General features: G+C 38.3%; 2 protein-coding genes across 3 annotated transcripts in view; one reads left to right on the forward strand and one right to left on the reverse strand.

The window, feature by feature from the left end:
• The window catches only part of LOC307159394 (neuronal migration protein doublecortin-like), a 47793-nt gene extending 30111 nt beyond the window's left edge, over positions 1–17682 (forward strand). The window contains exons 4-7 of the mRNA XM_079872739.1: positions 8193–8295; positions 9281–9370; positions 14098–14195; positions 15889–17682. Coding sequence (XP_079728865.1) covers positions 8193–8295; positions 9281–9370; positions 14098–14195; positions 15889–15945 — 348 coding nt within the window. The 3' untranslated portion in view covers positions 15946–17682. The remainder of the gene's footprint in view (positions 1–8192; positions 8296–9280; positions 9371–14097; positions 14196–15888) is intronic.
• A 10577-nt stretch (positions 17683–28259) lies between these two features.
• On the reverse strand, positions 28260–89678 carry LOC307159386 (serine/threonine-protein kinase PAK 3). Of its 2 annotated transcripts, XM_079872721.1 has the most exons (16): positions 89458–89678; positions 67178–67368; positions 66167–66267; positions 65552–65705; positions 62958–62995; positions 57076–57138; positions 54338–54490; positions 52170–52344; positions 50972–51035; positions 46477–46525; positions 46278–46390; positions 45467–45584; positions 45270–45369; positions 44385–44581; positions 43245–43382; positions 28260–31616 (listed from the first exon to the last, which is right to left on the reverse strand). In XM_079872721.1, exons 2-16 carry the CDS (start codon positions 67344–67346, stop codon positions 31527–31529), a joined length of 1722 nt encoding a protein of 573 aa, XP_079728847.1. In that variant the 5' UTR covers positions 67347–67368; positions 89458–89678; the 3' UTR covers positions 28260–31526. The 2 variants fall into 2 exon arrangements, with proteins under 2 accessions (XP_079728847.1, XP_079728848.1); XM_079872722.1 differs by lacking the exon at positions 57076–57138.
• Between the last annotated feature and the right edge of the window lie 54501 nt (positions 89679–144179).

Genomic DNA, 144179 nt, shown 5'->3' on the forward strand with positions numbered 1-144179 from the left:
GTAAATGCAAGCGCAGACAGTCACCGCCCATCCCCAAAACAAATAGAGCTCCCAGAGGAGGGACAAGGGCTGTGTCTTCATTTTTTGTTCTTTTGTTTTGGCTATGTACATCACATGTCTTTGATATTTTACAAGGTATTTGCGAAACCCTCCTTAAAATAGTGTGATATAAAAAAAGCACTTGACTCAGTTTCTTAATGAAACTCATTTACTCTTATTAAATCTACACGCCTCTATTTTTGTAAATGAACAGAATTACATCTCAGACATATCAGTAATCTGAATAGCTCAATTATAGGCTGATGTGATCTGCCATTATGAGCCAGCATTATAATTGACTATTACAGATAAGTAATTGACTGTAATTGACTATTATCGGCACAATTTTATTTTTGCACAATATTTACACAAAATGTGCATTATCACTTGGCAGAGTACTTTGAAAAAGACACACTTCTGTTAATCGGCCAAGTACTTTAAGTGCGATTATCAGCTTCATCTGAAAACAGCTGAATATCAGCAAACATATCAGTCTGGCACTATTACAGTGTATTAAAGCACTGAATCACTCATATATATATATATATTTGGTATGAAGCATTCACTTTGTATATGAATGTGCCAGCATCATTCATATTCATTGATTTGTCTTTCTAACCATTTATTTGCAGTGATCTGAGTATACAAATAAATATGAAAAAATATGAATTAAAGGTAAAGTATGTTGTTTCTGTGACACTAATGGCACCTAACAGAATTACAAAATAAAGCAATTTTCAAACAACCTTGCAAACATATCGTCCAACATATGTGCGTGTTTTGACATGACGCACCACAGCTGTTTGAGGCTGTCTACACAAGACATTTGTTTTTCTGAACGGGTGCGTGATGATGCTGTATGGTATTGAAGTGTCCATTGTAATGCGTTGCATCGCAATGTCCCATTCGCTTTGACACGTTCATGACCTGTTTAATCTTTGAAGGTCTTAATGCAGTGAATTTGGGCTTTATTGTCTGTAACCGAAGATTTTCCCATGTAATGCGAAAAGAGCTGGAATGAGATTGATGGATCTTAGCAGACTTTTATGTTTTATGGTGCCTGGGAGGCTCTATGTTTACACTTTTGGTGGAGATAAACCCATGAATGACATACTAATAGTAGTCAATGAACAATAAACTGGGTTAAGAGAATGTATTTTAAGAAAAAAAATCTTTAAATATGAATGTTCATATGGATATGAAAGATATGAGATCTGATATAAGTATTATTCCAGAACAAGTCTGAAAACATCTGGATGGTGTTAAGAATATTATCCAGGCTTTTGCCGTCTTTCCTCCTCATATGGTATCAGAGTGATATTTGTAAAATGGAACTGGCAAGATGTTTTAAGACTAGCAAATATTTTAATAGTGATATTCTAGTTTCCAGCTGACTTAGGGGCAACCTGTTTGATTGTTAGAGAACCTGGCACCTGTTGTTTTTATCTAAATCTGAAATTGTGCAGCATATAAAGATTTATGTCCCTAAAAATACACTTGTAACTTTTTGCTATTAAAAATGCTGTTAATGAGAGAGTGTATAAAATCTATCTGTTAAACAACCTCTTTACCCTTTGATAAACCTATTATACTAATGATTCATATTTCAGCTGTCAGGACAAATTTAGCAGGAAATTACATACATACGTCATGTGTGTCACGTCATACTTTATCTGTACAAAGTACTGTATCTGTACTTTATCTTGCTCCGGCTGTGAGTAGTGTGAAGCAGGATGTTTGTCACAATGAACAAAAAAAATTTACCAGAGATCATTTAATACGGCAAACCTCAGGGAATCTATTGAATCGTTTCAATGAACCGGTTCAAAAACCGATTCATCGGTTCCTTACGTCATCAAGCAACGATGGCACTACACATTTATTAACTCAGTGCCATATTATATCAATGAAACGTTCAAATAAAGTTATTTGTGCCAAGGCATGTTCCCAGACAGCAACATAGTGTCGGCCCAGATCCGGCCCACATCTGGTACGTGTGGATTCCATGTGTACCAAATGTGGGCCGGATCTGGGCCGACTCTATGTTGCTGTTTGGGTTTGAAACATTCAAATAAAAAGTTATTTGTGTAAACGTATATTGCTAATTGTGGTCACAGTGGATCCTTTATGTCGGATAAGAGTATTGAGTTGCCTACATCTTGGATAAGGCAACTCACATTACAGCACACATTACAGACATGCATAAACGTGGATTTGTTCTACATTTCTAAAGTATATAGAAAGAATAAACCAGTCTTTTAAACTCCTTGATTTCACTTAACAACTTAAGATTTAATTTGAATGCAGAAGAAAGCATAGTAAAATTTATTTACATCTCTCGACAGAAGGGGTTTTGCAGGTTTTAATAAAATATTATTTAATAACAGTAGTCATATAAGCATATTTCCAGACCAGTACGTGCCTCAGGCTTGCATAGTATTGCCAACTCACTCATCAGACTCCTTGGTAATCCTCGGCAAACTTCAACAGTTGGTCGAACCAACTCATTCTCCCAAAAAAACGTGTTATATTGTTATATTATGTGCATATACACACAAGTATATTACACAGTAAAGGAAAGGTAAAAAAAAAAAAAAGAAAAAAAGCATAATAGATGAACTTCGAACCATGGTAACATCATCTGTTTGTAGCCCTTTGTATCACAAAAACACAGGCACAATAAACCATTGTGAACTCACACCTTTCAGACTGACCACTGCATAAGTTCATGTGCACTGCTCGATCTGTCCAGGAAAGAACATTCAAACAATTAAGGACTTTTTTTAATAATTGACAGGCTACAGACTGCCAGTGTGTGTGGGTTATGGGACTCCTGTGTGACCTATATTAAATTTAAGGGTGTGTTTGGGAGGGGTTATTGACGAATAAGAGGCATGTGGTCCTGGCAGCTGGTTAGGCAAGGATTAGAGGCTAAAGGGGGTGTCATTCTATGTCTTTTATTTGTGTGCGAGAGCCATAAGATGTAGTGATTATCCTAGCTGTGAATATAATCAAACAGTCACATGTAAATCCGCATTTCAAGTTGACTTTTTGAATAGCATTGTCACATGTCGCAGAGCCTGGCTTTCAACTAACCATCTAGTCTGCTTTGAAGATTATTCTGGCCAAGTACAACCCATTTAGATAGGAAGAGGCCATCAGAATGACATGCAAAATGACCAACTACAGCTTGTTTTTATGTGACATTTAGGCAGAAAACGAATATAACCCTAAGAAGCTACAGGTTTTTCTGTTTACTTGATGCTAAATATATCAAACAAAACTTTGACCAGAAAATCTGGCAAGAGAACAGAAACAAACAAAATATATTACATTTCATAAACTCACTTTGGCAGGAATGAGTGTCTTCCTACACACACACACACATATGCCGACATGCACAACCTTTCAAAAGGCAGCAACAAAGCAGAGCTAATTGATTCATTAATATTAATTAACATTAAGCATTGTTTTTTTTATCAGATCACATGCATGATTTATTATGCATGACATTTTACTAAAACTTAGAGTCTAAAAATCACTGTATATCTCTGTTTGAGTGACAGACTCATAATCAGCAGTCAGTCCCCGTTGACTCAGGGGTCCGCTGGGAGTCTGGCATTTACGACTTTGCTCTGTCTAATATTTGTTCCTGGATAGAGTATTATCTTCATAAAAATGTAATGTTGATGAGATTGAATGTTACATGTTGTCTATGTGACATTTTTGTTTGCAGATTCCTTTGAATGAGACATACACTCTTAGAAAAAGTAAAGGTTCAATGTGGGGTTCTTGATTCATTTTTAAAGAACCCTTTATTCCCTTTAGGTTTTATATAAGGAGAAATGTCTTAAATGACTGCATAATACTTGTTTCATGTTTAACGGGTTAATTTTTTTTTTTTTTTAAAGAATTTCAACATAATGTCATTTTTTAAAGAAAGTATAGTTTCATGTCTCGTAAAAATATTTATAGCTGCATGGGACATTTCCTTAGTTCACCCTCCACTGACAGGTGAGAAAGTCAGCTTTAGACTCTGCTCATACACATCCACAAATTTATTAACAAATAATGTATTAGATATTTTTCTAAGAATTGACTTGGGTGCATGGAAGTTCCTTTTAGTGAGTGTGATGTACCAAAAAAGTACCCAGCATGCAAAGATTCACTCTGCACACTCAAACAAATTTTCATGATTATTTTATTTTGTTACTCATTGAACCCCCTAATGCCTCTAGAACACACAGGGACACATCAAGTGGGCGAATGTTCAAAAGGACAGTGTGTTCAACGGTCGCAGGATCAAAGGGATGTGAACACAATGTACCTTTATCTTCAACAACCAGATATTCTTCTTAATTCATTTAATAAGGATAGTATACAATAGAATGCGTTATTTGATTTAGTCTTTTATATTGTACTTTTTAAACCTTGTAAATAAATCAGTTTTAATGTGCCAAAGCATTTCTTGGTTGTTCTAAAATTACGTTGTTCCCACATATAAATGACTAGTAAATTGAGTAAATGTTTTAAAAGAAACGGTATTTTATATACAGTGGTCCCAAAAAATATTTGGACAGACAGACAGACAGACAGACAGACAGATAGATAGATAGATAGATAGATAGATAGATAGATAGATAGATAGATAGATAGATAGATAGATAGATAGATAGATAGATAGATAGATAGATAGATAGATAGATAGATAGATAGATAGATAGATAGATAGATAGATAGATAGATATGGGCAAAATATACTGAATATGTTAAGCTAGAAGATAGATAGATAGATAGATAGATAGATAGATAGATAGATAGATAGATAGATAGATAGATAGATAGATAGATAGATAGATAGATAGATAGATAGATGATAGATAGATAGATATGGGCAAAATATACTGAATATGTTAGATAGATAGATAGATAGATAGATAGATAGATAGATAGATAGATAGATAGATAGATAGATAGATAGATAGATAGATAGATAGATAGACATGGGCAAAATATACTGAATATGTTAAGTTAGAATTAAAAGTAAATAAGAAAATATTACAAATAAAAATAATATTCACATCATTTCACTGTTAGTATGAAGGTCGCCTCTGTTTGTTTGAGGCACTCTGGCTTCACTTCTTATCATGTCACATGACAAAGCAACACCACACATCACCCGTCCCTTACACACACACACATAAGTGATCATGATCACAGCTGCCTGTGAGCTATAAGCAAATCATTTTGTAATGTAGGTCCTTCCTTAGATGCTGACCTCAGGAAACCCGTCATTGTCATTTAAGGAGAACACTATGAATTCCAGCTAAATAATTGCGAAGCTAGATGGTTAGGGACTGAAAACAGGTCATTTGATTGGTTCATTGATCCAGGGAGGGCCACGCCCACCAGACCTACTTATTCTTCTTAATTAATTCCCATCACTTCTGGCAATGCAGACACACACACACACACACACACACACACACACACACACACACACTCAAATGTTTCATGTTTCTCTTGCTCACTGTGATCTGAACTCTGTTTGTTCAGTCTGTCACATTGGCTGGCAGGAACAAACTCTATTAGTAGTGTCTGGATGAGAGGTGACGTGAGGTGACAGATGAGGGTCAGACACACACATACACACCCTGAATCTTAGCTTCCAGTTACAGTGCTGATGCACTACACTTACACACTAAAATCACACACATGCATAAACAAAAAGCCCAGAAATCACGGCTCAGAGTATCTGGACTGAAGACTTCTTCCCTTCAGGACATTCTAACACTGATCCAAATTCAGTATTAGAATGACTACCAGACCAATCAGACCCACCTCTCTTTTTTTTGTATAATAATTAATTGATGTGAATATTTTGAAAAGCTACAATCTTCCTTTAGCAGTCTCACACTGAAAATGTTCTTAAAATATAATATATTTTTTTATTAAATGTACTATTTATTATTATTTTTTTATGTAGAGGTTATAACATTAATGGGTTACTTCAAGTAAATAATTTAGAAGACAAAAAGGAGAGAAAAATGGGATCCCATTTTCCCAATTATGGAACTCCCTAAACATCTGGAGTGTAAAAGTGGACAGTTGATTTAAAAAAACTATACTTTCAAATTTGCTTGTAATACAAAGGCAGTTTTATTCTGTTTATTTATATGTGCATGGATAATATGCCTAGAGAATGAAGGAGAAATTATGCCCCAGCATTGTCCTTTGGGGACATCACTGTTGCCATGGTTTCATCATGCACCTCTTGACCTATGGCCTCTTTGACCCTTAGGTCATTCTGTGCCATAGGGAAAAAAAATATTACTGAGATTAAGCGTAAAGTTTATCATACATTTGAATTTATATTTTGTGCTGGACTGGGTGTGTCTGGGAACAATTTGCAGATTATGTGTCCCATGAGGCCTTCTTTATTGTCCCATTTTTATGAGCGGCTCTGACACACACACACACAGGAAGGGGAGTGGGCAGCAGGTGCAGGGGGTTGGACTGACACATGATTGGCAGGCGGATTGATTGCTTTTGAATGTCAGCTTGGATAATTATCAGAATCTGTCAGTAAGTGCCATACCGGCACATACTGACAGCAAAGTGGTTTAACAAGGTATTGTAGTGTTTTCTTTGACACACAGACTCTTGACAGACACAGACTTGGATATTAGCCTGAATTTCATTAATAAGTCATTTATAACAAAATCATCATAGAGCTCAGAGCCCGTAATCCTCAGACCTGGAATTGTGCATTTCACTATGAACACCAAAATGAATCTGTAATTTCAGTGATCAATAGACAAAACCACAATACATCAAACAACAGTCGTTATGCAAATTCCTTATTAACTTCCTTATTAAGCCAGTGCTTTTGAAAAAAGTTGCCAGCCACCGCCAGCATTTTTTTTCCACAAGTTTCATGGCCACCAGAACATTTATGAATATCTGAACATATTTATAAAAAGACAGAACAGACCCTCTAAAAGCTAGAATAAAACCTGTTTAATTCTAGCTTCTTTTTTATCAACACTTGTGGGTTTCATAAAAAAAAATTTTTGAGCACAAAGTTGATAAAATCGAATTTTTGTCAAAGACTATGTTTGGATCGGATTCAGAACGATGATCAAAACACAGATGGAGTAGATCGAGTCCATCAACACCCCCAAAGCTTCACAGTCCTATAGCTCGTCCTGGGTCCACATTTTATTCAGTAACATTAGGCAGCTTTGATTTATATGCACAGCAACATATTAAAAACACTCTAAACATGGTAACATTGCCCTAGAAACCATCCAGAACAAACCACATAGCAACACCCTTAGTAGCCACCCAGAACACCATAGCATTCTGCCAAGAAAACATTCTGCATTTTTCCAATTAAAAAAAAAAAATATATATTTCATTTATTTAATACTGATTTGCAAATTAGCACATCCTCAAAAATAGATTTTGGGAGGTTTTGTCAGATTTAGCTCACTTCTGGGTATAAATTTGTATGTAGGTAGGCGTATGTGTATTATACACACATACATACACATACACACACACACACACACACACTCGCTCGCACACATCCATCCAAGTATGCAGACACACACCCTGCTGGCCAGCTGTTCACGGCAAGGGCGGCATAGATTAGCTTTGTCATATATCACTGTCTCTCTCTCTCTCTCTCTTTGTGTGTGTGTGTGTGTGTTAAGTGATAGACTGGGGTGGGACTCTTTACTTGGCTGGTGGTGACCCAATTTTAGCACAGAATGTCAAATAGCTGTCTTCAACAACGTCCAAAACATTTAGTTAGCTTATGAACAACTGGAGGAAACTCTATGTACGAATGTATCTGTGGCAGAGACATGGCAGAGATACATGTCTAAAAATGCTGGGTTAAAAACAACCCAATTTTAGTCATTTTGGCAACCCAGGACTGGGTTAAACAAGCTCAGCACTGGGACCCAGCTGGGTTGGGTTAAATGTTTGAAAGTCTGGAATAAACTGCATGACGTGCATGCCTTCTTTCACATTCATATTTCCAACCCAGCACCATTGGGTTACTGATTATGATTATCAACTCAAATTGGATCACATCAACCCAGCTTCCTTATATTTCAATATTTTGTTGCTTATCTTCTTTTTAGGTGACTTGCTTGCAAGATTTCTTTGGTGATGATGACGTTTTCATTGCATGTGGACCAGAAAAATTCCGCTATGCACAAGATGACTTCTCTCTGGATGAAAACGGTAGGTCACACCTTTTAATAAATGAGAAATCTAATATTGGTGATAAAATAAATTGGTTTTGTGTCCATTCTTACAGCTCAAACTAAATCTGCCCATTCTCAAAGATAAATGTTCAATATGTAGAATGATCTGTTAGGTATCCACCATGTAACATAACTGCCAACCCTAAACAAAACTAACTTCTTTAATTAAAAAATCTATTAGTAAGAACATAAAGAAGCGTCTGTGGTTAACATTATTCCCATTTCAGACCAAACAGAGAAAGTTCTCTAATTCAAACAAATATCTACAGTAGTAAAATTAATCATTGTATTTTTAGCCCCCCTTGTTATCAGTAAAGCCTTCGATTCAGCTGATCACAATATTTTCAGCCAGACTGGCTTGTTAACTTTTTCAAGAGCGGTTTGTTTTTTTACTTGAAGAATAGACTGACATATTTAACCGAGTAACATTTTGTACACCAGTACCTTAAGTATTTTTTACTATTGCCGCATAAGCAACTCAGTTTAGTCAAGTCAGTGTGACATCTGTATAATCTCAGTAACACTTTCAGTCTGTGTGTGTCTTAGAGACGGTAGTGAGAGCAGGAGGAAGCTTCATGCTATTGGATGTCATTCATTTAGCCTCTCAGAATCAGGCTTTCAAATGGCTTAATGCATTATTCAGATTCACATTTACATATGTAAATAGCCAATGTGCGACTCACATGGGTGTAATAAGGTTCAGAGACATAGATAAGGAGTCAGACAGAGAGAGAGAGCGAAAGAGACAGAAATAATATATTGATTTGTGTCTGCAGTAGGAGCATCACCAAGAACGTTTACAAGCTACAAGATACACAGACATTTTAAGTAGCTATGCAAAGTTTTTCAGGGTGTTTCACTTGCATTTCATGGAATTTGTTGGTGGCTTCTCTAATTTGTTCTATTCTTAAAGGCTGCTTTTACTTCATACGTATGCTTTGTCTCTGTTTCTCTTGCCGCAGAGTGTCGGGTAATGAAGGCCCCTAAAGGACAGAGGGGCTCCACCAAGAGTCCCGGCCCAATGCGACGCTGCAAGTCTCCGGCTGATTCCAGTGAGCCTATAATTATGTGATTCATGTCAGCTCAACACACCTTTAACTCCATACTGAAGCTTTACTAACTATAGTCAATTCCACATCGAGCTAAAGCACCACAATTTCTTGCATGGATGATTGGCAAGCTTTCTACAATAATACACTTTATTTTCTTCTAAACTGCTTTGTCCATTATATTACATTAACATGTTTATTTTTGCTTACACCGTTAAATTATGCATGATTATGAATCATCTGTTGTTTTGTTTTGATGAGATTTTTAACACCTTGTCACTTTAATTTGTTTTTTTGTTAATCTATCATAATCTCGCAATTGCTCATGTTTGTGTGTGTTCTTGCAATGGCCTGTGCAATTAACCTTCTGTGTGCATAAATGGTTAATACTGTCAGAATGATTTTAATATATGTCATACATGCATAGCTACTAAAGTTAATAAACAGATTATTGATGGTTAAACCTCAAAGACCCAATGCAACAAAACTGAAACAGCTGTTTAAATTAATGAATTAATGAATACCTTTTTTAATTAAATGTACAGTATGTTACAACTACTTACGAAAGCAAATCACACAGCAGTTTTGAATCAAATTCGATTTCTTTTCACAACATGTTCAGTTCAAAAATTCACATGTATATATATTTTAAATATTTGTCATCATAGTCTAATGAAACTTTAAAGAGTGCTCTGAAATGAACGTACTGAAGTTCTAGCTCACTGGGAAGGTCTTTATAAAATTCAAAGCAACTCCTCTAAATGCTTTTTCAGCTATTATATCAGGGATCTGTATGCTATAGGAATATTCCAGCATCATAACACTTTAGAGAATATCAGAGGACTGCTCTGAGCATATCCGAATTTTAGACTGCATTCTGGGAAAGTTTTTCACAACGACAAAAATTCACCCGAATAACAAAATATGCACAAACATCATGTTTCTTATTACCCCGGAAGGAAGGAAGGAAGGAAGGAAGGAAGGAAGGAAGGAAGGAAGGAAGGAAGGAAGGAAGGAAGGAAGGAAGGAAGGAAGGAAGGAAGGAAGGAAGGAAGGGTTTGTGTCTCAGAGGATTAAAGGATGAAGAGAGAGGACGCCTGTCACACAAGTTTGAGTTTGATGTAAGCAGATAGATTTGCACTGTTACATGTTTAATATTTTAGAGAGGAAGGATCACTCAATCTTCCAAGGGAGACTGAAGCCTGGGGACACTTTTTAATCTGATGAGGAGGGCAAAAAGGCCATGCTTGCTTACTAGAGGATCAAGACTAATAAACAAAAGAGTTTAGTTTATAAGCAGACGTGGCATCTACAGGAAAAAACACAGGCAAACAAAGTGTCCCATCAACAGTACTGTCATATGAGGTCAAATGTAAGCATTATTACTTTGGCAGGGTTACATGCAGAGGTGGTGGCTGGGAAAGAGATGAGATTTTAGTGATGGGGGAAAAAAGAAACCATTAAAATGTCCTCGTTGACCTTTCCACAGTCAGCAGAATCATGGTATGACTGCCATCTTGTGGTGGCAGAACCTCACAGAGTTCTAAATCATTTAGTTAAAGGGATAGTTCACACAAAAATTCTGTCATCATTTACTCACCCTCAAGTTGTTCCAAACCCGTATGAATTTCTTTCTTCTGCTGAACACAAAAGAAGAATGTCGGTTGATAGGCCCCATTGATTTTTTTTCTTCTCCATACTATGGAAGTCAAGGGCGTCCATCAACTGTTTGGTTACCGACATTCTTCAAAATATATTCTTTTGTGTTCAGTAGAAGAAAGAAGTTTAGGACAAAAAAAGTGATTGCCCCTGCAGACAAAATGTGTCATTAAAATGTTGGTTCTGTTTTCTGGAAGAAGAAAAATGTATAGGTCTATCTGCTAACATTTTATTTTATTTATTTTTTATTTTATTTTTTTGTGTTGTACACTATTATATACTGAAGATAACCTCAGACCTAAAAGCCAGACATGGACTAAAAGCCATAAAACAAATTTTGATGTTCATGAGGTCTTTAATATGAAGAATATTTGTTTCACAAAAAAAGACTAGTTCATTTGTGCATGCTAACCTTTCTTGCATGGCCTGTGTGCTTTAAATTAGTGTATCTGTATCACTGTGCACACTCACTGGTGGCTGGACTAATGTTTTTTTTTTATTATTATTATTATTATTTCTTTTCATGTTTCTTTATATCTCTCCCCCTTGTTTTAAAGCCCATATTGTAAGTTTTGTATTGAACTGCTCTCCTTTTGAAATAAATGAACAAGGACATTTCGAGCATTTTATATTTGGTTATTTGTTTTGTTTACCATCAGTTCTTGTTTTATACATCCATTTAGTTCTCTATTTTTCAGATTCTCTTTCATTCCATATTTTACACTATTATTTGGGTTCAGAGTTTTAAGTTCAGCTTATTAATTACAGCAAGGAAACCCTCTCTTCTGATTTTAGCAGTATACACCGTAAACCCAAAAAAGTTGGCAAAACTGAAAAAAAAAACCGAGGCAATCAGTTACATAAAAATTTGAAGTTAAGAAATTCAAAGTTAAAGTAAGCAGAACTGGCAGATTTTTATTTTGTACAGTCCATTTTAATTGCTCTTAACTTGAAATATTTGCGTAAGCTAACTCATACATTTCATTTAAAATTAACGTAATCTTAACGTAAATATTTTTTAGAAATGGAAACTTGCTAATTCAGTAAATGCTAACCTGCTAATTGGTAACACGATGCTTTGAACAAGTAAGACAATATAGAACATTTAACATACAGTATATCTGTTCTCAAACCAAGCTCATGCTCCACTCATCACCGTGACCCCCCAAAAAACATACATAGCAGAAACTATTCTAAATTAGCATAGCAAACATTAAACACTACTAATCTTCCACTTAACAGTAATCTTGTTAACAACAACAACAAAAAAAAAAACATTAAATAACACTTAATTTTAGCATTTACTCTCACATTCGAGTGTCATGGTAAAGCATGCTGGGAAATAGAAATTCCCAGCCCAGCCCAAATTCGGTTAAATTTAAGTTTGTTTAAATGAACAGAAACAAGTCAATAAAACTCAAAACAATGAAGCGATTCAGATTACTTAAAATGTGTAAGTTCTGTGAACTCAAAAGATAAAGAAAGTTCTACATACTCTTAAAAGTAATTTGATTGAACTAATTTGTTAAATTTAAGTCTATCCTATATAGTGGAGCGGCTAAGTGATATAATCGTTCAGTTTATGATACAAGCGTGAAAATTGGCATGAGCAGTCTCCATGGGTCACTTGACAAGAAAAATTGTCCGAGCCACTTGAAATTTCAAGATTTTTCTTTTTTCAATATGGCCGACAACTTAGTGGAGCAGTTAAGTGATATAGTGGTTTATTTGGTGATACAAGCATGAAAATTGCCATCAGCAGTCTCTGATGGTCACTAGACAATAAGCCACCCACAGCTACTTGAAATTTCAAGATGGCGGCCATTTTTCAAGCTGGCCGACACCTTAGTGGAGCAGTTAAGTGATATAGTGGTTTATTTGGTGATACAAACATGAAAATTGGCATGAGCAGTCTCTGATGGTCACTAGACAATAAGCCACCCACAGCTACTTGAAATTTCAAGATGGCGGCCATTTTTCAAGATGGCCACCACCTTAGTGGAGCAATTAGGCTCATGGCAATTTTCATGCTTGTATCACCAACTAAATGATTTCTTAAGCCTAATTGCTCCACTAAGGTGGTGGCCATCTTGAAAAATGGCCGCCATCTTGAAATTTCAAGTAGCTGTAGGTGGCTTATTGTCAAGTGACCCACAGAGACTGCTCATGCCAATTTTCATGCTTGTATCACCAAATAAACCACTCTATCTTGAAAAATGGCCGCCATCTTGAAATTTCAAGTGGCTCGGACAATTTTCTTGTCAAGTGACCCATGGAGACTGCTCATGCCAATTTTCACGCTTGTATCATAAACTGAACGATTCTGCCAAACATAAGCACTTAACCGCTCCACTAATACTCAAACCAATCAATTATTTTGAGCATAAGGGTGAATTATATTGTAGGCTCTTCATATTCTTTAATCTTTAGCACTTTAGATATTTAAGTGATAATGAAACGAAAGCCTAGGGGCAAGCTATTGTACCGACAAAAAAAATTTTATGGACCTATTTGCTTTTTTAGGAGTGTAACCGATCATGAACACACAGCAAGACTAACTTAGAGAAAATCTGCATTTAATTAGCACATGAAAGGCTAAGATCAGCACTTTTAGAGAAGTTTTACATATCTCCTTATCCAGGTCTTCCAACAGCGCCTGGCTTTTCATCTGAGATTCTGTTCTCTTTGTTTTATTTATTCATTAGCTGGAGCGGTTTTAAGGCCTGGCGTCTGGTCCTTAGGTTTTTGTACTGCTTAAAAGAAAGCTCTGTTTTTGAAACAGCCTTTAGTACATTAGTACACACACGATCACACCACTCTCTCATATAAACACAGCTCTGGTGTCTCATAGCAACCTGCTCTATTCATAGAGAGATGTGTAAATGAGTTCCAGCTAACAGATACACACACTAGCAGCTGGCTAGACAACAGTTGACATCATGATTACACAGAAAGGAGGGAAGACACTGCCTAACCCCACAATTTGTCTTTTCTTTTCCCTTAATCTTTCTGTCTGTGGCTCTCCTTCTATCCCCCTCTTTCACATTTGCACTTTTTATTTCGCTCTCTAGCTAACGGGACAGGCTCCAGTAGTCAGCTCTCTACGCCCATCTCTAAGCAGTCGCCCATCTCGACCCCGACTAGCCCTGGCAGCACTCGCAAACAGAAGGTAATGTTCTGTCAATTCCTGTATCTATAGGTTAACCACCTAAACTAACCCTTCGTATCATTTTTCTGAATATGTTTAGAATGGCATGTTACCATACTATTGTTAATTTTCTTTCAGTATGCAGTATGTTAACTTTGAACAAAAATGAGCACACTGCATGTAATGCTGTACTCCACAATGCAATGCATTCAACTTAACTTCCAATTCGGTATCATGCAGAAGAGGTTTGTGGTGCTTTTATAATACTTTTTGCGCTATTTTGAACCGTAACAATCATAATGCACAGCATCTGATTTGGATCGATCCCATCTGACCAATATCCAATCTGTCAAAAATGGTCAGTATTGGACAGTGTACAGTAGGCAGAAGTATGCTAGTAATTCCGGTCACCATGATTTTGCCAAGTAAGACATGTTTCTGGGTCAGCATGTTTTGTTGATCCTGGAACTACATTCCTGTCCAAAACTTTAGTCCTAACCATATTCCTATCCCTAAACCTAACCCTACCCATAAGTTATCCCTAAAATCAGAGGGATATGATACGATATGAGGTGAATAACGCTGATGTAGAAGCACCTAACCCTGGTAGTAAGCCTAAACTTCACATAAACTAAACTTGAATGTAATCTCAAATCTGATTGGTTGATTGAAATGTTGTTCCAGGATCAACAAAGATGTTGATCCAGGAAAATGTTGTGAAATGATGTTCACCTTGCAACCACTGTGCATGCCAACTAACTCTCATTAGAGTATTAGTAGACTGTTAGGTTAGGGTCACCTACTGTAGAAGAATAAGTTCACATGTAGTTGCAAAGTTACTTATGGTCAGTAGAATGCCTGTTGGTGGAGCATCAAAATAAAGTGTTAGCAGATATTAAGCAGACAGTCTACTAATACTCTAATGACTGGTAGACATGTTGTTGCAAAGTTACTTATAGTTAGTAAAATGTCTGTAGTGGACTATCGAAATAAAGTGTTACCAAATACTCTCCTCCCTTAAATTTTGCGTCTGAAAGGGAAACTCCTACAAATGCAAATGCAAGAAGTTCAGCCGCAAAAACAACTCTGTCCACACCTTTTCATTGCTGATTTTCACTGCATGTAAATCCTGACAGTAGTTTGCGCTGGCACAAGCTGTAAGTAAATCTGGCCCTAACAGTATGGCTGTGTTTGGGGCAAATTAATGAGAGCTAGTTGATCTGTATTGCAAAGTTACTTATAGTTAGTAGAATGTCTAAAGTGGACTATTGAAATAAAACCTAACACAGTATTTAAATAAATACTGAAACGTGAGGATTTATTTACTGGTAATTGCATCATTATTTAACGCACAAAAAAGAATGAACCCATTTTGCGATCGACGGGAACTGCAGAGAACAGAGAGAGCGTGATGGAAGGGAGAGAATTTTCTCCACTCGTGTTCATTTATCTGGAATGCCAGAGGAAAATTTTATGCAAATGTAACTTTGCCAACTTTTGCCTGCGCCTGTGATGTACCTGATTCTCATCGGCTCTGCTGGTTTGCGACCCTACGCTTATTTGTGTTCTTTAATTTGTGCATTATCTGGGCAATTCCCACTCCAATCTGCGCTTTTATGGGATTGCGGTCTCACGCTAATTTGCTCTGTTTAGTAAATCTGGCTCTTAATTATGATGTTCACCATGACTTACCCTACCCTCTTTTCACCTCTAGGATCTATACTTGCCTCTGTCTCTGGAAGATGATGATTCACAGGGGGAGTCCATGTAGACTCTTTCCGCTCCGTACGCCGATCAACATGCCAGTAACAGAGGCATCTCCGGTGCTATCTGTCTTGGAAACATCAACATCACCGCCCTAGTTGCCAGGGTGAATGCACGCATCACCTTTGCTGGCCCTTGGCCGTCAGGCTTTAGACCTCGAGGCTTTGCAGCGATGGTCAGTGCACTATTTGCTGCTTGAGAATTTGTTGCATCCATTTTCTGTGTTTTGATAATAGATTTGTAGTGAGTGATGAAAATGTTAAGTATATGCGGGGCATATGCTGCATTTTTCACTTGTATTATAACAACAAACACCCAAATTTGTACATGTGGTCTGCTGTGGGAATTCATTTTATATATATGAGAAATTTGAGAAACTTAAGTGTTAACACACAGCAGGTCGGTTTAGCTCTTTAAACATCCAACCATCATTTTTTAAACCAATAGTTTTGACTTTTTCATACTGACTTTTTTAAAAGCTTGGTCTTATGAATTTCAAGCAGCAAATAGTCATTTTTACAAGGGTGTAATAGTCTGACTTGTACAAGACAAAAAAGACAAAAAAAAAAGTAAAAAAAAACAACAAACAAACAAAAAAAAACTGGATGCACCATTGATAATTTTTATTAATCTCTTTTTGTAACCCTCTCTCTCTCTCTCTCTCTCTCTCTCTGTGCAATGGTTTAGTGTGTTTTAAAGCCCATGAAGTTGAAATAGAGCCCACAGAAAAGACTCTATTCATATCACTGTAAATAATGTGTACAGCCTACTCTAAGACACCAACATCAATGTTTTTACATTGTTGCGATGACTTTAAAACATAGATATAATGTTAAATGTCAATAGCTCTGAAGGTACTCATTGAAAATTGAGAGGGGGGCCAAAAGCCATATAACAAGGTCTATTTGCTTTCAAAAACAATCACATTAAGTTTTAAAAAGGTAAAAGTTAGGTAATAACAGCAGCAGATTTCTGTTCAAATGGATTGGATTAAAGGACTAGAAAATTAAAACCAGTAGGACTTATGAAAAGATTGTCCATTCAAGTTTTCTAAAGCACTATGATTGCTCTATGTGAGGAACAGACAATTTAAGTCCTTATTCACTGAAACCTTGCTCTTTACTGCAGCTCTTAAATGTCATTCACAAGAAAACGCTGATGCAAGATTGCATGCCATTGTTTGTCATTTGTGTTATATCCAATTGTGACACATCAAGTTTGAAAACGATGAATATGCGGGGAAGGTTTTCAGTGAATAATGATTTTTTTCTCACACAAAGCTATTGTAAGTCGTATGAACCATTTTATAGAGCTTATTTGAAGCTCCAGATAGCCTTGTGGTATGAAAAAGAGAAGCATGAACATTCTTCCAAATTAATACTTTGTTCAAGATAAAATGTCATACAGGTTTAGAGCGACACGATGAGCATTTCCATTTTTGGATGACTATTCCTTTTGAAATTGAGTTTGAACGTGTCTTTTAAGGTACAGTGTCTTTTTTAGAAAGCCAAAGTTATGTTGAAAAGAGGGAAGCTGAAAAATAATATTTTCTCTGAAGATGAACAGAATATCACACCTGCACATTTACACATTAGAAAACCAAATACATACGATATGATGATGGAATTCAGTGTATAATAGCAAATTGCATTCATTTCTCAATCACAACATCAAAGTGATCTCTGCAAGTGATATCTCTTGATCAACTCTTTGACAGACAAAAAAAAAAAAAAAAAAAAAGAAACCTAGCACAACAAAACTGCACAAATCCGGCAAACCCTTTGATGATCCTTCGAAAATATATAATTTCCATTTCCAACTGTCTCAAGATGATTTTTCACCTTCCATGGTGCCTTTCATACACCATCCTCTATAAAAAAAAGCAAAACAAAAAAAACTACAAGAAAACGATAAACACACATCTGTCAGTTGTTTACTGTATCTTTATGAAATGTTTGATATGAAGTGGGGCTCAAACACTAACTATAACTACATCCTCTGTAATCTGTTACTGTAGTAGTTTATCAGGGTAATTCTTCAGACATGGTGCAGATGCTCTCTTTTCTCCTATAGTGCTGTAAACACAGTTGCTTGTGTACTGATATTTTTGGGCTTGGGGACATTAAAAAAAAACTCAGACTTCCTCTCTGATTATCATGTACTTCCTGCTGTATCATCGTGACTTGTTTTGGTGATGTCATTCTGTGTATTAAACTTCTCTCTTTACTATTAAAATGAGACGCTGTTCTGCTCCTGTTTTGACTGCAGTAATGCTCATGAATGTCTTCATTGGTGTTTTGTTATTGTCTGTTAGTATTTTTTTGTTCAGTGAATTCTAAGCACATGACCTACATTCATGGCCTCATTTTTACGCTTGTCCTTGCCTAATTAAAGGGGTCATGAACTGAGAAAACCGATTTTCCCTGATCTTTCGACATTGGACTGTAAAGTTTCAGAGCTGAAAATGTCCTTGTCAGTCCATAAACTGCTCTTATTGAAACCAAGCTGACAAAAGAGATGAATACAACAGCACAAGACAGCCTGCACAGTCAGACACAGATATAACACCTACTTCTTCAACATTGCCTCTTAGTGAAGTGATATGGACAGACTGAGAGACACTAGAATCACTTGACTAAAAATAAACTTTTTATTTTCAAGTAGCCTATGTGAATATCTCAGTAGAGCATTCGACACAGGCTGTGCAAAAAGACTTTTAAGGAAAGACTAAAGGCTCTATATACCAAGACGGTTCACTTGTATCAGCTATGAATAGAAAAAACAATAGAACAATATGGCAGAAACCGTCCTGCCTTCTAAATAAAGGAGCCATTTGCCAATTGGTGGCGTCATCGCGTCACTGCAGCTGCCGTTAGAAGCTCCAGTTACCATAGAAACAGTCAGGTCATGTCCACAGTGGCTGGACCAACTTACCCATATTTCCTGCTTTTCAACGCATGAAATTCAAGAACTGACTCTTCACTTGTTGCCTAATATGTATATTACTTGTTACTGAATAATTTTAAGGCAACATGAACTTAACACTTTTTACAGTGCAACAATTGGTACATTGATTTGAAGCTGCTTCCAAATCCTCAGTTCTCATTCTCCTGGATCTGTCTGCTGCCTTCGACACTGTGAATCATCAGATCCTTATGTCCACCCTCTCATCACTGGGAATCACAGGAACTTCCCTCCACTGGTTCGAGTCCTATCTCACAGGTAGGTCCTTCAGGGTTGCATGGAGAGGCGAGGTATCCAAAGCTCATCAACTGACCACAGGGGTTCCTCAGGGTTCAGTTCTTGGACCCTTGCTCTTCCCCATCTACACCACATCACTGGGACACATCATACAGGCACACGGTTTCTCTTACCACTGCTATGCTGATGATACACAGCTCTTCCTCTCATTTCAACCAGATGATCCCACAGTAGCTCCACGGATCTCAAGCTGTCTGGCGGACATCTCAGCATGGATGAAGGAACATCACCTGCAGCTCAACCTGGCAAAGACTGAGCTTCTCGTCCTCCCTGCCAATCCATCTCTACAGCACGACTCCACTATCCAGCTAGAATCATCATCAATCACCCCATCAAGTCGGTCAGAAATCTTGGAGTAACATTTGATGACCAGCTGACCTTCACAGATCACATTTCAAAGACAGCCCGATCATGCCAGTTTGCACTGCACAACATCAGGAAGATCAGGCCTTTCCTAACTGAGCATGCAACACAACTTCTCGTCCAGGCTCTGGTCATTTCTAGGCTTGATTACTGCAATGCTCTTCTGGCTGGACTTCCATCATGTGCAACTAAACCTCTACAAATGATTCAGAATGCTGCAGCTCGTCTTGTCTTCAACGAGCCCAAAAGGGCCCACGTCACTCCTCTGTTCATCTCTCTGCACTGGCTACCACTCGCTGCTCACATCAAGTTCAAGGCATTGACGCTTGCTTACAGATCTATCACAGGCTCAGCTCCCTCCTACCTTCACTCGCTCCTACTAGCCTACATCCCTCCCAGTAGCCTACGATCGGCCAACGAGCGTCGTCTCGTGGTTCCATCACAGAAAGCCACAAAATCACTTTCCAGAACATTCTCATTCACAGTTCCATGCTGGTGGAATGCTCTCCCCACCCTCATCTGGAATGCAGAATCCCTGACAACATTCAAAAGACAGCTGAAAACCCATCTCTTCCGTGAGCACTTAACCTATAAAAAAAAAAAAAAAAAATCCTTTTCCTTTAAACCCTCGCTTATCGGGCTTATGGTACTCTGAGCAATGCCTGAACTTCGTATTTTGAGCACTTCGTGCATTGTTTTTTGCCTCTTCACGATGACGCTTAAAGGGCACCTATTATGCCCCTTTTTACAAGATGTAATATTGGTCTTGGGTGTCCCCAGAATGTATTTGTGAAGTTTCAGCACAAAATTCCCCACAGTTAATTTATTATAACCATTTGAAAATGTCATTTTTGGGGCCTGTTTTAAAAAGAGCTGTTTTGGTCTATACCACTTTAAATGTAAATGAGCTGCATATTCCCGCCCTGCTGCTGGACCTAGATGATGAAGAGAGTCCGGCACAGAATAAACAAGAATGAGAATAGACTAAACGTCTCGGAATGGTTGTTTGATACATTTATGTACTTACAAAGTTTTAATCGCGTCCCCTTTGCAATTATGGATGTGCAACACACACACACAAAAACTTTCGCGCATTTTTTTTAAACTAACTTACAAACACGCTTATGTGGCAAATATGAGAAGATGGCTAACGTTACAGAACCAGAAAACAAATGCTGTAGGGAGATAGACGTTTATGAGAGGTATTCATTTTACATTTGTTATTGCTGTAAAAAATAATGTACGTGACATAAAACAGTCTGACGTTGTTTGGTGAGACATCCTATGACGACGACAATAAATAGCTTTAGACGCATTTGTTGTTGAACTGGCTGACATCGATTGAAATGACTATTTGCTCAAAAATAATAAAATACACTTACTTCTTCTGGAGGTGACGTTGGATCGCGAACAGTATGAGCAAAAACCATACACATGCACACTTGAGGATTAACTTTGACCCTCGTTCACTAAACAGTCAGTCAGAACATGATTCTCGTATTTAGGAAGTTTAAGTGGCGCCTTTTCTTCATAAATAAAATCCATCCGCTGCGTTTTCAGTGGCTCTGATGTCAGTGAAGACTAGTATGTCCATTCTTACATCCCACAACGGAAGACCAACACTTCTTAGGAAACATTACCGGCTGTCGTTGAAACAATGGAGGATGCAGATCACCGAGGGCGGGGTCTATGCCAAAACCAGATGTCAATCAAATCACGTCGGTGGGGCTTAGCTCATTTCTACGTCACAATGAGGAAAATCTAGAACAGGGTGTTCTGAGACAGTGCTTATGATTTATTGAGATAGTAAAAAAACTACTGGGTGGATTTTTATCATTCTAGGGTGGTTTTGCTCACACACTGCCAACACACATTTATGTTCAAACACCATGTAAAAGTGAATTTTGCATAATAGGTGCCCTTTAATTTAGTCCTAATTTGTAAGTCGCTTTGGACAAAAGCATCTGCTAAATGACTAAATGTAAATGTACATTGCAAACCAGAATTCACACAGAGAAATTGTAGGCATATTTGACATGTCTCAAGGGGAAGCCCACAAAACACTTTTTTGTCAATTTGAGTTCATAAAACCGCATTTAAATTCAAAATATTAAGTGTGTCAGAATGATTTGGTGTTCAACACGGAATCCGTGCTTATATTTCAGAACTATATTAGCACTTATATATTTCCTATGCTACTTTTCTGTATACTATTGTATTAAGTTTTCCTAACATTTCCCATTAAGTTATGAAAATGTTATTTCTGAATGTTCTCTGGATCTTCATAACATTTTCTCTTGGTTATGTGACCGTTAAAGGTAGGGTCGGCAATTGTGAACAATATAAAGAGACTAGCAATAGCAAGCTAGCTTTGAAAACTTAAGATCCCACCCTCCCTTCAGAAAGTCTCAAAAGCTACGCCTCCTTATAATGTCTCAAAGCACATAACATTACAATAATAATGAACATAAACAACTTATAGAGCTCTGACTTGTACCACCTGCTGACTGCTGCAGATTAATTTCGGAGTTGATTGTTGTTGACATAGAAACACATAAATCCGAGTCTGAGGTTGTGAACATCTCCGGGTAGAACGGGTCGCCATGTCGTGATTATGGTTACAACATGGCATGAACACAGAAGGAAATGTAAAATGCGGCTGCTGTTTGTTTGTGGCGCTCGGTGACTGTCTGTCTACAGCTCTGCATAGCCTCATGGAACGCGCTGATGAAGTGTGAGGTCTGCGCGAGCAGGGTGCGTGGATGGAAATACATATGCTGACAGGCAGGTAGGACATCCTATGCATTCCACAGAAGATAGGTATATGTACATGTTTTAATATTTTGACCACTTCTATTATTGATTGCTTTCAGGATGTGAAGAGAGTTTTAACCAGTAGAATAAAAAGTGTTACCTAGGCTATACCTATCTTTAAGGGAACGTTCCATTTTACAAACATAATGGGAATGTTACTTTTGAATGTTCTCTCAACATTCTGAAACTAACTTTTAAAAATGTCAGACGAACATCCAACTAATATATATATATATTTTTTAAAGTTCCATAAACAATGTAGATAATGTTTCTGTAAAGTTTTGACATTATTAAAGACCAGATAACTTTGAAAAAAACGCTCTATTAATGTTACTGGGAGAATGTTTGTTCATAACTTTAAGAGAACCTTGCCAAAACGTTTGGGAATATTCTGTGTTGGATTCATAGGTAAAGAACTTTCAAGAAGTCAGAAACAATAGGGTGGAAGGCATTGGCGCCTCTTATTATGTGAGCTTCTGTGAAAAGGGCAGCATTATTTATTCGAATAGCTGTTCTTGTTGAATCTCCTCATGACATCTTTGTGTAGCTAATTTTGACAAACAAATTAAGAAAACCACTGTGCCCAGTTGTAAATAACAAATGTAAACTGACTGTTCACTCATAGTAGAATTAGTTATCACCTAATTCTACAAGAAACAAGAAAAAGAACATTCAAAGAACCTAGACTAACATAACTACAGCATTTACAGTAACAGTGTTGTGTTGTGCTGACATCTAGTGGCATAGATGCAGCATGATGCAAATGTTACCATATAGGGCAAACACTAAATAAGTACACCCCCTCTGAACATATTCATAATTTTAGTGATATCTATTACCATATTATTCATGGGAAAATGAATACAATTAAATGTATTAAACATATAGGCAACTTAATAAAACATACAATTATCTCATCGGTATCTGTAAAATAAGTAAATCAGACCATTCAAATCAAATAAATCCTGGAGGATGACCTCCTTGAGTGCTCTAATGTTTGATGAGGACTGATGCTCAACATACAAAATCCCTCAATTTTGGTACATTTGGATGAAATATTTGTCTACCCCAGGAGTTTAACCTTGGGAGAGTATCATTGTCATGTTGAAAAATTGCCCAACAATGCAGATGTTTTGTTTCCAAATTTTGTATTAAATGTGTGAATTCATGACACCATTGATAAAGCACATCTCTCTATATCACATCTTTGGTACTCATATCCCCATGTAAGGACTTTACTACCACATCATGTTAATGTGGAGAACAGACACTTCTCACTGTACTTTGTGACACCATACATTTTGGATGCCTGTCCCAATGTGCATACTTATGCACTATTCTGTACTGTTTTGTAGTATAAATACTGTGAGTGGTGTGTCCACACTGATAATTCCTCCAAAAATTTGCACTTTAAATACCCGGATGATGCACTTAAATAACCAAAAAAACAAAGTGTGGAATGTTGGACACTTCATGCAATAGCGGAGGGGACGGGGCCTGCATAAATCTTTATTTTGATGGCATGGGCCTTGGAAAAGGAGTTTCTTGCACTTTGGCTACAGTTGGTACTTTCTGTGTGGAGAACAACCATGTACTTTACTGTGGCAGGTTGCATCTTACTGTATGAGATTAAACAGTCACTCTTTGCATAGCTTTTGGCAGCTCTGAGACATTTGTTTGCCATTTTCCTGGTCTTTTCTTAGGATAAATCACTCATCACGAAATAACTTTTTCCTTTCCAATTACAGATTATTGCCGGGACCTTGTCCACTGTTACATTACTTTGCTACTATGTTCACCCTTAAAACATGGATTTGGTCATCCTCTTGTACAATTGTCCTATAATGCAAAGAAATCTCCTTAACCAGTCTAGTCTAGTCTTCATCTAGTCTCCATGACCAGTGTTGGGGAATGCATCACAATATTGCGTTACTCCTTAAATAAAGTAACTATATGTGGTACTTATTTATTTTTTGATGGAAAGTAATGCGTTACGTTAACTTTGCGTTACTTTTTCTTGTAATAAGGCATCGTTGTATATGGTTACATTTTATTTTAAGGTGTCATTGTTGTAGTGTAATTATATATTTAAGTACTGAGTTATATTAATTAACTACATGTACTTACTATATGGTTAGCGTTTGGTTGAGGGGTTAGTTGCATGTAATTATGCATAATTTACTGTTATTACTATGGTAAGTACATGTAACATATGTATCAAGGACACTGTAAAATAAAGTGTTACAGTATATATCAATGGTTGTAATGTTAGCTATAGTAAAAGGACCGTTTTGAGTGTCTATTTGTCTGGAGCTGCTGGTAAATAACAACGGACTCTTGCGTGTATATACTCGTACTGTATGTCCATTTTTGTTCTTCATTGTATTTGTTTGTCATCTGCGCTTTGATCATGAGACATCCACTCTTGCATTGTGTGTTTGTGCATTTGAAGGCAGAGCAATGAAAGGAGGGGTCTGTTTGTTTGGGTTGATTTCAATTATCAACCGTGTTTCTCAGAAATCGCTTACTGCACCTTTAATGTTGTTTAAAAGCATCCCAGGTACATCTTGTGTTGTTGGTTAAGGAAGAGATTGTATAGAACTGTGATCTTGACAAAGGGAGACAAATTTGAAGTTAAAATAAGACCATTTTGATTGAAGTTAAACTTTTTTTTTTTTTTTATTCTTGAAGGCCTTTGTTTTCTCACACATTATACATGTTATTTTATAGTTGATGGCTTTACTGTTCTTCTAAAATGTAGAATATATAGAAGAATGAGTATATGTGTCCAGATTTTTAACTGTTTTTCTCAACTCCAGTCCTATGTTTTAGATGACCACAAGGCTATGGTCATACTCATAACACATGGCTTTAACACTGTAAGCCCATTTATAGGTCCAAATGGGGGTTTCCCGCCAGAACCGGTGATGCTCTCTGCGTGTTACTGTCTTTCCGCGTGGCAAAGTAATTTAATTCCATTTAAGCTTTTATCTGACTCCATTTTATATCTGACTCCATTTTATCACGACCTCATATTTAAGTTAGATTGCCAATTGGTTATTGGTCAATTAAATAATAGTTTAGCAATACATTTGATTGTTCTATTTAACTCTTTACTTATATTTTACCCGTTCATATTAGGAAGCTATGTTGCTCAGAGGTCCTCACGCCTTGTTTAACGTGGGTCTCACGATCACAATCTCGCCAGCTTCAGTCACAAAACAGAGGTAATTGCTATATACCTGAGATCGGTCGCATTCACGCTTACACAATCAAAGATACTTTGGTATAGCCCCCGTGATTGCATACACTTGAAATTAAAGGAACGTTTACTTCAGGTAAGGACACTACTACAGATATAAGTCAACCAACTTTACTTGTCTTCTAATAGCTTTGGATTGGCCATGCCGTGGTTTCCCACGTACACTTATCTAAAGTAACATTAAATTAAAACAGAGGTAAGACAAACCCAGATTTAGGATGGTCAAGCAGCACTTTTGCTGCCCTAAACGGAAATTCACTTCTTGTCTTTGCAAAACACGTACACTTGAATTAGTGCCAAATATTAGTCGTCACTAATCTGACGCAAAACTTGCGGTAACATACGAATCCGTTTAATCTACTTGGGAAAACAATTTCAGAGTCAGTCGGAATAAAATCAAATGTAATAATTTATTATGTCAGGTAAATGTATCATGCCAATTTCATAATCAGTTCAAAGATAATAAATACAAAACACCAAATGCTCTGGAATAAAGAGAGAAGATGCGAACCTGACATTATAAAATACATGATGCAAAGTGTTTTGCATACACTCAGCATCACGGGCTAATTTGAGTTACAAATCACCACGAGCCTTCTTCAGCATCTCCCTAAATTCTCAGACCAAGGCAGAAACCTCTTTTCAAATGTAAACATGAGTTCACAATGGGAATTTGAAGTAATCACGGTCCCAGACTTTCTGAGGACAGAGGTTGATTTACATGGGGGCACACCCACAGCAGTTAACAAGATATCTCTAAACTCTCCACACCTTATTACCTTTTTGGTTTGTGGGAATGAGAATTTTGTACCAGTCGCACTGAGACATTTCAAATGATACCAAACATGTCTGTATGATAATTGTTCATATTAAACCATATAGATTTTTGGGTGAATCAGGTAGGGATGGGTGAAGGGTATGATGTGTAAATTGGGAGGTGATCAACTCAAGTGTGATCGTGTCTCGAATGGGGATGTTAATATAGCAAGAGAGTTCAAATGTTAATTTCCTTTGTTTTCTCAGAGAGTAGCCCTCTGTTCCAGTTATTCCTGTTTCTCCTGTCTTACAGCAGTATATTTAGTAATGTACAAAATCAATAAAATACCTTGTAGTTCTAGTAGTTCACCTATGGTAAAAGACAAAAAAAAAAAAAAAAACACATCTTTAATTGAATAAAACATTTAGGTAAAACAAGAAAAAGTAGGGTAGCTCAGAAGGTTAGGATTTAAATTTGAAAAGTTGCATTGTAACTTTTGAACCATTAGTATTTGCCTAAAAAGTGCAAGAGAAAGGGGCTATTTTAGAGAATCACTGCAAGTTACAACTCTGTTTCAAGTTAAATGACTGGCAGACATTCATGAATGAAGTAACAGAGCAGCAGCCGAATGAAACGCTACACTGGAACTGTAGAAGGTATTGTGCTTTGGATTGGTGTATATTTGACTAAAAACCAGCATTCTGTTCAAGATTTTTCCTTTTTTTATTATTATATATATATTTTTTTATATTTCAGTCCAGTTCCGAAACTGTAGCTTTTTTTGTTTTACACTCAAGACACAGCCATGCACAATTTAGAATTCAAAAAGTATATTGCTTCAACCACAATTTAAAATAGCTTATCCAAAACAATAGTTCCCCCCTCTCTCATACGCCTCACATCCAGCCTTGTTTCAAAGAGCAGGGGAGGGGCTTGCTGAGATGAGTCCAGCAGTTCTCAAATGTCATAATTAGAATAATAATTTAAAAAGAAAACATTTGTTTGTAAGCACGTACAGTCTTGTTTCTTTCTCATATTAGACACCAATAGAGGGATTTTGTCACAGCACGTGTACAGGGTTCACACATTCAGAAGAAAAGGGGAATTTACAAGAGACAAGAGGAATCCTGGAGTGAGTCGCTTTCCACATTCGTGGTGCTTTTCATCCTTTTACGTTTGCATGTGCTCCTAGTTCACATCAGGTCCGAGCCCTGATTAAATATGAAGGGTCTTTTAAAAGCGAAGTCCACAATCTAGAAATAAATTTGCATTGTGTTTGAGAGTGTGTTTCTCCTTGTACATCTGCCCCAGTACATAGGTGAAGGCTGCAGTATAGGTCGCTCGGTGAGTGTTCATGATGGTCGTATTAGCCTGGTTAATGGGGCTGTAGTCTCCGTGACAGGCACAAGATGCTGCTATCTGTGGGATTTGCACAACCATGTCCATCATCGATTTGATCTGTTGAATTTCTTGGAACCAGGGTGCACAATATTTACAAATACATATCAAAGAGCAGCCTATCGTAAGGTTTTCATTTAAAAAAAAGAATAAAACACAACAATGTACATTAAATATCATCCTCAAAATACCTTTTGTAATGCTAACTTATTCAAAGGTTATCGGAGCTGAAGGAAAGTAATTCAGTAATGTCATGCATGAAACTGGTTCCTACGATAAAACGACACTCCCATTTACCTGCTTTGATACTCACTGTAGGTGGGGTTGTGACATCCATCGCGACATACACTGAAGCAGTAGCACTATAGATATTGCTACCCATGCCTTAAGATGTCTATGGTTGTCGCTAACTACTGTTCTATGTCTACTCTAGTACCCTTCTGCCTATGGTAGGGTAGTCTAGGTGTAGTATCCTGAATTTTCACAGTGATTTGAAAGACAGACTAAAAGCAGGCTGAGGTTATCCTATCTACGCACAAACATAGCACAACTCTCACACAAACACTCATTTGTAAAGAAAGATACCAAGTTGACATGATCTATCAGACACCTACATCCTCTACAAGGGCGTACACTTAAGACTTCTACTCATGTACTGTATTGAATCCATATTCTTAAACCAAGGGAGAATTAAGATAACCTCAGCAAAAATCAAACATTTTTGACTTGTGACCGTAGTTGAAAAAGGCATCAGAAATAGCACCCCTATTGATGTTTGTTGCAAACCAGAAAGTCTTAAAAACTAAAGAGCGCCAACAGTTGGGAAGGGGGTTGGATTTACAGACTGTTCTCTTATGCCCCGTTTAGGGTATTAAGATGCGTTTTGGTCGATCGGATCACAAGTAGAAGAGGGAGACGTTCCTGTTTACATCTGGTGTTTTAATCCGTGTCTTTTGTCCACTTTCAACCACTTCTGTCCTGATTTCTTCGAGGGGGAGGGGGAGGGGTCTATGGGCTGGTAAATGCATGTTTTTTTTTTCATATCTTGCAATCTAATGGCCAAAATAAGTTAGACGACGGAAAAACATACAGAGAGCATCAGCTTTCGTTTCTGCTCTGACAGCCGCAAGATCACGCTGAACGCTGTGAGTGTGTGTTAGAAATCAGGAATGTTGAGAGAACATTGTGCTTGGTACGTTTTAGTCTTCAAACCAAACTTGGGTCTTCAGCCAACAAAGCTTAGATCCCATCTGTCTAGTGCGCTTCCCATAATGTTCACACATTAGATCAGTAGGCGTCTTTTGTGGCTGTTGTAATGCATTCGACCACATGAGCGTTTACACTACGAAAGCAATTCGGTCAAATGCGTTTTCGACTACCTCTGGAAGTGGTCGAAAGTGGACAAGCTCAAAACATTTTAGACCCCATTTACACCTGTACTTGCCAGCGTCCACATGTGATCCGATCAACCAAAACGCATCTTAATATCAGGTGTAAACAGGGCCTTAGGGACCATTCACACAAGATGCGATCTAGTGTTCACAATGGAATGGAGTAGAACTGTTTGCAACCCACTGTCTTGGGCAGAACATTCTCTACGCAAGTATGCAAACACTGATGCAAATGCTTGGCCAACACATTGCGAATGTACGCTCCCTGTGCATACATACCACGTGTATGCTGAATGTTGAATACATACAATACATTATTGTGTTCCTGTTGCTTTTATAAACCTCAGTTTTCTAGGCAGTAAAGTTATCTTTAAATATCCTTCATCAAACTGAATGTTATTATTCTAAGTACCTGGCTACATAAGATGCAATTTGCCCAGCAAGATTCTCTTCAAATTGCACTCCTTGTGGCACTGAGAATGCAATGTGTACTCGCTTTATATTATGAATTGCATTCTGAGACTGGAATTGGGCTTGCGTAGCTTGAAGTGTCCGCGTAATTGCGTAGAGCTTTGAGCCTTAAAAACATGGAACTCATGTTGCAAGACAAAAGAGCAAAGCCAAAGACTGACGCCAATGTGTGCCGCATGGCCGACAATGAAAAAACAATAACGAGTCTTATGTGAATGGCCCTTCATCATGCAAATATTTTCAGCCAATCACTGCTCTCTGAAAGATTGTACAGAATGTTTTCGAATAATGTGTGATGAGCAGATGTCAAAACACCAGCATGGATTTCATACTCCATAATGCCCAAGTAGCAGCACATTAGCCTGCTCTACATTTGGCTCCTCATGGCTTGGTTTTCAGCATTTTTCATTTTCTCTTAAAATGCATAGTATAGACCTATATGTTGTGGTATTCATGCCTAAATGCTGGGTTCTATGGCAGAAATATTGCACAAGAAAATGCAGTCTGTGAATCCATTCTGAGAGAGTGACAAAAAGAGAGAGAGAGGTGCTTTCTGGCAAAGTCAGGATGCGCTTTGCCTTCAAATGATTTTTATCGGTGTTTAATCCAGTAGCAAAGTGGTTTACATATCGAATCTTTGAGTAAATATTTTGAAACATTTCAAGAACATGTCCAGGTTACATTTAACCGCAAAATCACAAGAAATATGAAATTATATTTTGCTTAAAGAAAATGAAGCCTGTTTTAGGAACCATTAAGATTTATTGAATTGTTAAATTATTTTCATAACAATCAATCAAAGATGAAGTGCGCATTTTTTTAATAAAAAAAAAAAAAAAAAAAAACTTTCTCTTAGTGTTTAGAATTCTTATTACTATAATGAAAATATATCCTCATAAATTTGAAGAAAAAAAATTATTTAAATTTTTAAGTAATATTATCATGCTTTTAAATGAATAAAAAAAAATATAGAGAGTTTCTACTGTTATGGAGTAATAAAACATTTTATTACAGTAATGAAAAAAACATTAGGGGAAAAAACTATACTTTTTTTAGTTTGACTTTGTTCAAATGTCTTAATACAAAAATCTTAGAATTAATAGTCATGAAAATAGGTATAATTTCATTTATGCAGAATAGATCTTCATTTTTGTTCCCCCTTTTTATTTTGGGATGAAATGTGACCTGGACATGTTTTTTTGTGAGACTGATCTTTGTTCTTATATATCTCTTGCTCTCAAGCTCTCTCTCTCTCTCTAGCACACTGTCGTATGCTCTCTTATTTTGCGCACACACAGTGTAGAAAGGAAATGATTGCTGTGGAAAGCTGTGGTAGACAGTCATGCAGATGTCTTGAGGAGATCCCGAGATTTGGAGGTACACTTCTTCAGGCACAGGAAAAACTCTGTAAAACCCAAAGAAGGTTGCTTGTAATCCAAGACAGTACAGAATAGATTAAATAAGAGATTGGATGATTTTAAAGGTCTACTGTAATCCATATCATTCATTTCAGAGAGAAGGAACACAGGAGTTGTTTTTCAGTTTGTCTCCTTTCCAGATGTGTAGAGGTGAACACACACTGATGGACTGGTGCAGCAGTTCCATACATCACAACGTGTGTGTGTGTGTGTGTGTGTGTGAGGGCAGGCAGCAGGGGACAATCCCATCCCAAAGGCCTTGAATTGCTGTCAATCACCCTTATAAGGGTAAGTGCATGTGCAAGCATGTGCTTGTGTTATTGTTTGTGTCCAGATTCAGATATTGTGTAATTGTGCTATGACACATAAACACACTGTACCTGCACTCTGTGCGTATGAATGTGTATGTATGTATGTGTGTGTGTGTGTGTGTGGGGGGGTAGGGGGAAGATCCTAGCGGCTGCTATTCTTGATGGCTTCCTTGGCAGCTACAATCAGCGGACTCAAACTGGAGAGTGGTTTGGCAAGCTTCAGGAACGAGTGCTGTAAAGAGAAAGAATACATTTAGAAAACTTCACTTTTTATATCCATTTTGGTCTATATGTATTCCTTTAAAACCTTGACATTACAGAAGTCAACATTTGAAGTTGATAAAAAAAGTTCATCAAAGTTGTCCTAAGACAAAAACGGGTATTATTCAAAATTCATGTATAACTTTGATGAAAGGTTTTGATCCACTTCAAATGTTGACTATTGTAGTTACGTTTCTAAGAGAGTATTGTAGATGTATTAAGTACATTTGCAAGTGTCTACTGCCAAAGCAGCAGCATGCTCTTCTGAGGTTTTAGCTTTAGCCCAAGACTCTGAAAATGGTTGAAAACCAAATTCCGATGCAATGACAAATTGCTAACTCCCATGACTACACCAAAATGAGCTAATCATTGAGGAAGTTCAAAACCCGCACACACTGGAGCCTCAACGGGGCCAGAGTGGCATCCATGCACTTCACGGAGCCAAGGCCGGTCCGAACGGGAGAACCAAAAATGGATAAGCTTTGCCCCCAAAGCAAACCTAAGGAACTGCCTGTGTCTCTGGATGATCGAAATATGAAAATATGCAACCTTCAGATTGATCGTAGCAAACAAATCTTGGGTTCAAACTTGAGACATCCCAACTGTTAACTAGCAGCGCCAAGTCAGTAGCTCACCTGAGCTCTTTAAAGGAGAACTCCGGTCAATTTTAACATTGAGCTCATTTTTTTGTAAATTTGGAGTGCTGTCAGTACAGAGAACAACGACAGAAATCGGTGTTGCCTACACCGTGTTATCCTCTTTTTAAAATTTGCACCCTGTTGACTTCAATGGGGCAAGTTTTAAACCTGCTTTTAGCCTCTTAACATCCTTGATGTGTCATTACAAGTGCACAGCCAATGTGAGTTATTCCTTCAGAGTGAACACGGATGAATCTGACTGCAGTAGATGTGAAAGATATTAATAAAAATGAAGTTAATTCGGCCAGCGCACATACCTGTATTTATTTCCTGTTTTGGGTCGAAGCCCACAGTAGTCGATTGTCGAGTTCTCCACTGTCGCTTAGCTACCTATGATCACGCGCGTGAGCTCGACAATCGACTACTGTGGACTTCGACCGAAAACAGGAAATAAATACAGGTATGTGCGCTGGCCGAATTAATTCATTTTTATTAAAGGGACACTCCACCCATTTGCATTAAGCTTTGCATTGTTAGAAACCCAGTCATACTATTGAATGGTCGTGCAACACTCTCTCATTTTCCCCTGAGACGGGAGAAATCTGTTATTTACCTCTTACACTTCCTCCTACAATGACGCAAAAATTGTCATTTTGCGTCATTGTAGGAGGAAGTGTAAGAGGGGGGGATTTCTGTTGAGACTACAGACACTAGTTCCTCATCTTTCCCAGGGTGGGGCGCGCTCACGCTACAGACCTATTACAGATCAGTGGGTGGGACTTTACTCTCTGAAACTGAAAGCAATATCCTCCATCTTGTTTGAAGCTAAGCTAACAGGCGCTGTGGAGACAGATGTGAAGTTATGACAATAGCGGAGGAGAGTGCTCAATATGATATAGAAGAAGAGGATTTCGGAAGTCTGATGCTTGAATCAGGTGTTTGTGGCTACCTTTACAAGCCGCATTATAGGGAAGAGCAGCCGAGGCAGAAGACCTGCCTGCCGCGGACGAGGAGCCCGGACTGGCTCGAGTTAGGGCGGACTGGTGGCGCCGGTGATCTCACTATGCAACTACGAACACAGAGATAGAGTCCGTCTGCGGCAAAGAATTTCAACGATGACAATTTCTCCTGGACGAAATCTCTGAATCAGACGAGGACACGGACGTTTGTGTTGAGAACTATCCTAGTTTCGTACCGCATATGTTCTGACTGAACATCCAGGTACCATGCAATAATTCACCTTTTCGAAAGAATTACAAACGAGGATTAATGCACTAATGAGTTCGCCAACTAACTAGACATTTTGTGTGAAATGAATTTCAAGCTCTGGTAGTAGCTAGCCTTGTAGACGAAAGAGTGATTTCTCTTATAGGCAGATATGCGCTTTCTGGATTAGTGGGAGTGGCTTGCGGAGCTGTGCAATGTGGTGCATTGTGGGAGTTGTTGTCTTTTCATACAAATGCGTCCTGAAGTTATTTTTTGTCTTTCCTCGGTCACGAAGGCACCAAATTCAAAATTTATTTTACATTTCGACTACATATATGTAGCCTGGTAATACCAGACTCTGCTACTTCACTTTGGTTCGTAGACAGAGTCTGGAATGGCATAACAGAGAAGTGTTTTCTCTCTTGCTAGGGGGCGCTTGTCTGAAGTTTAAAATCATTGGTTACCCGTAAGCCAATCACATAACGTTTGGTTATGGCGTGTGTTATGCGCATGCTCAGCCGCATTTAACTTTCACTGTAAACACATGTATGATGCGAAAACAAAACCATCGAGCGAAATACCGGAGTGAACATGGCTGTGAACGACTTTTGCAGATTATGTGAAGTAAATCTACGCATCCACGGTACAATCAGCGTGTACGTCACGGCTCTCAGCCTGCCCTCTGTTCGTTGATTGGCCCGGCTGTTTCCAGACCGGTGGCAAACAGAAAGCTCTGAAGCTGTCTCAGACTGAGTACAGAAGCGAAATGAAATTGAGCGGAAGTACGAAGTCTGACGTAGTCAGGCTAACATATATGACCCACTTTAAATAAAAAACAATGTTCAAATGGGTGGAATGCCCCTTTAATATCTTTCACATCTACTGCAGTCAGATTCACCCGTGTTCACTCTGAAGGAATAACTTACATTGGCTGTGCACTTGTTAGGGCCCGAGCACCGATGGTGTGAGGACCCTCTTGGAATTGCTCTGTTTATTAGGGCCCGAGCACCGATGGTGAGAGGACCCTATTGTTTTTGCTCCGTTTATTATTATTCTTCTTCTCCAAAGTGAATCGCTTTTTAGAGGGCCTAAACATGCTCGAAAACTCATGAAACTTTGCACACGCTTCAGAAGTGGTGAAAATTTACGTGTGATATGGTTTTCAGAATTGGGGGGGGCAAATTCGGTAAATTATTGCCCCCACATTTTGCCCCGGCTCCTGGTTTCACGTACAGGTATGAAATTTGGTACATACATGTAATGACCCAATACCTACAGAAAAGTCTCTTGGAGCATAGCCCTAAACACAACAGGAAGTGAGCTATTTTGAACTTCCTCCTGGATTTTGGGCATTTTTCGTAATTTCCTGATGTTGTACTTTAACGAACTCCTCCTACAGATTTGATCCGATACTCTTCAAATTTGGTGAGTGTAATCTTAAGGCCTTTGTGACGTTAAATTGCGAAGATCTAGAGTTTTCGTCGAAGGGTGTGCCCTCGGCGGCCTGACAAACATCTATCTATAAATTACAGGAACGTCTGTCTGTCTGTCTGTCTGTGTGTGTGTGTGTCTGTTCCTCGCATATCTCTCGAACCGTTAGTCCGATTGATTTCAAACTCGACAGGTGTCTCGCCACGGGCACGAGTAAGTGCAGTGCCAAGTTTGACATTGTTTGGATGAGAAATGCAAAAGATATCGTTAAATATATCATTTTTAGAAGGTTGTGGTTTAAAAATAAACATTCTGACATTAGAGAGTTGTATCGGTCAAAGAAGCCCCAAGAAGGCTGTGGTTTAAAAATAAACATTCTGACATAAACACTCAGTCAGCTACACTGTTTACTTCTGAATATTATAGTTTGGTTCCCGAACGTGATAAATCCATCTATCTATAAATTACAGAAACGTCCGTCTGTCTGTCTGTGTGTTATTCGCATATCTCTCGAATGTGAGATAACCACTAAATGTGTGAAAACCACTATTTTCTGTTTCAAACTTTCACATAGAATCTTTAGGTTATAACAACATTGAAAATCAAAATCTGGATTTGAATTTTTTAAGATTTATTATAAAAACGGATTATTTTTTCCCAAAAATGCAATAAATTCATGACTTTTTTTTTTTTTTTCAAAATGCTATTAATCCATTGAATCAATATAAAGTTATTTTTGATCATATTGCCATCGCAAGAAATATCTCCTGAACTTTTTTGACGGCGATCAGCTCACAAAAACTGATTTTGCACGGGCACTTTGCACTGCTCCCTGAATCGAGGTGCTTATTCATTTGTGGATGTAAACTGAATCTGTATGTCAGCTATGCTGTTAGTGTTTACTTCTGAATATTATATTTCATTCTGGTGCGCTTAACGTTGTCGCTACTGTGTAATAATAGCCTATGCTATTCACCAACTAAACATATCCTATTCAATGCGTTCACAGTCTCTTTCACGGGCATCATTTGTAGTTGCCTATTCACAAACTGTTTGCTCAAGCATAGCGTTTTCTCGGAGTTCACTGTGTGCTTTTTACCATGCACAAATAAAAATGTCACTGAACTTTTGCTGTGTAATTGTAACAATGAGCACACACCAAACCAACAATTACTAAAAACACACACAAAAACTGATTTTGCACGGGCATTTTTTGCACTAGTTCACCCAATTTCGGCCTTTTGGTGATATATGCATGATCAGATAAGTTCAATATTAATGTTGCTTGCAGTTCTGATGTTGCTAGGCAACCACAGACAGCCTGCAGTAACTCAGGCATACAATTTTCAATCTGCCACAAACTTCACATGTTTGATAAGACTCCTGTCCTGAACACATGCCAATGCTCATTATGATTATAGCAATAGCACCACCTGCTGGTAGCAGGAAGTGTGGCAAATACAAAACGTGCTCGAAAAATCATGAAACTTTGCACACGCTTCAGAAGTGGTGACAATTTACGTGTGATGTGGTTTTAAAAATTGGGTGGGGCAAAATGGCTTACTTATTGCCCCTACATTTTGCCCCGGCTCGACGTTTCACGTACAGGTATGAAATTTGGTACACACATGTAAAGACCCAATACCTACAAAAAAGTCTCTTGGAGCATAGCCCTAAACACAACAGGAAGTCAGTTATTTTGAACTTCCTGTCAGATTTTGGGCAGTTTTTGCCATTTCCTGATGTTGTACTTTAACAAACTCCTCCTACAGTTTTGATCTGATCCTCTTCAAATTTGGTGAGTGTAATCTTAAGGCCTTTCCTAAAGGTGCCGGGTGGCGGTGGCAGGGGTGCGAGGGCCCTTTTCATCGCTGCTTGCAGCTTTAATTAGGGCCCGAGCACCGATGGTGAGAGGACCCTATTGTTTTTGCTCCGTTTATTATTATTCTTCTTCTCCAAAGTGAATCGCTTTTTAGAGGGCCTAAACATGCTCGAAAACTCATGAAACTTTGCACACGCTTCAGAAGTGGTGAAAATTTACGTGTGATATGGTTTTCAGAATTGGGGGGGGCAAATTCGGTAAATTATTGCCCCCACATTTTGCCCCGGCTCCTGGTTTCACGTACAGGTATGAAATTTGGTACATACATGTAATGACCCAATACCTACAGAAAAGTCTCTTGGAGCATAGCCCTAAACACAACAGGAAGTGAGCTATTTTGAACTTCCTCCTGGATTTTGGGCATTTTTCGTAATTTCCTGATGTTGTACTTTAACGAACTCCTCCTACAGATTTGATCTGATACTCTTCAAATTTGGTGAGTGTAATCTTAAGGCCTTTGTGACGTTAAATTGCGAAGATCTAGAGTTTTCGTCGAAGGGTGTGCCCTCGGCGGCCTGACAAACATCTATCTATAAATTACAGGAACGTCTGTCTGTCTGTCTGTCTGTGTGTGTGTGTGTCTGTTCCTCGCATATCTCTCGAACCGTTAGTCCGATTGATTTCAAACTCGACAGGTGTCTTGCCACGGGCACGAGTAAGTGCAGTGCCAAGTTTGACATTGTTTGGATGAGAAATGCAAAAGATATCGTTAAATATATCATTTTTAGAAGGTTGTGGTTTAAAAATAAACATTCTGACATTAGAGAGTTGTATCGGTCAAAGAAGCCCCAAGAAGGCTGTGGTTTAAAAATAAACATTCTGACATAAACACTCAGTCAGCTACACTGTTTACTTCTGAATATTATAGTTTGGTTCCCGAACGTGATAAATCCATCTATCTATAAATTACAGAAACGTCCGTCTGTCTGTCTGTGTGTTATTCGCATATCTCTCGAATGTGAGATAACCACTAAATGTGTGAAAACCACTATTTTCTGTTTCAAACTTTCACATAGCATCTTTAGGTTATAACAACATTGAAAATCAAAATCTGGATTTGAATTTTTTAAGATTTATTATAAAAACGGATTATTTTTTCCCAAAAATGCAATAAATTCATGACTTTTTTTTTTTTTTTTTAAATGCTATTAATCCATTGAATCAATATAAAGTTATTTTTGATCATATTGCCATCGCAAGAAATATCTCCTGAACTTTTTTGACGGCGATCAGCTCACAAAAACTGATTTTGCACGGGCACTTTGCACTGCTCCCTGAATCGAGGTGCTTATTCATTTGTGGATGTAAACTGAATCTGTAAGTCAGCTATGCTGTTAGTGTTTACTTCTGAATATTATATTTCATTCTGGTGCGCTTAACGTTGTCGCTACTGTGTAATAGTAGCCTATGCTATTCACCAACTAAACATATCCTATTCAATGCGTTCACAGTCTCTTTCACGGGCATCATTTGTAGTTGCCTATTCACAAACTGTTTGCTCAAGCATAGCGTTTTCTCGGAGTTCACTGTGTGCTTTTTACCATGCACAAATAAAAATGTCACTGAACTTTTGCTGTGTAATTGTAACAATGAGCACACACCAAACCAACAATTACTAAAAACACACACAAAAACTGATTTTGCACGGGCATTTTTTGCACTAGTTCACCCAATTTCGGCCTTTTGGTGATATATGCATGATCAGATAAGTTCAATATTAATGTTGCTTGCAGTTCTGATGTTGCTAGGCAACCACAGACAGCCTGCAGTAACTCAGGCATACAATTTTCAATCTGCCACAAACTTCACATGTTTGATAAGAGTCCTGTCCTGAACACATGCCAATGCTCATTATGATTATAGCAATAGCACCACCTGCTGGTAGCAGGAAGTGTGGCAAATACAAAACGTGCTCGAAAAATCATGAAACTTTGCACACGCTTCAGAAGTGGTGACAATTTACGTGTGATGTGGTTTTAAAAATTGGGTGGGGCAAAATGGCTTACTTATTGCCCCTACATTTTGCCCCGGCTCGACGTTTCACGTACAGGTATGAAATTTGGTACACACATGTAAAGACCCAATACCTACAAAAAAGTCTCTTGGAGCATAGCCCTAAACACAACAGGAAGTCAGTTATTTTGAACTTCCTGTCAGATTTTGGGCAGTTTTTGCCATTTCCTGATGTTGTACTTTAACAAACTCCTACAGTTTTGATCTGATCCTCTTCAAATTTGGTGAGTGTAATCTTAAGGCCTTTCCTAAAGGTGCCGGGTGGCGGTGGCAGGGGTGCGAGGGCCCTTTTCATCGCTGCTTGCAGCTTTAATTATTATTATTATTATTCTTCTCCGCATTTAATTGCATTTTTGAGGGCCTAAACATGCTCGAAAACTCACAAAACTTTGCACACGCGTCAGAACTGGCGAAAATTTACATCTGATATAGGTTTCAGAATTGGACGGGGCAAAATGGCTCGATAGCGCCACCTATAAAATTTCAACGGAGTGCGCCTCCCGCAACGTTCCACGTACGTGCACGAAATTCGGTACATACATGTAATGACCTAATACCTACAAAAAAGTCTCTTGGAGCATAGCCCTAAACACAACAGGAAGTCAGCCATTTTGAACTTCCTCTCAGATTTTTGTGCAGTTTTTGCCATTTTCAGGCCTCGTACTTTAACGAACTCCTCCTACAGTTTTAATCTGATCATCTTCAAATTTGGTGAGTGTAATCTTAAGGCCTTTGCGACGTTAAATTGCGAAGATCTTGAGTTTTCGTCAAAGGGCGGGTCCTCGGCGGCCTGATAAATTTCGATGTTTCGCCATGAAACAGGAAGTTGTTGTAACTCAGGCATGGAATGTCCAATCTGCCCCAAACTTCACACGTTTGATAAGAGTTCTGTCCTGAACACATGACCATGCTCATATTCAGTTATAGTCATAGCGCCACCTGCTGGCAACAGGAAGTGACATGTTTAACACTGTTATGGACTCCTAATAACATATAAAAAAGTGCCAGCAAGTGCTAAACATGCTAACAACATACTAGAAGCATGCTAAAACATAATAGCAAACTCTTAGCTAAGTGCTAAAGCATGCTATTATTGCAATTAAATAGGAATTTGCTGTAACTCAGGCATGGAATGTCCAATCTGCCCCAAACTTCACACTTTTGATAAGCGTTCTGTACTGAACACATCTACATGAGAATATTCAGTTATAGTAATAGCGCCACCTACTGGTAACAGGAAGTGTCATGTTTAACACGTTGATGCCATTCTAGCAACATGTTAAAAATGCCATTGACTTCTAAACATGCTAGAAACATGTTAAAACATGCTAGCAATACTTAGCTAAGTGCTAAAGCATGCTAATTCAATGAAACAGGATGTTGTTGTTACTCAAGAAGGCAATGTCCAATCTGCGCCAAACTTCACACTTTTAATAAACGTTCTATCCTGAACACATGACCATGCTCATATTCAGTTACAGTCATAGTGCCACCTGCTGGCAACAGGAAGTGACATGTTAAACACTGTTGTGGACATATAAAAACATATAAAAAAGTGCCAGCAAGTGCTAAACATGCTAACAACATACTAGAAACATGCTAAAACATGCTAGCAAACACTTAGCTAAGTGCTAAAGCATGCAAATGCTGCAATTAAATAGGAATTTGCTGTAACACAGGCATGGAATGTCCAATCTGCCCCAAATTTCACACGTTTGATAAGAGTCATGGCCTGAACATATCTACATGAGAATATTCAGTTATAGTAATAGCGCCACCTGCTGTCAACAGGAAGTGACATGTTTAACACTGTTGTGGTCTCCTAATAACATATAAAAAAGAGCCAGCAAGTGCTAAACAGGTTAGCAACATACTAGAAACATGCTAGCAAACACTTAGTTAAGTGCTAAAGCATGCTATTACTGCAATTAAATAGGAATTTGCTGTAACTCAGGCATGGAATGTCCAATCTGCCCTAAACTTCACACGTTTGATAAGAATCATGGCCTGAACACATGTCTATGCTCAAATTCAGTTATAGTAATAGCGCCACCTACTGGCAACAGGAAGTGACATGTTTAACACGTTGATGCCGTTCTAGCAACATGTTAAAAATGCCATTGAGTTCTAAACATGCTAGAAACATATTAAAACATGCTAGCAATACTTAGCTAAGTGCTAAAGCATGCTAATTCAATGAAACAGGACTTTGTTGTTACTCAAGAAGGCAATGTACAATCTACCCCAAACTTCACATGTTTGATAAGAGTTATCTCTTGAACACATGTCCATGCTCATATTTAGTTATAGTCATAGCGCCACCTGCTGGCAACAGGAAGTGACGTTTAACACTGTTCTTGACTCCTAATAACATATAAAAAAATGCCAGTAGATGCTAAACATCCTACCAACATACTAGAGACATAATAAAACATACTAGCAAACACTTAGCTAAGTGCTAAAGAATGATATTACTGCAATTAAATATGAATTTGCTGTAACTCAGGCATGGAATGTCCAATCTGCCCCAAACTTCACACTTTTGATAAGCGTTCTGTCCTGAACACATGACCATGCTTATATTCAGTTACAGTAATAGCGCCACCTGCTGGCAACAGGAAGTGACATGTTTAACACTGTTATGGACTCCTAATAACATATAAAAAAGTGCCAGCAAGTGTTAAACATGCTAACAACATACTAGAAACATGCTAAAACATGCTAGCAAACTCTTAGCTAAGTGCTAAAGCATGCTATTATTGCAATTAAATAGGAATTTGCTGTAACTCAGGCATGGAATGTCCAATCTGCCCCAAACTTCACACTTTTGATAAGAGTCATGGCCTGAACACATCTACATGAGAATGTTCAGTTATAGTAATAGCGCCACCTACTGGCAACAGGAAGTGACATGTTTAACACGTTGATGCCGTTCTAGCAACATGTTAAAAATGCCATTGAGTTCTAAACATGCTAGAAACATATTAAAACATGCTAGTAATGCTTAGCTAAGTGCTAAAGAATGCTAATTCAATGAAACATGACTTTGTTGTTACTCAAGAAGGCAATGTCCAATTTGCACCAAACTTCACAAGTTTGATAAGAGTTCTGTCCTGAACACACATCCATGCTCATATTCAGTTATAGTCATAACGCCACCTACTGGCAACAGAAACTGACATGGTTAACACAGTAATGCAGTACTAACCACATAATTATTGTGTACTAAGCATGCTAGAAACAGACTAAACATGCTAGCAACACTTAGCTGAGTCATGAAGCATGCTATTATCACCATTATACAAAACATTTTGTAACTGACTTTGACATACTCTTACTATATATACCTCCTTAAATGTACATTTCCCAACCATGCTCTGTCTTCCTAAAGCCACCGAGTGTTGATGGCACGGGTGCGAGGGCCCTTTCATCGCTGCTTGCAGCTTTAATAATGATTTTATTTTTTTACAGTTTATGGTAATGACACATCAAGGATGTTAAGAGGCTAAAAGCAGGTTTAAAACTTGCCCCATTGAAGTCAACAGGGTGCAAATTTTAAAAAGAGGATAACACGGTGTAGGCAACACCGATTTTTGTCGTTGTTCTCTGTACTGACAGCACTCCAAATTTACAAAAAAATGAGCTCAATGTTCAAATTGACCGGAGTTCTCCTTTAACTACCTCATCAGGTAAACCAGAACCCTCATCCATCTCCTTCAAAATGTAAGCTTGATAAGCCACCATAGTATGCAAAGCCGCACACGTCTGACTGGATGCCATATAGGATTTTCTGATCAGAGCAGATGTGACTCTACACAGCTTTTCTAGCAGCAAAGGCCAGGACATCTGAGTGGGAGCTGAGGTTTGCCAGAGATCAGTCGCTTCTCTTCAAATACCAGCATCTCCACATGCCACTGTTTCGCCAGTCTAAAGCAGCTAGATTAGTAGCCAAAACACTGCAAACACTCATCCAGCTTAGATTGAGCCTGAGGCTGGGCTGATTCCTCCCAATCCAGCTATTTTATCTATTGCATCTTTTAAGGATCTCTGAGAGTTGCATTCAAAAAAAGAGACCACATCTGTATATGTGCTTTGTTATTGTATACTTATTATATGTGTTCCCAAATTATTCATTTAATAGTGCATTTTGTTGGAATCAGTGGAAAGCAACACTAAACAACCACTGCTAACAGTCAAACCTGCTAAAATTCACCAGTCTTATATAAGGGCTTTGGCTGACGATGTTGGTGTTTTCTGCTTGTCAGTTGAAATTTTAGTGTAGACAATGGGGTTATAGGAACAACTATTTCTATATACCTATTAAGGTGCTAATATAGAGCAGTATGAGGTAATGTATAATGTACATAATGTGTACTAATGTAGTTAAACTTTATTACTTAATACAGATGTCTGAAGCATAGTTTGTTACCTGCAGCAATTCTTTTGCTGACCCTCTCCGGTCTACATCCATCTCCAGACAGCGGTTCAGGAAGTCTCGAAACACTGAGGATAGCCGTTCAGGATTTTGTAGCTCTGGAGTTCCATTGGTTGCAATTAAATACAGGGCCTACCACAAGGGAAAAACATTAAATGTAGTGGAACAATTATAGAAAAGTCTGCATATACAATCCAAGTTACAATTCAGACATGAAATGTTATTTCTCCCAATTTTCTATTATGCTTTTTCAAATATTTCCATCCATGCCGTGTGTAATATAGCTGTTTGTGAATGTAAAAGGTCTGCAAAGTTTTAAAGATCAAAATGCATGACAAATAAAGTTATTGTCTCCTAAAAGTAAGAATCAAATCTGAACTGCTGAAACTTGTTGTAAGTAATTCCAGTCTCACTTCCTTAACATCTACATGGGATTGTAATAAATATACTGTACATAATGCCAGCCTATGGCCTTTATTGGCTGCCCGTGAACAACGTCTACTTATTACTTCAAACACTAGTTGTAGCTAAGAAGCAACATATTGTAGTAACATGTCATGTTGTGGACATGTTGAGAAGATGCTGTTTTTTGCGGTCCACTTTGCATGCACTTCCAAAGGATGAGGACTCACACTGGATATTGATACAGTGAAACTGACACCATTGTTTCTGTTCTCATCACTGTATATACAAGTGCTGAGGAAGCTAAAATTCAGATATGGTAATGGACGTTTCGTTTCTGACAAGTGGTTTCTATGCGGTAGACCAATCAGAGCAGAGGAAGCTCTGAGAAAAGAGCGGTTTAGAGAGACTGAATCTTTGATTGAAGCGTTTCAGACACTGTAAGAAAAGAGGTGATGCTGCAATGTATATTATGAGAAAATGTGAGTGTTTTTTGACCTTGGATGCATGTAAACCTATTGTAAGAGACCTTTAAAACAAAATTAGGAACTTTTAAAATAGCATAATAGGAGCACTTTAAATGTTTTACTCATTTTTGTGACCAGCTCAGATTCTTTACACTTAGACCAACCTCAACCGATTGTTTTAGGAAATTCCTGCGTTTAGGATTAGTTGGCATTTTTTTAAAGAACATTTATAATGTGTCTTTTAGAAAGCTCAGTAAGGTCTTACCCTGAGTGGGTTCTCATTCAGGTATGGCGGTTCTCCCTCCACCATTTCAATAGCCATAATGCCCAGGGACCAGATGTCCACTTTAGGGCCATAGGCCTTCCGGGTTACGACCTCTGGGGCCATCCAGTAGGGTGTACCCACCATAGTGCTACGCTTGTTCTGCTCAGGTGTGATCTGAGCACAAAACCCGAAATCCGCTTTAGAAAGAAAGAGAGAGGGGGTTAAGATGTTGTTCTTGATGCATAACAAGAAATTACATTAACATTTCTGAAGAATTTGTGTGTTCACACTTGGCATGTTTGGTTAGATTAAAACGAAACCCTAGTGCGATTGCTCTGTTAGTGCGGTTCATTTGAATAAGTATAAACATTGCCATCCGAACCCTGGTGTGCACCAAACAAGTGGACCGAGACCGCTGAAAGATAGGTCTTGGTTCGCTTCCAAATGAACTCTGGTGTGGTTTGAAGGAAATATGAACGCAACACGAATTATAAAAAGGACAGAATGCTTAAGCATACCTGTTTTTTCTCGTCACAGTCGCGATGTTGCCCATTACCGTTCAGAACCGCGTCTCCTCACAGCAGATCTTCATTTTAGTGTGTGACGGAGGGATTCCTGACGCTGATTTGACTCCATTACACATTTTATAATCTCTTCACGAGTTCTCAGCTGGTCAAAATACCATCATATGTAGGCTATGCACATACAACGAGCGCATTTAGCACATATCGCTATGCCTTTAGGTTCGGAGTTAAAATGCCAATGTGAATGCTAAGCGAACCGGGACTTAATGTTTTTTTTGGTCCGGACCAAGCGAACTGCACTATAAGTGTGAACACACCTAAAAAAGTTATAAAATAAGTTTTTTTTTTGGGCGTAACTTACTGAGTTTCACAGAACCATCCATGCCCAGCAGAATGTTGTCACTCTTGATATCTCTATGAATCACCTGATTAGAATGGAGGAAGTCCAGAGCCTGTAGACACTGTAAAGATAAATACAGAGTAAGATCAGATCTTCACAGTAATTCAGAGACTGTAGGTGGTAAATAAGCAGTGTAATTTGAGTGTATTGAGTGTTACCTCTCTGCACACTGCAGCAATCTGTCCCTCATCCATGCAGGTCTCGGTTACCACATCAGTTAGAGAACCACCTGCCAAATACTCCATCACCACCCACAACTCATCTCCTACAAGATAACTGAGACAGAAAGATGAAACTATTTATATTACAGGCACCAACCTGACCACTGAATGAGAAGTAAGATGATAGTAACACGGTACCTGCATTTAAGGTTTAGTACATCTTTATAGGTAGTTTTCAGTATTTCAGGTTGGACAAAAAGTTGCAAGTTTTTAATGGCATTTACAATTATTCATATAGCAGATGCTTTTATCCAAAAATACAAAAATGTGAATACTACAAGCAGAAACATTAAATCCAAGGGAGAAAACTATTCATAACAAATATTTAGAATTTTTTTTTAAAAATGACATTAACATTATGGCTATCGATAGAATTAAATAACCAATATTAATCAAGTTTTTGCCATTGTCATGATTAATTACATATTTTGCCTCTAAATATATATTTTTGTCATTTGTAGTCCATTTTCTTATATTCATTCATTTTCTCTTTTCAGGAAAGAAAAAAAAAACAATATGTAAATTATATGTAAAAAATTCACATAAATAATAGCAAATTGCTAATAATTTCATAGTAATAAAAACAACTATTTTACCCAAACTGTCACAATGTATTTGAGAATGCTTCCATAAACAATTTACACAGACATGTTCTGTTAATGAATAAAGGCAAAGTCTTTAAAATAGTTTTTGTAAATAATTGCATTAATTGAACTCAGTTAATATATACTACTGTTGAAGGTTGTACCTGTCCAGGTAGTTGACTATATTGGGGTTTTTGTTTTCCCTCATCACGAGAATCTCGTTAATAATGAGCTCTTTCTTTGGCTGCTGTTGTAGATTCATCTGTTTAATGGCCACCTGAACAAGGTAAAAGGGAGAGAGGTCAGCAAAGAGCAGAAGGCAATGTGGAGGCTTTCTTCAGATCGAAAAGTAATCTGGTTTACCTCTTGTCCTGTGGCAATGTCAATAGCTGTGTATACTGTCCCAGATGCCCTTAAAACACACAATGGAGAAGCAGGTTAAAACTTTTCTATACTGTAGTGACTTAGCATGGACTCATCCATTACTCAGTGCCCAATAGAGGGCAGCTCTGGATTTCTTAATGCCCTTAGAGATCACCTCTCAAGAAATATGTACATGTATATGGGTTGGTAATTGACATGTCCTGCTGTGTGATATGCTAAACAACATTTTTCTAATTTAGCTTTAATGACCTCACATGGCATGGAAGACTACATTTGTGTTTTTACAAATGCATGTCACACTCACAACACAGGACAATTTAAAATTAACTAATCAAGGCAATAAATAAAGAAAAATATAAAAATATACATTTTCCCTTATACATTCATATACATTTGACATATTAATGGACATGTTATATGTAAATCATATCCATAAAAAAAACGTATATATAATATAATATAATATAATATAATATAATATAATATAATATAATATAATATAATATAATATAATATTGAAGGCTTATTTTGATTATCAACTCATTGGCCGTGAAATAAAACATAAGGTAGTGGTAATATAATTGTGAGTGATGGTATTAGCAGTTGCTGTGTGGAGATTAACCCTTGTGCATTGTTAGAATTTACATCCTTTCGTTATGTTTGTGGCTGAAAACAGCCACTACTTTAAACTGCTGTAAAAATGTATCAGATAAATATTTTTTTCAAATTTTTTTGCATTAATCTATTAATCAACCTCAGTCCTGCTCAAAAATATTAAATGTTTAAAAAAAATTCAGGATTTTAACTCTTTAATTGCCAAATTCGTAAATGATGTCACTGATTTGGGGGGGAAAAAAACACAAAATTACTCATTTTCAATATAAAATGTGATTGTGGACTGGATTTTTTTTTACCTTTTATCACAGTCTTGGACATGTCAAAGATTAGAAACAACATTGGTTTTGATGCATTGTTAGTTTTTGTGCAGCATCAGATTTTAACTTTTTCTCCCTCATTTACTGTTCGTGGCTGTTTTTGCCCCATTGACTTCCATTATAACCACATTTTTTGATTGCAAAGCCATGACACCATATAATCATGCATTTTTGATTGTTGGTGGTTTTCCCTGTTGGGAAGAGGTAAAATTTGTCATTTTTACTGTTGATAACCGGGTGGCACCATTAACCCTTTAGATAGGCCTGTGCCAAAAAAAGCTTAGTTTCTGGCTTTTACATGGAGTTATATGGAGTATAACAGCATAATAAAGTGTGTGATTGTGTGTGTGATTGTTTGTGTGTGTGTGTGTGTGTGTGTGTGTGTGTGTGTGTGTGTGTGTGTGTGTGTGTGTGTGTGTGTGTGTGTGTGTGTGTGTGTGTGTGTGAGCTCACCTTGATGCGTCTGAGAAAATCAAAATATGCACCTCAGCTCTCAGAACTGCATGGAGTAAACAAAAACAAAGTAAGTGTATTTATGCACCTGCTGCCTTTTGATGGTGAGAAATGCAGACTAAACAAAAACAAAGCAAGTGGATTTAAACGCGTACATGCAAGCCTGCTGGTCATTTGATGGTGAGAAGAGCAGCAAGCAACATGAGAAAGGGCTTGACTTGTAGTGAAGTTTTAGAGATGATTATGCAGCCTGACCCCTCCAGCGAGCTGCAGGATGTTTCGTCTTCTCCCTCTGACACCACAGACTCAGGAGAGTCAGATCCTGATTTGGATGTGGCACCCTCATCATCCACTCTAGCTTCCACTGAAGGCGAGGAGGATTCGGAGGATCCTGGTTCTGGGTGGATTGGGAGAAACGGCGAAGTGTGGTTTTCCACCAACGCGGAGACAACTCTCTTTCTTCAGCCTGCCAGTGGCGTGACTCCAGGGCCGACGCGCTATGCCATCACAAGGCATAGTCATACATGTTTGTATGACTGTACAAACATGTATGTGTTGACGCAAGTCATGCTGACAATGAGGTCAATCATCTCCTCCGTAAAAAACAGATTGAACACGGAATCCATGTTCTGGACCCTTGCGAAGGCATAGCGCGTCGGCCCTGGAGTCACGCCTCTGGCAGGCTGAAGAAAGGGAGTTGTCTCCGCGTTGGTGGAAAACCACACTTCGCCGTTTCTCCCAATCCACCCAGATCCAGGATCCTCCGAATCCTCCTCGCCTTCAGTGGAAGCTAGAGAGGATGATGAGGGTGCCACATCCAAATCAGGATCTGACTCTCCTGAGTCTGTGGTGTCAGAGGGAGAAGACGATACATCCTGCAGCTCGCTGGAGGGGTCAGGCTGCATAATCATCTCTAAAACTTCACTACAAGTCAAGCCCTTTCTCATGTTGCTTGCTGCTCTTCTCACCATCAAATGACCAGCAGGCTTGCATGCACGCGTTTAAATCCACTTGCTTTGTTTTTGTTTAGTCTGCATTTCTCACCATCAAAAGGCAGCAGGTGCATAAATACACTTACTTTGTTTTTGTTTACTCCATGCAGTTCTGAGAGCTGAGGTGCATATTTTGATTTTCTCAGACGCATCAAGGTGAGTTCACACACACACACACACACACACACACACACACACACACACACACACACACACACACACACACACACACACACACACACACACACACACACACACACACACACACACACACACACACACACACTTTATTATGCTGTTATACTCCATATAACTCCATGTAAAAGCCAGAAACTAAGCTTTTTTTGGCACAGGCCTATCTAAAGGGTTAATGGTGCCACCCGGTTATCAACAGTAAAAATGACAAATTTTACCTCTTCCCAACAGGGAAAACCACCAACAATCAAAAATGCATGATTATATGGTGTCATGGCTTTGCAATCAAAAAATGTGGTTATAATGGAAGTCAATGGGGCAAAAACAGCCACGAACAGTAAATGAGGGAGAAAAAGTTAAAATCTGATGCTGCACAAAAACTAACAATGCATCAAAACCAATGTTGTTTCTAATCTTTGACATGTCCAAGACTGTGATAAAAGGTAAAAAAAAATCCAGTCCACAATCACATTTTATATTGAAAATGAGTCATTTTGTGTGTGTTTTTTTCCCAAATCAGTGACATCATTTACAAATTTGGCAATTAAATTTTTTAAACATTTAGTATTTTTGAGCAGGACTGAGGTTGATTAATAGATTTATGCTAAAAAATTTGAAAATTTATCTGATAAATTTTTACAGCAGTTTAAAGTAGTGGCTGTTTTCAGCCACAAACATAACGAAAGGGTAGTAAATTTGCCCACAGTGTACTGTTGAGTTTTTGAAAAATTTCAAAGCATTTTCCCAAAATATGTGTCAAAATAACATTTGTCACCAAAAATCATTCCATTTGCTGAAACACAGAAAAAGTTATGGCCAAATTTAGACTCAAAAATACCCCATAGTGGATGAAAACATCCCCAACAGCACATAAGGGTTAAAACAAATCCAACACAAATTTACAGGGATATAAAATATCTAACCTTTGACCTCTACACCCACAATCATAGTAGTATTTACACAAGGCTGAAAAAAATGTGATGCATGAAGATTAACATATCTAACCAGTGTCATCAGAGTGTAATTCCCCACGATCTAATACACACATATAAGAGTAATACATACATGTGTAAGCTTGAAGAAGCTGCTGCTCTACTTGATATACGAGGCTGTTTATCTCCTTTGTCTATCCATGAACACACATCTTTTCTCTCTTTCTAGGGCACCAGGCCACAGATAATTATCAGGGTGCATAAATAATAGAGCAAGGGTGCAACTGGATCAGGTGCATTCAGGGTAAAGCCACATTGAAACACCCTTGGACTGATCCTGGAACAGTATTTGCTGCTCAGAATACAGGGACTGCCAGCAACTGACAAGAATATGTACAGGTCTGACATCATTTATGCACGAGCACAAGGTTAAAATAGAAATATTAACCAATTTATGTGTTTAATTGAATTAATGTACTATGCAATAACTTTGAAAATAATGTATAATAAAAAATAAACAAGAAAAAAAAAGTTAAAAAAGAAAATAAATGTTTAAAAAAACAACAAAAAAACAACTGCCCACTCAAATTAACTCACCCTCATGCAAAGATGAATGATTTTAGAACATCTGGAAAACAGTATAAGAGTCATATGGGCTACTTTTTTGGTAATTTTATGTCACTTTTTTGAAAACATTTGAAAACAGCCTTGCTTTGAGAGGAGGTCAGCTGATAACCTCAAAACACACTCCCTCTCCTTGGCCTGTAGTCATGTCTGAATTAAATTTTCATTTGCTCACTTTATTCTTGACTTCTTAAACCTGATATCCAACCCCTCCTATCCTTTCTTCTCTGTTGAACCAGTCTTGATCTTCTCATATCCATGTCTTTGAAATATGAAATGAGAGGTGTGGTGTGTGACTTTGGGTGGGTATGTGGACATAGATGATGACTGTGTATAAACATACCCTTGGCCTATTTTCTCAAAACGTGTATATTTCTTCTTGGGATCACCAACACTAACAATGCTTCCTGGAAGAAAGAGGAGAACCTTGTAAGACTATATGCACACAGAAGCAAATGCATACAAACAAAGCTTTTGGACAGGTAACTGCTGAAGAGAGATGGATGATGAGTTTGGTTAACAATATAAATAATTGTTAATGATGCTCAGTGACATAGACATAGTTTGAGTGTGTCTGTTGGCAGAGTAAGAACAGTAATCTCTGTCTGTTATAAAAACTATAATCTCTGTTTTAGTGCTTAGTGCTGTCAGTAATCTGGATCACATGTGTAGAGTCAAATGGGAAAAAGACAATGATTCACAGAGTGCACATAAAAGAGACCAGATCTGAATTCCTAATCAAAAATTCTAAAGAAATGTGCATAAGATACGTATAGGAATTTTATCCGAATTTGGAACCGACTCCAAAGGATCCTAATGGTATCGAATAAGATTTATCTAAAAATCAAAAATGATCACCTTGGGAATACAGACATTCCTATTAGGATCCAGTAAGGTTTCAAATTATAAATGAAATTCCTAATGAATCCTGTACAAATTTCTTTAGGATTCTCAATAGGGTATTATTCAAAAATGTCTTATTTGCCATTGGAGAAGAACCTTTAAAAATGGGAACATTTAAAGCAACTTGACAATTATGTATTAAGTATTGTGGCTGAAACAATATTACAACACAGTTCTGTCATTCATGAATTATGTCTCCATTTCATATCATACCACATCAATGAACTGACAATGAAGTATCAGTTCATAGAAATATTATTACTAATACTTTTTGGATTTCTGAGTAGATGTATAACTTTTTAAAGGCTAAAGTTATGGTTACGCTTTATTTCGATGGTCCACTTTAGAGATTCTACTAACTATGAGTAACTTTGCAACTACATGTCAACTAACACTCATTCAAGTATAAGTAGACTATAGTAGACTGTTAGGGTTAGGTGTTAGGGTTCAGGTAAGTAGAATAAGTTGACATGTAGTTGTAAAGTTACTTATAGTTAGTAAAATGCCTAAAGTGGACCATTGAAATAAAGTTAACGGTGCTCTTAAACCAAATACTGCTATAGTATCTTATTACAGTTAAAATAAATAATATTCTACCACCACATGCACAGCTAAAATCAACACTCTTGACCACATACTGAGTTTTTCCAGTATTTCCTCATCTGTCATCTTGGATTTCTTCCTTTGTCGGTCAGTGTGACGGTACAGCGTACTAGACGTGTTCTCCGGCTGGACTTGTGACTCTGGAGGGGTCGTGACCTCTTTGACAGAAGCAGGAGGTGCAACTGGCTCAATAACTGAGCGTGTGAAGATCTACAAAAAATACAGTGATAGAGTAAATGCATAGAAATACATAGGAGAGAGAAACAGACAGGGATGAAAGCAGATATAATAGTATATTCACACTTGTAGTTAGTTTCTCTTGGTTCTTTTGGCCCAGACCAAAAAAAAAGAAAAATTATACAATTAGTTCTGGTTTGCTGAGTGTTCACACTGTTATTTTTAAAGTCACCTAAACCGGAAGTTGTGACCGAATTTACTTCAGTATTGTGACGTATTTTCCAAGTGAAGCGTAATATTGAATGAGTAAAACAGAGGCCGTGGCCAATGGGAATTGGTTGGATCTAGAAAAGTGTGCGTTCCATTCAGCTCGCTGTCAAAGCTCGCAGTAGAATGACTGGAGGGGATGTTCTACCCAAGCCATCAAACTGCCGTCGTCAGAGAAGGAAATTTTGAAATTTCAAATTTGAAATTTCATCTGAAATTTGAAATTTTCAGATGAAATTTCATCCATCTGAAATTTTCTACGAGAATGATCATTTTTATCAAGCTCGTATATTTAAGTTCAGTAATTTCACTTAAATGGCAAAGAAAATTACCTATGAATTGTCATTTAAGTGAAATTACTGAACTTAAATATACAAGCTTGATCAAAATGATCATTCTAGAAGAAAATTTTCAGATGGCACTTAGAGGCTTTTACATGTGAACTCTTCATTTTCAGAATTTGATCAAAGATTACAAAGACAAGAAAAAAAATAAAACAATAATTGTGAATCAACTTGCATTAATTGTTCACCAAAAGACTAATTATATGCACAAACAATAAAATAGACGTATGACGTATATTTTGCGACAGAACTTACCGAACATGCAAGACATTGCTGTGTGCTAAATGCACTCATTGTAATTGTGTACATACAGGGGTATTTTTACCAGCTGAAAACTCGTGATGAGCTCATAAAATGTGTTAAGGATTCAAAATAGCACCAGGAATTCCTCCGTTACACACTTGAGTGAAGATCAGCTGCAAGGAGACGCTGTTCTGACGGTTACTGAACTGTAAAGGGCAAAGTAGCTCCTATAATGAGAAGAACCAGGTATCCTTGAGCATTCTGTCCTTTTAAAGGGTTAGTTCACCCAAAAATGAAGATTCTGTCAGTAATTACTCACCCTCATGTTGTTCCAACCCCGTAAGACCTTCGTTCATCTTCGGAACACAAATTAAGATATTTTTGATTAAATCTGAGAGTTGTCTCACTCCTCCATAGGCTTGGTGACGTACAACACAGACGCGCTACGCTTAAACACTGCGTGAAAAGACCCGAGGCCCAGCGAGAAGGAAATGAAAAGTGGAATAAAGTCGTTATTTTTGTTTGTTTTTGCGCACAAAAAGTATTCTCGTCGCTTTATAAACTTAAGATTGAGCCACTGGAGTCACTTGGACTATATTAACGATGTCTTTAATACATTTTCTGGGCCAGCAAGTTTCAGTCCCTTAGAAGCCTATGGAGGAGTGAGACAACTCTCAGATTTAATCAAAAATATCTTAATTTGTGTTCCGAAGATGAACGAATGTCTTACGGGGTTGGAACAACATGAGGGTGAGTAATTACTGACAGAATTTTCATTTTTGGGTGAACTATCCCTTTTCGCATCTTGTGTCACATCCTGTTTTTGGTTCGTTTAGATGTCTTTAGTGCAGTTTAAATATGAATGTAACACAGACCAGAGTTCGTTTAGAAGCGGACCAGGACCCCATGAAAATGTGGCTCTCGGTCCGTTTGTTTGGCGCACACCAGGGTTCGGATGGCACTTACTCAAATGAACCGCACTAACAGAGCAATCTCACGAGAGTTCGTCTTAATTGAACCAAACCTGCCAAATGTGAACACAGCCTAAGTCTCCCGCTTCTCAGATTTTTCTCCTGAGAAAGTACCTTAGAAGTCTGACATCTCACTCTAGAATGTTTTTGTTCATAATGTATTATATAATCTAATCTACAAAATAAACATGCTGTACTAACAGATTTGGTGTGCTCAGGCCGTGGAGCGATGATGGGTGGAACCTCATCCTCATCCTCCTCTTCTTCTTCTTCCTCTTCATCCTCCTCTTCCTCGTCTTCTTCTTCAGACACCGGAGGTGCAATAGGAGGTTCAGAAGTTGTCTTAGCCCCTTGCTGCGCTCACACACAGACACACACATGAGCAGAGTGCAAACAGTGTTGAGCACTTGATCCACAATCAATAAATATCACAAATTCATCCATGTACTGCTCATTTGTAGCCTTCATAACTAGCACATTTAAACAGGGCCGCAATGTTCTACATATATAATTCAAGCTGTCATGGTTAGGACTGCAGTCATTTCAACCTCTAGAGGGCGACATCATAAACACAGTAGACCTGAGTAAACTGAGGCTATTCCAGTTCATGGCTATGTCTGGAATGGGATACTAGTTTATACTAGTAAATACTGTCCATTTTAAAACTAGAAAATTAAACATTAGAGATTACTACACACTAACTGTTTCAAACAATAGTATTCTACATTGTTGCAACATTTCAATTTGTCCAGTTATTGTTATATTTTTTAATACATTTTAGGTTAATTTGTTTGTCTGATCAAATAATGAGTCAAAACTGCTGCAACTACTTCTGGTTCATTCATCACACATTAAAAAAAGTAAATTGCATTGTGCATACAGTAACCAGCGCAGTGCGTTTAATTGCATTCTCCACATTTTGCAAACGTAGCAGGCCATCTGTGTTTTTAAAATGTGTATACTATGAACAGTATACATACGTTGCAGCACAAGAAAGAATGTATGCATGCTAAGTATACTAATCCTAATGCTAGTTTGCTAATTCTATATGTCCATTCATGTGTGTTTTAATTTTCTGACAAGACTTGGCTAAAGGACTATCATTATACTGTCATTGCTGTGCTACGTCCGATTGGTATGTGTATCTGGATTAGGGCAAGTAGTTCATAAATACGCCATAGACACTTTACAAAGTCAGCTGAGACTAAGAGCACTGAACTTATTAAAAGCATTACCATAATGGAATGGATACTCGCAGGATCAGTGAAAACCCAAAGATTTACTATTATTTACTATCAAACGTAGCAAAATCTAACCCATTTAGTACAAACATACATATCGACAACACAAGTGAGGTTTGGGATCAACGTCTGTAAAAGCCAGCTGCGACGTTGTGATGATTAAATTATGAAAGGATTTTTAAAAGAAGCTTTGGCTTGAGAAAATAACTACACTCTTAAAAATAAAGGTTCCCAAAGGGGGTCTTCGTAGCAATAGAAGAACCATTTTGGGTTCCCTAAAGAACTTTTCAGTGAACAGTTCTTAAAAGAACCCTTTTTTCTTAGCGGGAAGAACATTTGAAAAATCTAAAGAATGTTTTCCACTAAAAAAGAACCCTTTGTGCAATGGAACAGTACAATGGATGTTCTTCATGGAACCATCAATGCCAATTAAGAACCTTCATTTTTAAGTGTACAACCTGAACTTTCAATTCAGAGCACTTGTTTTGTCAAAATGCATGGTAATTAAAACAGCTGAAACTGAAAACATAGCATACTCTACTTCCTAAAGAGTAAGCATTAAACAAACCCATATGCTCTACAAGGTGAATCTGAATTAAAACAGCAGCCTTATTTGTGTAAAGGTCACACTTACAGGATTAAGCATAACATGCATTTTCATATTTGTCTCTGCCAATTAGAAACTGGAATTTGGGCCATAAAAAAAAAGGTAAATAAATACAAATAAAATTCTAAACCTGAAATACAAGGAAGAGATTCCAGAAGCGTCCAGCACCTGTTGGTATGAGATGGATGGCGAAAGATAAAAGACACACATACACACACTTGCATGCATGTGACGCTGTTGTTGGTTAACTGCACTTTAGGGAGTATTTAATAAGGCAAGCAGCAATTATTTTACAGCTAGCAAGCACATCTAAATGGAGCACTTGAGTATAAATCAGAGAAATTAAATATCAGAGGGGAAAAAATAAGAACGATAATCAAATTTACCTAAATTGACATTAAGGTCCCTAAATTTATTTCTCTTTAAAACCCCAAGAAATAAAAAAGGAGAATTCCTAAAAAGTTGACAAATATATTTTAAAAATGAACTTTATATGAAATCAAGAAACTCCTGCTAGCCAAGTAATAGCAATTAGCAGTCATGCCTTGCTAGCAACCCTCTGGCCTAGATAGAAACACTGATGAATTTCACTTAATACATTACACAGAATTTCAATGAATACAGGAAATAAATGATTTCCTGAATACAGGAAAGACAAATTCATTCGTCAAACAATTTCATGGGGTCTTTGTTAATATGTTGGTGTATTATGGACTAGCTTTGTTGTGCATCCAGCCTAAGTTTCATTCTCGTTTTAGATGAGAAATAAAACATTGTGTTAGAGATATGACTGAGATTAGCTCAGGCAAGCCTTGAGTTTCCAGTGAGATCTAGAAATTTGTTTGCAGTGTGCAGCATTGCAAACCTTTTTTTTTTTTTTTTTTTTCATCTCACTGCAGTGAGTAAAGTTCAGACTGCAAAAACTACCTTGTGGAAAACCACAAATTTGGGCTGTTGGGTGTACAGTAATGTGTTTAGATATCAAATGCCCAAATATTGTGTCTCTGACTCATGGCTGCACAGTAGAGGCATTAGCTTTGCCAAATGATGCAGCTTCCTTAGTGCCGTACAGTATAAAGGTGAAGTGTTACCTTGTCAAAAAACGCGCTGCAGGTTCTAAGGCTGACAGGTGGCCCGGAAGACAGGAGGCGGTTCTGAATGATGATAAGGTTGAGAACGGGAGGATATTTTACTTGACACAAAAAAAACCCACAAAGTATTCAAACACTACAAATGGATTCCAGGCAACAGAGGATAGGAGGGAAAGTGTGACAGGAGGGAGGAAGGCAAAGGAGAATGGTGGCTTGGAGGTGAGATTCTTGTGAAAATAATGGGCGAGGAGGAAAATACAACTAAGAAAAGGAGTGAGCATCTTCATTATTGCGGTCTAAACATGGACATTCATTTGCCACCACTTTACAGTTCATAGTCACCAAACAATCAAGCTGTCAAAGTTTTTATACAAAGATCAGATCAATTGTCCCAGCAAAACCGGATTTTCTGCCAGATAAAATGTCAGATGAAGAGCTTTTCAGTGTGAGAGACACATTAATCTGGGGAGTGTTTAACTGTCATTCGTGTTCTTTTGGACATCTTAAGGGTCCCTGACACTTAAATAATCAAGGATTTGATGAATCGTGCATCACAACACACACTTCTGTATGTAGTCTATAATTACTAAGAAAATATTCTGATGAAAAGCTGTAACCACTTACTGTATTTTCTGAAATATCAGTTGCATTTTTTAACATCTGAAATTGACTTATATAACATCAAGCAACCAAAGTGCACATAAATATTCACACAAACAAAACCTATCAGTTCTAGCATTGCTAACTTGACACCACAGCATATTTCCTCATCAAACAAAAATGCAGTCAACTAAACATAAAGTTACACTGCTTACTTTAAATTGTCTGTTGTCATTAGCTGGGGGGAATTTAAAGGACGTATGTTTTTCTTATCCGAACATTTCACTTCAGCCTTAAATCGCTTCTTGTCCTTTCATGAACTGAACTTTGATGTTCGTGATTACTTGCGTACTGATTGAGTGAAAGTCATTTGTTGTTTTTACGGTTGTACGATGAGCAGATTTTTTATTGTCTAATAGTTCTGCAATTTAAAACGATTCCTAATTTGAATGCTTAATCTTAATTGTTGAGTTCTTTAACTCTTCGATGTTCTTCTATTAAATAGAAATTCCCAATTGTACACAATGAAGAAGATAAAAAAAAATGAAGAGATGAAATCAAATTATTTTTGTACAATGGTATCTAAGGCATTTTAACATTTGAAATTAGTTTGTGAACTAACTGTGAAAAACATTAAGTATTTATAGGTATCATTGATCATAATTTCTTTAGTAGACAAATAAAAGAGTATGCTTGTAATAAATATATTTTCCTCCTTTTGTTAACTTTGAATACATATATATTCATATTTTAATGTGGTAAAGTAGAAAAACACTGTAGATCAGATATTTTTACATCAAAATAATAGTAATAAGTATTTGAACTCTTTTAGTCTTTAGTTTTGTATATTAGAAATGAGTGGTCTGTGTGTTTGTACAGAAATGTTTTATCTTGTGGGTTTCAGCTTTCATCTCTCCTCAAATTTAACTTTAACAGTTTGTGCTTGTTAGGCGAGGTAAGGTATGTCAATTTTATTCATGTAATGCTTTGCCCACGTGCTGATAATTCAGTTTCGCTTTAAATTAGTTAGGGCTTGGAGTTTTTAATAAATGTTGTTTATAATGAATGACAATAATTTGTTTATATAATGTTTATATAATGTATATAATGTTTCTCAATTCTTTTTCTGTATACCAATCAATTTGAAGGTTTTTTTTTTTTTTTTTTTTTGGCAAGAGTGGAAATAAAATACATGTTAAAATTGTAAACATTTCATTTTATTTACCAGTATTTTACATTATTTCTGAATGTAATAAAATGCAACTTATACACAATTCAACTTATTAGTGTTTTTTTATTATCTTAATGCAATTTTGACCTGGTGTGACTTGCATTCTTTTTTTTTCTGGAAGGTACAGTACTTTCTTTTGGAATATGTTTTATGCAGGATGTCCTTCCTGACTTGGAGCATCAAACCACTAAAATGCATTAAAATACAATATCATAATACTGCATTCAGCTTCAATGCTGTAACAACACTAAGATTTTCCCTATAACTCTGAAGACACATTATCTAAATAACTAAATAAATTATATTCCTATTGAGTTTCTTTGTTATGAATTCCTGTAAATATTTACATAAATGTATGTTTTAAAAATATTTCATGAATAATGGAGTGGTATTGTCTGCTGGACTTAACGTGTTAAATAACGTTTGTGGAAACTATGCCCTTAAGCCTATTTAATGCTCTTTAAGAAAGTTATTCATGTAGTAAAATCAACCCACGCTCTGGAAAAATGTGTGCCTGTGGCAACATTCTTGCAAATATTTAATTATGTTGTTTCTTGCACGTTTATGAAAGTTTTAAAGTCAAATATCCAATGAGTGATGCTAAAAATCTTGTTTAATTGTGCCAACTTTGTATTATGTTGGTTTATATACGTTGAGTGATGCTAAAAGATTAATTCTCCAAAAAAAAAAAAAAAAGAAAAAGAATATACCCCCTACATTAAACCCAACCCTAAGCCCAACACATCATGAGATAAAGACGCATTTGCTGAAGCAACAATGCCATTTTACCTTGTTTTTACACAGAAGTTTTTACTTTTTCAGAAGAGCTTATCCCTGCATCCCCAACCAATTCGTTTACAAATAATGCACTATGGTAAAGGTGTTTTGAGGTGATAAAATATTATTGTACAAGGCACCATGCGAAAATCAGGGGCCGTTTGCATGACACCATTTTCAACCTAAAACGGAAAACCCTTGTTTTGGCCATTAATTTACAGGACAGCGGTGTAAAATAAAAACTGAAAACAGGTTTCAGAGTGCACGTTTTCGAAACCGATACCATTATCGTCTCCCTGTAAACAGCAAAAAAGTGAATTTGTAACAAACAGCGACGTCATACGCATGCGTATTACAGTCTATAGACACATAGCGTTTCTTTACAAAGTGACATCGCCAACTACTGGCCTGGCAGCAATATACAGCGTATATTTTCACGTATATTTTTAATCATTTATATTTTTAATCAGCGTATAATCAGTGTTTAATCAGCGTATATTTTCACGTATATTTTTAATCAATTATATTTTTAATCAGCGTATAATCAGTGTTTAATCAGCGTATATTTTCAGTGTATATTTTTAATCATTTTCACAGATCTGTGTGAATGGGGATCGTTTTGACAATGTTGACGTCTGTACGTGAAAAACACAAAAGAAAAACGTACCTGTACCTGTGTTTAAATGTACCTTTAGTCTTCATTCATTGATAATCTGCCCCTGTGTAATCATCATTTGTTTAAAAGAAATAAGAGTTGTTTTACTGCCCCTAGTGTTCATTTGTTACTCTTTTCTTTTTTTTTCAAAAATGTATGTAGAGGCACATTTTTTCTAATAAGCCGAGTTGCACAAAACTGTTCTTCTCAACCAAATTCAACTCAATTTTAAGCCTTAAATATGTTGAATTGGGTTTATATTACCAAGCGGTAAAAGCGGTTTTGTGCGTAAATCTATAAAAGATAATGTGAACACACAAACACACAGGGCCAAATTAAAGCATCACCTCATCGCAGGAAGGTTTAAAAATTAAGCACTTGTGAAGCTGAATCTTTCCACTGCTTTCAGCATCAGTCAAGTATGTGATTGATGATAACCTGAATTTCACACAGTCCAAGTTTGGAAATTTCACAACAGGGAAAAATAACATGTCCAGATTTACACAGATACGACATGGAATCTGATTCAGGTGCAGTATGCCATCTACTGTTAAAGGGATACTCCACTTTTTTTGGAAATAGGCTCATTTTACAACTCCCCCAGAGTTAAACAGTTGAGTTTTACCGTTTTCGAATCCATTCAGCCGAGTTTCTGATATTTAGAAGAATATCAGTAACCAGACAGTTTCTGGTCTCATTGACTTCCATAGTAGGAAAAAATATATACTATGGAAGTCAATGAGACCAGAAACTGTCTGGTTACTGATATTCTTCTAAATATCAGAAACTCGGCTGAATGGATTCGAAAACGTTAAAACTCAACTGTTTAACTCTGGGGGAGTTGTAAAATGAGCCTATTTCCAAAAAAAGTGGAGTATCCCTTTAACACAACATTAGTTACGGTATCATTATGAAAGAGACTATATTAGTCTTGACCATTACTACTGTAACAGAAAATTCGTGGAAAAAACCCGGAAAATTCAGCTTTAACCAGTTTAAGCTGGCTTGCAAGGTGTCTAGCTGGTCTAGATGGTTCACTAGTTGTATACTTAACTGGTAGAGTCTATTAGAACCTCTTGGTCAAGATGTTTATACCTTGTAGCCCACCAAACACAGCTTTAGCGCCTTAACACGCTATGAGACACATGTATAATATATACATGTTTAGTGGTAACTTTTAATACTTTTCAGTGGGTGGCAAATCAAAACCAGCAACAGTTATGTAGATAATGGTCGCAGAGGAATAAGCCTTTTGAAGATATGTGACCCTGGACGACAAAACCAGTCACATTTATACATCACATGAAAGCTGAATAAATAAGCTTTCCATTGACATATGGTTTGTTAAGATAGGACAATATTTGGCCGAGATACAACTATTTGAAAATCTGGAATCTGAGGGTGCAAAAAAAATCTAAACATTGAGAAAATCGCCTTTAAAGTTGTCCATTTATGTTTGCGATTGTGCTGCATTCACTCACAATAATAAATATTTTATATATTTACGTTTGGAAATTTACAAAATATCTTAAATGGAACATGATCTTTATTAATATCCTAATGATTTTTGGTATAAAAGAAAAATCGATAATTTTGACCCATACAATGTATTGTTGGCTATTGCCACAAATATACCCGTGCGACTTATGACTGGTTTTGTGATCCAGGGTCACATATGTGTTTGCTTAATTCTGTGGTTTAAAATCACCCTTGAATCTAGGTCAAACACAACAGTTTTGTCACAGTAATCTGGCAATGATGACACCATCAATAACATCAATGTTAGAAATATATGCAGGTGATGGGGAAGATATTGAAACGAAGCTAACTAGATGCACAAGATCTTTATTATCACAATATTAGAGCAAAAGTGATCTTTATTGTTATTTTACAGAATCTTTGAGTCACGATTACATTTAGGGCCAGATTTACTAAATAGAGCAAATGATCGTGAGCGCAATCCCATAAAAGCGCTGACGGGAGCGAAACGTTCTGAGCGTGATCTTCTGACAACGCGCAAATTAAAGACGCAGCCGGATCATTTCCATAATGACCAACGCAAACTACCAAGAGCAGCACAAATTAGCATCTGATTTAAGACATGCTTTTTTGGGTGTTCAAGAATGGCGCAAACACCAGTAAATTTACGAGCGCAAACCTTAATAAACCACCTTGCATGATTCATTTAAAAATTCTCCTCCCATAAATTTTGCGTCTGAAAGGGAAACTCCTACAAATGCAAATGCAATAAGGTGAGCCGCAAAAATAACCGTGTCCACATCTTTTCAGCGCTAACTTTTCACTGCGCGCCTTTAGTAAATCCTGACAGTAGTTTAACACCAAAAGAGGGTTTGCGCTGGAGCAAGCTGTTAGTAAATCTGGACCTTCATCTGTTACTAAGGAATGGCTCAAAAAATACATAATGGTTACATAACTACAAAGACAATGTGCAATTCAGCTAGTCCATGTTATTAGCGGTTATGTTTGTGAGGGGCAGACATGGCATTACTGGATGCTTGAATCATGAATCCTTTAATTCATGAAGATGAATTGGTAAATTGAAATAAAATGTCAAACTGGGAAACAAAACAAGAAAAAGACCAATAAAAAAACACTCACCAGTGTATTGGCTGCAATGTAACCATGAGCAGATTTATCTGGAAGCAAAAAAAAAATAATTCCATTAGTCAGAGTTTTACTCAAGCAACCCAATTTAAAATATAATTATATAAATGTAGTATGTATCAAATCCCAATAGCAGTCTGTGTAATACTAATTCTAAAGGTACTTGTTTTGGGATTGTCCGGCCACTCTTAAGAAACTGAGTCATTTGTGCTATTTATTCTAATATGTCATAGTAAGTTTGGGATTCATATAATTGAAAAAAAATTCTTTGTTACCTCCAAGAAGTTTTAAGGTTACTGCACCACACCATTTTATTTCCACTTTAATGGTGTTTGTTGTACAAAGAATAATTAATATACAGTACCAGTCAAAAGTTTGGAAACATTACTATTTTTTATGTTTTTGAAAGAAGTCTCTTATGCTCATCAAGCCTGCAGTTAAAAAACAACAACAACAACAACAAAAAAAACAGTAATATTATGAAATATTATTACAATTTAAAATAATGGTTCTCTTTTTTAATATACTTTAAAATGTAATTTATTTTTGTGATGCAAAGCTGAATTTTCATCAGCAAGTACTCCAGTCTTTGGTGTCTTATGATCCTTCAGAAATCATTCTAATATGATGATTTATGATCAATGTTGGAAACAGTTGTGCTGCTTAATATTTTTTTTATAACCTGAGATACTTTTTTCAGGATTATTTGATGAATAAAAAGTTAAAAAGAACTGTATTTATTTAGAATAGGAATCTTTTGTAACAATATACACTACCGTTCAAAAGTTTGGGAACAATAACTATTTTTTTTTTTTAAGAAATTAGTACTTTAATTCAACAAGGATGCGTTAAATTGATAAAAGGTGATGGTAACGATTTATATTGTTAGAAATGTTTTTATTTTGAATAAATGCTGTTTTTATGAATAAATGCTGTTAACGTTTTACTCAATGAATCCTGAAAAAAGTATTCCAAAAAAATATATTAAACAGCACAACTGTTTCCATCATTGATAATAACTGAGTATCAAATCATCATATTAGAATGATTTCTGAAGGATCATAAGACACCAAAGACTGGAGTACCTGCTGATGAAAATTCAGCTTTGCATCACAAAAATAAATTACATTTTAAAGTATATTAAAAAAGAGAACCATTATTTTAAATTGTAATAATTTTTCATAATATTACTGTTTTTTTTGTTGTTTTTTTGTTTTTTTAACTGCAGGCTTGATGAGCATAAGAGACTTCTTTCAAAAACATTAAAAATAGTAATGTTTCCAAACTTTTGACTGGTACTGTACATTTAATTGATTACTATGATTTGAACTACTGAATTTCATATAATATGTATAAAAAAATGTGTGTCCTAAAAAAATAATAATACTTAATCATGCCAATTACATGCAAATTAAGTTCTACAAATATACTATTCATAACAAAACAGGCACCATTTCATCAGAGTGTTGTAATACATTTTTCAAGGTAAGGCCCAGGGATTTCATTGGGGTGGCAAGAAATTCCAGCCTACTTAAAATCTACAGAAAATGACAATATCTAACCATGACCATGTATAGCCTTCATGTATATACTTTAAAACAACGTATTGTAAGACACACACATTTACTAGTGCTACACATCTATACCACACCGACTTAGACCCTATAAGCATATTCTTCCAATAAAGTGGCTAATATGAAGTGGCTTATTTTTACAAAAAAAATAAATTGATATCTAAAAAGGAAGTGTCAGTTGTTATTGCGATCAGAAAGTGTTGTGCAACAGGGGTAGCTAGAGGGTAGGGATGCACCGATACCGATACCAGTACTCAGGTGTCGGTCCGATACTGTGCTCATGTACTCGCAAAACTACCCCGATGCAACCGCACCCGATGCCACTTGAAGGGGCTGTTCACATATCGCGTCTAAAAACGCATGGAGAGCGCGGCCACACCGTTTCCGTAAAATGATTCTCCTTCTTTCCACAAGCGCTTGCGCTCCCGTGGCGCCTGGAAAAACGAGCGCGCCGCACCGCATGCGCGTCGCTTCTATTATGAGTGGGCTTGCCGCACTCCTACATTTGAAATAACGAATTTGCACGGGCAAAACACGTGATATGTGAACGGCAATGGCCCCTTATGGCAACCTGACATTAGCCTAACCTCTCGTCAGTTGAGCAGGTAGTCGGAGGAGGAGTAATGTCAGCCGTTTGGAGATATTTTAAGATAAGCAATGATGATAAAAGTAGAGCAGACTGCAAACTATGCTCTGCTAAATTGTCAAGAGGAGGGGTGAGAAATAGCTGCTTTAACACAAGCAATTTGATTATACAAGTTGTATAGGCCTATTTATTTTGTTACAGTCAGAAAGTGAAAAATATCTGATGAAAATAAAACATTGTTAGAAGAACTGTAATGGTATTATTAAGTACTCATATTGGTACTTGGTATCGGTACGTACCCAAATGTAAGAACTTGTACTTGGTCTGAAAAAAAGTGGTATCGGTGCATCCCTACCAGAGGGGTTGTCAAGCTTCACTACAGGGCCACCACATTTGCATGTTTATTTGAGTGGGTGTGCATGCCTCACCTCCTGACGTGAAGCTCATGTATTTCTGGTTGTTGACAGTCTCTTTGGAGTCGTAGAACTTGAGAACATCTATAACAGCCTGAGGGTTTTTCTTCTGTTCCAGCTTAGTAATATTAGAGGTTTGCAATAACCGAGCCCATTGCTCTGGTATACCCTGTTTATGTGTACATTGGAAATAGAAAAAAAAAAGGACATATAAGTAAATCATAAATCTTTTGCATGTGCCAAACACAAATGAAAAAAGTAAGAACCCTGAACTAGACTTTGTGACACTATTAGCAATTTCTAAACCAGAGGTCCTCAAATAGCGTATCGCTGTCCGGTTCCGGGGTTCGAACCCTGGTTTGGTTCCAACTGGACTGCGAGACATAATGACAACAGTAGATTCTACTAACAGTAGTAGTTCATGTGTGCATTGTTCTAAAAATCCTCCATATAGTTTCTGATTTTCATAACTAATGCTATTATTTACAACAAACACACATGCCATATCCATACATATAGTACACACATGCCAAATGTCATAAAAGGATACCATTCGCATGAACCATACATCACAGAAAACAATGACTCTCAAATGAAGCACCTAAAACCCCAGAGACTGGGTGAACTCACAGTGAACTCCCCCGTTACTGCGTCAAAGCCTACATGGATAGTGTGCTCGAAATCAGAGGGCAGGGATATCTCTGGACGCTCTTTCTCTTTCTTCTTATTGGCTGTTGAATAGAAAAACAAACACACTTTTAAACCTTTCCGATCAGCTCATCAAAACATTGAGTTTTTTTGAGTCCCATTGGGTTTGAATGGTACAGTATCGCCATTCAGCGTCTCTGCTGGTTTGCTTAAACAAGTGTGGATTATACTGGTAATTGCTGGTTTGGAGGAGCTGGTGAAGCTGACTAGCCAAGGAAGTCTTGTTGGGGAAGCTAATTAGCCTGTTAACTGTCAGCGTCCTGGCAGTGGGACGTTTGGCACACTTTTATTATTGTCCTTTTTTCCATATCACATATTTTCGTAATCAAGATAAATGAGGTATCATTCGAAAGTTCTGTGAAAAACATTTTGAAATTGGACATTGTGTACTTTTAGCGGGCTAAAATGTTTATGATCTTAACTTCAGCTTTGGAAGGCAACTTGGTTAAACATATTGCTTTGATCCAAGTTATTTTGTAAAATATATATTTTGTATAAAAAAAATATTTTAGTTCAGTACATTTGAATTACAATAAACTGAAACTTCTATAACTTTCATTGAAGTGTACATCTGCTATAAAATTGTGAAGTGTCTTCTTTAAAAAGAGCATCCAAAGCGTTCATGAATTACAACCATTTAAGTTCAGATTTAGGCTCAAGGGATCTTTTAGCTGTAAACAGGTTAAAGGAACAGTTCAGCCAAAATTATTATTAGGTCAGCACAGAATCTGCGCCCACAGTACACTGCAAGAAACTGTAGATTTTTGCAGAACTTAATGGTCTGTCATTTGCAAAGTTATACCCATCCCTTATACCCATGTTTTTATTAAATATTTGGCTAATTTAATTACGCTTTAAGCATTTTCCAATATTTAAATACATTCCACATATTTTCCCCCACAAAATGCACAAACAAATGTGAAAACTACATACTTTTGTCTCCCCCGGGAAAGATGGACCTGAGACGGGCTTTCTTGTTCTTCTCTTCTGGAGCCATTGGAAGTGGTTTGGAACTGTGTACTGAGGAAGGGTCACGGGAACTACTGTTCATTCTCAAGGGGGGGGCAGGTGGTTTTTCTTCAATATCGACACTATCGGACATCTTTAGTTGCACTCCCTATGGCCTGCAAAGACAGAAAGAACGTTTTTGTAAAGTCCATTTAAAGTCCACACTTCACAAGGTTCTAAACATTAAAGTACCCCTGTAGTCAATAATTGTATCCCTTAAAACTCATCTTTGATCATTAAAATTACATATTTAAAAGTTTTTCCTGTGAAAAAAATTCTTCATGCCTTAAAATAGCTTGAATGTAACTCTACACCCTTGCTTTGTTTAGTATGTATACGCAGATCCATATGCAAATTAGCCCCACCTCCACTCACTCATACAGGGTCATCTACAAGTTGATGTATCAGAATGGTAATCTCTACAACATCGGACACATAACGTCGATTAATTTGATTCGCCTTTTGCTTGACTGGGTTATCAAATAGCTAATAATGTGTTGCTAATCTTACAAAAACCATGTTCTTGTTCGCCATCTCAGAGTCAGATGGCTGCCTTCTAAAAATCAGTATCTTTAGAAAAGCTTTGAACAACTCAGAACGTCAATGGAGAAAGGCATATAGTTCATCATAACATCGCAATATACATCATATAGATAATTAACCGGGATAACCTGGCTTCTCTTGAGACACCCCTGCTTCAGAGCATAGTTAATGATAAGTTAAAGTCCACCTGCAAATTGACAGTATTGGTTAAAACATATTTGAATTGGCGATTTCAAACAGTGTTTTTGAGACTGTCTTTGGTTCACTGCAGTTGTAAGGAGAAAATACTAAGCAATGGTGTTGACTCATGAATTTGCACATGCCACATGGTTTTTCTTAAAGCATATTAAAAACACCACATAGACATATAAACAACATTAAAAACTTGATTTTCACCACAAGGGATCTTTAACAGTTATTGTATATATTAATATCAGATATATGTATGTATATGTAGCCTATGTATTAAATGATAGATATATGTATTAAATTATTATTTTATATTATGTATGTTTGTAGACTGCATTTTGTAATGTATAATGTTGTATGCATGCCTGCCTTATAATCAAACCATTAATTAATGAAACCTAATATATAGCATGTTAATATCACAATAATCCTCTCTTATATTTTTTATTGTTGATTTATATCATGTCCTCATAACTTAGGCTACATTATACTCAGTTTGCCAGCCCACTCCGATTATGCACATAAGCTTTATTTTAGGTATATATATATATATTATATATATATATATATATATATATATATATATATATATATATATATATATATATATATATATATATATATATATATATATACATATATATATATACAAAATGACACTTTAGGATTGTCTGATCCACCTTCAAGTGGTGTGACCTCTGTAAAAGAGCCTTCCAACACAGAGTGAGACTACCAGAAAACAAATCCATCATCAAGTCTGAATAATATTTCCAGTGTTTGTCTTTCTTCTCCTCACCTTTGGAAGAATCAAAGGCAAATTTCACAACTACCTCCCTCACTCGAGAATCCACAGGGCTCCAAAGCAAACTACTGCCTGACAGCCTATGCAGCATTAGGTCACCAAAGAGTGAAATCAGATGAGGAACACACTAGGGCGGCATGTGGGACAGGGCCAGAAGATGCTGCCCTAAATCCATTCTTTTGGTTTAGAGCAATTTTGAAAGAGCCAGTGTTTATACTCTTCAGTAAATAAAGATACTAATGGCTTATCTATTTAAGAATTGTCTCTGGATTAAAACTAGTCAAGCAGAACATACTATAGAAAAAGAAAATCACCTTTGAAGAAGAACCTTTGAAAATCTCTGTGCATCTCTACTCCAACACCCCCAGAAAAAAGATACAAAAGATGTCACTGAGGTGGAACCCTTTTAAAAAGGTTTACATTACATTTAGGTAAAAAAAAAAAAAAAAGGACAGGTATCGCCAAAGTGACAGGCTTTTCTCCCCTGAAAGTGATTCAATTCAGAATTAGCTAATGTTAAAAAAAAACTGAACAGTCATAACATTCCCATCATTCACTGGAAGGGAAACACTCACACACCCACACAAACAAACACAAATGCGGTTTCATCTTTTCAAAGTAATCAATTGTAATTAGCCTGTGACCCTGTGGGTGTCATAGATTTTTGCCATTATGAAAGCATACATCAGAAATGATGTCCATAAGCCTGTCAGTGCAGTGTATGTACAGTATGCATTCTAGTAACAAACTTTGTTGGTTTGTTTTTCCAATTTCCCTATTTCCAATTTCCCCATTCCACATACAAATTTACAAACCCTGGGCAAAGCCTACAACCTTGTGCCACATTATCAGCATTTGGAGAGAAAAAAAAAATAGAGATATAAACAATTTCTTTCATCATATAGCAAAATTTATGGCGGCTCACATAGTGAAACAAGCCGATAAGCAAGCATTAGTCAAAGATCACAACTGTTCTGTTTATCTGCCAATGTGTATCTGCCACAGCCAACTGCAAAATCAAACAAAAGAAAGAGTTTGCCACAATTGGTCATCTTTTGTCTGGGACAGCCCAAAATCGTACAATGTACGGGCATCAAAGGGTGATTGCGGTTCTTCCCATTTCATGCTGCCAATAGGGGCTTTCGCACCAGATAGTTCTAGGAACTTAGTTCCAGGAACTAGCCATCAGGATGGTTCCCCGGGAACTAATGGTTCCCCTAGGAACGTTTTCCTGCATTCGCACCGCCAGTAAGAACTCTGAAGTGATGTAAGCCGCGCTTGTTGTTATGACTTATTTTGACGGCACGGCGGACCTTTATTTTGATGGCTCTGAGAACGCCAGAGCCTTAAAACAAAGTGCTCGCATTCTCTGTGTTCATTAGTTTACGATCGGTCTAACAGTCCTGTCTAATACGTTATAGGATAGAACTGCTATACATAGAAAGACAGTATATGCAAATGTATTAGCGTATGCCGTGTGGTTGATGTCCAGTGTTGCTAGCTGAGCAGAATAATCATGTTTCTCTTGGTCCCCTCAAAAGTTGCATTGGATTTTCTCCTCAGCGTAAAGGTTAAGAGGCCCATCTATCACCGTTTTCCATGTTCGTAGAGTTAGTTTGTGGAGTAAATATATAGGTTATAATCTGTTTGCTTACACAGCCTTTTTTAAAATGGCGGGTGCTGGTGTTTCGCGTGCATTTGTCCAATCATCGTACACTAACGTCACGGATAGTTCCTATAGTGCTGGTTTAGACCCTACTCTGAAGTAGGAGCTAAATTAGTTCCTCCTAAAATGAGTTCCTAGAACTAAAATCGTTCCCAGTTCCTGCGGTGCGAACATGCCGACATCCGGGTACTTTAGCCAGTAGTTCTAGGAACTATGAAAAGGTTCCTCCGGTACGAAAGCCCCTAAAGCCATGTTAACATCTTTTCAGACTGAAAGATCCCTAGTTGATAGCTCTTCAAGATTACGGGTAGTGCTCTTCACCAAGGTGCATGGTATATCAAACCACCATGTATTTCATTTGATAGCACTGAAGCATGGTACCGTCAACGTACTTATATTTGTTTTATAAGGGTAGTGATGTTTTGAACTCATAGCAGCTGGTTTACAGCCAGAAGCATACATGGTGTTAACTTGATATACAAAAATTGACCACAAGCATAAACAAAATGCATGTGTGAGAAGTTATTCTGCTGAAGTCATTATGCTGCTCCATTATAGAGCAGAAAACAGAAGCATAAAATGAATGAAGAATGAAACTTGCTAGCAAAATGTGTTGTATTACTATATAGATTGCTCACCAAATCAAGTGACATATTGACATGCCTGTTTTTTCATACAGTCACAGACAATCAGAATCCAATATATCCATTTTTATGTAGTAGTAGTAGTAGTAGTAGTAGTAGTAGTAGTAATTAATATTAATAATAATAATATTATTATTATAATAGTACTTTGTAATGGAAGTCATTTTAAAATTTCAATCTGTGGTCAATTCACCTGAGAGAGTAATGTTCAATTTTGTAATATTTAGGAAGGCTGGATCATAAAATGACAAACTAGATTTAAGTTCCACAATAATGTCAAAAAGAAATTCATAAGAGCACATGCATCGTTCCATCAGGCCACATCACTGCCTTTTATTTTGTTGAAAAAGTAGTAAGGGGCTCAATGCAATACACAGATAGATCCTATCCATTCGTACCTACTGACCTGTAATAGTTATTGATTAATTTGACACTGATTGACTGATTTGAATTTAACAAATGACAAAAGAGTATAGAGCATGAGAAACTCCTAAACAGCAATGAGTTCATTCATGCATGGAGTCAGTTAGTGTGTATTTTCCTCTGCTGTGCAGAAAGGTGTGGTGCTGACTCTTTAACTGTCGTTTTTCTGGCCAAACCGGAGGTCTCACACACACAGAATGAGAATTCCCCGTGAGAGCCATAAAATCACACCCAACACACACAAATATAAACCCAAACGTACATTAAGCAGTTTCTCGGTTTTTAACAAATTTTTACTTGCTGTCATCATCATCATCATCATCTCTCATTTTACAAGATTGTATTTTTAGAAGATTGTATTTAAGTGTTAAATGTAAATTGCATTATGCAATCACATACTATGGTGATTTAACTCAGCCTTCAGGAATTGTCCACTAGTGGCAAACAAAACCAAACCAAAGATAAAGTGATTAAAAAACATCCCTTATTGACAACCCCCACCTCTCACTATCTCTCTCGCTCTCCTGGTTTCTGTTTTGAAGTGTTTTACATGGCATGATAAATATTTTTACATTCATATTGCCAAAGCATTGCTGCATTCAAGTAAAACAGTGCCACATTGATAATATAGCGCAAAAGCAACAGAAATTAAGAACACTGTGTAAATGACAAACAAATATAAAATATATGACATTACGAAAAATGCAAGTAAATAAAAAGTAATAATAATAATAATAATAATAATAATAATAATATCAAAAGAAAGAACAATAATGTTGTTCAGAAGTCCTCATTTTATTCAATACGGCCAGAAAGTAGAGAGTTTGCAAGCAACCCCTTCAGCCATGACTGTATTCACAACAGGGCACTGCTTTGAGAACCTGCTTTTTTACCACACAATACAAATAAAGCAGAAAATATGAATTAATGTTACTTTTTTAAAGTAAAATCATTAAATGCAATCCTCCCACTGAAAAAACAAAACAAAAAAAACCTCCCTGGAACAGAAATAAAAATTCATAGGTGTAGCATGCCTCATCTGATGGAGCTCAGATTTCACTTTATTTTAAAGTACATGTACTTACTTAAGAAAGTACATGGTAATATAAGGTAACTACATTGGTTAAGGTTGGGTTTAGGGTGGGTTCAGGGTTATTACCCAGTTATTGTAAATACTATAATAAGTACATAGATTCTACACCACAACGGCACAGAGAAACGTTATCGCTGGAATCAATTTCAGAATTATTTTTTTCCAGATGATGAAGGATAAATACAAAAAACAGTTGTGAGTTGTGAAAATTATGTGATCTCTTAGCTTTAAACCATACGTGCCATGGTAAAAACTGTAAATCTATCCCTCACAGCCTCGTTTTCATCCACGTGAAAATCAATATGGTGCTTAACTTGACTAAAGTATATGGTATCATCCTTAGGTGAGCTGAACACAATTATGTAACAATTGTTGATGATTATACATTTCTCAACAACAACATTCACTTTTTCAGTCTTATCAAAACAACAAAACTTAACTTGGGCAATGACGGGCATCTCTCAAACTATTCATGACAGCCAGTTAAACAAAAACTGAATATGACAGCATTATATTTCAGGGTTCTGTGGTCAGTTACTTTGGAAAACATGCCTTAGTAGGGAAGGTGTAAGAGCTTATTAAACATTACATGGCAGCAGGAGACATATGAAAGAATAAGACCAAAGGAGACATTAGACAGTCGCTGTAGCAGTCATTCAAATTAAACTGGACACTGAGGAAACCATTCATCTTTGATCAGATCGAGTGGGAGGTTGCATACTATAGTAGTATTTCTGCAGTATGTGTATCATCCAAATTTGGTATATACCTTGAGCAAACATCTAGATTTTCCACAATGTGCAATAGTCAAGCAGAACACACTGTGTGAGATACTGAATCCCACAATTCAATGCCTATCAAACATCACATTGTTAGCTTAGCAATATGCTAACTCCAGACTATATTACAATCAAGTCTTCTATTTGATGTGTAGATTTGCTGACTATGTACAGCATTTTAAAAACCCTTCTGAGGTTCCGTTTCAGTTAAGCATCTGTATGTAGGCAATGGGCAGCAGTGCAGATTTTTAAACCACTAATGTGCATATAATTTAAGTTTTTTTATGATTTATTGCATTTCTTTTCAAACCACTGTGGTCTCCGTATTGCTCATTTTCCTCAAAAGGATATTACAGAGAGGAAAGACAAATGCATCAAGGGAGAGATGCACAGAATCTCTCTCATATTCTCGCTTTGCTGGTCTGTGCTCAGCTTTAAATAGGTCAGAGTTTTAATGCTACAGTCGGGGATAAGGAAACACTACAGCGGCCATATTTAACCCTCCCAACAGAAAAGACTGTCGCTGCTACATACGAACTACACACAGATTTAGGCCACTAGCTCAGAGAGAGAGAGAGAGAGAGAGAGAGAGAGAGAGAGAGAGAGAGAGAGAGAGAGAGAGAGAGGTAATAGTAATAGATGGGATGTTGGAGAAGCTCTAATCAAATGTCTTTTGGTCAATTGTTTTGACGTGGCTTGAAAACGCCCCACCGATTGGGGAACACCCACTAGCATTCTACCAAAAAACATACTTGCATGATATGAACAATAAATAAATCAACAATAAATCAATGTTAGTTCAATGCCACCATCACCACCACCTATGGCCCTGTGTACACCTGGTATTAAGATGCGTTTTGGTCGATCGGATCACAAGTAGATGAGGGAGACACATAACCATTTGCACCTGGTGTTTTAATCCTTCACAACAAAACGAAACAAATAAACACCTCCATTAACTGGAGTGGGCTCAGGCTCTTTATCTGTGGTGGACGACATCAACATGGGGTATGAGGACTCCAGACACCAGAGAATGGCTTCTCTCCATGTTCCTTCTTTCATGTCAGGTATGTGAGGTATAATAATTTGCTCCAAACCAGTGTAAAGATTCAATAAGTCCAAAAACTGTCCACTGTCTGCCCGAGCATACAAGTATATTTAATATACAAATACACCAGATGACACTGAACAAACAGCCTGCAGCATCCCACCAGACAGATGACAGCCCTTTATGACGCCTCAAAAGTCATTACCCTTTCTCTGAAGGTCAGTGAGAAAATGAGGAACCACCTATGGTTCTCTCTTTTCCTCTCTCATATTTTAGAATAAGGAACGAATTTATCTTCTCCTCTTTCCCCTCACTTTAAATATAAAGAGAGCAACAAGGGTATCCTTTGTAATGCATTGCTCATAAGACATGCCACAGATTTGGAACAGATATAAACACAAAGACTCGCTTGGCGAATTCCAATCCATTTTATAACCACTATGTCTACAACTAACAGCATTGCTTCACACAGTTTGTTATCATCGTCAACTGATAATGACTTTTAAACCATATTTTAGATCAAACTAGATTTGAAGGTTTCTGTCTTGAAACCTTCCCATACCAGAATGAAAACCTATAGGTGAAACCTAAAGCAATGCTGACAAATAACATCCTGTAAATGTCAGACAGAGAAAATAATTTTTAGTCATTTGAAATTTCTTTGTGAATTCAAGTAGTGAAGCTGAAATGTAAAATCACTTGTGTCTAGATCTATTGATTAGCAACATAAATTACGAACAACACCAATTACGAGCTACAGGCAAAACAAGTGAAAAATGTAAATTTGAGGTTCACACAAAAATGACTTCATTAAGCCCTCGTCTAGCAATCCCAATGCTCCAAATAGTATTTGAACATCTAAAAGGATCTTTATTTGTAAGTTTTCTGCTCACTTCTCAACGACTGCCACTTCCCCTCAGCAAAAGTTTGGTATCGTTTTAAAGTGCAGCATTCCAACTCTCGATGCTACAAGACTGAACCAATGAAATGTGATTTTCAAACTCATGCTGATGTAAAAAAAAAAAAAATCTTATGCGTGCTGACTGACAGAACTGAAGCGTGCGCACAAATACGCCTCTCAAACACAGACACGATCCCGATATACATACACGGAATTAAAATATCTGTCTTGGTGAGTATTCACACAAACATTATCTGTTATGTCTTAAATTAATGTTTGGTTAACTGTAGGGGAAAAACATCTGATGGGTATATAGTTAATATAATATAGGCTAGGCTGTCCGTTTCATTAGTGTTAATCAAACATATATGTTGTGTAATTATATATATATATTATCATATATTATATATATATATATATATATATATATATATATATATATATATATATATATATATATATATATATATATATATATATATATATATATATATATATATATACACACACACACACACACACACACATATACATATACATATACACATATATATATATATATATATATAAAATAGTTATATTATAATAATAATAATAGTTCAATTACAATGACGTAACAAACACTACATTCTGTGTCCAATTAAACCTCATGTTTATACTTCACTTTGGAACCCCTTGAAATGGGTTCCACCAATTACACACACATACATATATATACATACACATATATTTCCTTAAGTCCGTAGACAGTTATTTCAGTGATTAAAACTAAACTACTGTGCATCTCACCCAGAATTAAGATTAAACAAATACTGAGGTTGATGGATAAGGCTTGTCAAGTGCAACCATTGGCTACTAGGTTGAGTTAAGCTGCTTTTTTCACCACATCTTTACCAAAATCTCCTCTTTGGTAAATCTGACATGTGGTAACTTGGCATTAGCCACAGCCTCAAAAAGAATGTATCTAATAGTAAATATGGTTTTATTATTATGGTCTCACAGTATTAAAAACAACTGTAGTCACTATGTTGTTGGTAGATTTTCATCATATATTTTAAGGAACCAGTAAGTTCCCTCCTCTGTAATTTTGGTTATAATGTGACAGATTTCTGAAGTAAAACATAAATTATGATAAAAAGGAACATGCAGAATATAGTAGATTTTTTTTCTATGCAAAACATATATCAAACAGGATGCATATATAAGGCAAAATATTAGCAGAAAAATCAAAGTTGGCCAAATGGGTTTTGGCAGACAGTATTGATGGCTGAAAGTCAGTGTGTGTCTGTGACTCCCTGCTGAGATGGCTGTAATACTGACAAACACTATGGCAGTAAATGGGTCTGCTAAAGCTAAATCAGCCTTAGGCTAATGAAAACCTTCCTCAATAGGTTTCATCTACTGCACACATTCTCTCACCCTGATGAACAAAAATGAATATGCATATGAAAACAAAAATTGGCACACATATGAACTCGCATGCACATTCATAGTAACAGATGGAACCTGCTCTTTTATTAACCCCATATTAACACTGGCTAGGCAAATATTACTAATAGGGCTTAATGTAATTAAACAGATTTCCTTTTTGTCATATGAAGTAAATAATTTTTTACCATGCATTCTTTTTTTTTTTTTACATACATACACATACATCTTCCGCTTATCCAGGGCCAGGTCACGGGGGCAGCAGTCTAAGCAGAGATGCCCAGACTTCCCTCTCTAGACACTTCCTTCAGCTCTTCCGGGGGGGGACACTGAGGCGTTCCGAGACCAGCCGGGAGACATAATCCCTCCAGCGTGTCCTAAATCTTCCCTAGGGTCTCCTCCCGGTGGGACGCGCCCGGAACACCTCCCCGGGAAGGCGTCCAGGAGGCATCCGGAGCCACCTCAGCTGGCCCCTCTCGATGTGGAGGAGCAGCGGCTCAACTCAACACAACAACATCATCCGCAAAAAGCAGAGATGAAATCGTGTGGTCCCCAAACCTGACACCATCCGGCCCCTGGCTGCGCCTATAAAATCTGCCCATAAAAATTATGAACAGAACCGGTGACAAAGGGCAGCCCTGCCGGAGTCCAACGTGCACCGGGAACAAGTCTGACTTACTGCCGGCAATGCGAACCAAGCTCCTGCTCCGATCGTACAGGGACCGGACAGCCCTTAACCAAGGGCCCCGGACCCCATACTCCCAGAGCACCCTCCACAGGACTCCGTGAGGGACACGGTTGAATGCCTTCTCCAAATCCACAAAGCACATGTGGATTGGTTGGGCAAACTCCCATGAACCCTCCAGCACCCTGTAGAGCAGGGGTGTCAAACTCAGTTCCTGGAGGGCCACAGCCCTGCAGAGTTTAGCTTCAACCCTAATTAAACACACCTGATCAGCTAATCAAGTCCTTCAGGCTTATTTGAAAACTGCAGGTGTGTGTGTGTTGAAGCAGGGTTGGAACAAAACTGTGTAGGGCTGTGGCCCTCCAGGAACTGAGTTTGACACCTGTGCTGTAGAGGGTATAGAGCTGGTCCAGTGTCCCACAACCGGGACGAACACTTCACTGTTCCTCCTGAATCCGAGGTTCTGCTATCGGCCAAATTCTCCTCTCCAGTACCCTACCATAGACTTTCCCGGGGAGGCTGAGAAGTGTGATACCCCTGTAGTTGGAACACACCCTCCGGTCCCCCTTCTTAAAAAGAGGGACCACCACCCCGGTCTGCCAGAACCAAAGGTACTGTCCCTGACCGCCATGCGATGCTGCAGAGGCGTGTCAGCCAAGACAGCCCCACAACATCCAGAGACTTGAGGTACTCAGGGCGGATCTCATCCACCCCCGGTGCCTTGCCACCGAGGAGCTTCTTAACTACCTCGGTGACTTCAGCTTGGGTGATGGACGAGTCCACCTCCGAGCCCTCGGACTCTGCTTCCTCAATGGAAGACATGTCGGTGAGATTGAGGAGATCCTCGAAGTATTCCTCCCACCGTCCGACGATATCCCCAGTTGAGGTCAACAGCTGCCCACCTCCACTGTAGATAGCATTGGTAAGGCACTGCTTCCCTCTCCTGAGGCACCGGACAGTTTGCCAGAATCTCTTTGATGCCGACGGGTAGTCCTAGATATCTTTTTTTTTTTTATTACTTTTCAAATGCTGGTTACATTAAGATTTCTTTGTTTGTTTCATCTTTGTTACAGAACCAGACTTTAAATATAAAAACACATCATAGACATTTTAATTACTACATGCTTAAAACTAGGATTATCTAAACATGAGAGAAAAATACACATAAATCATTTCAGTAAGTATTTTGTGAAAATTATTTTTTATCAATTTCTCACAAATAATAACCAACCATTTTGCCCCTAATAAAGGTGTCAAAAGTGTACTTGTGTCAGTGAAGAGTGAGTGTTGTGTGAGTGAAGTGAAGAGCATGCTTGATATGACGTGACATCTCTCATGTGTCTTCCATACACACTGTGTATGGAACAAACAAACAAACAGCACACACTGAAACTGAGAGAGAGGCTTAACTCATATAACCTACTTAATTTGCTTTCTCAGTGCCTCTCTCTCTCCACACACACAGTTAGGGTTAGAAATTGACTACAGGATGAATAAATCAATAGAAGAGAAAGCCCTAGTACATAGACAGGTAGAGAATGCGAGTCTGTAAGTGCCTGTCTTTCCCTCAGTTTCTCTCTGCAGGCGGTTACCAGATGGCACTCAATCCTCTATGCTAATCCAGTATAGCAACTGGGGCCCTACTAGCACCTCACAAAGGCGCACAGACAGACACGCGCGTAAAATGCGACAATTTGACCAGTGAAATGAGGGGGGAGGATTCCTTTGTGTTTGCATGCACGTGTGTGTGCGGTTGTGTGCATGGGCTGTTCTCAGGATCTGACACCAGTGTTAAGTCTATTCAGTACCTTGCGTGTGTTTTAAGTGATTGGTAACACTTGGTTTAGGAGATTGTATGACTTTTAACAATGTTTCCTGTGTATTTTTACAAACACACACTCCAGAAAACCCTCAATTTGTTTTTAGAATAACTAGAATACAGTAGATCTCTTTCCAAACTCATTTTGAAGATCTAATTAATTTTTTTTTAATAATTTTAAGCAATATATGTTACATAATTACATATGTACACTCCACTCTGGCTTCAATTGTACCGAGGAACTTAGACGTCATTATCAACTTCCTAATAAGAACGTTCTGTTTCCTTCATCCCTTCAGTGAGGACAGGATAAAGGCCCATTCACACCAAGAACGATAATTATAAAGATATAGTTCTAAAAATTATTCTAAATATAAAAGAATAGCAGAGTCCACACCACGACTGGCTATAATGATAATGACACAGAGAAATATGGCATTGGAATCACTTTCAGAACATTTTTTTTTTTTTTTTTCAGCAAATGAACAAAAACATTGAAAGCCAATCAGAATCCACTGAGGTCCACTTATAATGTTAAAAAGATTTTTACATAAAAAAAAAAAAAAAAAAAAAAAAAAAAAATTTAGAAGTAATAGGCTATTTTCTATTCTGTTTTTGACCCTCTTTGAAACACTCTGATAGGAGTGCCACATATAAGACTTGCAAGTAAACACTCACTATGATTGGGTAACAGTTTTGCATATTAACGTACTCGCTACACGTGTGGAATTGCTTTGAAAACTTCTGATGTCTGTTGTACCATTGTCGCACTGTCATTCATCATTTTCTTTAAAGTGAAAGTAAAGGGAGTACATAATCACACGATCTACAACAGACTAAGCAATAGCAAAACTAATCTGCAGTCAAATTAATGCTAACGCAATTTTCGAGTTGTGGACTGTGAAAACGAAGGTATTCAAAAATGATGATGCATTTTTAGTCATGTGACTCATATTGTACCAATAGATATCCAGGTTTATACCGGTTTTGTGCTATTCACCTTCACACTGTTGCTAAAGATAAGTTTATTTGTACACTCTTCATATATTACAGTCCTGCAAAGATGACAGAAAATGAACTCGCATTGCTGTCCTGGGGCAAAACATGAGGGTATTTATGTTTTACTCAAACATAAAAAGGTGGCTGGGTGCAAGCTGGAAATAAAACAATAAATAATCAAATAAAATGATCCTGCTAGAAGAATAGCATGAAAACTTAATTATGTCTGTTCCGTCTGTATAATCCAAGTAAGCATTATTAAGTTTTTCACATGCACAATAAGGTGAATTTTTACGATGTTTCAGTGTGGATGTGAAACTTTTGGAAAATGCTGGTGTGGACAGTAAGCGTTTTGAAACACAAATGTATCTGGATTAATGTAGACATAGCCTGAAACAAGTCATTTTGAGTGTTTGGTTTCAATAAAAGCTGTTTTTGGACTGACGGGGAAATTGAGCTCTAAAACTTACAGGATATTTTTATAGTACAATGACCTCTTATTTGTCAAAAGATCAAGGAAAATGTTATTTCTTAATTCATGAGTTTGAGCATTTAAAGAGGCAGACAACAAAACTGCAGCTTGAGCAATATTATCCACTGGTTTAAGAAAAGATTACAAAATCCACAGAATCCATTTACAAATGCTATGAATAATGAATAGCATATAATCTTTAAAAATATGTTGGGGAAACTACTTTAAAACTGTACCTGATACAAGTTAATCAAGCTACTCTTAGGCTCAATCCCAATTCACCCCTTGCCCCTACCCCTTCGTTTTGCGCGTTCCCGTGAAGGGGTAGGGTTGTCTCGATTCTCTTTTGGTTGGAGGGGTAGGGGTAAGGGGAATGGCCAGATAGCCCTTGAAAGATTTTTTGGGACCACACTTCAAACGAAGGGGTATGAGAAATGTACCTGCATACACCGGCTACAGAGGCAACATGACTGCCAATAATCATTTTCTTTATGTCACATTCAATCTTGTGTTCATATTTACGGTCATGTTCTTCAAAGAAACGGTTACAAAAAAATCGTTAAAGTTCGTTAACAATATGACGCGTGTAAAAAGCAAAAGTTTGAAGCGAAGTGGACGCGCGAATGAGGCGAATTCGCGTCCACCGCGCCGCGCTAAACGCCTCATTCGCGCCGCAAGACCTCCAGACGCGCGTAAACGCGTCTTAACATTGAAATCACTCGCGCCAGACGCTCTATTCGCGTTTGGTGTGAACGCAGCATTAGGCGTCGAAGATATCGTCATCTCCGTTGTTTTCTGCGAACTTCAGAAGAAAAATGCAAAAAAATAGCTGTAACTCACGCAAGACTACAGCTGACGACGGCATCTTGGAAGTTTGTGATAAACATTGGCGCATCTCCTGTGACGTAGGCGCTAGCAACGACGTATAATGACGTGTAACGGTGTAGTAGTGGTGTCCCATTTCTTAGGGGAATATTTTCACCCCTACGCCTTGCCACTTTGTTTCAAGGGCAAGGGTAAGGGGTAGGCAAAGGGTAAGGGGTAGGCAAAGGGTTAGGGGTAGGCTAAGGGGTATAAAATAGAATTGGGATTGGGCCTTATTCAGATTTGTGTTCTAGCACAGATGTTGGAGTTGTGTTTTACCGTATTTTCTTGCAATAACAAACTAACCAAACCGATTCACCAAAAGGTCTCAGGTAACCTATTGTTTCATATAAGAGAGAGCCAGTGTACACTTAGGCAGGCATATTTAATTAGCATCTCAAATCGCTCAGCTATAAAGCTGCAAGCATCGCACAGCAGTCACAAAAATAGCAATGTAGTGTTATGTCATGCAACACCACTAAACTACTTGCTGTAAACGCTACTTTATTATAAAAGTAACCTAAAAAACTGCAAGGTAAGTTAGTTGCAACTTGGTTAGCCAATCCTCACACTCAGCACAAAGTTAAGGCAAATCATTAAGACTGCTTTACATTACACAATTTCACAAAATTACAATGCTTCTTAAATACTATTAGGAGAACCGGTACATTTAAACAAATACAAATGACTGAAAGCAAACGCTGTTTAAAAGGAAGTACCAAAGCCTGAGGCCAAGTCCAAAGATAGAGTTGCCTTTTTTTTCACAACTTATTGCACTTGAACTTTCAAATAATTGTCAAAATGCTCTTCTTGGAGAATATTCAACACAGTCGGTTATGTCTTAAGTGAAAGTAAAAAGTGTCAATATATTAGATCAGTGCATTCGGTCTTAAAGTGGCAGCAGCCTAATATGTAGTCTCACATAGCCAGACTGACGGCAGAAGGTCTGGACTCCACCGCAGTTTTCATTGGCCAAGGACCGCCCAGAGGCCGTCTGTCTGATATGTTAAGCAACCAATCACAGTTCGTTTTGTTCAGCATCATGTTTAGGGGTGTGAAAATGTAAAGTCGATGTGCCTACGCTAACAGACTAGCATGCATCTAATAAGTTATTCATTCAAGAATGTTACAAGTTTACTGCAACAATGGAGCTGCGAACTTTGAAAATCCAGTGTTTAGTTGATTCTGATAAGCGCTCATTGTAACAGATAAACATGACTGCTTTCTTTTTCCATTAGGGGCTTTGGGGCTTATTATACACAGAGGAGATAACAAGGAAACAAGACACACCTGGGGATACAATAAAGGAAAACCAATGAACAAAAGAACTACAAAGGTACTACAACCAGTCACAGAAAACTAAGGCATGAAACAATAAAAATCATTAAACACAAAACGGGGAAAATGAGCCAAGTTGGAGCTAAACTCTGCAGGACAGTGGTCCTCAAGGACCGAGTTTGGACACCGGCCTGGACTAGTGTCTGTGAATATTACACCACAAAAAGAATGCAATTTCAACGTGAAGTCTGAATATGAGCAGTGCAGTTTCATCTACTAGTCCACACATATTCAAGTATGCATGACGCTTGTGATGTTTCCAGCATCTGCCGTCTCACATGAGGACACATGAAATTCACAAGCATTCACCATTTCATTTGATAAAACATTTGTCAGTTAAACATACTTGAAGGTCTTCACTACAACCCACCAAAGTAAAAGTTTGCTTTAATTTGAAAAAATTATGACAGATATATATTACTGTAGAATGTATTTCTCAAGTAATAATAACAGTTTATTAAAAAAAAGAAATGTAGTTATATCACAATTTTTTGTAAATGTTTTCATTTAAACTATAAACCGCTGCTGTGTTGTATGCCAACAAATAAAATGAATTGTTTAAATTTAATTTGATGACATTTTAAAAGATGAATTAAATAGTTTAATTTGTATGTATTGCTGCAGCGTCTGTGATCTGGACACGCTATGATCCAGACCAAATGGTCTGTAGGTGTGAATGTGTGTGTGTATATATATGTGTGTGTGTGTGTGCCCTGTGATGGACTGACCATCTGTCCAGGGTGTCCCCCTTCTGTGGCCCAAGAGCTGGGAAAGACTCCAGCATCCCCGCGACCCTGTAGAGGATAAGCGGTTTGGAAAATGGATGGATGGTTGTTCATTTAACCCAGTGTAATGGGTTGATTAACGCTAGTTTACATGAATACTGGGTTTTTTTTATTTTTTTTATTATACATGGGTTAATATTTCCAGATTAACTTAAATCCTTTAAAATGTTGTATGTATTACAGTAAACAACCTTTGCTTTGGATTAATACAGTTCTAACTGGCAAATTTTATACATTTAGGCCTATACAAAATAGACTACATTTAAACTTGTTTAACAAACATTTTATAAATAAGCAATTAACAGTTAAAAGTAACATTTTATTTCAAGTGCAATCAACGATTTGCTGTAGGGCTGGGCGATATATCGCATGACATTGTTATGCGCATCTCGTCAGTAAAGTCGGTTCCTTGATTAGTAGTAAATCGCCATCACCTGCTTTCAGATGGAGCGGCATTTACTACACAGAGCCGTAGTTAACTGACAAGCTGAGCCATATCGCATTAATATCGCGGACGTATCGCCTGCGATAATTAATGCGATATGGCTCAGCTTGTCAGTTAACTAATGCCTGGCTCACACTACAGGAGTTTTAAAATCCTAACCGATTTTGAAATCTGGTTGCAGCACACACTTGGCTCTTTGTAGTGAATGCCGCTCCATCTGAAAGCAGGTAATGGCGATTTACTACTAATCTAGGAACCGGCTTTACTGACGAGATGCTCCTAACAATGTCATGCGATATATCGCCCAGCCCTAATTTGCTGTTATTCTTTTTCCACTAAAATGGTGCTAGTTCCTGTGCAAGTGATTTGCCGAAATCGGAGCCTGACTCCTCATAACCTGCCCATAAGCAAACATGCAGTACAGAGTTCCGAGAACATTTTTTAACATCCAAAGTAATTAGATTCTGTATTATGACAAATAAAATTAGTTTATTTTATGCAAGGCAAAAGGCGTTTACATCATGACTGACATGTTCTGTCCTGACATCTGATATCTCGTCCCTATATGTTGTGTTGCGTAAAATAATATTTACAACACAGTAAAGGCTTTTAGATTAAATAAAAAGTATACAAACCTTATTGTCACGTGCGGCTGTAGGCCTACAAAGTGTGCGAAGACAAAGGACAATTCAGAATAACAATTTTTAATAAATCCACGCAGGGAAAACACAGGAGAAAAGGGAAAATACAACCACTTACATTAATGAGACAGGAAAAATAACTGACCCAAACAGGGAGTATATCTACACAAGAACAAACGAGGAACTAATGAGCAAATAAATGAACAACAGGTGAACTGAATGAAACTGACACAGAATAGTAACTAGGTCAAGACAGGAACAAAACACAATGAAAACAAAGCATAGTCCAGAGACTTATATTTCACAGATGAATTGTACCAATTTTTGGCAGCACTGAGAACTGCTCTCTCCTGCTCTTTCCCAAAAAGCCTGTGCTCTGTAACTCAACAGCTGAGTTGTAGTAACGCTGCTGCTGGGTTGTTAAGTCGGGGGGTGGGGGAGGGGTGTGTTGTTTCTGTCAAGCCCCTATCACACAGCGCGTTGATCCCGGGAAAATGGCGTAAAATTGCTAGAGTGCCTTCTGTGTGAACGCAAACACGTCCCGGGATTGATGCCGGGATGGGGACCTAGGAACATTGGAATCAGTCCAGGAACTCGCCCTTTATGAACAAAAGCCAGGACCAATGCAGTAAGGGGTGTGTCGTAGTGACGACACACGTGCCATCGCAATGACGTAGTTATCGTGCGACTCTGTTGCTCTTAGAAGAAAGTTTGTGTTCGTCATCAACAATGAAAGAACGAAAAAATGTCTGCAAACTGGAATGAAGCAGAGACCAGGGAGCTCCTTACTATCCGCACTGAAGCTGAGATCGTTCGCCAGCTTTGTGGAACGGTACGTGATGCGTTAGAGTACGACCGAAGCCAAAAAAAAAAAAAAAAAAAAAAGAGCCACAACATTTGTGCAATAGCATGTTTTCGACGCATACGTTACATGTCACATCCTAGCGTCACGTGTCTTTACGGGATGTGTGTGAAAATCCGGAAAATTCCGGAAAATCACTGGCAGTGTGAATCAATCTGTGTATTTTCCGGAATCTCTGTGTGAAAGGGGCTTCAGTGAGATAGACCCAGCAGTTAACACAACAGCCGGGTAACACAAAAACTAAATAATACTGGGGGAAAGAATTACCCCAAAAATTGACCCAAAAGCCTCAACCCAGCATTTAGGTAGAAAAAAAATAAGATAGTGTATATTGTATTTGTCCTATCGTTTGTTTTTTGCATCTTTGTTATTTATGCTAAAAAAAAAAATTTAAAAAATGAAAATGAAATCAAATTAGGCCTTTATATATAATTAAATATATCGCCCACCCCTAAGCTTCTTTAATGGAGCCAAGCAGAAGTGAGACTCTTTATATAGGCTACACATGTATGCACAGATGCATATATGACAAGACAAACAACATCCTTTTTATTCACAATTCCAATTCTCACAGACGGCAGATTTATATATGCTAACGCACACATTCACAAGCTGCTGAAACACTTAGCCTGTAGTACTCCAAAAAAAATCTCCTATTCGGAAAATCCCCCAACACACATATTCACATTTGACACACACACATACTTTAGCCCCATCACTCACTCTGCACATTCCAAATATTTGCCTCCGGTATCCACCGGCCAATCTATCCACAAAATCCCCAGTCCAATAAACCTTGACCTTTGCTACATTACTAGAGACACATACACACTCCATGGGGTTACATAGAAATATAAAGAGCTCCACTAAAGTTTAAACCTTAAATCACAGAAGAAGACAAATTTACTTTAAAACATACAGCATCACAAATAAACACTGCACAATAAAGCAAAAGCCATATAGTTCAGTATATGATGGTTGAAAAAAACGAATTGAAAAAGCATTTCAGAAAATGTCATTCTACCAAAGACTGTGGTTTGCATCAGGTTTAGATTTCATTTTAAAAGGCTGTAGTATGAATTGGTGGTGCATGTGAGCTAGTTGGTTAGTGTGTATGTCTGTGTGTGTTAGTCATGTGTCCATGGGTGTTTTCCTGCCCTCGGCCTGAGATGCTAGGTTAGGCTCCAGCAACACCGCGTCCTGATTTCTGACCAATGTTTAAACATTTTAAAATCTATGCTATGAAAACAACAGCTATCTAATCAGGACCTTGCTGTGGATTTTTAATCAGTTGAGGGGCCTGTGAATGAGTGATGCAGTGCTCTGACAGTCCAGGAGAGCTTATGGCTTGGGCTAATAGGGCCAGATCACCAGCGCCTCTGACTGCCAGGCTTACAATATTGGAAAAATTAAAAGGGATATAAACAGTAAAAACTGCTTAAATGTGTGCCAGTAATTGTTGGCAAAAAGTGAAATATATTAACTTTTTTTAATGTATTTATATTTTAAAATGTTTTTTTTTTTATCAGCACCGTGACAAGTTGCAATTGAAAACAAAATAAATAAGCAATTATGAGAAAATAAATTATTTTTTTCAGGCATAATTTTGATTACAGTAAAAAAAAAAATCATGTAAATTAAAAAAAAAAAAAAAAATTTGTCACAACTGACAAATATAAAACCCAGAATGAACAAATATGGATAAAAGATTATTCATATCTGTGCCTGAAAATAAAAACTGCAGATGATATTCTCAATTTAGGAAGAGAATGTCAAATGACTGTATACAGCAATTGAATCAGATGATGGTTTAGGTTCTAAACGTTAATGTCATCCTCATCTAAAGATACACACAGGGCTCCCAGATTCTTGTTATTATGGTTGTGCTGACCTGGCTTCTTTTGCTCATTATATACTTTCTACTTCAGTTAAAAAAATAAAATAAAAACGGCACAAGAGAAACGCAGACTTAGGTTGTAGTTCAACAGATGAATACATATAACAGGAAACACACAGAAACACATATGAACCGACAAACAAATGAAGTGTTATGAGAGGGAAACCCCCGCACAATCCAAAGCATTACATTCTCTGTAGAGGAGCTCTTCCTCTTCCCTGAAGAGGTGTACTGTCTGTTGTTGTGTGGTGTAAATTAGATATAGGGATGCACACAATATATTAAATTATTAATTAGCAGTCAATAGAAATATGCATTTAATCAAGTATGATTAAGTTGATGTTAGAAGCAGATAAAACTACATTTACAATCTAATCAGCAGTCATTTATGGCAGACCATCCATCTTTTCTATCATGCATGTTTTGATGCATAATCACTTTTACCCCCACTTTTTTGACGTTGCGCTAAAACTTAACTAACCTTTCTACAAAAAGAATTTTAACTTAATTTTAACCACTTTATGTTATAATGTTTTGATGTGTGGTTTCACAAAATTTAAAATTTTAGTGTGAAATAGAAAAAAAAAGATCATATGCCATCATATGGTTATCAACCATAACCTAATATGAATTTTTGGTTTATCAGTATTGGCCAAATTTCCTATGGCAGCGCATCCCTAATTACCACATAATTAGTGTAGCTGTCAGGTCTTTGTGTACAAGCCCCAACACATGATCACACACTCCACCACTCACACACATAACACCCCTATCCCACAGGACACATATGTTAATGAATGAAATCCCCCACAATGCCATCCTCCACCCAGTAAAGAGCTAGGCTACACAGATCATTGGTCCTTGCTCTTTCTTTCTGATACACTATATCTAAAAAAATACATCTATAAGGAGAGGGGCATAGGCTGTATACTGAGTCCTAAAATGTGTATCTGTGAGTGTTACCCTATATTATGGGGGCAAAATGTCACTACAAAAATGGCAAGATCTCAAACCCTTGTCCTTGTGGGGACATGTTTTGGTCCCCATGAGGAAAACAGCTTATACATCATACTGTGATGTTTTCTAAAAATGCAGAAAGTTTTGAAGGTTTAGGGTTAAGGTTAGTGTAAGGTGATATACAGTTTGTACAGTATACAAATCATTATGTCTATGGAAAGTCACCATAAAACATGAAAACAACATATGCGTGCGCGCGCGTGTGTGTGTGTTCTTGTGCGCTCTTGTGCATCTGCGCAGGCTTGGCAGAGGTAAAAAAAAAAAAAAATCAATCATCCTGAAGCGTTCTATATAAAAGACCCAAATCCAGACATGTGCAGTCTAACAAAAGGTCATATACGACCACCAATGACATCAGTCTGTCTACTGAACCATCTATCCACCCTTTACTGCATCTACCCAGCTGTAGCACCAATGGAACAAGGAACAAGATTCATCATTTGGAATGGATACATCCACATAGAAAACAAACGCAGCTTTGAATTTCAGGGGCAAAAAATAGCAGTGCTTTTTGTTTCCACATTTGCCGCTATTCTATGATTACACACACCCACAATGTTCATTTGTGGCATCAACAAAGATACATCTGCCATTGGAATGGGGCAGGGGCAGGGGCAGGGGCAGCTGACAGCAGCAACAGACCCCGGGATACAACTGGATCTCCTCGACACAATGTATTAACACAGCTTCTCTCTCTTTCCTCCGTCATCTTCTTTTTCATCTCCTCCTTAGAAAGGCCGTATGCTAAGAGCCGAGCAAAAGCGCTCCCTCCCTCCTTCACTCCCTCCCTTTCTCTTTCTCTCTCTCCCTCTCCCTCATCCGTATTCGAGTCATCGCAGACAAGAGCCCTTGAGAAGCAACTCACCTGAAACATGTCTTGACATTCCCTGGCTGTATCCGTGGAAGCCTCCTTCTGTTTTCCATGTACATCCTCCACAGCATATTTTCCTGAAAGCTAGTATACGCACAGGCTCTCCATTCTGTGGTCAGACCGGTTCCTGACCCCCAAACCTGGACTCACTGGCTTTAGTCGGCAGCCTGCCTGCTTCACTGCCTGCCTACTGTTCCCTAGCCCGTGATGTCACAAAGCCCTCGCAGCCTCATTGGCCAAGGGGCTGCATGTTAATAAAGGCAGCTGCTAGGAGAGAGGGGGAGGGGGGAAGCCAGAAAGACTGGATCTGCTGTTTCACAGACGAGTGGAAGCAAGGTAGGGATTTAAAAAAAAAAAAAAAAAAAAAAAAAAAACAGTTTTATTCAGAGTAAAAACATCAGTATTGATAAAAATTTTTACAAAATCCACACTCAGTATCATTCAGAGTAAAAACATCGGTAGGCCTATTAATAACATTTAAATACAAATCCACATTCAGTTTCATTCAGAGTAAAAACATCGGTATTAATAACATTTAAAAAAAATAAAAAAAAAATAATCCACACTCAGTTTCATTCAAAGTAAAAACATCAGTATTAATATTATTATTTTTTTAAATCCACACAGTTTCAATCAGAGTAAAAACATCGGTATTAATAACATTTAAAAAAAATTTTTTTTTTAAATAATCCACACTCAGTTTCATTCAGAGTAAAAACATCAGTATTAATAACATTTAAAAAAAAAATCCACACTCAGTTTCATTCAGAGTAAAAATATCAGTATTAATCTTATTCTTTTTTTTATCCACACTCAGTTTCATTCAGAGTAAAAACATCAGTATTAATAAAAAAAATAAATTTTAAATCCACACTCAGTTTCATTCAGAGCACCAAATACCACGGTATATGAATATAAGTGTGTGGTACCATGCTATCAAAAAACAGGTATTACATCTAATAACAACACTGTACCAAAGTGTATGTTTTTGTCAATGAGTAAAATAATCAAAAATAACTTCTGACAGATTTCTAAAACATTTAGAGAAAATCACAAGCTGGCTAAAGATACAACAATTATTAATAAAATAAATACCCAATGAAATTTTAACCTCCTTTTCAGGCTAATTAATAGATCATTGAAGAATTGTTCACTTGAGTGCACACCAAGGCAAGTCGCCTCTTTACCCCAGCCTACCCATGATTAATCTGCGGGCAGTTACACCAAACAAAGGCCTGCTGCAACTTGCCCTAATTTGTCTATGATGTCATCTTTTTCCCTCTTGCTCACCTCTGATTGGCGGATGGCTGCAGCAGCTGCTGTCTTGAGGCGGAGTCTTATCTTAGCTGCTTGGAATCAGAATCACACTGGTTGTCCTGACAACCTCATGGTCCTGTGGGAAAACAGGGATGATATGTGATGCTGATGTGTGAAGTAGGGGATGAGAGATGACGGACACTGACGAGCATTTAAAAAAAAAAAAAATCTATCTGTTGTGTTCTGTCTGAGGTGTGGTAAGATGGGGGAGGATGCCCCCCTTAAGAACAATATGCATGTGCAGAATTATGATGCATCAGCCAATGTGTTAAGGAACATTTTGTTAGATAAAATTATTTAAAGAGGCCATCTTACGATAATTTTACATTTTGTTTAGCCCTGCTGGCTACAATTTTACATAATGTATATAAATTACTTTTGATATAATTCATATTAATATTTGCATAATTTAAAAAGTGTTATTAACGTTAAATACCAAAAATCAGCTATTTTATTTTAAATAGTTTTTGGCAGTATAGTTAAATAATTGAATAGCTGGTGACAGAAAAAGCAGAATCCTAGTAAAAAAAAATATATATATATATATATGAAAGATAAATTCATTCTATGCTAAATTAATTTAGCAAGATAGCAATTTACATAGCAACACTGAATTTAAATTGAATGTTTTCACTCAATTAGTCTTTATGTTTCAGTGAAAAGTCTGAAATGTACATCTCATTTGTGGAATTATTAATTAATAACCCCATGAATTACATTAAGTATTAAATTAAATAAAAAAATAATAACACTAGTAACAACGTGCAGCTTAACTTTAGTTTAAGAAAACTTTAAGAAAAGTGAAAGCTCTGCAGTAAATTTTCACCAGAGTGAGAAATATGTCTGTTCACATGTTGTAAAATCATAAAAATGCATTCTTAGTTTTTTTAATTAAGAATTGCACCTTATGAATTTGCTTAATAAAATAATGAATTGAAGAGTATTATTGTTATTATTAATATTTTTATAATTATTTCACATGTTTAAAATGGTCATACACTGCATTTTTTAAATGTTATAATGTTCTCTGAGGTAATATTAGCAAATTTGTTTGTTTGTTTTTTACACCAAAAAACATCCTAATTTAGAAGTAGGCCTAAAGTGCTGTTTTTGACCCTCTTTTTGAAACACTTCATAGTTTTCATAGGTGTGCCGCATTCAAGTAAAGGCCACTGCTAAGATTGAGTAACAGTTTTGCATATTAAAATATTTTTCAATGTCCCCGCCATTACACGTGTGAAATTGTTTTGAAAACTTCCAATGTTGAAAAATGGCAACCAGTGAAATTCAGACGTGATTGAGCCAGAGTCTAATCCCGAATCAAACGAAAACAAAACTACACCCTTAAATACCAAGTATACTCCAGTGTGTGACAGCATGGTAATTTATCATCTTTATTTATTTTTATTCATATGGCCAGTTTCACAGACAAAGCTTAAGCCTATAAATGCAAGTTTGAGCTGTTTTAACTGAAAGCAACTTGCACTGACATATCTTAAAATATGTCAGTGCCATTGTTTTGTCTCAAGATGCACACCGGTAATGTTTTTCTCTAGTCTAAGGCATGTGTATAAAAGCTACCTAAATGTCCTAATTGAACTAAGGCCTAATCCTGGCTTAAACTAAGCCTTGTCTATGAAACCAGGTCCTAATGTATTTGTGAGGTACTCATTACATTATATTAGTGTTTAAACAATGACACCACAGAACGGTGTTTATCTCTTTGCATAGGTGAAACATTTGCCAACTGTGGAACATTTATGCATATTACCGTAGGCGGAGGGTGAAGCAACTCCAGGGTAAGGCTAAGGATATGCACCTCCCCTTTAAAAAAACATATAGATTTCCATTAAATGAATTTGAAGTTACGTGTCGCAACAATCTACACATCCCTGAACGCTCCCAAAAAATAATTTGTTATTTGTCTGTTATTAAAATGGCTACATTCATGTGGCAAGCAGGGCGGGGCCGAGAGCCATGGGAATGGAACGAGTCCAAACCAGTCTCGAGTTTCTCACGGAGGAACTCTGGGAGGATAAAAGGAGGAGCAACGACAGTGAAGGATGAGAGAGGACAAGGCATGGTTTATGTTGTGTTTTATTACAAGCCGTTGCCGGCCATCAGGGGACGGGGGGAGAAGAGGGCCGTCCACCTGGGGTATCCAGTGCCACCGCCAGGCATTACGAAGAAGTTCTCCTGGCTGGTTGAGGACCGAGCGGCAGTGCATTTTGGGAACCGGAGAGTAATTTTTCTTTTCCTCTCTCCCCTCTCTCGTCTCTGTCTCTACTCATCCTTCCATCTCCTTTTCCAGCTGCCGTGACTGGGGGCCGGGTGAGTAGAGCGCAGTCTCGCGTGGGGTAATGGGGGTATATAGCAAGATTGACGGGGGGCGAGAGCCATTGGAACGGAGTTTCTCACAGAGGAGCTCCAGGAGGATAAAAGAAGGAGTGACGACAGTGAAGGACGAGAGAGGATGGAGGACCAGGCCTTGGACATTTATGTTGTGTTTTTATTATTTTATATGTGACAGTCATCTGTGAGGGGCTGCAGCTTTACTTTCATTTTGTGTTTGTTTATTTTGATATTAAAGTTTAGTTCGCCGGTTCCCGTCTCCTTCATCCCTGAGCTTTAAACATTGCTACACAGACCATCTAATTTTGGGGAATAGAGACAGATTCCCTACCAATGCAAGCCATAGTCCATAGTGACAGCTTTCCTCCTGATAACTAGACCAGTCATCACTCCTTGGCTGTACATTGTGTCGCTGAACCAAGGTTTTAGTGCATCGACTGACACAGAACATTTGAAGTGGGCACATATTGTTCTGCGGGAAACCATGACCTGGTCATAAAGTTTATGAGGGTGCGAGAAGTCTGAATCCCCCCTTGCAGCTCTACTATACCTATTTGGGATTTGACCTTAATATTTAGTGACATTAGCCCTGTCTTATACGTCACAGGGCAGGGAATGCCTGAGCAGGCTGTGAGCTCATTAGAGGCATGGCATCCTCTTGGGGATGAGTGAGCGGAAAGTCTATTTAAGACATTTGTCTGGCAGCTGGCTGGTCATCGACAAATATCTTTGCCAGATTTTATAACTATCCTTCGTTTGCGCCATTTGTATTGTCTGTGCAAACGCTTAGGATTTCAACTGAAATGGAAGCAAAGCCTTTCCCTTAGTTATTAAAACTTACTGGGATATTGAGTGGTATCAACTAGGTCGTATAGACTTGGGTGGCGGTGGTGGTGCTTGATGTCCGTGTGCAAGTGACGTGCATGTGCTTCAATAAAAGCAGTGCATTAATATAGAATGGTGATTAAACTGACTTGGAACTATCTATGCATTAAACGGTTTTATTGCACACCTTCCAGCCAATCAGAATCGAGTATTTAGACAGACCATAAAATATATATTTTTTAAACTTGGAAGGTAAAGAATTAAATAATGTATTATAATGTATAGTGTTGGTTGAAAGAGTGAACATCCATAAAAGTAACTATTTCCAGTAGTCATTGTTATGCGTCTTGATTTCTCAAAGTTAGCAATTTAACACATTTTCATATGAAATGCCATATCACAGCTCAAATCTCAAACGCAACTAAATAATCACATATTACATGATTTTAATCCACGATGTGGAGACAAAGACAGTTTGAACGCCAGGCTTGTGCAAAATTCAGAATTTCAGAATTGGCCTCCATTCAATTCATGAATTTGAATTTGAATTGAATTTACTCCGCCCCACAGGACGTTGAATTGAATTTGAATTGGAATGACATGAAGTGGAATTAAATTCATGGCAATTCAAAGAAATTCCACACAGTCACACAATAGAAAGAATGTGTTGAGTCTCGCATGCATTCAGTGTTAGGAAGATTACTTTGGAAATGTTATTGCTTACTGTTAATAGTTACCCATTATAAATGTGGTTTGGATTACTTTATTTGGATAACTTTATCAATGCAAAGCAATTTCGTTTTAAGTTGATTAGTAACGATTTGAATGAAACATTTTATCTCAGTTATACAACTAAATACAATTACATTAATTTTTTATTTCATTTTCATTTACATTAGAATTTCATTTCACGTAACTATTTAGGCTACTTCTCAACCCTGCATACATTTTGTTCTAAAATAGATATTGATCAAATTCTTGAAATAAATTACCCCCTCAGTGTTTTTTAATTAGTTTTGTTCCAATGTAACTTTCATTTCAAAGTAATCACACAAACACAAAGTTGTTGTAAATGCAGTTAGCATTTATTCCAATGCAAAAAATTACTGAGCAACACTGTTGCATCTAATTCTCAATAGCTCCTCAAATGTTTTTTCATTGAGTCTGCACCCTTCTGGTCTGAATATCTTTCCTGCAACACTAAAGATTCTCTCAACAGGTGCAGAGTGAAGTTGTAAGGGACTTCTGAAACTTAAAAAGTCCAGTGTTGCCCATCAAATTGTGCTTTCAAACAAATGTCCACCTCAAATTGTTTAGCAACCATTTTAAATACTTGGGTAAAGTAAAGCATTCTGGGAAATGGAGTCATGTTCCATCATGTTCCACAAAATTACAATTACAAAAAATCAAACGTAATTATTTGTTCTGTGACTAGAGCTTTTAACATTCATTGCTGGGGGAAAACATATCCTTTTAATGTAATGTAATCTGTACAAGTAGTTCAAACTAATATCATTTATAATACAATCATATCTGACATATACTGTAAAGCTTAATTGTTAAACACTTCACATAAAATATGTATATGAATTTCTTTGAATTTTTATTGAATTGCAATTCTGCTTCTTTTAATTCAAATTCGAATTGTAATTCTAGATTCTGTTTTTGACATCAATTCAAATTCAATTCAAATTCAAGAATTGAATTGGAATTAAGGAGTCATTCTCAATTCAATTCTGAATTGTGCACAAGCCTGTTGAACGCACACATTCCAGCCCATCAGAATCGAGTATTCTGACAGATCATATATAAATATTTATATATAGGCTATAATGTAACGCTGGGTGAACTCAAAAAACAAAAGAAGAGCTGGATCTAAATGCAGTTTTATAGTGTAATGACAAAATAAACATAACAAAGCCACGGCGACCAGAGAACAAATAACAGAATGAGCATCACCAAACATACGTCCAACAAAGGGGGAGATTGGCAAAAGACACACCTGGGAACAATCAGGAACTAATCAACAAGAAAAACTACAAAGGACTACAAAACATGGCACAGAACAGGAATTAACATAAAAAGTCCACACGAGACAGGAATCATGACATATACAGGCATCTAATGGTCTTACATAGGATTTTCTTTATTTCTATTCACCAGATGGCACTAATCTGCCTTCATATTTTATATTCTACACACATTTGCTCTGTTTTAATTTAAAGTCACAATTAAATCTATTATAAATGATTTATCCTTGGAATTTCTTTTAATTCATGTGCCCTTGTAATCTTCAGCCAAAACAATGACATCTCTTCTCTGATGATATGTGCACTGGCACGAGTGCTGGCCAATAATCCTTCCCTCCCAATCTCAAACAAGCCTGTTGCTAGCTAGTTTACCTTTCCAACAATCTAAGGGATTTACAGAATGGTAAATTAGAAATAATCAATAACGTTACCAAAGATTGTAACCAACATTTTTAGTACTAACTTTACCTTTCTCATTTTGAGTTGTTGTTGAGCATTATCTTAAGAAGACTCTGGTGCGAAGGTAGTACAGAAGATACACTGTTTAGTGGAAAGGTGGATGTTTACTGATGTAATTGTGAAAAGGGTAGCAAATGACACTGCTCAAATGTCACTAAGCAGAAAGTATCCAACTTGACGGCTCCGTTATCAACTCCTCCCATGACTGCAAGTGGCAAAACTCATTGATCTGTAAGGCCAGTCAAAGACTCAATTAAGCACACCTAACGTTAGACTTGTGTCCCAAACGACATATTATACACTTATACTATGCACTCAAATGTCTTGTGTATACATTATATAAGGATATTTTGTCATTCAACATCTCTCGGGATACTCCCAGTATGCACCATCTTATTTTGATTTCCAACCCGACGGTATGTGATTAATTAATGCAGATGGGTTAGTAATCACATGGCTGCACTTTGGAAGGTCAGTGGTAAAAGTGGTCTAAGTTAAAATGATTTGAACTGTGACCATTGTGTTGATCTGCATGCAATGCACCGCCATAGGCAACACTGGTTAATTTCCTCACAGTTCCATGCATTGGGAAATATGAATACAAATCATGTGAAAGGACCTTTAAAGGACCAGTTATTATAAATAGACATTGATATGGACAAAATTGAGCATTTACAGAGAACCACCCAGATAGAGTCCCCCACATTCCTCAAATCTCTTTCTACTGACGCTCCATGATTTACAGTGAAGAGCAGACAGCATTGACCTTTAGAATAATGACTGTAGTTTACAGTCCATGATTGATCAAAGAACCATGATTGATCATATAACAGTCCTACAGTATATAACACTTTCACTTAAATCTTTCTAAGATTAGCCATTAAATATATTATATTTTCTAAAAAGATAAACAAAAATTCCTAAACACACAAATACACACATACCACATAATAACAAAGCAGAAACCAGATTTGTGATAGTTTTGCAAATTTGTAAAAAACAAACTATAAAAAAAAAACATTGACATAAGTATTCAGACCCTTTGCGATTACATTTGAAATTTATTTCATTTGCATCCCGTTTATGTGGATCATCTTTGAGATGTTTCTACACATTGCTGAGTAAAAGTGGGGACAAATACAGACTTCAGGTGTACTATGAAACCCTACCTACGGGATGCTCTGTCAAACTTTGAAAGGCAGCCAAGTGTGCAAAGTAGCAATACTACTCAAACATTATAGGCATAGGCCTAAGCTACCTTTGTCTACTATTGGCTCCTCTTTAAACATCTCTCCTATAGCTCACGCAGTGCCTTCCTTCATTAGTTGTGAGGACTAAATAAGAAAAAATAATCAGAGACCACAGACCACACAGCCTGCACCCTCTCCTTGCTTACCTGTCTGGCATTCATTTGAACCCATCGCTTTTTCTTCTTTACAGAAATCATTGCCCAACTAGATGTACGCAGGGCTACTCGATATGCTCTGAGCGGGATTCAATCCGGGGACTCCGGCATGGGAGGCGGGCAAGGACGCTAAAGGCTGCAGGCTCTATGTCTGTTACATTAAAACTATGTAATGTTCATTTGATTTGATCCTACCATGTATTATAATGCAACTTTTGACATATTGGGGCCAAGCCTCAAATTATTGTTTTGTTTTGTTTGTTTGTTTGTTTGTTTTTTTGACTTGTGAAATAATTATTATTTTTTATGTTTATGTTTTTTTTCTTTTCTTTTTGAGTTTGTTCTTGTGGTGATTTTGTACCAAGTTTATTGCATACAGAACTGCTGGCTTTTGAGCTGTCTAGGGAACATTTGTGGTTCCATGCTGGTTAAGATGCTGCACAAGTGTTGCGTCCTATTAATAAAATCTGCAATCAGAGATGATTAGCTGTGTATGTATGGACATGAGCACATATCATTCATATGTGGTTGTGTCTACACACACAGTTACTGTAATATGCATCTGTATACATGCATATTCATTCATTCACATGATTAGGTTTATGAAGCAGAGACATTTAGTAAACCAAGAAATGGGGCATCCTGTACAAGATGTATACACAGAAACACATACTGATGCACATCATCTCATTCATTCACACGTTTTTTTTTTTTTTTTTTTTTTTAACAGCTCTATAGCACATTTGATGTGCTAAGCGTTTTTGGGATGCAGGCCAGTGGGACCCACAAATCGGAGTACCACCAAGGATAACCCCTTTCCTATCTATCTCTCTTCCTCTCCCTGTACCTTGTTCACTCATTCTCTTCCACGGCCCCTTAATGCAGTACAGTAATGAATCAGAGTTAGTCGTCATGGCAACCCCTCTGCTCCTGCTTTCGCCCACCTAGCAGGCATGTTAGCTGGAGATTTATGAGCTTGATCAGCAAAGATATAAAGAGAGAAAGAGTATGATAGAGATTCATTATTGAATTTCTAAAATGCCACTGTCACACTCTCACACCACATGGACTCGTTATGTTTTGTCATCCCCTGCCTTCCTCACTCATTTTTTGTCACAACACTAATTACGTTCAGTGCACTCATCAGTCACCAACATTTTACACCTGTATATATGGTCAGTTCTGTTTGAGTGTGTTGCTATCTGTTCGCCTGTCTGTTGGATCTCTAGTTAAATAAACCTTTGAATTGGATACTACATCTTCCTTATCTGTATGCCAGCAACCACTCATGACATCCATCTTTATGATCATCTAATTGGATTTATTTATGTATATGTATAAAGCACTATTCGGACGGGATTAACTGTTAAAGGGTAAATGGAGTAATGTAATTTTACCACAGGACACACACATATATACATATATATATATATATATATATATATATATATATATATATATATATATATATATATATATATATATATATATATATATATATATATATAATATCTTACTGCATTGCGCCTGGTTAGGACACGGTGTAAGGTTAACCCTGCCTGGTTTAAATGTTTGAAAATGAAAACATTCAGTTGAAAACATTCGTTAGAAATTTAGAAAAGAAATAAAAAGTAAGCAAATGTTATCAGTTCCTTTAATTTTAATAAAGTAATTGAAATAGTTACAATACTTATTACATTTTAAATAGGGTTGCAATCTGTAACTTATTTCCAAAGTAACCTTCCCAACACCAACACAAGGCTGATGCCTTATCCATTAACCTTTCCTCTAACTAAGGTTAAGTAATTTACCTATCAAAAGAAAAGGAAAAAAAAAACAGAGATACTTCCCTGACTTCCTCTCTAACTCAAACACAGGAGAAAAAGTGTAATTTCTAAAGCAAATGACAACCACCTCCCTACAAGAAAAATATTCCACTTCCACTTAAGCAGTTACAAAAAAACAAGTAATAAAAACTCAGTGAGTGTTTTAGCGCAATTTTCTCACGTCATGGGATCACAACACTAAGAGATAGTAAATCTTTTCATGGATTTTTTTTGTGCGTTCCCGAGATTAGACCTTCCTTAACATAATGCCGAAAACCCGAAGTCTCTAGGTGGTCTGGTTGAGGAGTAGATAGAAGTGCAAGATTGGTGCGCACAGACAGAACAGAAATCATGAGTTAACAATCGCAATTTTGTCCAGTGGAAAATTGCGCTAAAAAAATGAGACACTCTGCTATTCTCAATAACTTCACTTTAACACTATAGGTTAAGCAATCAACAAACACTTAAGTAGACAAGAGTTTAAACAAGAGCTTAAATCACAACGCTGGAACTGGAAGATGGCCGTTGCAAGGATGGAACACCTCAGCCTCCCTCCCTGTGCTGCGTTCCAGTCCAAAATTGTCATGCCCTTCACTTGCTAACTTCCCTTCGTCTCGTTCACTCGGATGTACGTCATTGCGAGTGGCCACTACTGGCGGAAACTGCAATGGGCTGAATTGGAACGTCCTAAGCCCTTGATCACTTGGAATCAGCTGTGGAGTTGATTTATTATTTACATTTTTTTCCCTTTAAGAATTTGTTTAATGCAGCATCCAAATGTTTATAGGTGTGTTTGGGTTGTTTTAAATTAAAAAAAATTATAATTAATATATCATAGAGTTGTCTGTGTGGTGGTGATTAGACGAGATATGTGGTGACGTCACAATCGTGTTGCATTGTGGGACATATAGGTGCCTGAAGTGTACATTTGAAGCAGACTCGCTCCCTCGGTCAAAATCGAGGGAACGAGGGTCTGTCCATATAAACTTCCCTCGTCCACTTCACGAAGTGGAACGCACTTCAAAATGGCAGCAGGGATTCCCCGAGGGGAAGTGCTTAGGGAAGTTCGCAAGTGCGTGTCTAAAAGTGGACTGGAACGCAGCACTGCAGGTTCCTTTATACTCCAGCTAACGAGCTCAAAACAGGAGTCAGGTGGCACTCATTAGCCTGCCAAGCAGAGAGAGCAGGAGGAGTAAAAGAGACAAGATCACAGTCTACACACACACACACACACACACACACACACACACACACACACACACACACACACACACACAGTAAACACAATTGTTAATTAAATCATACAAAACAGAATAGCTTATGTCCCTATGGACGTAACAATCTTGAAATCATTTCAAATTTCAAGCTGAAATGACAAATGTCTGTATCTTGAAATATGTCCAAGAATCCTTTCAGCAAGTGGCAATTAAAGACTGTGAAATGCTTGACCTCATGCACATCCTCAGATGACCCAGATGGGACTCTAACCCACAATTCTCAACTCTGAAGGCTGATGCCTTATCCATTAGCCCACTGGGCCACAACCAATAGTCAACTGGGCCACAGGGACACAGGCATACATGCCAACCCTCCCGATTTTTCCGGGAGACTCCCGAATTTCAAAGCCCCTCCCGAAAATCTCCCGGACCGACCTTTCTCCCGAATTTCTCCCGATTTCCACCCGGACAACAATATTGCTACACCATCCGTCACTGGGCGCCTTCAGACCAAACGCTTGCGCTCCCATGGCGTCTGTCGTTGCTATGCAACCAAACTGCACTCTCCATGATGACGACGAAGAAGTATCAGCAAAGGATTAATTGATTTCTAGCCCTCGCATTAGCTTTACTACTAGATATATTTCTGGAGATGAGAAGGGAAAACCCGCCTGGAAAAACTAGCGCACCACGTTGCTTCCATATGAGCGTGCTCACCGCGGCCGCGCGCCTACGGTTGAAATAACGACCTTGAGCGCGAAAAAGATGCGATATGTGAACGGCCCCTAGAAGCAGACGTCTGAAATGAAAGGCAAGAACAGCTATTTATTTAGCTTTAGACTGTTACATGAAAATTTAAAAATGAAATGTCATAATTATAATGTTTTGAGAGTTTACTTAAGTAATTGTTGCATTAGGCTATGAATTAATAAATGTTTATTGATAAGATCTAGCTATTTCATGTCTTTTCATTTACAGTAGCATGAACCACGAGTAGTCGAGTAACTCGAGTATTGTTTTGATAAGAAATCGACTAGCATAAATCAGTAGTCGTGCAACCCCTAGTAGAGGAGTGTTGTTGTTATTGTACAAATTAGGGTCTAAACTCCTGAGGTGAGGCCTTAAGGAATTGAATTTGTCAAATAAATTCAATTTATTTGACAAAATAAATGACAAAATAACCCCCTCCCCTCCCCTCCCCTCCCCTCCCCTCCCCTCCACTCCACTCCACTCCCCTCCCCTCCCCTCCACTCCCCTCCCCTCCCCTCCACTCCCCTCCACTCCCCTCCACTCCACTCCCCTCCCCTCCCCTCCCCTCCACTCCACTCCCCTCCCCTCCACTCCACTCCCCTCCCCTCCACTCCACTCCCCTCCCCTCCACTCCACTCCCCTCCACTCCCCTCCACTCCCCTCCACTCCAAAGTCTTATCCTACAATTGCAGTTTTACTAGAGTAGTACTGCTATATTTGAGTACTACTGTCATTCTAATAAACTCCAACATTCCAAGACAGCTAAATGGGTATGTCTGCACAAGAAGTTTTACTAGAGTAGTACTGGTTTTAGATTACCTAGATGTGAGTCAATTGCACAATGCTGAGCTCCAAAGTCTAATCCTACAATTGCAGTTTTACTAGAGTAGTACTGCTATATTTGAGTACTACTGTCATTCTAATAAACTGCATGTACATTGTAGGCACCCTCCACCACGAAAAACCTTTTAAACAATGCAAGTGTGAATCAAACCCACAATACTCTTTTAGAAGAAAGGTATTTCTTGGAAATCATTTCAAATTTCAAGCTGAAATGACAAATGTCGGTATCTTGAAATCATTTCAAATTTCAAGCTGAAATGACAAATGTCTGTATCTTGAAATATGTCCAAGAATCCTTTCAGCAAGTGGCAATTAAAGACTGTGAAAAGCTTGACCTCATGCACATCCTCAGATGACCCAGATGGGACTTTAACCCCCAATCCTCAGCTCCGAAGGCTGATGCCTTATCCATTAGGCCACTGGGCCACATCAATTAGTCCACTGGGCCACAGGGCCACAATTCCAAGACAGCTAAATGGGTACTTCTGCACAACAAGCTTTACTAGAGTAGTACTGGTTTTAGAGTACCTAGATATGAGTCAGTTGCACAATGCTGAGCTCCAAAGTCTTATCCTACATTGCAGTTTTACTAGAGTACTGCTACTATATTTGAGTACTACTGTCATTCTAATAAACTCCAACATTCCAAGACAGCTAAATGGCTACTTCTGCACAACAAGTTTTACTAGAGTAGTACTGGTTTTTGATTACCTACATGTGAGTCAATTGCACAATGCTGAGCTCCAAAGTCTTATCCTACAATTGCAGTTTTACTAGAGTAGAACTGCTATATTTGAGTACTACTGTCACTCTAATAAACTGCATGTACATTGTAGGCACCCTCCACCACGAAAAACCTTTTAAACAATGCAAGTGTGAATCAAACCCACAATACTCTTTTAGAAGAAAGGTATTTCTTGGAAATAATTTCAAATTTCAAGCTGAAATGACAAATGTCTGTATCTTGTATATGTCCAAGTATCCTTTCAGCAAGTGGCAATTAAAGACTGTGACGTGCTTGACCTCATACACATTCTCAAATGACCCAGATGGGACTCGAACCCACAATCCTCAGCTCCGAAGGCTGATGCCTTATCCATTAGGCCACTGGGCCACATCCATTAGACCAACGGGCCACAGGGCCACAGGGCCACAATTCCAAGACAGCTAAATGGGTACGTCTGCACAACAAGTTTTACTAGAGTAGTACTGGTTTTAGATTACCTAGATGTGAGTCAGTTGCACAATGCTGAGCTCCAAAGTCTTATCCTACAATTGCAGTTTTACTAGAGTAGTACTGCTATATTTGAGTACTAGTGTCATTCTAATAAACTGCATGTACATTGTAGGCACCCTCCACCACGAAAAACCTTTTAAACAATGCAAGTGTGAATCAAACCCACAATACTCTTTTAGAAGAAAGGTATTTCTTGGAAATCATTTCAAATTTCAAGCTGAAATGACAAATGTCTGTATCTTGTATATGTCTAAGTATCCTTTCAGCAAGTGGCAATTAAAGACTGTGACGTGCTTGACCTCATACACATTCTCAGATGACCCAGATGGGACACGAACCCACAATCCTCACGTCCGAAGGCTGATGCCTTATCCGTTAGGCCACTGGGCCACATACATTTTGCCACTGGGCCACAGGGCCACAATTCCAAGACAGCTGAATGGGTACTTCTGCACAACAAGTTTTACTAGAGTAGTACTGGTTTTTGATTACCTACATGTGAGTCAATTGCACAATGCTGAGCTCCAAAGTCTTATCCTACAATTGCAGTTTTACTAGAGTAGAACTGCTATATTTGAGTACTACTGTCATTCTAATAAACTGCATGTACATTGTAGGCACCTTCCACCACGAAAAACCTTTTAAACAATGCAAGTGTGAATCAAACCCACAATACTCTTTTAGAAGAAAGGTATTTCTTGGAAATAATTTCAAATTTCAAGCTGAAATGACAAATGTCTGTATCTTGTATATGTCCAAGTATCCTTTCAGCAAGTGGCAATTAAAGACTGTGACATGCTTGACCTCATACACATTCTCAGATGACCCAGATGGGACTCGAACCCACAGTCCTCAGCTCCGAAGGCTGATGCCTTATCCATTAGGCCACTGGGCCACATCTGTTTGGCCACTGGGCCACAGGGCCACAGGGCCACAGGGCCACAATTCCAAGACAGCTGAATGGGTACTTCTGCACAACAAGTTTTACTAGATTAGTACTGGTTTTTGATTACCTACATGTGAGTCAATTGCACAATGCTGAGCTCCAAAGTCTTATCCTACAATTGCAGTTTTACTAGAGCAGAACTGCTATATTTGAGTACTACTGTCATTCTAATAAACTGCATGTACATTGTAGGCACCCTCCACCACGAAAAAGCTTTTAAACAATGCAAGTGTGAGTCAAACACACAATACTCTTTTAGAAAAATCATTTCAAATTTCAAGCTGAAATGACAAATGTCTGTATCTTGAAATATGTCTAAGTATCCTTTCAGCAAGTGGCAATTAAAGACTGTGACGTGCTTGACCTCATACACATTCTCAGATGACCCAGATGGGACACGAACCCACAAACCTCACGTCCGAAGGCTGATGCCTTATCCGTTAGGCCACTGGGCCACATACATTTTGCCACTGGGCCACAGGGCCACAGGGCCACAATTCCAAGACAGCTGAATGGGTACTTCTGCACAACAAGTTTTACTAGAGTAGTACTGGTTTTAGATTACCTAGATGTGAGTCAATTGCACAATGCTGAGCTCCAAAGTCTTATCCTACAATTGCAGTTTTACTAGAGTAGAACTGCTATATTTGAGTACTACTGTCATTCTAATAAACTGCATGTACATTGTAGGCACCTTCCACCACGAAAAACCTTTTAAACAATGCAAGTGTGAATCAAACCCACAATACTCTTTTAGAAGAAAGGTATTTCTTGGAAATAATTTCAAATTTCAAGCTGAAATGACAAATGTCTGTATCTTGTATATGTCCAAGTATCCTTTCAGCAAGTGGCAATTAAAGACTGTGACGTGCTTGACCTCATACACATTCTCAGATGACCCAGATGGGACTCGAACCCACAGTCCTCAGCTCCGAAGGCTGATGCCTTATCCATTAGGCCACTGGGCCACATCCGTTTGGCCACTGGGCCACAGGGCCACAGGGCCACAATTCCAAGACAGCTGAATGGGTACTTCTGCACAACAAGTTTTACTAGATTAGTACTGGTTTTTGATTACCTACATGTGAGTCAATTGCACAATGCTGAGCTCCAAAGTCTTATCCTACAATTGCAGTTTTACTAGAGTAGAACTGCTATATTTGAGTACTACTGTCATTCTAATAAACTGCATGTACATTGTAGGCACCCTCCACCACGAAAAAGCTTTTAAACAATGCAAGTGTGAGTCAAACACACAATACTCTTTTAGAAAAATCATTTCAAATTTCAAGCTGAAATGACAAATGTCTGTATCTTGAAATATGTCCAAGAATCCTTTCAGCAAGTGGCAATTAAAGACTGTGACATGCTTGACCTCAAGCACATTCTCAAATGACCCAGATGGGATTCGAACCCACAATCCTCAGCTCCGAAGGCTGATGCCATATCCATTAGGCCACTGGGCCACATCCATTAGACCAATGGGCCACAGGGCCACAGGGCCACAATTCCAAGACAGCTAAATGGGTACTTCTGCACAACAAGTTTTACTAGATTAGTACTGGTTTTTGATTACCTACATGTGAGTCAATTGCACAATGCTGAGCTCCAAAGTCTTATCCTACAATTGCAGTTTTACTAGAGCAGAACTGCTATATTTGAGTACTACTGTCATTCTAATAAACTGCATGTACATTGTAGGCACCCTCCACCACGAAAAAGCTTTTAAACAATGCAAGTGTGAGTCAAACACACAATACTCTTTTAGAAAAATCATTTCAAATTTCAAGCTGAAATGACAAATGTCTGTATCTTGAAATATGTCTAAGTATCCTTTCAGCAAGTGGCAATTAAAGACTGTGACGTGCTTGACCTCATACACATTCTCAGATGACCCAGATGGGACACGAACCCACAATCCTCACGTCCGAAGGCTGATGCCTTATCCATTAGGCCACTGGGCCACATCCATTTGGCCACTGGGCCACTGGGCCACAGGGCCACATGACCACAATTCCAAGACAGCTGAATGGGTACTTCTGCACAACAAGTTTTACTAGAGTAGTACTGGTTTTTTATTACCTACATGTGAGTCAATTGCACAATGCTGAGCTCCAAAGTCTTATCCTACAATTGCAGTTTTACTAGAGTAGAACTGCTATATTTGAGTACTACTGTCATTCTAATAAACTGCATGTACATTGTAGGCACCCCCCACCACGAAAAACCTTTTAAACAATGCAAGTGTGAATCAAACTCACAATAATATTTTAGAAGAAAGGTATTTCTTGGAAATCATTTCAAATTTCAAGCTGAAATGACAAATGTCTGTATCTTGAAATATGTCCAAGAATCCTTTCAGCAAGTGGCAATTAAAGACTATGGAATGTTTGACCTCATGCACATCCTCAGATGACCCATATGGGACTCAGATGACCCAGATGGGACCCACAATCCTCAGCTCCGAAGGCTGATACCTTATCCATTAGGCCACTGGGCCACATCCGTTAGTCCACTGGGCCACAGGGCCAAAATTCCAAGACAGCTAAATGGCTACTTCTGCACAACAAGTTTTACTAGAGTAGTACTGGTTTTAGATTACCTAGATGTGAGTCAATTGCACAATGCTGAGCTCCAAAGTCTTATCCTACAATTGCAGTTTTACTAGAGTAGTGCTACTATATTTGAGTACTACTGTCATTCTAATAAACTGCATGTACATTGTAGGCACCCTACACCACGAAAAACCTTTTAAACAATGCAAGTGTGAATCAAACCCACAATACTCTTTTAGAAGAAAGGTATTTCATGGAAATCATTTCAAATTTCAAGCTGAAATGACAAATGTATTAATCTTGAAATCATTTCAAATTTCAAGCTGAAATGACAAATCTCTGTATCTTGAAATATGTCCAAGAATCCTTTCAGCAAGTGGCAATTAAAGACTGTGACGTGCTTGACCTCACACATATTCTCAAATGACCCAGATGGGACTCAAACCCACAATCCTCAGCTCCGAAGGCTGATGCCTTATCCATTAGGCCACTGGGCCACATCCATTAGGCCACTGGGCCACATCCATTAGACCACTGGGCCACAGGGCCACAGGGCCACAGGGCCACAATTCCAAGACAGCTAAATGGGTACTTCTGCACAACAAGTTTTACTAGAGTAGTACTGGTTTTAGATTACCTAGATATAAGTCAGTTGCACAATGCTGAGCTCCAAAGTCTTATCCTACAATTGCAGTTTTACTAGAGTACTGCTACTATATTTGAGTACTACTGTCATTCTAATAAACTCCAACATTCCAAGCCAGCTAAATGGCTACTTCTGCACAACAAGTTTTACTAGAGTAGTACTGGTTTTAGATTACCTAGATGTGAGTCAAGTCAAGTCAAGTCAAGTTTATTTATATAGCGCTTTTCACAACATAGGTTGTATCAAAGCAGCTTCACAGTAATAAATAAAAACAATACATCAATGTTTGTTTATAGTGGAACGTCCACGTTTGGTAATGCTGATCAATGGTATCGTTGATTGATTAATTCAATTAAATATCCCCAAATATCCCCAACTGAGCAAGCCAAAGGCAACAGTGGCAAGGAACCGAAAAACTCCATCAGGTGACCTAATGGAGAAAAAAAAACCTTGGGAGAACCCGGGCTCAGTCGGGGGCCAGTTCTCCTCTGGCGTTTATGAACTAGAGACCTGATTTAACTGTAAGATTAAAAGTATTATATAAATGCCTGCGTCTTTAATCTAGTTTTAAACTGGGAGAGCGAGTCTGAGCAACGAACAGTATCAGGAAGGCTATTCCAGAGTTTTGGAGCTAAATGTGAAAATGCTCTCCCTCCTTTGGTGGATCTGGATATCCTAGGTATGACCAAAAGCCTCGAATTTAGTGATCTTAAAGAGCGCGATGGATTATAGGGCGATAGAAGATCGGTTAAATAGACTGGAGCTAAGCCGTTTAGGGCTTTATAAGTCAGTAGCAATACCTTGTAATTAATACGTGACTTTATAGGTAACCAATGTAGTGATGATATAATTGGTGTTATATGATCATATTTTCTTGATCTAGTTAGAACTCTAGCGGCGGCATTTTGAACTAACTGTAGCTTGTTTATTGAGGATGCAGGACAACCAGCAACCATTACAGTAATCTAGTCTCGAGGTCATGAATGCATGAACTAACTTTTCTGCATCAGAAACAGATAGCATATTACGTAGCTTAGCAATGTTTCTAAGGTGGAAAAAGGCTGTTTTTGTAACATATGAAATATGATTTTCAAAAGACAGGTTGCAGTCTAGTATAACACCCAGGTCTTTTACTGTAGAGGATGAAGTAACAGGACTATGTTAAAGTTGTAATGTGAGAGGTTTTGTGGGTGGTTTTTTGAACCGATATGTATTACCTCTGTCTTGTCTGGATTCAATAAAAGGAAATTGCGCGTCATCCAATCTTTTATATCTTTAACACACTCTGTCAATTTGGATAATTTAGCGTTTTCATCCGGCCGTGATGAAATATATATTTGAGTGTCATCAGCATAACAATGGAAACTAATTCCATGTTTCCTTATAATATTTCCAAGTGGCAGCATATATATTGAGAATAATAGAGGGCCTAAGACAGATCCCTGCGGCACTCCATAGTTTACTGGAGTTATGATCGATTTTTCTCCATTTAAATAAACAAAATGGTAGCGGTCAGATAAATACGATCTAAACCAGCTTAATTCTTGTCCTTGAACACCAGTATAATTTTGTAGTCGATCTAAGAGTATTGTATGATCTATAGTATCGAACGCAGCACTAAGATCAAGTAAAACTAGTATTGAGATACAGCCTTGGTCAGAAGCTAAAAGTAAATAATTTGTGATTTTAACGAGCGCAGTTTCAGTGCTATGGTACGGCCTGAACCCAGACTGAAACTTTTCATAGATGTCATTTTCTTGCAAGAAAGAGCCCAGTTGAGAGGACACAACTTTTTCTAGTATTTTAGACATAAAAGGTAGATTTGAAATGGGTCTATAATTTGCTAGATTATGTGGATCTAATTGTGGTTTCTTAATGAGAGGTTTTATAACTGCCAGTTTAAATGTTCTTGGAACATAACCTAATGATAAAGATGAGTTAATAATATTGAGGAGAGGCTCTTCCACTACAGGTAACACTTCTTTCAATAATTTAGTTGGTATAGGATCTAATAAACATGTTGTTGTTTTAGATGAAATGATAAGTTTATTTAACTCTTTTTGTTCTATAGTTGTAAAGCACTGTAATTGTTCTTGCGGGGTTATAATTGAGGCCGAATTATAAGGCGCGATTGAGGATTGAACGTTTACAATTGTGGTTCTGATGTTTTCTATTTTCTCAGTGAAGAACTTCATGAAATCATTACTACTAAACTGTAACAGAATATTTTGTTCAGGAGACATCTGTTTATTTGTTAGTCTAGCCACGGTGTTAAATAAGAACCTAGGATTGTTATGGTTGTTTTCTATTAGATTGCGGAGATGCTCAACCCTGGCCTCTTTTAGGGCCTTTTTATAACGTGACATACTGTCTTTCCATGCGATTCTAAAGACCTCTAAGTTAGTTTTTTTTCCATTTACGCTCTAAATTACGGGTTTCTCTCTTTAGAACATGCGTAGTATTGTTGTACCATGGTGCTTTACTTTTCTCTCTGACCTTTTTTAGTCTAATGGGTGCAACAATATCCAATGTACCAGAGAGAATGGTGCTCATAGTGCTAGTTAATTCCTCAAGTTCATCTGTTTGTTTGGGTTCACTGAGCAGCTGAGACAAATCAGGTAAGCTATTTGAAAAATGATCTATGGTGGATGGAAGGATTGTTCTGCCTAATCGATAACGCGGCGCAGCATGATATTACAGGGGTACGTAATATGCAAGTTACCATGTAATGGTCAGTGACATCTTCACTTTGTGGAATGATATCTATATCGGTTGGATCGGTTCCATGTGATATAATTAAATCGAGTGTATGATTAAAACGATGAGTTGGTCCGGTGACGTTTTGCTTAATCCCAAAGGAATTTAATAAATCTGTAAACGCAGCCCCTAGCGCATCATTTGAATTATCTACGTGGATATTAAAGTCTCCAACAATTAATGCTTTATCGAAATTAACTAATAGGTCTGAGAGAAAATCTGCAAACTCTTTTAGGAAATCAGCATAAGGCCCAGGCGGTCTATATACGGTAGCCAAGGCTAGAGATAATAGGGATGTTTTTCTAACATCTAAGAGCGTAACATTTAGTACAAGTACTTCAAACGAAATAAACTTATAGCCCGTTTTCTGAGTAACATTGAGAATATCTCTATAGATTGTTGCAACACCGCCGCCACGACCAATCAGACGGGGTTCGTGCTTATAGGAGTATCCTGATGGAGTAGACTCATTTAGACCGAAATAATCATTTGGTTTAAGCCAGGTTTCAGTAAGGCAAAGTACATCGAAGCTATTATCTGTGACTAATTCATTTACAATAACTGCCTTAGGTGTGAGTGATCTAATGTTTAGAAGACCTAGCTTTAGAAATTGTTTTTGATTACTAATAGCAACATTTTCTGTTTTAATAACAATTAGATTTTTTCTAGATCCTGCAGTAGATTTATTATTTGATCTCACTAAACGAGGAATAGACACAGATTTTATGCAATGTTCAACACTATTTATATCAGTTAAATTGGTGCAGCAGAGACTATGATTTGGACTTTTGGTTACTAGTCAAAAGGTATTTAACGTTTTGGAGATGTTATCTGACAGAAGATCCGATCCGAATCTGCTTGGGTGTAAGCCATCAGCACGGTAAAGCCTAGGACGCTCCCAAAACAGATTCCAATTATTTACAAAGAGCAGTTTCTGCTCAGTGCACCATGACATTAACCATTCATTTAGCGCGAATAATCTACTAAACTTTTCATGACCTAGTCGGTACGTGGGAAGCGGTCCTGACACAATGATCGTTATATCAGGCGATGTGCTGCGTACCGTATCGATCAGATTCCTGAAGTCTTTTTTCAGAACTTCCGTCTGGCGCAGCCTGATGTCGTTCACCCCTGCGTGCAGGACAACAGTTCCGACGCGCTCGTTCAGAATCTCGGGAACGCGAGCGGCGATTTCAGAGACACGAGCACCAGGAAAGCAGTGACTATGCACCTTTCTTTTATTTAACATAGCGTGTACGTGTCGAACGATGGAATCGCCGATGATCACAGCATCGCGTTCTGTTTCGCGAAGAGGGGAGAAGCGGTTTTGTGTGGATATCTCGAAAACCGGGAGGGTCGGAGAGGGTCGCAACCGGGAGGGTCGCGAGTCAGGTCTTGGTCTAGACCTGACTCGCGTCTTCCGCTGCGGAACTATCCAGGCTTCGTGGTGGCATGTTGGAGCCGGAGTGAACGAGAGTGAACATGGCTGATCGCGACCTCGACCTCGGCGCTCGGGACCGATGCTGAGTAACGCACGGAGTAGACGAGGTCGGAGTCAGCGGGTTAGTAACGTTAATCTCTGATTTGTGTGCATCGGCGCGTGATGTTTCAAGAGCCAAACGCCGGTCTATCAGCTCGGCTTGTCTCACTAAAAGGTCGTGGATCTGTTTCTCAACAGCTTCCAGCTCAGACTGCACAGCGTGCAGCTCAAATGTGTCCTCACCTGCACCAAAAGGTAGGCTACTTACATCTGGTATATTTGCCATTTTAACAGATGGACAGTACGTTAAGTTAGCAACGACGCTACCAGTGATGCTATCAATATTAATACTAATTTATGGCTTAAGTCTTGGAAATAATCCGTCTTTTTAGTAGTACGGGTGTAGAGTAGACGCACGATAGGCGAAAAAAAGATGTTTGTTTGTAAATGAATGCGGAGAAGACGCGTTCAGCCGTGATCCACGGACGTAACCTATAAGAGTATCCAGCGTTGGATCACTAGGCTTGAGACGCGTCTGCTCAACAGTCCGCGTTGTAACTATGAGGTGAGGAAAAGTAGAGAATGTTCGTTGTAAGTGAGTTTAAAGAGAAATCAAGAATTATAAATCAATCGATGGAGCTCCGAGGACAACAACGCGTTCAGACGCGACGCATGCGCATTCGAACAGGAAGCGCATTAAAGTGTCAGTAAAGTATCCTGAGTCAATTGCACAATGCTGAGCTCCAAAGTCTTATCCTACAATTGCAGTTTTACTAGAGTAGTACTGCTATTTTTGAGTACTACTGTCATTCTAATAAACTGCATGTACATTGTAGGCACCCTCCACCACGAAAAACCTTTTAAACAATGCAAGTGTGAATCAAACCCACAATACTCTTTTAGAAGAAAGGTATTTCTTGGAAATCATTTCAAATTTCAAGCTGAAATGACAAATGTCTGTATCTTGTATATGTCCAAGTATCCTTTTAGCAAGTGGCAATTAAAGACTATGACGTGCTTGACCTCATACACATTCTCAGATGACCCAGATGGGACTCGAACCCACAATCCTCAGCTCCGAAGGCTGATGCCTTATCCATTAGGCCAGTGGGCCACATCCATTAGTCCACTGGGCCACAGGGCCACAAATCCAAGACAGCTGAATGGGTACTTCTGCACTACAAGTTTTACTAGATTAGTACTGGTTTTTGATTACCTACATGTGAGTCAATTGCACAATGCTGAGCTCCAAAGTCTTATGCTACAATTGCAGTTTTACTAGAGTACTTCTACTATATTTGAGTACTACTGTCATTCTAATAAACTGCATGTACATTGTAGGCACCCTCCACCACGAAAAACCTTTTAAACAATGCAAGTGTGAATCAAACCCACAATACTCTTTTAGAAGAAAGGTATTTCTTAGAAATCATTTCAAATTTCAAGCTGAAATGACAAATGTATGAATCTTGAAATCATTTCAAATTTCAAGCTGAAATGACATATGTCTGTATCTTGAAATATGTCCAAGAATCCTTTTAGCAAGTGGCAATTAAAGACTATGACGTGCTTGACCTCACGCACATTCTCAAATGACCCAGATGGGACTCTAACCCACAATCCTCAGCTCCGAAGGTTCATGTCTTATCCATTAGGCCACTGGGCCACATCCATTAATCCACTGGGCCACAGGGCCAAAATTCCAAGACAGCTAAATGACTACTTCTGCACAACAATTTTTACTAGAGTAGTACTGGTTTTAGATTACCTAGATGTGCGTCAGTTGCACAATGCTGAGCTGCAAAGTCTTATCCTACAATTGCAGTTTTACTAGAGTAGTACTGCTATTTTTGAGTACTACTGTCATTCTAATAAACTGCATGTACATTGTAGGCACCCTCCACCACGAAAAACCTTTTAAACAATGCAAGTGTGAATCAAACCCACAATACTCTTTTAGAAGAAAGGTATTTCTTGGAAATCATTTCAAATTTCAAGCTGAAATGACAAATGTCTGTATCTTGAAATCATTTCAAATTTCAAGCTGAAATGACATATGTCTGTATCTTGAAATATGTCCAAGAATCCTTTCAGCAAGTGGCAATTAAAGACTGTGACGTGCTTTACCTCACGCACATTCTCAAATGACCCAGATGGGACTCGAACCCACAATCCTCAGCACAATCCTTAAAGTCCCAGATGGGACTTTAACCCCCAATCCTCAGCTCTGACGGTTCATGTCTTATCCATTAGGCCACTGGGCCACATCCATTAATCCACTGGGCCACAGGGCCAAAATTTCAAGACAGCTAAATGGCTACTTCTGCACAACAAGTTTTACTAGAGTAGTACTGGTTTTAGATTACCTAGATGTGAGTCAATTGCACAATGCTGAGCTCCAAAGTCTTATCCTACAATTGCATTCTAATAAACTGCATGTACATTGTAGGCACCCTCCACCACGAAAAACCTTTTAAACAATGCAAGTGTGAATCAAACCCACAATACTCCTTTAGAAGAAAGGTATTTCTTGGAAATCATTTCAAATTTCAAGCTGAAATGACAAATGTCTGTATCTTGTATATGTCCAAGTATCCTTTCAGCAAGTGGCAATTAAAGACTGTGACATGCTTGACCTTACGCACATTCTCAAATGACCCAGATGGGACTCGAACCCACAATCCTCAGCTCCGAAGGCTGATGCCTTATCCATTAGGCCACTGGGCCACATCCATTAGTCCACTGGGCCACAGGACCACAGGGCCACAATTCCAAGACAGCTAAATGGGACTTCTGCACAACAAGTTTTACTAGAGTAGTACTGGTTTTAGATTACCTAGATGTGAGTCAGTTGCACAATGCTGAGCTGCAAAGTCTTATCCTACAATTGCAGTTTTACTAGAGTACTGCTACTATATTTGAGTACTACTGTCATTCTAATAAACTCCAACATTCCAAGACAGCTAAATGGCTACTTCTGCACAACAAGTTTTTCTAGAGTAGTACTGGTTTTAGATTACCTAGATGTGAGTCAATTGCACAATGCTGAGCTCCAAAGTCTTATCCTACAATTGCAGTTTTACTAGAGTAGTACTGCTATTTTTGAGTACTACTGTCATTCTAATAAACTGCATGTATATTGTAGGCACCCTCCACCACGAAAAACCTTTTAAACAATGCAAGTGTGAATCAAACCCACAATACTCTTTTAGAAGAAAGGTATTTCTTGGAAATCATTTCAAATTTCAAGCTGAAATGACAAATGTCTGTATCTTGAAATATGTCCAAGAATCCTTTCAGCCAGTGGCAATTAAAGACTGTGATGTGCTTGACCTCATGCACATTCTCAAATGACCCAGATGGGACTCGAACCCACAATCCTCAGCTCCGAAGGCTGATGCCTTATCCATTAGGCCACTGGGCCACATCCATTTGGCCACTGGGCCACAGGGCCACAGGGCCACAGGGCCACAGGGCCACAGGGCCACAGGGCCACAGGGCCACAGGGCCACAGGGCCACAATTCCAAGACAGCTGAATGGCTACTTCTGCACAACAAATTTTACTAGAGTAGTACTGGTTTTTGATTACCTACATGTGAGTCAATTGCACAATGCTGAGCTCCAAAGTCTTATCCTACAATTGCAGTTTTACTAGAGTAGTACTGCTATATTTGAGTACTACTGTCATTCTAATAAACTGCATGTACATTGTAGACACCCTCCACCACGAAAAACCTTTTAAACAATGCAAGTGTGAATCAAACCCACAATACTCTTTTAGAAGAAAGGTATTTCTTGGAAATCATTTCAAATTTCAAGCTGAAATGACAAATGTCGGTATCTTGAAATCATTTCAAATTTCAAGCTGTAATGACAAATGTCTGTATCTTGAAATATGTCCAAGAATCCTTTCAGCAAGTGGCAATTAAAGACTGTGAAATGCTTGACCTCATGCACATCCTCAGATGACCCAGATGGGACTTTAACCCCCAATCCTCAGCTCTGAAGGTTCATGACTTATCCATTAGGCCACTGGGCCACATCCATTAATCCACTGGGCCACAGGGCCAAAATTCCAAGACAGCTAAATGGCTACTTCTGCACAACAAGTTTTACTAGAGTAGTACTGGTTTTAGATTACCTAGATGTGAGTCAATTGCACAATGCTGAGCTCGAAAGTCTTATCCTACAATTGCAGTTTTACTAGAGTAGTGCTACTATATTTGAGTACTACTGTCATTCTAATAAACTGCATGTACATTGTAGGCACCCTCCACCACGAAAAACCTTTTAAACAATGCAAGTGTGAATCAAACCCACAATACTCTTTTAGAAGAAAGGTATTTCTTGGAAATCATTTCAAATTTCAAGCTGAAATGACAAATGTCTGTATCTTGTATATGTCCAAGTATCCTTTCAGCAAGTGGCAATTAAAGACTGTGACATGCTTGACCTCACGCACATTCTCAAATGACCCAGATGGGACTCGAACCCACAATCCTCAGCTCCGAAGGCTGATGCCTTATCCATTAGGCCACTGGGCCACATCCATTAGTCCACTGGGCCACAGGACCACAGGGCCACAATTCCAAGACAGCTAAATGGGACTTCTGCACAACAAGTTTTACTAGAGTAGTACTGGTTTTAGATTACCTACATTTGAGTCAATTGCACAATGCTGAGCTCCAAAGTCTTATCCTACAATTGCAGTTTTACTAGAGTAGTACTGCTATATTTGAGTACTACTGTCATTCTAATAAACTGCATGTACATTGTAGGCACCCTCCACCACGAAAAACCTTTTAAACAATGCAAGTGTGAATCAAACCCACAATACTCTTTTAGAAGAAAGGTATTTCTTGGAAATCATTTCAAATTTCAAGCTGAAATGACAAATGTCGGTATCTTGAAATCATTTCAAATTTCAAGCTGAAATGACAAATGTCTGTATCTTGAAATATGTCCAAGAATCCTTTCAGCAAGTGGCAATTAAAGACTGTGAAATGCTTGACCTCATGCACATCCTCAGATGACCCAGATGGGACTTTAACCCCCAATCCTCAGCTCTGAAGGTTCATGTCTTATCCATTAGGCCACTGGGCCACATCCATTAATCCACTGGGCCACAGGGCCAAAATTCCAAGACAGCTAAATGGCTACTTCTGCACAACAAGTTTTACTAGAGTAGTACTGGTTTTAGATTACCTAGATGTGAGTCAATTACACAATGCTGAGCTCCAAAGTCTTATCCTACAATTGCAGTTTTACTAGAGTAGTGCTACTATATTTGAGTATTACTGTCATTCTAATAAACTGCATGTACATTGTAGGCACCCTCCACCACGAAAAACCTTTTAAACAATGCAAGTGTGAATCAAACCCACAATACTCTTTTAGAAGAAAGGTATTTCTTGGAAATCATTTCAAATTTCAAGCTGAAATGACAAATGTCTGTATCTTGAAATCATTTCAAATTTCAAGCTGAAATGACAAATGTCTGTATCTTGAAATATGTCCAAGAATCCTTTCAGCAAGTGGCAATTAAAGACTGTGAAATGCTTGACCTCATGCACATCCGCAGATGACCCAGATGGGACTCTAACCCACAATCCTCAGCTCTGAAGGTTCATGTCTTATCCATTAGGCCACTGGGCCACATCCGTTAATCCACTGGGCCACAGGGCCAAAATTCCAAGACAGCTAAATGGCTACTTCTGCACAACAATTTTTACTAGAGTAGTACTGGTTTTAGATTACCTAGATGTGAGTCAGTTGCACAATGCTGAGCTGCAAAGTCTTATCCTACAATTGCAGTTTTACTAGAGTAGTACTGCTATTTTTGAGTACTACTGTCATTCTAATAAACTGCATGTACATTGTAGGCACCCTCCACCACGAAAAACCTTTTAAACAATGCAAGTGTGAATCAAACCCACAATACTCTTTTAGAAGAAAGGTATTTCTTGGAAATCATTTCAAATTTCAAGCTGAAATGACAAATGTCTGTATCTTGAAATACGTCCAAGAATCCTTTTAGCAAGTGGCAATTAAAGACTGTGACGTGCTTGACCTCACGCACATTCTCAAATGACCCAGATGGGACTCGAACCCACAATCCTCAGCTCCGAAGACTGATGCCTTATCCATTAGGCCACTGGGCCACATCCATGTGGCCACTGGGCCACTGGGCCACAGGGCCACAGGGCCACAGGGCCACAATTCCAAGACAGCTGAATGGCTACTTCTGCACAACAAATTTTACTAGAGTAGTACTGGTTTCTGATTACCTACATGTGAGTCAATTGCACAATGCTGAGCTCCAAAGTCTTATCCTACAATTGCAGTTTTACTAGAGTAGTACTGCTATATTTGAGTACTACTGTCATTCTAATAAACTGCATGTACATTGTAGGCACCCTCCACCATGAAAAACCTTTTAAACAATGCAAGTGTGAATCAAACCCACAATACTCTTTTAGAAGAAAGGTATTTCTTGGAAATCATTTCAAATTTCAAGCTGAAATGACAAATGTCGGTATCTTGAAATCATTTCAAAGTTCAAGCTGAAATGACAAATGTCTGTATCTTGAAATATGTCCAAGAATCCTTTCAGCAAGTGGCAATTAAAGACTGTGAAATGCTTGACCTCATGCACATCCTCAGATGACCCAGATGGGACTTTAACCCCCAATCCTCAGCTCTGAAGGTTCATGTCTTATCCATTAGGCCACTGGGCCACAACCATTTGGCCACTGGGCCACATCCATTAATCCACTGGGCCACAGGGCCAAAATTCCAAGACAGCTAAATGGCTACTTCTGCACAACAAGTTTTACTAGAGTAGTACTGGTTTTAGATTACCTAGATGTGAGTCAATTGCACAATGCTGAGCTCCAAAGTCTTATCCTACAATTGCAGTTTTACTAGAGTAGTGCTACTATATTTGAGTACTACTGTCATTCTAATAAACTGCATGTACATTGTAGGCACCCTCCACCACGAAAAACCTTTTAAACAATGCAAGTGTGAATCAAACCCACAATACTCTACACTAGGTTTTAGATTACCTAGATGTGAGTCGGTTGCACAATGCTGAGCTGCAAAGTCTTATCCTACAATTGCAGTTTTACTAGAGTACTGCTACTATATTTGAGTACTACTGTCATTCTAATAAACTCCAACATTCCAAGACAGCTAAATGGCTACTTCTGCACAACAAGTTTTACTAGAGTAGTACTGGTTTTAGATTACCTAGATGTGAGTCAATTGCACAATGCTGAGCTCCAAAGTCTTATCCTACAATTGCAGTTTTACTAGAGTAGTACTGCTATTTTTGAGTACTACTGTCATTCTAATAAACTGCATGTACATTGTAGGCACCCTCCACCACGAAAAACCTTTTAAACAATGCAAGTGTGAATCAAACCCACAATACTCTTTTAGAAGAAAGGTATTTCTTGGAAATCATTTCAAATTTCAAGCTGAAATGACAAATGTCTGTATCTTGAAATATGTCCAAGAATCCTTTTAGCAAGTGGCAATTAAAGACTGTGACGTGCTTGACCTCACGCACATTCTCAAATGACCCAGATGGGACTCGAACCCACAATCCTCAGCTCCGAAGGCTGATGCCTTATCCATTAGGCCACTGGGCCACATCCATTTGGCCACTGGGCCACAGGGCCACAGGACCACAATTCCAAGACAGCTGAATGGGTACTTCTGCACAACAAGTTTTACTAGAGTAGAACTGCTATATTTGAGTACTACTGTCATTCTAATAAACTGCATGTACATTGTAGGCACCCTCCACCACGAAAAAGCTTTTAAACAATGCAAGTGTGAGTCAAACACACAATACTCTTTTAGAAAAAATCATTTCAAATTTCAAGCTGAAATGACAAATGTCTGTATCTTGAAATATGTCCAAGAATCCTTTCAGCAAGTGGCAATTAAAGACTGTGAAATGCTTGACCTCATGCACAATACTCTTTTAGAAGAAAGGTATTTCTTGGAAATCATTTCAAATTTCAAGCTGAAATGACAAATGTCTGTATCTTGAAATATGTCCAAGAATCCTTTCAGCCAGTGGCAATTAAAGACTGTGATGTGCTTGACCTCATGCACATTCTCAAATGACCCAGATGGGACTCGAACCCACAATCCTCAGCTCCGAAGGCTGATGCCTTATCCATTAGGCCACTGGGCCACATCCATTTGGCCACTGGGCCACAGGGCCACAGGGCCACAATTCCAAGACAGCTGAATGGCTACTTCTGCACAACAAATTTTACTAGAGTAGTACTGGTTTTTGATTACCTACATGTGAGTCAATTGCACAATGCTGAGCTCCAAAGTCTTATCCTACAATTGCAGTTTTACTAGAGTAGTACTGCTATATTTGAGTACTACTGTCATTCTAATAAACTGCATGTACATTGTAGGCACCCTCCACCACGAAAAACCTTTTAAACAATGCAAGTGTGAATCAAACCCACAATACTCTTTTAGAAAAATCATTTCAAATTTCAAGCTGAAATGACAAATGTCTGTATCTTGAAATCATTTCAAATTTCAAGCTGAAATGACAAATGTCTGTATCTTGAAATATGTCCAAGAATCCTTTCAGCAAGTGGCAATTAAAGACTGTGAAATGCTTGACCTCATGCACATCCTCAGATGACCCAGATGGGACTCTAACCCCAAATCCTCAGCTCCGAAGGTTCATGTCTTATCCATTAGGCCACTGGGCCACATCCGTTAACCCACTGGGCCACAGGGCCAAAATTCCAAGACAGCTAAATGGCTACTTCTGCACAACAATTTTTACTAGAGTAGTACTGGTTTTAGATTACCTAGATGTGAGTCAGTTGCACAATGCTGAGCTGCAAAGTCTTATCCTACAATTGCAGTTTTACTAGAGTACTGCTACTATATTTGAGTACTACTGTCATTCTAATAAACTCCAACATTCCAAGACAGCTAAATGGCTACTTCTGCACAACAAGTTTTACTAGAGTAGTACTGGTTTTAGATTAACTAGATATGAGTCAGTTGCACAATGCTGAGCTCCAAAGTCTTATCCTACATTGCAGTTTTACTAGAGTACTGCTACTATATTTGAGTACTACTGTCATTCTAATAAACTCCAACAATCCAAGACAGCTAAATGGCTACTTCTGCACAACAAGTTTTACTAGAGTAGTACTGGTTTTAGATTACCTAGATATGAGTCAGTTGCACAATGCTGAGCTCCAAAGTCTTATCCTACATTGCAGTTTTACTAGAGTACTGCTACTATATACATTGCTACTTACTAGAGTACTGCTCCAAAGTCTTATCCTACATTGCAGTTTTACTAGAGTACTGCTACTATATACATTGCTACTTACTAGAGTACTGCTCCAAAGTCTTATCCTACATTGCAGTTTTACTAGAGTACTGCTACTATATACATTGCTACTTACTAGAGTACTGCTACTATACTAGAGTACTGCTACTATAATAAACTGCATGTACATTGTAGGCACCCCCCACCACGAAAAATCTTTTAAACAATGCAAGTGTGAATCAAACTCACAATAATATTTTAGAAGAAAGGTATTTCTTGGAAATCATTTCAAATTTCAAGCTGAAATGACAAATGTCTGTATCTTGAAATATGTCCAAGAATCCTTTCAGCAAGTGGCAATTAAAGACTGTGAAATGCTTGACCTCATGCACATCCTCAGATGACCCAGATGGGACTTTAACCCCCAATCCTCAGCTCTGAAGGTTCATGTCTTATCCATTAGGCCACTGGGCCACATCCATTAATCCACTGGGCCACAGGGCCAAAATTCCAAGACAGCTAAATGGCTACTTCTGCACAACAAGTTTTACTAGAGTAGTACTGGTTTTAGATTACCTAGATGTGAGTCAATTGCACAATGCTGAGCTCCAAAGTCTTATCCTACAATTGCAGTTTTACTAGAGTAGTGCTACTATATTTGAGTACTACTGTCATTCTAATAAACTGCATGTACATTGTAGGCACCCTCCACCACGAAAAACATTTTAAACAATGCAAGTGTGAATCAAACCCACAATACTCTTTTAGAAGAAAGGTATTTCTTGGAAATCATTTCAAATTTCAAGCTGAAATGACAAATGTCTGTATCTTGTATATGTCCAAGTATCCTTTCAGCAAGTGGCAATTAAAGACTGTGACATGCTTGACCTCACGCACATTCTCAAATGACCCAGATGGGACTCGAACCCACAATCCTCAGCTCCGAAGGCTGATGCCTTATCCATTAGGCCACTGGGCCACATCCATTAGGCCACTGGGCCACAGGACCACAGGGCCACAATTCCAAGACAGCTAAATGGCTACTTCTGCACAACAAGTTTTACTAGAGTAGTACTGGTTTTAGATTACCTAGATGTGAGTCAATTGCACAATGCTGAGCTCCAAAGTCTTATCCTACAATTGCAGTTTTACTAGAGTAGTACTGCTATTTTTGAGTACTACTGTCATTCTAATAAACTGCATGTACATTGTAGGCACCCTCCACCACGAAAAACCTTTTAAACAATGCAAGTGTGAATCAAACCCACAATACTCTTTTAGAAGAAAGGTATTTCTTGGAAATCATTTCAAATTTCAAGCTAAAATGACAAATGTCTATATCTTGTATATGTCCAAGTATCCTTTCAGCAAGTGGCAATTAAAGACTGTGACATGCTTGACCTCACGCACATTCTCAAATGACCCAGATGGGACTCGAACCCACAATCCTCAGCTCCGAAGGCTGATGCCTTATCCATTAGGCCACTGGGCCACATCCATTAGTCCACTGGGCCACAGGACCACAGGGCCATAATTCCAAGACAGCTGAATGGCTACTTCTGCACAACAAATTTGACTAGAGTAGTACTGGTTTTTGATTACCTACATGTGAGTCAATTGCACAATGCTGAGCTCCAAAGTCTTATCCTACAATTGCAGTTTTACTAGAGTAGTACTGCTATATTTGAGTACTACTGTCATTCTAATAAACTGCATGTACATTGTAGGCACCCTCCACCACGAAAAACCTTTTAAACAATGCAAGTGTGAATCAAACCCACAATACTCTTTTAGAAAAATCATTTCAAATTTCAAGCTGAAATGACAAATGTCTGTATCTTGAAATCATTTCAAATTTCAAGCTGAAATGACAAATGTCTGTATCTTGAAATATGTCCAAGAATCCTTTCAGCAAGTGGCAATTAAAGACTGTGAAATGCTTGACCTCATGCACATCCTCAGATGACCCAGATGGGACTCTAACCACAATCCTCAGCTCCAAAGGTTCATGTCTTATCCATTCGGCCACTGGGCCACATCCATTAATCCACTGGGCCACAGGGCCAAAATTCCAAGACAGCTGAATGGCTACTTCTGCACAACAATTTTTACTAGAGTAGTACTGGTTTTAGATTACCTAGATGTGAGTCAGTTGCACAATGCTGAGCTGCAAAGTCTTATCCTACAATTGCAGTTTTACTAGAGTAGTACTGCTATTTTTGAGTACTACTGTCATTCTAATAAACTGCATGTACATTGTAGGCACCCTCCACCACGAAAAACCTTTTAAACAATGCAAGTGTGAATCAAACCCACAATACTCTTTTAGAAGAAAGGTATTTCTTGGAAATCATTTCAAATTTCAAGCTTAAATGACAAATGTCTGTATCTTGAAATATGTCCAAGAATCCTTTTAGCAAGTGGCAATTAAAGACTGTGACGTGCTTGACCTCACGCACATTCTCAAATGACCCAGATGGGACTCGAACCCACAATCCTCAGCTCCGAAGACTGATGCCTTATCCATTAGGCCACTGGGCCACATCCATTTGGCCACTGGGCCACAGGGCCACAGGGCCACAATTCCAAGACAGCTGAATGGCTACTTCTGCACAACAAATTTTACTAGAGTAGTACTGGTTTCTGATTACCTACATGTGAGTCAATTGCACAATGCTGAGCTGCAAAGTCTTATCCTACAATTGCAGTTTTACTAGAGTAGTGCTACTATATTTGAGTACTACTGTCATTCTAATAAACTGCATGTACATTGTAGGCACCCTCCACCACGAAAAACATTTTAAACAATGCAAGTGTGAATCAAACCCACAATACTCTTTTAGAAGAAAGGTATTTCTTGGAAATCATTTCAAATTTCAAGCTGAAATGACAAATGTCTGTATCTTGTATATGTCCAAGTATCCTTTCAGCAAGTGGCAATTAAAGACTGTGACATGCTTGACCTCACGCACATTCTCAAATGACCCAGATGGGACTCGAACCCACAATCCTCAGCTCCGAAGGCTGATGCCTTATCCATTAGGCCACTGGGCCACATCCATTAGTCCACTGGGCCACAGGACCAGAGGGCCACAATTCCAAGACAGCTAAATGGGACTTCTGCACAACAAGTTTTACTAGAGTAGTACTGGTTTTAGATTACCTAGATGTGAGTCGGTTGCACAATGCTGAGCTGCAAAGTCTTATCCTACAATTGCAGTTTTACTAGAGTACTGCTACTATATTTGAGTACTACTGTCATTCTAATAAACTCCAACATTCCAAGACAGCTAAATGGCTACTTCTGCACAACAAGTTTTACTAGAGTAGTACTGGTTTTAGATTACCTAGATGTGAGTCAATTGCACAATGCTGAGCTCCAAAGTCTTATCCTACAATTGCAGTTTTACTAGAGTAGTACTGCTATTTTTGAGTACTACTGTCATTCTAATAAACTGCATGTACATTGTAGGCACCCTCCACCACGAAAAACCTTTTAAACAATGCAAGTGTGAATCAAACCCACAATACTCTTTTAGAAGAAAGGTATTTCTTGGAAATCATTTCAAATTTCAAGCTGAAATGACAAATGTCTGTATCTTGAAATATGTCCAAGAATCCTTTCAGCCAGTGGCAATTAAAGACTGTGATGTGCTTGACCTCATGCACATTCTCAAATGACCCAGATGGGACTCGAACCCACAATCCTCAGCTCCGAAGGCTGATGCCTTATCCATTAGGCCACTGGGCCACAGGGCCACAATTCCAAGACAGCTGAATGGCTACTTCTGCACAACAAATTTTACTAGAGTAGTACTGGTTTTTGATTACCTACATGTGAGTCAATTGCACAATGCTGAGCTCCAAAGTCTTATCCTACAATTGCAGTTTTACTAGAGTAGTACTGCTATATTTGAGTACTACTGTCATTCTAATAAACTGCATGTACATTGTAGGCACCCTCCACCACGAAAAACCTTTTAAACAATGCAAGTGTGAATCAAACCCACAATACTCTTTTAGAAGAAAGGTATTTCTTGGAAATCATTTCAAATTTCAAGCTGAAATGACAAATGTCGGTATCTTGAAATCATTTCAAATTTCAAGCTGAAATGACAAATGTCTGTATCTTGAAATATGTCCAAGAATCCTTTCAGCAAGTGGCAATTAAAGACTGTGAAATGCTTGACCTCATGCACATCCTCAAATGACCCAGATGGGACTCTAACCACAATCCTCAGCTCCAAAGGTTCATGTCTTATCCATTAGGCCACTGGGCCACATCCATTAATCCACTGAGCCACAGGGCCAAAATTCCAAGACAGCTAAATGGCTACTTCTGCACAACAATTTTTACTAGAGTAGTACTGGTTTTAGATTACCTAGATGTGAGTCAGTTGCACAATGCTGAGCTGCAAAGTCTTATCCTACAATTGCAGTTTTACTAGAGTAGTACTGCTATTTTTGAGTACTACTGTCATTCTAATAAACTGCATGTACATTGTAGGCACCCTCCACCACGAAAAACCTTTTAAACAATGCAAGTGTGAATCAAACCCACAATACTCTTTTAGAAGAAAGGTATTTCTTGGAAATCATTTCAAATTTCAAGCTTAAATGACAAATGTCTGTATCTTGAAATATGTCCAAGAATCCTTTTAGCAAGTGGCAATTAAAGACTGTGACGTGCTTGACCTCACGCACATTCTCAAATGACCCAGATGGGACTCGAACCCACAATCCTCAGCTCCGAAGACTGATGCCTTATCCATTAGGCCACTGGGCAACATCCATTTGGCCACTGGGCCACAGGGCCACAGGGCCACAATTCCAAGACAGCTGAATGGCTACATCTGCACAACAAATTTTACTAGAGTAGTACTGGTTTCTGATTACCTACATGTGAGTCAATTGCACAATGCTGAGCTCCAAAGTCTTATCCTACAATTGCAGTTTTACTAGAGTAGTACTGCTATATTTGAGTACTACTGTCATTCTAATAAACTGCATGTACATTGTAGGCACCCTCCACCATGAAAAACCTTTTAAACAATGCAAGTGTGAATCAAACCCACAATATTCTTTTAGAAGAAAGGTATTTCTTGGAAATCATTTCAAATTTCAAGCTGAAATGACAAATGTCTGTATCTTGAAATATGTCCAAGAATCCTTTCAGCAAGTGGCAATTAAAGACTGTGAAATGCTTGACCTCATGCACATCCTCAGATGACCCAGATGGGACTTTAACCCCCAATCCTCAGCTCTGAAGGTTCATGTCTTATCCATTAGGCCACTGGGCCACATCCATTAATCCACTGGGCCACAGGGCCAAAATTCCAAGACAGCTAAATGGCTACTTCTGCACAACAAGTTTTACTAGAGTAGTACTGGTTTTAGATTACCTAGATGTGAGTCAATTGCACAATGCTGAGCTCCAAAGTCTTATCCTACAATTGCAGTTTTACTAGAGTAGTGCTACTATATTTGAGTACTACTGTCATTCTAATAAACTGCATGTACATTGTAGGCACCCTCCACCACGAAAAACCTTTTAAACAATGCAAGTGTGAATCAAACCCACAATACTCTTTTAGAAGAAAGGTATTTCTTGGAAATCATTTCAAATTTCAAGCTGAAATGACAAATGTCTGTATCTTGTATATGTCCAAGTATCCTTTCAACAAGTGGCAATTAAAGACTGTGACATGCTTGACCTCACGCACATTCTCAAATGACCCAGATGGGACTCGAACCCACAATCCTCAGCTCCGAAGGCTGATGCCTTATCCATTAGGCCACTGGGCCACATCCATTAGTCCACTGGGCCACAGGACCACAGGGCCACAATTCCAAGACAGCTAAATGGGACTTCTGCACAACAAGTTTTACTAGAGTAGTACTGGTTTTAGATTACCTAGATGTGAGTCAATTGCACAATGCTGAGCTCCAAAGTCTTATCCTACAATTGCAGTTTTACTAGAGTAGTACTGCTATATTTGAGTACTACTGTCATTCTAATAAACTGCATGTACATTGTAGGCACCCTCCACCACGAAAAACATTTTAAACAATGCAAGTGTGAATCAAACCCACAATACTCTTTTAGAAGAAAGGTATTTCTTGGAAATCATTTCAAATTTCAAGCTGAAATGACAAATGTCTGTATCTTGTATATGTCCAAGTATCCTTTCAGCAAGTGGCAATTAAAGACTGTGAAATGCTTGACCTCATGCACATCCTCAGATGACCCAGATGGGACTTTAACCCCCAATCCTCAGCTCTGAAGGTTCATGTCTTATCCATTAGGCCACTGGGCCACATCCATTAATCCACTGGGCCACAGGGCCAAAATTCCAAGACAGCTAAATGGCTACTTCTGCACAACAAGTTTTACTAGAGTAGTACTGGTTTTAGATTACCTAGATGTGAGTCAATTGCACAATGCTGAGCTCCAAAGTCTTATCCTACAATTGCAGTTTTACTAGAGTAGTGCTACTATATTTGAGTACTACTGTCATTCTAATAAACTGCATGTACATTGTAGGCTCCCTCCACCACGAAAAACCTTTTAAACAATGCAAGTGTGAATCAAACCCACAATACTCTTTTAGAAGAAAGGTATTTCTTGGAAATCATTTCAAATTTCAAGCTGAAATGACAAATGTCTGTATCTTGTATATGTCCAAGTATCCTTTCAGCAAGTGGCAATTAAAGACTGTGACATGCTTGACCTCACGCACATTCTCAAATGACCCAGATGGGACTCGAACCCACAATCCTCAGCTCCGAAGGCTGATGCCTTATCCATTAGGCCACTGGGCCACAGGGCCACAATTCCAAGACAGCTGAATGGCTACTTCTGCACAACAAGTTTTACTAGAGTAGTACTGGTTTTAGATTACCTAGATGTGAGTCGGTTGCACAATGCTGAGCTGCAAAGTCTTATCCTACAATTGCAGTTTTACTAGAGTATTGCTACTATATTTGAGTACTACTGTCATTCTAATAAACTCCAACATTCCAAGACAGCTAAATGGCTACTTCTGCACAACAAGTTTTACTAGAGTAGTACTGGTTTTAGATTACCTAGATGTGAGTCAATTGCACAATGCTGAGCTCCAAAGTCTTATCCTACAATTGCAGTTTTACTAGAGTAGTACTGCTATTTTTGAGTACTACTGTCATTCTAATAAACTGCATGTACATTGTAGGCACCCTCCACCACGAAAAACCTTTTAAACAATGCAAGTGTGAATCAAACCCACAATACTCTTTTAGAAGAAAGGTATTTCTTGGAAATCATTTCAAATTTCAAGCTGAAATGACAAATGTCTGTATCTTGAAATATGTCCAAGAATCCTTTCAGCCAGTGGCAATTAAAGACTGTGATGTGCTTGACCTCATGCACATTCTCAAATGACCCAGATGGGACTCGAACCCCCAATCTTCAGCTCCGAAGGCTGATGCCTTATCCATTAGGCCACTGGGCCACAGGGCCACAATTCCAAGACAGCTGAATGGCTACTTCTGCACAACAAATTTTACTAGAGTAGTACTGGTTTTTGATTACCTACATGTGAGTCAATTGCACAATGCTGAGCTCCAAAGTCTTATCCTACAATTGCAGTTTTACTAGAGTAGTACTGCTATATTTGAGTACTACTGTCATTCTAATAAACTGCATGTACATTGTAGGCACCCTCCACCACGAAAAACCTTTTAAACAATGCAAGTGTGAATCAAACCCACAATACTCTTTTAGAAGAAAGGTATTTCTTGGAAATCATTTCAAATTTCAAGCTGAAATGACAAATGTCTGTATCTTGAAATCATTTCAAATTTCAAGCTGAAATGACAAATGTCTGTATCTTGAAATATGTCCAAGAATCCTTTCAGCAAGTGGCAATTAAAGACTGTGAAATGCTTGACCTCATGCACATCCTCAGATGACCCAGATGGGACTTTAACCCCCAATCCTCAGCTCTGAAGGTTCATGTCTTATCCATTAGGCCACTGGGCCACATCCATTAATCCACTGGGCCACAGGGCCAAAATTCCAAGACAGCTAAATGGCTACTTCTGCACAACAATTTTTACTAGAGTAGTACTGGTTTTAGATTACCTAGATGTGAGTCAGTTGCACAATGCTGAGCTGCAAAGTCTTATCCTACAATTGCAGTTTTACTAGAGTAGTACTGCTATTTTTGAGTACTACTGTCATTCTAATAAACTGCATGTACATTGTAGGCACCCTCCACCACGAAAAACCTTTTAAACAATGCAAGTGTGAATCAAACCCACAATACTCTTTTAGAAGAAAGGTATTTCTTGGAAATCATTTCAAATTTCAAGCTTAAATGACAAATGTCTGTATCTTGAAATATGTCCAAGAATCCTTTTAGCAAGTGGCAATTAAAGACTGTGACGTGCTTGACCTCACGCACATTCTCAAATGACCCAGATGGGACTCGAACCCACAATCCTCAGCTCCGAAGACTGATGCCTTATCCATTAGGCCACTGGGCCACATCCATTTGGCCACTGGGCCACAGGGCCACAGGGCCACAATTCCAAGACAGCTGAATGGCTACTTCTGCACAACAAATTTTACTAGAGTAGTACTGGTTTCTGATTACCTACATGTGAGTCAATTGCACAATGCTGAGCTCCAAAGTCTTATCCTACAATTGCAGTTTTACTAGAGTAGTACTGCTATATTTGAGTACTACTGTCATTCTAATAAACTGCATGTACATTGTAGGCACCCTCCACCATGAAAAACCTTTTAAACAATGCAAGTGTGAATCAAACCCACAATACTCTTTTAGAAGAAAGGTATTTCTTGGAAATCATTTCAAATTTCAAGCTGAAATGACAAATGTCGGTATCTTGAAATCATTTCAAATTTCAAGCTGAAATGACAAATGTCTGTATCTTGAAATCATTTCAAATTTCAAGCTGAAATGACAAATGTCTGTATCTTGAAATATGTCCAAGAATCCTTTCAGCAAGTGGCAATTAAAGACTGTGAAATGCTTGACCTCATGCACATCCTCAGATGACCCAGATGGGACTTTAACCCCCAATCCTCAGCTCTGAAGGTTCATGTCTTATCCATTAGGCCACTGGGCCACATCCATTAATCCACTGGGCCACAGGGCCAAAATTCCAAGACAGCTAAATGGCTACTTCTGCACAACAAGTTTTACTAGAGTAGTACTGGTTTTAGATTACCTAGATGTGAGTCAATTGCACAATGCTGAGCTCCAAAGTCTTATCCTACAATTGCAGTTTTACTAGAGTAGTGCTACTATATTTGAGTACTACTGTCATTCTAATAAACTGCATGTACATTGTAGGCACCCTCCACCACGAAAAACCTTTTAAACAATGCAAGTGTGAATCAAACCCACAATACTCTTTTAGAAGAAAGGTATTTCTTGGAAATCATTTCAAATTTCAAGCTGAAATGACAAATGTCTGTATCTTGTATATGTCCAAGTATCCTTTCAGCAAGTGGCAATTAAAGACTGTGACATGCTTGATCTCATGCACATTCTCAAATGACCCAGATGGGACTCGAACCCACAATCCTCAGCTCCGAAGGCTGATGCCTTATCCATTAGGCCACTGGGCCACATCCATTAGTCCACTGGGCCACAGGACCACAGGGCCACAATTCCAAGACAGCTAAATGGGACTTCTGCACAACAAGTTTTACTAGAGTAGTACTGGTTTTAGATTACCTAGATGTGAGTCAATTGCACAATGCTGAGCTCCAAAGTCTTATCCTACAATTGCAGTTTTACTAGAGTAGTACTGCTATTTTTGAGTACTACTGTCATTCTAATAAACTTTATGTACATTGTAGGCACCCTCCACCACGAAAAACCTTTTAAACAATGCAAGTGTGAATCAAACCCACAATACTCTTTTAGAAGAAAGGTATTTCTTGGAAATCATTTCAAATTTCAAGCTGAAATGACAAATGTCTGTATCTTGTATATGTCCAAGTATCCTTTCAGCAAGTGGCAATTAAAGACTGTGAAATGCTTGACCTCATGCACATCCTCAGATGACCCAGATGGGACTTTAACCCCCAATCCTCAGCTCTGAAGGTTCATGTCTTATCCATTAGGCCACTGGGCCACATCCATTAATCCACTGGGCCACAGGGCCAAAATTCCAAGACAGCTAAATGGCTACTTCTGCACAACAAGTTTTACTAGAGTAGTACTGGTTTTAGATTACCTAGATGTGAGTCAGTTGCACAATGCTGAGCTGCAAAGTCTTATCCTACAATTGCAGTTTTACTAGAGTAGTACTGCTATTTTTGAGTACTACTGTCATTCTAATAAACTGCATGTACATTGTAGGCACCCTCCAACACGAAAAACCTTTTAAACAATGCAAGTGTGAATCAAACCCACAATACTCTTTTAGAAGAAAGGTATTTCTTGGAAATCATTTCAAATTTCAAGCTTAAATGACAAATGTCTGTATCTTGAAATATGTCCAAGAATCCTTTTAGCAAGTGGCAATTAAAGACTGTGACGTGCTTGACCTCACGCACATTCTCAAATGACCCAGATGGGACTTTAACCCCCAATCCTCAGCTCTGAAGGTTCATGTCTTATCCATTAGGCCACTGGGCCACATCCATTAATCCACTGGGCCACAGGGCCAAAATTCCAAGACAGCTAAATGGCTACTTCTGCACAACAATTTTTACTAGAGTAGTACTGGTTTTAGATTACCTAGATGTGAGTCAGTTGCACAATGCTGAGCTGCAAAGTCTTATCCTACAATTGCAGTTTTACTAGAGTAGTACTGCTATTTTTGAGTACTACTGTCATTCTAATAAACTGCATGTACATTGTAGGCACCCTCCACCACGAAAAACCTTTTAAACAATGCAAGTGTGAATCAAACCCACAATACTCTTTTAGAAGAAAGGTATTTCTTGGAAATCATTTCAAATTTCAAGCTTAAATGACAAATGTCTGTATCTTGAAATATGTCCAAGAATCCTTTTAGCAAGTGGCAATTAAAGACTGTGACGTGCTTGACCTCACGCACATTCTCAAATGACCCAGATGGGACTCGAACCCACAATCCTCAGCTCCGAAGACTGATGCCTTATCCATTAGGCCACTGGGCCACATCCATTTGGCCACTGGGCCACAGGGCCACAGGGCCACAATTCCAAGACAGCTGAATGGCTACTTCTGCACAACAAATTTTACTAGAGTAGTACTGGTTTCTGATTACCTACATGTGAGTCAATTGCACAATGCTGAGCTCCAAAGTCTTATCCTACAATTGCAGTTTTACTAGAGTAGTACTGCTATATTTGAGTACTACTGTCATTCTAATAAACTGCATGTACATTGTAGGCACCCTCCACCATGAAAAACCTTTTAAACAATGCAAGTGTGAATCAAACCCACAATACTCTTTTAGAAGAAAGGTATTTCTTGGAAATCATTTCAAATTTCAAGCTGAAATGACAAATGTCGGTATCTTGAAATCATTTCAAATTTCAAGCTGAAATGACAAATGTCTGTATCTTGAAATCATTTCAAATTTCAAGCTGAAATGACAAATGTCTGTATCTTGAAATATGTCCAAGAATCCTTTCAGCAAGTGGCAATTAAAGACTGTGAAATGCTTGACCTCATGCACATCCTCAGATGACCCAGATGGGACTTTAACCCCCAATCCTCAGCTCTGAAGGTTCATGTCTTATCCATTAGGCCACTGGGCCACATCCATTAATCCACTGGGCCACAGGGCCAAAATTCCAAGACAGCTAAATGGCTACTTCTGCACAACAAGTTTTACTAGAGTAGTACTGGTTTTAGATTACCTAGATGTGAGTCAATTGCACAATGCTGAGCTCCAAAGTCTTATCCTACAATTGCAGTTTTACTAGAGTAGTGCTACTATATTTGAGTACTACTGTCATTCTAATAAACTGCATGTACATTGTAGGCACCCTCCACCACGAAAAACCTTTTAAACAATGCAAGTGTGAATCAAACCCACAATACTCTTTTAGAAGAAAGGTATTTCTTGGAAATCATTTCAAATTTCAAGCTGAAATGACAAATGTCTGTATCTTGTATATGTCCAAGTATCCTTTCAGCAAGTGGCAATTAAAGACTGTGACATGCTTGACCTCATGCACATTCTCAAATGACCCAGATGGGACTCGAACCCACAATCCTCAGCTCCGAAGGCTGATGCCTTATCCATTAGGCCACTGGGCCACATCCATTAGTCCACTGGGCCACAGGACCACAGGGCCACAATTCCAAGACAGCTAAATGGGACTTCTGCACAACAAGTTTTACTAGAGTAGTACTGGTTTTAGATTACCTAGATGTGAGTCAATTGCACAATGCTGAGCTCCAAAGTCTTATCCTACAATTGCAGTTTTACTAGAGTAGTACTGCTATTTTTGAGTACTACTGTCATTCTAATAAACTGCATGTACATTGTAGGCACCCTCCAACACGAAAAACCTTTTAAACAATGCAAGTGTGAATCAAACCCACAATACTCTTTTAGAAGAAAGGTATTTCTTGGAAATCATTTCAAATTTCAAGCTAAAATGACAAATGTCTATATCTTGTATATGTCCAAGTATCCTTTCAGCAAGTGGCAATTAAAGACTGTGACATGCTTGACCTCACGCACATTCTCAAATGACCCAGATGGGACTCGAACCCACAATCCTCAGCTCCGAAGGCTGATGCCTTATCCATTAGGCCACTGGGCCACATCCACTAGTCCACTGGGCCACAGGACCACAGGGCCTTAATTCCAAGACAGCTGAATGGCTACTTCTGCACAACAAATTTTACTAGAGTAGTACTGGTTTTTGATTACCTAGATGTGAGTCGGTTGCACAATGCTGAGCTGCAAAGTCTTATCCTACAATTGCAGTTTTACTAGAGTACTGCTACTATATTTGAGTACTACTGTCATTCTAATAAACTCCAACATTCCAAGACAGCTAAATGGCTACTTCTGCACAACAAGTTTTACTAGAGTAGTACTGGTTTTAGATTACCTAGATGTGAGTCAATTGCACAATGCTGAGCTCCAAAGTCTTATCCTACAATTGCAGTTTTACTAGAGTAGTGCTACTATATTTGAGTACTACTGTCATTCTAATAAACTGCATGTACATTGTAGGCACCCTCCACCACGAAAAACCTTTTAAACAATGCAAGTGTGAATCAAACCCACAATACTCTTTTAGAAGAAAGGTATTTCTTGGAAATCATTTCAAATTTCAAGCTGAAATGACAAATGTCTGTATCTTGTATATGTCCAAGTATCCTTTCAGCAAGTGGCAATTAAAGACTGTGACATGCTTGACCTCACGCACATTCTCAAATGACCCAGATGGGACTCGAACCCACAATCCTCAGCTCCGAAGGCTGATGCCTTATCCATTAGGCCACTGGGCCACATCCATTAGTCCACTGGGCCACAGGACCACAGGGCCACAATTCCAAGACAGCTAAATGGGACTTCTGCACAACAAGTTTTACTAGAGTAGTACTGGTTTTAGATTACCTAGATGTGAGTCAATTGCACAATGCTGAGCTCCAAAGTCTTATCCTACAATTGCAGTTTTACTAGAGTGGTACTGCTATATTTGAGTACTACTGTCATTCTAATAAACTGCATGTACATTGTAGGCACCCTCCAACACGAAAAACATTTTAAACAATGCAAGTGTGAATCAAACCCACAATACTCTTTTAGAAGAAAGGTATTTCTTGGAAATCATTTCAAATTTCAAGCTGAAATGACAAATGTCTGTATCTTGTATATGTCCAAGTATCCTTTCAGCAAGTCGCAATTAAAGACTGTGAAATGCTTGACCTCATGCACATCCTCAGATGACCCAGATGGGACTTTAACCCCCAATCCTCAGCTCTGAAGGTTCATGTCTTATCCATTAGGCCACTGGGCCACATCCATTAATCCACTGGGCCACAGGGCCAAAATTCCAAGACAGCTAAATGGCTACTTCTGCACAACATATTTTACTAGAGTAGTACTGGTTTTAGATTACCTAGATGTGAGTCAGTTGCACAATGCTGAGCTGCAAAGTCTTATCCTACAATTGCAGTTTTACTAGAGTAGTACTGCTATTTTTGAGTACTACTGTCATTCTAATAAACTGCATGTACATTGTAGGCACCCTCCACCACGAAAAACCTTTTAAACAATGCAAGTGTGAATCAAACCCACAATACTCTTTTAGAAGAAAGGTATTTCTTGGAAATCATTTCAAATTTCAAGCTTAAATGACAAATGTCTGTATCTTGAAATATGTCCAAGAATCCTTTTAGCAAGTGGCAATTAAAGACTGTGACGTGCTTGACCTCACGCACATTCTCAAATGACCCAGATGGGACTCGAACCCACAATCCTCAGCTCCGAAGACTGATGCCTTATCCATTAGGCCACTGGGCCACATCCATTTGGCCACTGGGCCACAGGGCCACAGGGCCACAATTCCAAGACAGCTGAATGGCTACTTCTGCACAACAAATTTTACTAGAGTAGTACTGGTTTCTGATTACCTACATGTGAGTCAATTGCACAATGCTGAGCTCCAAAGTCTTATCCTACAATTGCAGTTTTACTAGAGTAGTACTGCTATATTTGAGTACTACTGTCATTCTAATAAACTGCATGTACATTGTAGGCACCCTCCACCATGAAAAACCTTTTAAACAATGCAAGTGTGAATCAAACCCACAATACTCTTTTAGAAGAAAGGTATTTCTTGGAAATCATTTCAAATTTCAAGCTGAAATGACAAATGTCTGTATCTTGTATATGTCCAAGTATCCTTTCAGCAAGTGGCAATTAAAGACTGTGACATGCTTGACCTCACGCACATTCTCAAATGACCCAGATGGGACTCGAACCCACAATCCTCAGCTCCGAAGGCTGATGCCTTATCCATTAGGCCACTGGGCCACATCCATTAGTCCACTGGGCCACAGGACCACAGGGCCACAATTCCAAGACAGCTAAATGGGACTTCTGCACAACAAGTTTTACTAGAGTAGTACTGGTTTTAGATTACCTAGATGTGAGTCGGTTGCACAATGCTGAGCTGCAAAGTCTTATCCTACAATTGCAGTTTTACTAGAGTACTGCTACTATATTTGAGTACTACTGTCATTCTAATAAACTCCAACATTCCAAGACAGCTAAATGGCTACTTCTGCACAACAAGTTTTACTAGAGTAGTACTGGTTTTAGATTACCTAGATGTGAGTCAATTGCACAATGCTGAGCTCCAAAGTCTTATCCTACAATTGCAGTTTTACTAGAGTAGTACTGCTATTTTTGAGTACTACTGTCATTCTAATAAACTGCATGTACATTGTAGGCACCCTCCACCACGAAAAACCTTTTAAACAATGCAAGTGTGAATCAAACCCACAATACTCTTTTAGAAGAAAGGTATTTCTTGGAAATCATTTCAAATTTCAAGCTGAAATGACAAATGTCTGTATCTTGAAATATGTCCAAGAATCCTTTCAGCCAGTGGCAATTAAAGACTGTGATGTGCTTGACCTCATGCACATTCTCAAATGACCCAGATGGGACTCGAACCCCCAATCTTCAGCTCCGAAGGCTGATGCCTTATCCATTAGGCCACTGGGCCACAGGGCCACAATTCCAAGACAGCTGAATGGCTACTTCTGCACAACAAATTTTACTAGAGTAGTACTGGTTTTTGATTACCTACATGTGAGTCAATTGCACAATGCTGAGCTCCAAAGTCTTATCCTACAATTGCAGTTTTACTAGAGTAGTACTGCTATATTTGAGTACTACTGTCATTCTAATAAACTGCATGTACATTGTAGGAACCCTCCACCACGAAAAACCTTTTAAACAATGCAAGTGTGAATCAAACCCACAATACTCTTTTAGAAGAAAGGTATTTCTTGGAAATCATTTCAAATTTCAAGCTGAAATGACAAATGTCGGTATCTTGAAATCATTTCAAATTTCAAGCTGAAATGACAAATGTCTGTATCTTGAAATATGTCCAAGAATCCTTTCAGCAAGTGGCAATTAAAGACTGTGAAATGCTTGACCTCATGCACATCCTCAGATGACCCAGATGGGACTCTAACCACAATCCTCAGCTCCAAAGGTTCATGTCTTATCCATTAGGCCACTGGGCCACATCCATTAATCCACTGGGCCACAGGGCCAAAATTCCAAGACAGCTAAATGGCTACTTCTGCACAACAATTTTTACTAGAGTAGTACTGGTTTTAGATTACCTAGATGTGAGTCAGTTGCACAATGCTGAGCTGCAAAGTCTTATCCTACAATTGCAGTTTTACTAGAGTAGTACTGCTATTTTTGAGTACTACTGTCATTCTAATAAACTGCATGTACATTGTAGGCACCCTCCACCACGAAAAACCTTTTAAACAATGCAAGTGTGAATCAAACCCACAATACTCTTTTAGAAGAAAGGTATTTCTTGGAAATCATTTCAAATTTCAAGCTGAAATGACAAATGTCTGTATCTTGTATATGTCCAAGTATCCTTTCAGCAAGTGGCAATTAAAGACTGTGACATGCTTGACCTCACGCACATTCTCAAATGACCCAGATGGGACTCGAACCCACAATCCTCAGCTCCGAAGGCTGATGCCTTATCCATTAGGCCACTGGGCCACATCCACTAGTCCACTGGGCCACAGGACCACAGGGCCATAATTCCAAGACAGCTGAATGACTACTTCTGCACAACAAATTTTACTAGAGTAGTACTGGTTTTTGATTACCTAGATGTGAGTCGGTTGCACAATGCTGAGCTGCAAAGTCTTATCCTACAATTGCAGTTTTACTAGAGTACTGCTACTATATTTGAGTACTACTGTCATTCTAATAAACTCCAACATTCCAAGACAGCTAAATGGCTACTTCTGCACAACAAGTTTTACTAGAGTAGTACTGGTTTTAGATTACCTAGATGTGAGTCAATTGCACAATGCTGAGCTCCAAAGTCTTATCCTACAATTGCAGTTTTACTAGAGTAGTACTGCTATTTTTGAGTACTACTGTCATTCTAATAAACTGCATGTACATTGTAGGCACCCTCCACCACGAAAAACCTTTTAAACAATGCAAGTGTGAATCAAACCCACAATACTCTTTTAGAAGAAAGGTATTTCTTGGAAATCATTTCAAATTTCAAGCTGAAATGACAAATGTCTGTATCTTGAAATATGTCCAAGAATCCTTTCAGCCAGTGGCAATTAAAGACTGTGATATGCTTGACCTCATGCACATTCTCAAATGACCCAGATGGGACTCGAACCCCCAATCTTCAGCTCCGAAGGCTGATGCCTTATCCATTAGGCCACTGGGCCACAGGGCCACAATTCCAAGACAGCTGAATGGCTACTTCTGCACAACAAATTTTACTAGAGTAGTACTGGTTTTTGATTACCTACATGTGAGTCAATTGCACAATGCTGAGCTCCAAAGTCTTATCCTACAATTGCAGTTTTACTAGAGTAGTACTGCTATATTTGAGTACTACTGTCATTCTAATAAACTGCATGTACATTGTAGGAACCCTCCACCACGAAAAACCTTTTAAACAATGCAAGTGTGAATCAAACCCACAATACTCTTTTAGAAGAAAGGTATTTCTTGGAAATCATTTCAAATTTCAAGCTTAAATGACAAATGTCTGTATCTTGAAATATGTCCAAGAATCCTTTTAGCAAGTGGCAATTAAAGACTGTGACGTGCTTGACCTCACGCACATTCTCAAATGACCCAGATGGGACTCGAACCCACAATCCTCAGCTCCGAAGACTGATGCCTTATCCATTAGGCCACTGGGCCACATCCATTTGGCCACTGGGCCACAATTCCAAGACAGCTGAATGGCTACTTCTGCACAACAAATTTTACTAGAGTAGTACTGGTTTCTGATTACCTACATGTGAGTCAATTGCACAATGCTGAGCTCCAAAGTCTTATCCTACAATTGCAGTTTTACTAGAGTAGTACTGCTATATTTGAGTACTACTGTCATTCTAATAAACTGCATGTACATTGTAGGCACCCTCCACCATGAAAAACCTTTTAAACAATGCAAGTGTGAATCAAACCCACAATACTCTTTTAGAAGAAAGGTATTTCTTGGAAATCATTTCAAATTTCAAGCTGAAATGACAAATGTCGGTATCTTGAAATCATTTCAAATTTCAAGCTGAAATGACAAATGTCTGTATCTTGAAATATGTCCAAGAATCCTTTCAGCAAGTGGCAATTAAAGACTGTGAAATGCTTGACCTCATGCACATCCTCAGATGACCCAGATGGGACTTTAACCCCTAATCCTCAGCTCTGAAGGTTCATGTCTTATGCATTAGGCCACTGGGCCACATCCATTAATCCACTGGGCCACAGGGCCAAAATTCCAAGACAGCTAAATGGCTACTTCTGCACAACAAGTTTTACTAGAGTAGTACTGGTTTTAGATTACCTAGATGTGAGTCAATTGCACAATGCTGAGCTCCAAAGTCTTATCCTACAATTGCAGTTTTACTAGAGTAGTGCTACTATATTTGAGTACTACTGTCATTCTAATAAACTGCATGTACATTGTAGGCACCCTCCACCACGAAAAACCTTTTAAACAATGCAAGTGTGAATCAAACCCACAATACTCTTTTAGAAGAAAGGTATTTCTTGGAAATCATTTCAAATTTCAAGCTGAAATGACAAATGTCTGTATCTTGTATATGTCCAAGTATCCTTTCAGCAAGTGGCAATTAAAGACTGTGACATGCTTGACCTCACGCACATTCTCAAATGACCCAGATGGGACTCGAACCCACAATCCTCAGCTCCGAAGGCTGATGCCTTATCCATTAGGCCACTGGGCCACATCCATTAGTCCACTGGGCCACAGGACCACAGGGCCACAATTCCAAGACAGCTAAATGGGACTTCTGCACAACAAGTTTTACTAGAGTAGTACTGGTTTTAGATTACCTAGATGTGAGTCGGTTGCACAATGCTGAGCTGCAAAGTCTTATCCTACAATTGCAGTTTTACTAGAGTAGTACTGCTATATTTGAGTACTACTGTCATTCTAATAAACTCCAACATTCCAAGACAGCTAAATGGCTACTTCTGCACAACAAGTTTTACTAGAGTAGTACTGGTTTTAGATTACCTAGATGTGAGTCGGTTGCACAATGCTGAGCTGCAAAGTCTTATCCTACAATTGCAGTTTTACTAGAGTAGTACTGCTATATTTGAGTACTACTGTCATTCTAATAAACTCCAACATTCCAAGACAGCTAAATGGCTACTTCTGCACAACAAGTTTTACTAGAGTAGTACTGGTTTTAGATTACCTAGATGTGAGTCAATTGCACAATGCTGAGTTCCAAAGTCTTATCCTACAATTGCAGTTTTACTAGAGTAGTACTGCTATTTTTGAGTACTACTGTCATTCTAATAAACTGCATGTACATTGTAGGCACCCTCCACCACGAAAAACCTTTTAAACAATGCAAGTGTGAATCAAACCCACAATACTCTTTTAGAAAAATCATTTCAAATTTCAAGCTGAAATGACAAATGTCTGTATCTTGAAATATGTCCAAGAATCCTTTCAGCCAGTGGCAATTAAAGACTGTGACGTGCTTGACCTCATGCACATTCTCAAATGACCCAGATGGGACTCGAACCCACAATCCTCAGCTCCGAAGGCTGATGCCTTATCCATTAGGCCACTGGGCCACAGGGCCACAATTCCAAGACAGCTGAATGGCTACTTCTGCACAACAAGTTTTACTAGAGTAGTACTGGTTTTAGATTACCTAGATGTGAGTCGGTTGCACAATGCTGAGCTGCAAAGTCTTATCCTACAATTGCAGTTTTATTAGAGTACTGCTACTATATTTGAGTACTACTGTCATTCTAATAAACTCCAACATTCCAAGACAGCTAAATGGCTACTTCTGCACAACAAGTTTTACTAGAGTAGTACTGGTTTTAGATTATCTAGATGTGAGTTAATTGCACAATGCTGAGCTCCAAAGTCTTATCCTACAATTGCAGTTTTACTAGAGTAGTACTGCTATTTTTGAGTACTACTGTCATTCTAATAAACTGCATGTACATTGTAGGCACCCTCCACCACGAAAAACCTTTTAAACAATGCAAGTGTGAATCAAACCCACAATACTCTTTTAGAAGAAAGGTATTTCTTGGAAATCATTTCAAATTTCAAGCTAAAATGACAAATGTCTATATCTTGTATATGTCCAAGTATCCTTTCAGCAAGTGGCAATTAAAGACTGTGACATGCTTGACCTCACGCACATTCTCAAATGACCCAGATGGGACTCGAACCCACAATCCTCAGCTCCGAAGGCTGATGCCTTATCCATTAGGCCACTGGGCCACATCCATTAGTCCACTGGGCCACAGGACCACAGGGCCACAATTCCAAGACAGCTGAATGGCTACTTCTGCACAACAAATTTTACTAGAGTAGTACTGCTATTTTTGAGTACTACTCTCATTCTAATAAACTGCATGTACATTGTAGGCACCCTCCACCACGAAAAACCTTTTAAACAATGCAAGTGTGAATCAAACCCACAATACTCTTTTAGAAGAAAGGTATTTCTTGGAAATCATTTCAAATTTCAAGCTGAAATGACAAATGTCGGTATCTTGAAATCATTTCAAATTTCAAGCTGAAATGACAAATGTCTGTATCTTGAAATATGTCCAAGAATCCTTTCAGCAAGTGGCAATTAAAGACTGTGAAATGCTTGACCTCATGCACATCCTCAGATGACCCAGATGGGACTCTAACCACAATCCTCAGCTCCAAAGGTTCATGTCTTATCCATTAGGCCACTGGGCCACATCCATTAATCCACTGGGCCACAGGGCCAAAATTCCAAGACAGCTGAATGGCTACTTCTGCACAACAATTTTTACTAGAGTAGTACTGGTTTTAGATTACCTAGATGTGAGTCAGTTGCACAATGCTGAGCTGCAAAGTCTTATCCTACAATTGCAGTTTTACTAGAGTAGTACTGCTATTTTTGAGTACTACTGTCATTCTAATAAACTGCATGTACATTGTAGGCACCCTCCACCACGAAAAACCTTTTAAACAATGCAAGTGTGAATCAAACCCACAATACTCTTTTAGAAGAAAGGTATTTCTTGGAAATCATTTCAAATTTCAAGCTGAAATGACAAATGTCTGTATCTTGTATATGTCCAAGTATCCTTTCAGCAAGTGGCAATTAAAGACTGTGACATGCTTGACCTCACGCACATTCTCAAATGACCCAGATGGGACTCGAACCCACAATCCTCAGCTCCGAAGGCTGATGCCTTATCCATTAGGCCACTGGGCCACATCCACTAGTCCACTGGGCCACAGGACCACAGGGCCATAATTCCAAGACAGCTGAATGGCTACTTCTGCACAACAAATTTTACTAGAGTAGTACTGGTTTTTGATTACCTACATGTGAGTCAATTGCACAATGCTGAGCTCCAAAGTCTTATCCTACAATTGCAGTTTTACTAGAGTAGTACTGCTATATTTGAGTACTACTGTCATTCTAATAAACTGCATGTACATTGTAGGCACCCTCCACCACGAAAAACCTTTTAAACAATGCAAGTGTGAATCAAACCCACAATACTCTTTTAGAAAAATCATTTCAAATTTCAAGCTGAAATGACAAATGTCTGTATCTTGAAATCATTTCAAATTTCAAGCTGAAATGACAAATGTCTGTATCTTGTATATGTCCAAGTATCCTTTCAGCAAGTGGCAATTAAAGACTGTGACATGCTTGACCTCACGCACATTCTCAAATGACCCAGATGGGACTCGAACCCACAATCCTCAGCTCCGAAGGCTGATGCCTTATCCATTAGGCCACTGGGCCACATCCATTAGTCCACTGGGCCACAGGACCACAGGGCCACAATTCCAAGACAGCTAAATGGGACTTCTGCACAACAAGTTTTACTAGAGTAGTATTGGTTTTAGATTACCTAGATGTGAGTCGGTTGCACAATGCTGAGCTGCAAAGTCTTATCCTACAATTGCAGTTTTACTAGAGTACTGCTACTATATTTGAGTACTACTGTCATTCTAATAAACTCCAACATTCCAAGACAGCTAAATGGCTACTTCTGCACAACAAGTTTTACTAGAGTAGTACTGGTTTTAGATTACCTAGATGTGAGTCAATTGCACAATGCTGAGCTCCAAAGTCTTATCCTACAATTGCAGTTTTACTAGAGTAGTACTGCTATTTTTGAGTACTACTGTCATTCTAATAAACTGCATGTACATTGTAGGCACCCTCCACCACGAAAAACCTTTTAAACAATGCAAGTGTGAATCAAACCCACAATACTCTTTTAGAAGAAAGGTATTTCTTGGAAATCATTTCAAATTTCAAGCTGAAATGACAAATGTCTGTATCTTGAAATATGTCCAAGAATCCTTTCAGCCAGTGGCAATTAAAGACTGTGATGTGCTTGACCTCATGCACATTCTCAAATGACCCAGATGGCACTCGAACCCCCAATCTTCAGCTCCGAAGGCTGATGCCTTATCCATTAGGCCACTGGGCCACAGGGCCACAATTCCA

The sequence above is a fragment of the Squalius cephalus genome (assembly GCF_949319135.1).
Source record: "Squalius cephalus genome assembly, chromosome: 5".
Taxonomy (NCBI): domain Eukaryota; kingdom Metazoa; phylum Chordata; class Actinopteri; order Cypriniformes; family Leuciscidae; genus Squalius; species Squalius cephalus.

Excerpts from the sequence above, each read along its gene's own strand:
- LOC307159386 (XM_079872721.1), bottom strand. The coding sequence starts at position 67,346 with ATGTCCGATAGTGTCGATATTGAAGAAAAACCACCTGCCCCCCCCTTG. Across the intron at positions 62,996-65,551 it reads CATGAGCTTCACGTCAGGAG|ATAAATCTGCTCATGGTTAC; the intron begins GTGAGGCATGCA and ends TTTTGCTTCCAG. Across the intron at positions 43,383-44,384 it reads TGAATGAGAACCCACTCAGG|GCCCTGTATTTAATTGCAAC; the intron begins GTAAGACCTTAC and ends CCCTTGTGGTAG.